Raw genomic sequence first — 144179 nt, forward strand, 5'->3', positions numbered from 1 at the left:
TGCCATGCTGTCCTGGCCCCCCTTCACACTCTGCCATGCTGTCCTGGCCCCCCTTCACACTCTGCCATGCTGACCTGGCCCCCCTTCACACACTGCCATGCTGACTTGGCCCCCCTTCACACACTGCCATGCTGACTTGGCCCCCCCTTTACATTCTGCCATGCAGACTTGGCCCCCCTTCACATTCTGCCATGCTGACCTGGTCCCCCTTCATACTCTGCCATGCTGAGTGTGCTCAGGGAGCTGCGAGCTGAAATTCAGCGAGTAATTACCGTATTAACGGTAATAGTTTTAGAGCGCAAGTTTTTCGGCCGTCAAGCCGAACAATTGAATATCCCCCTTAGAATGAACGGACAAATTAATCCACCTACAGCACTCTCTACATTTAACTACACAGACACAGTAACAGGTTGCGATTCTGTCATGGCCCACAGTCGTGTGAGTGCATACACACTGCGGGATCGGAAGGTGGTTGGAACGAGATTTCTAAACAAATGTGCAATCAAATGAAATGACTATCGGTACTTTGGACCGACCGTCGTTCATCGTGTAAGTATACAGACTAATATGTTATCAGGCTAAATGGTCGTTTATCGGGTGTTTGGCCCGATAATTGGCTAATAAACCTGCAGTATGTATCTAGCCTACGTGTAAACGGGCCTCTACACATGTAGGTTTAATAACCAGTTCAGTAGTTGAGATGACAGAGGTGTAGTTATATATAACAAAACACAGGTGTCAGAAGAAAAAGCACCAGACCATCTGTGGATGAAATGGCACTCCTTTATTTACTCCTCCAGTACGTCACTTAGGCTGCGTACACACTACACAAAATTTCTCCCGATGCAATATCCTTAACAATGTTACCAACAAATTAAAAGAAAAAAAATCCTGATCAGTATGCCGATACCTGTGTATTCACATTTTACACGATTTACTTTCAGATCTGTTATAACCATCGGCTGAAAAGATTGTGACTCTGCACACTCCATAGAGATCTATGGACACTGCTGGTAGTGAGTGCATACACAATGCAGGATTGGCACAACATTGTTACATCCTTAAACAAGATTTTTAGTCTGGTTTAAAAATCAAATGAAACCATACCTGCCTACTCTCCCGGAATTCCCGGGAGGCTCCCGAATTTCGGGGAGTCCTCACGGACTCCCGGAAGAGTAGGCAAAACTCCCGAAATTTGGCGAAATTCACGGCAGTGAATGGAGGGGGCAGAGCTTAAACGGGTCGTTAAGCTCCGCCCCCTCCATTCAATGCCTCCTCCTACCCCATGTCATATGACTCCCCCCCCCCCCCCCCCGAGTCTTCAAAGTGGGCATGTATGAATGAAACGATACAATGAGCTTTGGAACGAAAATCGCTGATCAATGGACTATACACACTAATGTGATATCTGGCCGAATGGTCGTTTATTTTTTGATTGGCCCAATAATTGACTGAAAAATCTGCAGTCTTAGTTCCAGGGAAAAAATAGTCACAAGTTTGCATCAGAGCTGACACTAAGTTGCCTTGGAGATTGTCACTCTGCTTCTCTATCTCTGTCCTCTGTTCTCTGCTCAGGTGAAGAACACAGTTCTCTCTTACCTGGGCTCTTGTCCCTTGGCTCAGGTACCGTGTATCTGCACTCACTCACCAGTGCCTGCTAGTACTTTTGGCATCTTATCAGTTCTGCAGTTGGACATGTGACTTTATTTTGCTGTGTCCCAGACTCCAACTATTAGATTGTCAGCAAAAACAGGCAGGAATCCTGTGTCTGGAAAATCTGTGTGTATGCTGGTAAAAATAGTATTGGATTTAGTAACATTTGTGTAACTTGCTGTTAAAAATTACTTTTAAAAATGTCTTTTAAAGCTCCATTTTGTTATTGTTATTATTATTATTATTATTATTATTATTATTATTATTATTTTAATTATTATTATTTATTTTTATGTATAAAGCGCTGACAGTGAATCGACAGTGACATAAAATGACATAAAATAGAAGGTAAAAGTAACGCTGTCCAAAAGAGCTTACAATTGAAGTCATTTTTCATTGAAATAAAAAATAAAAGATTACATGAAAATTAAAACAATTGTCACAGTATGAAACTGCAACTATCGCTTCTGTGGATGTTGCATAAATCATTTATTTTACTGTGTATCATACCAATCTTTATTTGACCTGTTTATCAAAGGGAAAAAATATAATTTGCCAAGTCAAAGAAAATCATTACAGTACTATTATGTAAAGGACGTAACAATGACAGTAAGCCTGAACTACTATACATCCTATATAATATCAAGAGGTGTATTGCATCAAAATACAAGACTTTAAAGTGACGCTTTGCTCTTTCCACTATGTGCATTTTCCAGAATATCCATAAACCAATATGTAGATTTGTTAAGGGCAGTCCAGTCCCAAAGAACAGAAAGCTTCCGTGAACATAGAAACATTCTTGCCCAGTTTTAAGGTGTTTAGAGGGGAGATGTGCATGGGGTGTGGATACGTGATTTGCATCGACTCCCACCCCATTGCACAAAGCTGTGATACGCTGTACGCCCCTACACTAACATTGCATCATCACACTCCCTATACACCCATATCATTAGGGACGTGGATGGGTTCCAGGAGGGTGCCCACTCTTCACAAAATTGAGGAGGACTCACTGATATTTGGGAGTCTCCCAGACTTTCCGGGAGAGTAGGCAGGAATCCCTTGGAATGTACTAGAAATAGAACAATGCACACATAAAGAAGTAGTGCAGGTCTGCACATTTTATGTTTGCAAATGACCCTTAATGAGTGTAAAAAAAAAGAAATGATATTTCTTTTAAATGGACAGGGGCCTTGTACACATTGTGTGTTTTGATATTGGATCAAAACAAAATGACACAGTTATATTAGTGATGTTTATTCATTGCTTTTGTAGAAAAAAATATCTTATTTCACAGAGTTGTGTAATATGACAAGTATTTAATTTATGTTTTGACTAACCCTGATCTGTTTTGACATTCAGTTCTTCAGATCACCGCTATAGCCCTGCTTTCAACAAACTCTCTCAGGTATGAAATCTGTATTATTGAGATTATCCTGCCACCCAAACACTGTAGGGCAGTGGTTCCCAAACTTTCTCAGTTCAAGGCACCCTTAGGGTCACAATAATCTTTCCAAGGCACCCCTAAGCCAAAATAATTACCGGGTAGTCCCGTTTTTTAAGTAGTTGGGTCAAAATGACGTAAGATGTATTTAGGCCCCTTCACCATCACATTGTGCCCCTTCATCATATCACTGCGCCCCTTCACCATATTACTCTGTCCCCCTCTTCGCCATCTCACACTGTGTCCCCTTCTTCGCCATCTCTCTCTGTCCCCCTTCAGCGCCTCTCTCTGTCCCCCTCCTTCAGCATCTCTCTGTCCCCCTCCTTCAGCATCTCTCTGTCCCCCCCCTTCAGCGTCTCTCTTGTCCCCCCCTTCAGCGTCTCTCTCTGTCCCCCCCTTCAGCGTCTGTCTGTTCCCCGCTTTACCGTGTCTCTGTCCCCCTTCAGCGTCTCTCTGCCCCCTTCAGCGTGTCTCTCTGTCCCCCTTCAGCGTCTCTCTCTGCCCCTTCAGCGTCTCTCTCTGTCCCCCTTCAGCGTCTCTCTCTGTCCCCCTTCAGCTTCTCTCTCTGTCCCCCTTCATTGTCTCTATCTGCCCCTTCAGCGTCTCCATGCCCCCTTCAGCGTTTCTCTGTCCCCCTTCAGCGTGTCTCTCTGCCCCATTCAGCGTGTCTCTCTGTCCCCCTTCAGCGTGTCTCTCTGCCCGTTCAGCGTCTCTCTCTGTCCCCCTTCAGCGTCTCTCTCTGTCCCCCTTCAGCTTCTCTCTGCCCCCTTCAGCGTGTCTCTGTCCCCCTTCAGCATGTCTCTCTGTCCCCCTTCAGCGTGGCTCTCTGTCCCCCTTCAGCGTCTCTCTGCCCAATTCAGCGTGTCTCTGTGTGCCCCCTTCAGCGTGTCTCTCTGTGCCCCCTTCACTCTCCTTTACTTACCTTCTTTCCTGAAATCCTCTCTGCTGCTGCTCCTCACTGAGGCTGACGGACGTGACGACGTCACACCCGGCAGTCAGTGAGGAGGAGGATCCGGCGCTGGATGATTGGTAAGTTGTTGTTTTTTTTGCTTTTTTTTCTCTTCTTTTTCTTGCTAGGGCGATCGCGGCACCCCTGTGACAGCACCGCGGCACCCCAGGGAGCCGTGGCGCACAGTTTGGGAACCGCTGCTGTAGGGGAAGCGTCTGTAGAGCAGAAAAAATTGTTACAATATTATAGTAGAACTTTATGTTGAATTTATGGATTTAGTGTGAAATGTTCTCCTGACGTTCCAAATTATCAATCCCATGTGACATCTGCATATTGTACAAAGCAGGACAAATTATTAAATATATATAAGTTAAGTTTCTTAAAAGTTTATTGTTAAAATGCTCCAGTTTTATAAAATGTTTAATAATTAGCATTACCTGGATAGAGAGCAATGTCTGTCATTGAACATATTTCTGTATAATAAGCAAAAGTTTACTTTCCTATTGTGTTCACTAGTGCAAATAAGTACTGGAAAATTATGTGCTTATATGCAATTGTGTAAATATTTCAGATATGGAAATGATAACACATTGCCGGACCTCTACCCAAACTTTGTTATGGAGCCCAGCAATGCAGAGTTCTGCTCCTGCATGGAGTCATTGGTAGCCAGTCCTCTCTGTTTACTACAGAGGGGCATTTGACACCACAATCTGTAACAATTTGACAGGAGCTTCATATCACTGCTCTGCTGTTGTTAGAGATTAAATCATACTTGCCCACTCTCCCGGAATGTCCGGGAGACTCCCAAATTCCGGGTAGGTCTCCCAGACTCCTGAGAGAGCAAGCAAGTCTCCCGCACCCTGCCCATCGGGTACCAATATGACACAAATTGCGGGTAATCGTGCCAATTTGGCCCCGCAACCCATGACAAAATGATGATTTTGTCAAGGTGGGAGGCAAAATAATGCAAATAGCCTCTTCCCGCCCTCCCACTACACGTACTTCCCAGGATCATCCGGATGCCAGCTACATAAAGTTAGCATGTATGGTTTAAATACTTGGATTGGCTACATGTTGGCTTAGCTTCTCTCACTTGTCTACACACAGACGTGCAAGACTTGTCAGAGCTAAAATACTCTGTGCTGCAATTGTCAGTATTTAAATTCTCCAAATGGCTATGCTACATGTTGTTCTAACCTTATCCAGTTAATTTTCTGAATGTCTGTATTTAATCCATTTTGAAGGATTATTATAAAAGTTGCTCTGACCATAGACCTTAATATGAATGCTTCCTCCAGAAGGCTCCCACCACTGCAGCATTGAGTAAGAGCAGTATTATCATCATCATCACCATTTATTTATATAGCGCCACTAATTCCGCAGCGCTGTACAGAGAACTCACTCACATCAGTCCCTGCCCCATTGGAGCTTGCAGTCTAAATTCCCTAACACACATAGAGAGACAGAGAAAGAAAGAGACTAAGGTCAATTTGTTAGCAGCCAATTAACCTACCAGTATGTTTTTGGAGTGTGGGAGGAAACCGGAGCACCCGGAGAAAACCCACACAAACACGGGCAGAACATACAAACTCCTCACAGATAAGGCCATGGTCGGGAATTGAACTCATGACCCCAGTGCTGGAAGGAAGAAGTGCTAACCCACTAAGCCACCGTGCTGCTGGATGTCCTATGATGAAAGAAGGACCTGCGAGTTCCCAGTGTGTCATGAATGTCTTACAATACACTTTGACATTAAAATATCACAAAATACTATATATTTTTTTAACTGGTCATGTTTGATTAATCAGTTTTATAATGCACCAAACTCCAAAGGGTTTTATAGCATGGAGAGATTATATTGAATATACCATTCTGGATTTTAGATATATTTGTGTATTATGAGTAAGCTTAAAAGTCCATCATTTCAAAATATGATTGGTGCTATATAAACAATAATAACATTAATCCCTTCATCCTTTCTCTTATCCTTTTACTCACCCTGATCCCTTTTTTTTTTTAGTCTCCTTTATTCATTCTGTTCGTATTATGTTCATTGTTCATGGTGTAAACAAAATGTACATTATATATGCATGTAAAATTGAAAACCCTTAATACTATTATTGAAGAAGAAAGTGCTACATGTATTTTCTACAACTGAGGCTGATGAAAATCACTGTTCTCTTGGTATTACTGAGCATTAAAATGCAACAATGTGTGTAAATTAAGATTGTAAAATTCAAATGAACAAGAAACAAACAAGCAGTCAATGCAAAATAGGCATATGATTTAGTGGGCTGGAGAGCCTGGTGTGTATCTTTGTGTAATTGTATTTTTATAGGGTATGCGGGGGTTCATAATTGAAATATGGGCCATAAATAAGTGCAGTAATAATTAGAGCACACTGTGAAATGTAATTCAGTATACAGGGAGATTGACAAAAGCGGTGGGAAACAAAATAAGTACAATTCATAGCGAATCAGAGAAAGCCGTCTATGGAATGGTGTTTTACAATCCTCTCTGAGCAAGTGCAGATTCAGGAAAACATTGAAGTGTGTAGTCTATGAGGCCGGCCAGTGATAAGGTGGAGAGCAACATAAATCTGGTGGGTAATAATAGTGTTGACAGGTCATGCAGACAAGTAGAGTTTAAAGGGATACCGCAAAGAAAACCCTATAATTTATATTTATCCTTAAGCAAAATCTTAAGGAGACCACATTTGTCATCTATTTCTGTGTTGAGATAGCTCAGCTTGCAGCTTTATTATTGCATATCCCTGAAATGTGAAGCTGTAGCTGTTATCACTGTAGCTGTGCCCTTTGCCTAAAGGTCTTGTCACGTCTCCCTACCCAACAAAACAAAAAAGTTAGCTTCTTTATCACAAATAAACTGATAGTGTTGATGTCTATAGATATGTATAGCTTAAAGGGATAGGCAACACCTGGCCTCATTGCACTGATTGCAATGCAGTTATCATCATCAGCTATTTATATAGTGCCACTAATTCCGCAGGGCTGTACAGAGAACTCCCATCAGTCCCTGCCCCATTGGAGCATTACAGCGTTGCGGAATTAGTGGCGCTATATAAATTAGAGGATGATGATATTATGGCAAATGTAGGTCAAAGAGTAAAAGCACATTCAGAATACCACTCATTTAATGATTTTCAAATTATCATCATCATCATTTATATAGCGCAACTAATTCCGCAGCGCTGTACAGAGAACTCATTCACATCAGTCCCTGCCCCCATTGAAGCTTACAGTCTAAATTCCCTAATATAGACACACGCAGACAGACAGACAGAGAGAGAAAGACTAGAGTCAATTTTGATAGCAGCCAATTAACCTACCAGTATGTTTTTGGAGTGTGGGAGGAAACCGGAGCACACGGAGGAAACCCACGCAAACACAGGGAGAACATACAAACTCCACAAAGATAAGGCCGTGGTCGGGTCGGTAATTGAACTCATGACCCCAGTGCTGTAAGGCAGAAGTGCTAACCACTAGCCACTGTGCTGCCCATAAATTATTACAAGCTTCTCATAAAAAACAGAAATAACAACCCAAATGCAATTCAGTCCACAGCTTCCACCAAAGATACAGCCAGTGCAAAGCATAATTTGTGGAAAGCCATGTCAGCCATGAAGTGATATACATCAAGAATACATTCTCTACAGTTGAATAGAGAACAGTGAAACAAGTGCAGACTGAGACACTCCAGCTATCAGATCGTGGGACCGCAGCCCAGTTAAGACACAAAAAGCACAGAGATTCCATAAATAAAGATTCCATAATATAGAATAATAATTTGAAACCATTTTTAATCATTGATCTTCAGGCTCCGTTCATTGATTTTATTTGTGCCAACCTGCAACGTTTAACAAATGCATTACTTTATCTTTCTTCTTTGTTTCTGTGTTTCACCAACCATTTATTTAACCTATATGTGAGTGGGTGATGTAGAATGTCTGTGTTTGTTTTGCACGGATGTTCATTTAACCCTGCTTTAACGGAGACAGCATGAGTTCCAATCCTGTTGCTTTGAGGTGCGGCTTTCAATGGCGCTGTCAGGATTGCTGAGTTGAGTTTGTGTTGCTCGTGGGGAATTGGAAGCAAATCTTTGGGAAGAGAGGTGAGAGAAAACACTTACCCTCTGTCTTGTTGCAGAGTTATAGGGGTGTTCTGTGGTATGTTAGCTTTTTGTGGTATTGGGTGCTTTCCCTTTCGGTGCCTGGTGTCAGATTAACTTCCAAACTCCACCAGCAAACAAAAAAAAGGACAGAAACCCAACTCAGCAAAACCCACTGTGCCACAGAACCCATACCAATAACATAGTCTCAGTGCCGGAACTTAAAATTTTAGCACCTGGAGAGAGAAGGAAAACCGCCATTCCCCCTAGCCTTCAATTTTAACCAAATTAGCCTAAATTATGCATAAACTGCGTCCCCCTTTAGCACTGTGCCTTGGGCGGTCGCCCCTCTTGCACAGCCCTAATTATGGGCTTGTATAATCTATATTGGACTTGTGTATGGCACCAAGCAGCTCCACTCCGTGTATTAGACGCAATTGTGTCCTCATTGCAGTTCTGTGTGAAATCCAAGGGCTTAAAATATATAACATAAAAGGAATCCAGAAAGACAAAGCAATGTCTATTATTTAGTTGAAAATTTATTGGTATCTAGTTCAAATAGTGCAAGTAGGTCATTCTGATCTGAGAATGTTAAGCCCCATTGCTGCTTAAGGCTTGGTGCACACTACGGGTTTTTCAGCCAACTATTGGGTCAAATGAACAATAAATGACCGTAAGGGCCAATATCGCATTATTGTGTATACCTAAACGATGAACGATACCCGTTCCGAAGTGCCGATCATCGTTTCATTTGATTGTTTGGCAGAACTATAGAACTCGTTCAGCTATGGAACAACGTCCTTCCAATCCTGCAGTGTGTACGCACTCAGGATCTCCATAGAGTTTACAGAGTCATGATCTTTTCAGCCGACGGTTATGACAGATGAAGAGCCCAGATCTGAGGATAAATCTTTTAAAACGTTTATAGTGTATACGCATAAATCGGCATGCTGATCGAGAATTTTTTTTCAGTCGTTGGTACAATCGTTGTAGAGAACACATTGGTCGGAAAATTCTGTAGTGTGTACCCAGCCTAAGTCTAATTTCCCTACTACAGACACACAAATGTGATCACACTGTGGTCAGAAGCCGGGTAACGTGTTTTATGGATCATTGAAAGAAATCAGAGCACCAAGAGGAAATCCATGTGAACATGGATAGAGCATACATCCGCCATGCATTCCCTGGTCAGATTTGAACCCAAGCCTGAGCACTTCAAGACAGCAATGTCACAGCCATTGATTTAATGTGGAGGCAAAAGGTAGTGTCTAAGCCAGTGTTGGCTAACCTGTGACACTCCAGGTGTTGTGAAACTACAAGTCCCAGCAGACCCTTCCAGCAATAAGCTGCTATATATTTGCAAAGCATGCTGGAACTTATAGTTTCACAACACTTGGAGTGTCACAGGTTAGCCAACACTGGTCTAAGCTGTGGGTTCTGAAGGTCTGAATCAGTTCCTATATCCAACTGCATTTACCAATATGGTCAGTAAGGCTCCTACCAATTCCAGTAGAATCATTATTAAACATTGAGATATTTTGGGGATGACTTGATGAAAACTTAGTACTGCAGCATGTGGGGCCAGCTTAAAGGTTTACATACTAAAGAAAAGGTTGATGTAGTCTAGAAAGGTCCAGCAATTACATGTAAGGGGAGGTAATGACAGAAGTGCATTAAAGCTCCGCTCCATCCCTGGAGTTCAGGGCCGGCCCCATTTAACTGTTTTTCCCCTGGGCTCCATGGTCACGCTCACATTTTGAGGGACTGTGACCTGGAGGACCAATGAAAAACCACAATCACGGACATTGCAGCTTCTCATTGGTCCTCCAGCTCACACCCTCTTATGCAGCATTTTTAAAGTGGTTAACAGAAATGTTTAGGTGGTAATGCAGTGTTGGGTGACTCCGATTCTGTCTAGCTACTTGCAGGGGGCATAGTTGAATATATTTCCAGCACTGACTAAACTTTAAACCTTCTAATCATATAGTATGACAAAACGACAATTTATATAAAGATTTTTACTTAAGCTAGTGACAGAGGCTCATCCCCAAACTCGTTGAAACTGCCCACTGCAAGATCATTTGTCAGTGTCTGTAGTAGACCCGGTATAGATGTATCCTCCTGCCGTCCACTGTAAAGTCACCATTTTATCACAGAGAAAACTGGAAGGAAAGGCTGCAATCTGCTAGCGGAGATCATTATAATTTAGTGAAAGAGTCTTCCTTAGGTTTTATGTTAAGCACATTAATTAAACCTTTTTCTTCTTTTGAATTCCCTGCAAAAAAAAAAAAAAAAGTGAAAGCGATATTAGAATAATAGAACTTAGTGTTGGTTTTAATCCTTGATCAAGCGCAATGACAGAGAAGAGAGTGGAGTTGTCAGTAATGTCATTATCTTCAGCTTGCCTCCAGACATAAATGAAATCAGGAATGGCATTGCACTGTACTGAATTTATCCTAAAAGCAGAGAAAGAAGGTAAATGTATTAGCTTGTCTACTAAAACAATTTAACTGTAAAAGAGTCACTCTAGTGTATTTAAATGTCCACTAATCTAAAAATATGTATTTTATTTAATTATACTTTTGAGCATACAAGTTTATTTTCCATATGCAGGGAATACCTTTCTCCCTTCTCTGTAGTATTATTTATGCTCCAGAGACACCAGGGGGGAAATTTATCAAGCTGCAGGTTTGAAAAAGTGGAGATGTTGCCTATAGCAACCAATCAGATTCTAGCTGTCATTTATTTAGTACATTCTACAAAATGGTAGCTAGACTCTGATTGGTTATTAAAGGCTAAATCTCCACTATTTCAAACCTGCGAGGGGAAACCATGGCAACAAAAGACAAGCAGTCTTTGGCCCAGCATTTTTGAGCCTGGATAACTTTACTACTTGTTTATATATATATATATATATATAAAAATAAAAACAACGTCTTTGCCCAATTCTTTTGTTTCCAACTACGGAACAGTGCCCGCATCCTTTCTCAGGATGCCACCAAAACCATTATCCATGCTGTAACAGGGTGTACCTCCTATACCACACTGTCTGCGTGGGGCTGGGCTTGCCTTGCCACTGTTCCCTTTTCTTTATCCCGAATGCGCACTCCAACCGCAGAAGGGATTTTTGCTGCTGCCACCACTAGGCTCCTTCACCAACACCAAGGACCGCTTCCTTCTGGATAACTCTAACTGCTAGGGTACACCCTTGCTTGGCACCTGGGCTGGTACCGGACCTCTGGCCTTAAGATCAGGGTTGCTGTGGATGGTTGCCTCTGGCCTATCACACTGGCCAGAGCTGCAGGTAACAGGCAGAGCGTTGCTACTGGATGCTGGGTCCCAAACTCAGAACAGCCGGATAACGGATTAGATTGGCCTAAAATGTAGGTCACAGGAATTACAGCACAGGTAAGTAGTTATCTGCAAAGCAGGATCTTGAAGCAGTGATTTTTTTTATTAGCTCATGTAGTCTTAATAAGGACTGTTACTCGACAGTCTGTGGTGCTAGCGATCTTTCCAGAAGTTACAGATGGTATAATACATTACATGGTCAAACAGTCCTCCATTTATACAGATTTACACACATACCCTGGCAGGATGTAATCCAGCCCCCTGCCCCTTTAACCAATCCAGACTGCACATAAATTACCCTGGAGGGGATATCACCTTTTCACATAGCTGCTAGTGGCACCACAACATCTGAAATATTAAACCAGATCTCAGGATGTAAAATCCTCTACACTTGGAATTAACACAATTTTATACTTTTAACAAAATTTATACCAATCTGTGATTTCCGAAAACTTCCTGGTTGCATGGTTTAGAGCAGGGGTGTCCAACCTTTTAGCTTCCCTGGGCCACATTGGAAGACGACAAGTTGGTTTGGGCCGCACATAAGATACACTAACAATAACGATAGCTGATCATCCAAAAAACCATAGAAAACATAGTTAACATATATATATGAGAAAAAAAGTGATATATATATATATATATATATATATATATATATATATATCACTTTTTTGTCAAATCCCCTATTCTTACCTTTCAATCGCCCTGTTCAAAAAATCCTCTCTAGTTATTATACTATAATCACTTTTTGTATTGTTTCCATGCAATATCAATAAAGTGCATTTAAGCCAGGCATTGTATATCAGGGTGCCCTGACCAGGCCTGCGGTACCTGACATATACATCTCTGTGACCCCAAATTGTGACCTGTTTTGCTAATTACACCACTATGTTAGTTAAGGGATAACAACTTATAATGGGCCAAAGAGAATAATATATAATGCCCCACTAGTATTACAAGTAGAAGTATGTAGTAGGGAGATAAGGTCCATGATGCTCCAGGACCAGGTGACTTTTATTCACTGGTCAGCGTCTCTTGAAATAATAAAAAAAATCCCCCTTAACTTACCTTTTAATCGGCTTGTTCTCCTGTCCTCTTCTCTTCTTTTCTCCAATTCTGTGCTGCTGATTGTTCTTCTCGCGCGGGTGACTGCTCTGTGCTGCGCTCCGCAATGGATGTTGGGCATGATGACATCACGCTCGACATTCACTGCAAGCACCGCACGGAGGAGAAGACAAGGGAGGGAGCCGGAGTACCTGCTGACGTGACCGCAAGGTAAGTATTTTCTTTTCTTTTTTTTGCAGGATTTTTTTTTCCATTAACAGTGCTGCCCCCTTGTCACAACCAAAACTCCTTCTGGGCCACACTTACAGGCGTGCTGGGCCGCATGCGGCCCACGGGCCGCAGGTTGGACAACCCTGGTTTAGAGGTTTCCTCCATAACAAGACAGAATAACAGGTAATGACTCCCTGCTGTGCGTTCAAGTGTTGGTCACTCACAAATGAAAATGATCTAATTAGCCTAATTGGGGTTTCAATTAGGCTAATCATGACATACTGTCTCAGAAGTTACAAATCAATACCTCATAAATGAATGCATTTCCTATACAGAAATACAACACAATATAATAAAATCAGTACATTTGCAATAATATACAGGAGGTGCACTGCATCCCTAATTAAAATAAATATCTACAATAAGTTCTACGTGATCCAGCCACACATGCACTCATCATTTCCCATCTTGATTACTGAAACCTTCTCCTGACCGACCTACCCCACTCCCACCTCGCCCCCTTCGCTCTATTCTCAATGTGGCTGCGATACTTATCTTCCTTTCATGTTGCTCTTCCTCTGCCCTACACTGGCTCCTTAATCCTCTTCAAACTCCCCACCTATAAGTCCCTCTCCCACTCCAATGCCCCTTATATCTCTAACCTACTCTCTATTCAAACTCCCGCTCGTTCCCTGCGTTCAGCCAATGTCTGTTGCCTCTCCTCTTTTCTGATTACCTCACCCCATGCCAAAATTCAAGATTTCTCTCGTGCTGAACACCGTTCCTCGCTCCATCCGTCTGTCCCCTAATCTGAGCACCTTCAAACGGACTCTCAAAACCCATCTGTCCCTCAAAGCCTACCAGCCATCTATCTAACCTTCTCCATTCTTGTCCTCCTCACCCCCCACTCCCTGTTCACGCTCCTCTTGCTCTTGATCCCCTCCACTCGTGCCTGCTGTCTGTTTGCCCTCTCTATGGTAGGTAAGTTCTTACAAGCAGGACCCTCTTTCTTTCTTTCTCAATACCATTTCTTCTCCTCCAACGACACTGTACTTACTATGGCTGGAGCTTCTGTAGTCTTGGCTTTACTTGTTTTGTTCTGTACTGTTGTACACTGCATGGTCTACTGTGTGTACTTTATTAGGCGCTGCGGAAATCTTGTGGCACCATATAAATAAAGGATAATAATAATATTACAAATTTATGATTATTATTGCCTCTAGTTTTGTGATTGGTATATCCACTCTCATTCAATAAAAGTATAATTGGTTTGTTACTTTTAGTCATTTCTGGAAAACAATAAGTTGCAATACTAGAGGTAAACTATCATCAAAACACTGTGGACATTGCAACGTTTTTTAATAGAATGTGTGTTTTGTCGCAGTTTGCATAGCTAGGTCTGGAAAACATCTAGTGTATGACTATGACGAATGATACATGCACACCAAGGGATTGTGTTTGGTTAATTCAACTGGACTGGATAAACATTGTACTTTATGTGGGACTATTATATATACTTGATTAAAATTGTATCTGATTTGACCAGGTGTAGAAGAAAAACAAATTTAATAAGTATCCCCTGTGCCACTTTAAGGCAAGTGGAAGCATTCTGATTGGTCAGTACAGCACCTAAACATCTTTATCCTAAATGAGGTTAAGAATATATTTATTGTCAGGGGCGGGCGGGCGGGCGGGCTGGCCCGGGGGGCAGGGGGGCAACTGGGTCAGACGGGTATTAGGGCCGGGGGGTAGGCCCGGTTGCTCCCCCCCTCGATGCAAAATACATAATTTTCCCCCGCGGCCGCATCTGATGATATCAGATGTGACCGCGTCAGCGCACAGGCGGCCGCATCACATGACAGGGGATGTGGCCGCGTGTCTGCCCCCTGGGCTTCCCTCTCCCAGCCCGCGCATGTTTATTGTTGATCTGAATCATATTTGTAGATCCATAATTTACCTCTTCAAGATCTTGTACACGTTGGCAGGTTAAAATCTTCATAAGTAGGTTGTTCTTCAGTACTTTGAACAGATCAACAAATTGTCACATACCTTTGTCCTCAGACGTGTACCCCAAAGTGACAGTCCTGGTGCTATGCGGTCTTCTGTTCAGGTGCACATAGCAATCATGGTCATTTGGGCACTTGCTAAAAAAATACCATGACTATTGCTTAAGCACTTATCGTAAAAAATCTACTGACTATTATTTTATTCAGATTTCAAGCTGCATACATAATCTGCTGACTTCAATGCATAACAACATGTATTAGGTGGATGTAAACCCAACCATTATCGACCAAAGATCATAGTGACAGGATCACTATTGACACACATGGATCACTTTGTGCTGTCTGAAGTGGACCGCACCGACCAACTGTAGGTCAACGACATTTACCAACCAGCCTAATATTGATGGTATTGATTTTGATAGGACAATTGTCATGTATTGTGGTCATGTTGGACTGTAAGCTCCAATGGGGCAGGGACTGATGTGAGCGAGTTCTCTGTACAGCGCTGCGGAATTAGTGGCGCTATATAAATAGCTGATGATGATGACCAAACACGCGGCAATATCAGTCTTATTGTCCGTGCCAAAATTGCTGCATGTTTAGCCAACAGCAGAGTTTTATTCTTTAATTATGTGCAGATTAGACAATTGTCACTTCTGTGCTATTGAAATGAATTATAAAAGCCACTTAAACACTATCAACTAAATATCAATACCATACCTAACAACCGTTTTCAGCCCAAAGTAAACTTCTGTTTTTAAAGAAAAATAGACATATTTGTCATTGACAACTGCAATTCTATAACACTGTGTACTAAAAATATACTGACTTGTAAACTGAAGAATAAAAAAATGCATCATTTTATTGGTCAGAACTGGTTTTCAGTACCTGGAACGTGACATTGCTGTGTGATGTAGCTAAGGTTTGCTATTAATGTTAAACAATGAAAACATCAACAAACTGATGTGCCTGAAAGATTGTAACAGCTTCTTGTATGGGTGGCTCTGCACCATTACATTGGATGAGGTCATGTGAGCCCAGAAAACCTTGTTGGCACCAATGAATCATACATCTGAATTATCAACTCAGCTGATAGTATAGATCATGATGATTTATGATCGATGATCAGAAGATGACAAATTTACTTGCTGTGAGAGGCTTAACATCACACATGAAATGTTATGAGTAAGAAACACATTGCTTTTGTTTTGATATAGGTTGTATGGTGTTTTTCAAGAATATATAAAAATTATCTAACTGGTTTACCATCCAACCGGGCAGTAATTCCCACAAGTACAAATCTAATGATTTTGGCCAACTACTAGGGCACTTATTAATCACTAATTCATTAAATTCAATGACAATTTTAATAAAAATATTATTTGTCAAATATGTGTTAATTTGTTGATGTGCACATTGCAACTTGTTTATTGAATTAAATCACATTTTGCCAAATTCTATTGTCCTTGCAGGTCTGTATATTTTAGTTGTGTTGAACACAACATAGAAGCTTAAGTCTCTGCAAGGGATACAATTCTACACAACAGATCTGTTGTCATGTCTTTAATAAAACGACCAAACCTGCCTGGGCAATAGAGTTCTCTGAAGGTGGCGTTACCAGTTAAAGGGCCGGTAACCCGCCCCTCTGTCACATTACAAATGCCCATGCCTCCTTTTCACCCATTGTACAGGGCTTCCAGGGGCGCACGCGAGAGAGCTGCTGCGCATGCGCCCGTTTCGGCAGCGCTGTCCTATACATCAGCCGCAGCGCTGTTAAAGAAGCGTTCGCGGCAGTGCTGTATACAATACAGCACCGCCGCGGACGCTTCTTTGACAGCGCCGCGGTTGCTGTATAGGACAGTGCCACTATGGTGGGCACTTAGTTAGCGGAGGGGGGGGGGGTTTCTGGAGACCCAGGAACCCCCCCTGCATGCGCCACGGGCTTCCTTGTCACAGCCCAGAAACAGCAAGCAGTCATCGCGTCTATAATAATTTGACGTATTAGGGTGGCTTAGATTACTGGGTTAGTAATATATATGTAGCACTGTGGCACAGTGGTTAGCATTGCTACCTAACAATGCTAGGGTCATGAATTTGATTTGTGACCAAGTGTTTCTATAGGTTTATTCCAGCGACTTAATTTCCCTACCACAATCCAAGAAAACATGATGAGAAGAGAATGAGAGACGGTGAAAGAGGAGAGTGGGAGACAAGAGATGAGAGAGAGAGTAAGAGAGAGAGAGAGGAGAGAATGAGAAGAGATAAGAGAAAGAGAGTTTGGGAAATTATTGTAAGATCCAATGGGTCAGGGACTGATGTGAATGATTATTCTCTGTACAAAGCTGTGTAATATGATTGGCACTAAATAAACATAGTATAGTCTGGGGGGGGGGGGGGGGGGTTCGGGTCATGCACAAATGTGGGCTAGTGAGGTTTGTTTATCAAAGCTGCCTTTTAAGCCTAGGTTGGCCTTGCCCAGCCCCGATTGTAACACTACCATGCTTTGGGTTTGGGATGAAGATCTTTTGCAGATCGTCTTTTTTCACAAAACACAACTTTTCTAAAGTTTTTCCACGTCTTCTGAATTATATAGGAGATCTTCTGCAAATTGTAATTGTAAATGTTATTCTTGCAGATTCTCCTTCTTATAGTCTAATACACACCACTCTTGTTAAGAGTTTTCCTAATAGTTGACTATGACATTAGAAAACACAAGAGAGGCCTACAAATCCTTAACCCAACATTGGATATTATTACACTCATGGAGTCATTTTTTCAGGAGTATTACTCCTGTAAAAAGGCCTTGAAAAAGCAGTTACAGCAAAATGCGCTTTGGCATTACCGCTATATACCTCTTACTGCACAGTAATGTATATGGGTAAAATCAGAGAAATGAAAGCAATCAATGAGTATTAGAATAGCAATTGATCAGGGATAGAGGCAGTCTAGTAATAGATAATCAGGAATATCAATTCATTACAAAGACTCTCTCATTCATTAAGAATCTGCTACTACTAGAAGAGGGAGGAAGAAATCTATAGAGGACTCTTAGTGGTATTAATGTATCAGAGCTCACACTGACTAACCCCTAACAGTACATCTACCACTTCCATTGCTACAGTTGCAGGTTAAAAGCGAATTACAGAGCAACATAGTTATTATTACACATGAAAATCATATATACTTTCTGAAATGTTATAAAGGAATTGATCCTGACACACTGTTGCACACAACACTATTAACTTGACCCATTAAATTGGAGCATTTAGTAATTTAGGAATAAAGACATTATTTCTATTATATTTATATAATAAATGAACAGAGGTATATTTTGGGAAGCTTTAAATCACATATTTCCTTATTACACACTACTCTATGTTTTAGAGATATTTTGCTGGTTTTAATTGGACTTTGCAGTATAAAGTTAATGGATATTAATTAAATAAAGAGGAGTTTTTTTTAATATAAATACTATTTTTGGCCTTGAGTGCACTGCATAGTAAAACCTCTGTTCCTGTGTGTTTGTAAATGCAGAGGTCTTTACCAACTAATATCTTTAACTTGGAATCTTGGAATTAAGATTTATCCACAATATACACTTCCTGATGGACATTGGTAATTAGGATATTAGCAATAGGAATCTAATAACAGCCGCACCGCATTTGACAAGAAAACCAAAACCAAAGGGTGACTTCTATGAACTATGAATAGACATCATGTGAAGCAGGTCTCTGGATTTTGTTTCAAATAGCACGGTGGCCCTACACATAGGGAACCTTACTCCTGCTTTAACAAATCATGTAGCCCACTGGGGCCACACATGTTCCAATGACTAACATAACCCCACAGGTAGCGGTGAGACAACACATATTGAAGTTGAAATGCTTTGCTGCTGGCCATCAATCACCATGGGCAGATTTACTAAACTTCCAAAAAGGGAAAGTGGAGGTGTTGCCCAGCAACCAGATTCCATCTATAATTTATTTAGCACATTCTCAAAAATGATGGCTTGAATCCGAAATTCTGAAAAAACTATTGGAAAATAAACAGACTTACCTTCAACCAGACGCTAGAGATCTCCGATGGGAGCACCAAGCTGACAGCAAGTGATTCCGATTGGAGAAGTGTTCGGAACTGCAGGCTGACGTCATCGCGGCGCCTGTCAATAGAAATATAAAGCAGCAATGTGGGGACCCCTAAGGTTACGTGTTTAAACACTTAACCCGACATTGCCGTTTTAAATTTCTATTGAGAGACGTTGCGATGACGTCAGCCTGCAGTGCCGAACACTTCTCCAATCGGAATCACTTGCTGTCAGCTTGGTGCTCCCATCGGAGATCTCCAGCGTCGGGTTGAAGGTAAGTCTGTTTATTTCCCAAACGTTTTTTCAGAATTTCGGATTTTCTTTGTAGGCCTTCTCCATGTCGGAATAGTGGTAATAGTGCGATCTGAAAGCTGATATGAGTGTGGATAGGGAAGATCAAGGGTGTGGCTAATACGTGCCAGTGTTCCAATGATGAATGTTGACAGGTATGATAGTCTCCATTTCCTGTACGAAAATAATGGGAACCTTGTTACATGTCTACATGAAATGTTAAAGTTTACAAACCACTCCAGGTAATATCATACTTACTTTTTATCTTGTATGTTTGAAAACTTCCAATCACAAGTAATTCCATCTCAATAATAGAACAACCACCTAGGTCTGGTTGAAACTTTCAACCTGAAATGTTACCCATAACTCTCAACAATTCCAATATGAAAATAGGGATACCTTAGTATTCCTATTTATAATTGGATGTGGTCACAGACCCACATCACTGTGCTATACCCCTTCAATGAAAATGGTGCCCGTCCTGTGAAATACACTTCAGCTGGAGGGTTTGAGATCCTCTAAACACCAACCTGAATCAGACATTTAGCAATGACTTTCCTGGCTGCTTGTTATTGAATGGCAAACAACTGAATCTCAAATTAAAACCACCACAGAAATGACTTCAAAAAGGATAAAGATGAAGGCTAATTCTGCTATATTTCACCATGCTGTTTTCTGTTAACATGGCAGGTGCCTAAACATAATAAAATATGATTTGTTGCGTTTCCGATCCTCAATAGTCTAAATGTAAAATTACACCTTGTGAACGCTTTAAGAAAATGATGCAAAATGGCCGTGGCGTGGTTCATATCGTAAACTGACAAACTCTGAGAGATTATTGCATGGACAGTACCCAGCATATGTCAAATGATTGCAAATAATTTATGTCACCTTATCTTCCATTATTGTTTTTGCAGAGGACATAAACTGTGTCACTAATATTAAATTGTGTCTGCGGGAAAATGCAGAGCTCAGCTTTTCCCCCTGACTGGAGACGTTGAGCCATCTGCAGAGACGCACATGCATATGGCCCGTCATTTGTCCGACAACTTACACATTGTGAAGGTTTTTACTTGAGATGCCAGCCTATGTGGCAGATGATATATGTGTTTCCACAGTCCTGTGATTACCAGCACAGAGCTGTCTTGCAGTGATCCTCACCTCATCAGTTCCACAAGCTGCACTCGGAGGTGCGTGAAGCATTTGCTGCAAGATGCCTTGTGACATGCAGCAAGGAAATAGCATCCTAGTGTGAATATTTGACTGTAGCTACTGGAAAGATTAGGGTCATGATCCAACCTGCAGGAATTAGTATGGGTAATGATTTCAAGATGGGAAAAAAATATTTGAAAAACAAAACACATTTTAAGAGGAGAGATTACGAATACTGACCCTTAGTTCATTGTCGTATTGAAATATCTAATACATGACTAATAAGGAGGGCAGCAGGATTTGATCTGACGTTTCGAAAGTAATGACTATGTCTTTCTACAAACATACTATTTGTATATATTTCAGGTGTACTGAAAAAAAGAATTGAACTTTGTTTATTAATTGATGTGAGATCCACCAGGTAACAATTACAAAAATATTGTCCATTAGGAATTAATCAAATCCTGCATACAGTATAGAACTGTTTTTGGTTTTTATAACGATTCATGCTTGATTGAATCATTATTTTCAAAGGAGCTATTATTAAATAACTTGAATCTGTGACGTCACAGGTGCTGTGAGAACACGTCTGTATTTATGCATGAGCTTTAAATCCATCCTGAAACTTCATCAGATCTTACATGTGCCTATTATAGATCATGTTGCTTATACCAATTGCAAGCCTTGGTCACATGACCCGGAAGACTGGACCAGAATTGGTGTGAGATTTTCTCTTTAAATAATAAATGAGATGAGCAGGTTTCCAAAATATAATATTTCTATAGTTTATTAAAAAGATATTATACATAGATATAGCCATACTGGACGAAACAGACATAGGCCCAGGGTCTCAAATACCAATTGACAATCTATATTTGATTAAATCATTCTTTTATAATGTTACTCCTTATTTTAAAACACACCTTCCCAGCTTACTTTACTGCTGGCACTCTAAGGGCTAGATTTACTAAGCTGCGGGTTTGAAAAAGTGGGGATGTTGCCTATAGCAACCAATCAGATTCTAGCTGTCATTTTGTAGAAGGTACTAAATAAATGACAGCTAGAATCTGATTGGTTGCTATAGGCAATATCCCCACTTTTTCAAACCCGCAGCTTAGTAAATCTAGCCCTAAGTCTCTACCATTAAAGTGACATGTTCTTGGAGGGCCTTTTAGACGGGTCATCTTGACCTTATGTGGAGCCAATATTATTTGGCCTTATCCAGATATTGTGAAATAATGGAATATTACTAAAAACATCTCGTTATGTAATATGTGGTTTTCCGTTCTCTTAAAAGCACAAACACAAATTCAAGTTCATTGGTTCATTCTATTGAACTAATTGGTAATATAGGGTTTTTGTTAAATTATTACTTCGACAGTTCGAAGATTTCACGGCTTTTAAGAAAAATGAAGATATGACTGATTAGGGCCTGAGAACCTTATGGTATTTAATCTTCATCTGCTCCTTGAGTATATCCTCAGTTTTGAAGCGGGCGAGGATAGGCCGACCTGTAGCCAATGCTCACAGCTGGCCTGGCGTACCTTGAGGAAGACCGTGACTTGTCCACTTGTGCGATTGCGTTAGTGAGGTCATGGCTGCATGTGAGACGGGCAGTGTCATGTGAGGAGAATGGACGCAAGCAGGTATAAATGTAATCTGTTGTGCTGCTAGCAAGCGCTTAAGTTTATGGGCTGGACAGATATCAAGCCATTAATCAGAGAGACCAATCTTAGTAATGTTTACATATTTTACTTAATTTAATACCTCTGGTCTGCTGCCCCACCAGCACCAAAAATATTATTTCTCACCCAGTAGGAGATGCAGAACTGTAGTCATGATTAATATCTCAAATTCTACAATCTGACTAATGCAGAAAACTTAGAAACCTGCAGAACAAGAGTGTGATAATTGCGAGAAGCTCGTGCTGCATTTAAGGATGGAAATCCACAGGAAATTAAGCGTTTATCCATCGTCCAGCTGATCATAGGAGGCCTCATTAAGTGCATCCCTGTTACCCGTGTGGATGTTGGAGGCGATCTGTTCTCCACAAGCCTCTGGGTTTTAACCGTCTGCAAGAACACTTTGTCCTTTTCAAATGTGGATATACTGCAGTTTGATCAACTTCTCAGTTGAAATACTTTAATGGTTATACATGGGCTATACATGTAAAGATAGGTCATTTTAAATGGTGACTAATGCTAACTTATCCCATTTGTCTAAAATACTTGAGATGACTGGGGACTATGAATACTGTGTTCATTATGCCTACCTCCCTGCTATAAACACTAACGAGTAATGCAGGCAATTAATATTCTCTCTAATATCTGAAACTGAACAGAAATTGTTCCGCATAGAGCAAAGTTCTGGTGATGGCTCGTGTGCAAGTAAAGAATTGAAGAGGTGATACAATTAAAGGCAAAATCCCCATCGCATTATGATTCAAGAGTGGCACAGTAGTAAGCATCGCTCCGTCCCAATGCTTGGTCCCTAGGTTAAATTCAGACTATGGCACTGGTGGGGTTTGTGTGAATTTCTTTCCAGTTTTTTCCCCACAGTCCAAAATCATACTGGGTGGTTAATTGGTTTCCAACAGAATGGACCTCAGTGTGTCTGATAGGGAATTTAGATTGCAAGGTCCAATGGCACAAGGAATGATTCTCTATCTTCTGGAACTTGCGGTTAAATATGATTGCTCTATATAAACAATAATAAAAACATGTTTATTTACACTAATCTACCTTGTAATAGAGCTTTGCACTTACCAGCAGACAAGGAGTATGCACTCCACTAATCCTTCTGCTCTGGGCCTGCATGGTAAAGAAGGGTCTGTAGATCCACCTTACCAGGCTGCTCTCTTGTCTAGGACACTGCAATGTGCTATATAAATATGGTAGTACACACTAAGGAAACCTAGCACCTAGAGGCAGAAAAGATGAATTGTAATACAGATCTACAGACCTTTCCAATAGTTACCATGCAGACTCTGAGCAGGGAGAGCTAGATCACCAAAGAGGGAAGTGTAAATAAATAATACCATTTATGGTTGGGCCATTAACCCCATGACGTAGTATACCTAGGAAGCCAATGTTGATGAAACTACGTCATTTTTCATCCACCCTCGGCATAGATCTAAGCTGTGATGAAACTTCTGTGAGCCAGTAGGCGCTCGGCTCACATGTAAAACTTGCGCAGGTGTCCTCCTGAGCAACCATCGCTAATTAAACACATAGGGAAAACGACCGAAGAGAGATTGTTATCTCTGTGCATTATAAAAGCTATAGGAAACCGCAATGACTTGATGTAGTAGGACCAAGATCATCTTTGACACGTTGGTCCAGTGGCAGAGCATGTGATTACATATAGGCATAACTCATGTAATGCCAAAAGAAACTGAAAAAAATAAAATAAAATGGTGTTACATAAGAATAAAAAATTATTTAGTAAAGTTAAAAAAAAAAAAAAAAGAAAAAAAAAAAAAAAGACACATACTTTATGTATTAGAAGCGGCAGAACAAAATAAGGATTATAATTTGAGAAACACATTTTTAATAAAGCTACTCTAGACAAAGCAAGAAAACATAGCACATCATACACAGCAAATGAAAGGACGAGCGTGCCGCAGCCAGGCAACGACCAGCGTGCCGCAGCCAGGCAACGACCAGCGTGCCGCAGCCAGGCAACGACCAGCGTGCCGCAGCCAGGCAACGACCAGCGTGCCGCAGCCAGGCAACGACCAGCGTGCCGCAGCCAGGCAACGACCAGCGTGCCGCAGCCAGGCAACGACCAGCGTGCCGCAGCCAGGCAACGACCAGCGTGCCGCAGCCAGGAAACGACCAGCGTGCCGCAGCCAGAAAGCCGCAGCCAGAAAGCCGCAGCGTGCCGCAGCCAGAAAGCCCCAGCGTGCCGCAGCCAGAAGGTCCCCAGCGTGCCGCAGCCAGAAGGTCCCCAGCGTGCCGCAGCCAGAAGGTCCCCAGCGTGCCGCAGCCAGAAGGTCCCCAGCGTGCCGCAGCCAGAAGGTCCCCAGCGTGCCGCAGCCAGAAGGTCCCCAGCGTGCCGCAGCCAGGAAATGACCAGCGTGCCGCAGCCAGGAAATGACCAGCGTGCCGCAGCCAGAAAGCCCCAGCGTGCCGCAGCCAGAAGGTCCCCAGCGTGCCGCAGCCAGAAGGTCCCCAGCGTGCCGCAGCCAGAAGGTCCCCAGCGTGCCGCAGCCAGAAGGTCCCCAGCGTGCCGCAGCCAGAAGGTCCCCAGCGTGCCGCAGCCAGAAGGTCCCCAGCGTGCCGCAGCCAGGAAATGACCAGCATATTATAGCCAGGATACTTTGTGCAAGCACAACACTAGACATCCACCACTCTCTTCAATAGATCCCATCTGCTGTTTTAATTTCGGTTTTCTCATTTTTAAATGTACACAGGAAACACATTGAAGACTGTAATCAATATATCTTATTCCCAACACTAACAGACTCTATATAAACTGGTTTTAGTAGTAGCTGCTATATTTTAAAAATGAGCATGGACACTGAAATTCTGTATAGTGTATGTACAGCTTATATTCCTATGAATATTTAAATTCTGTCAGTACACAGTTTGGATTTAGAGAGGATTCTAATAAAAACATCAGAATATAGAATACTTTTATATCTGAAACGCCAGTATATAGCTAACTCTTAGCATACTGAGGTCCTTATCCAAGCAGCAGTTTATCAACTGTGGATACTTCCCCAGCCATACACACAGACAAGTAGTACTTTTATTTATTAAGCTGGCTCCACATGGGTCGATCCTTCTGCTAAACCACAGGGTTAGCGTTCAATTTGGCAGCCTGTCCGGATCACATCTGACTCCATTGCTGACAGTGTTTATCTTCAGAACGAATTTTCCTTCATGACAGATAAGGATCCTCTTGATTTTTGGAAGATCATTATCGGGAATTGTGGTCATTTTCAGCCCACGCACGCTGCAATATCAGGCCAATTGCCTCATACTAGCTGCCATATTGTGGCGAGTGTGGGCACCTGCAGACATTGCACCTTGCAAACATTCGAGACTGATTAGGTCTCTTAATAAGCCACACTTACCGTAGAAGCTGAAATGACACTTTACATGCAGACACCTTTATAGTAAAATCAATTTGTTTCCTTTGTATGTGAACTATTACTTTTTTTTTAAAGTAACCGCTAAATCACAAACTGCTTCTGTATTAAAGCACAACACTCCATAATATTACAGAAAAGATTCTATGACATCATCACCATTTATATAGTGCCACCGATTGCGCAGCGCTGTACATACATTCATTCACATCAGTCCCTGCCCCATTGTGTGTATGTGTTAGGGAATTTAGACTGTAAGCTCCAAAGACTAGGGTCAATTTTGATAGCAGCCAATTAACCTACTAGTATGTTTTTGGAGTGTGGGAGGAAACCGGAGCACCCGGAGGAAACCCACGCAAACACGGGGAGAACATACAAACTCCACACAGAGGAGTCGGGAATTGAACTCATGACCCCAGTGCTGTGAGGCAGAAGTGCTAACCACTACGCCACAGTTCTGCCCAGTATGACATCAATCTTATTGAATGTTCTACACCAATCACGTCCTTCAGTATTAGGGCAGCACCATTCCTAGTGTTGTCTAAGGTGTTCTATGTCCTTATGACTTCCTAGTATGGCAGCCTCCAGAAGGCACGAATGGCTATATTACAGTGCTGTCCAAGTATTCACATAATACATATGTGTTCTGCATATGTTTTATAACTAAATGGTCTTGGGCCACAATGTCATAAATAGAGTCTGTATAAATTGTCACAGAAGGTGGGGACTACAATAACCCATGAAAAACTACTACTGGGCTATAAGCAGTCAGTTAAATAGCCCCAGTTGTAAATTGTCGTAGTCATTTCGGAGACATTTTCCTTTAGTACATAAAGTGTATTTCATTGTTCAAAGCAAAGTCCTAAGTTTATTGCAAATTCTACAAGTAAAACAGACCTTAATTATAAGCAGGTTATATTTACACTATACGGTGTCTAGTTATTATGTATTATAGTGATATGAACAGTTCAATTCTACTGTTTGCACAATCGTTTGATCTAACACCTTTTTACTGTGCAAAAACTGGCAAAGGATAAGACATTGTTTGCTGATAAAGTAATCGTCCTAAAGGTCAAATGGAAAGCTACTTATGACCTGCGTGACATAGCCAGGATTCAAGCAACCGACCTTTGCTTACAGAAGGAATGTGAACCATTTACCTACCCAGCCTTATGGTAGCCAGGAACAAGGTAATACATCTACTCCGCCATTTGTATACAGTACATTATCATTCCACTTCACTGGGCTAACCACAACAAAGGAACCAACACCAAAAGGAAGACACAAGGAAAGATAAGGGCTGAATAAGTTTAAAGAAATATATAATGCAGTGGGTTGTTTTTTTTATAAAAACAAAATTCAACAGGCAGCTAAAACAGAAAGCGAGAAAAGTTGTTTTTTTTCTTAACTGGATTAACCCTGCGCTGCCATCTTTGGAATGCTAATCTGTTACAGGGGCTAATCACCTTGTAAACATACAGATTTTTCAGAGTGCACCCTTGTTACAACTAGAAAACAGTAGTTTGGCTAAGTCTTGCTGCATCATGTAACTAGCACTGTAATCCCCAGAGTGTAATGTAAATGACCTGGCCTTTGTTCTTCCCCTGTCAGGATCTGAAGGCACTATTTGCTACATCTGTATAGGGCTTAGGTCCTTTCAGTGAGATCAAAAAGAAGGAAGTGTAGTCTTCAGGCAGTTGTCTTAGATTTATTATAATGCAGACACAGTTTGGCTCTATGGATGCTTTTTGTGCAATTCAAAGGGTTATCCATTGTATGTATATAGTAAATTCTATTAAACAGTAATATTTCCCATTCCCCAGTTTCCCCAAACATCACATCATTGAAGCCCTATAGTGTGGGACCTTTGGATAATCTTGTAGAGGAGCCGGCAGAACTGTCTCTATCATGGTCTTCAAAATAGCTCTGCTCGATTCTTCGGCAAAAGGCAACGAGGTTGCTGTAGTTTTTCAGTTTTTCACGGAGTTCGTCGTTGGTAAGCTGAGTGGTGAGGATTGTGAACAGATGTCCGAATACCAGAGCATCCAGCTCAGTGGGTCTACGGAAATTGGACAAGAAACAGATCAGTGCAGTGTTCAAGTCAAAACCATCTGTGACTTCTTTTAATGAGGAGAGAACACGTAAAATAAATTCTGCGAATGTTTCCATTCAGATGAACTCCTTTGTTTTCTTATCCCATAAATAGGGAGTTAAAAAGTTACTAACAATTTCTTATAACCTTAAAAAGTTAGACATTTACAGTGGATCCGTCACCTACACACTCTGGAGGTTGTCATTTTGTGAGCTGAACAAAGATTCACAAGAAACTTTTAAAAAACAAAAACAATTGCTTAGTTCGCTTTTGTACTCTGTTCATTCTTTACATGTTTATGTTATATCATGTGTTTGTAATCGCTTTGTGTCCTATTAGGAGAAAAGTGTTATATAAATAAAATTATTATCGCTAATTCCTAGTGAATTGATAGGCTGAATAAACAAGGCTGCACCCCCTCTGTGTAGGTGATGGTCCACTTTGACAGTTAATGTTATTCTTGCTCAGATTATGGAGGCTTACATAGATCCCACTCATTAGCCACTAAAGCTGGTAACACTGGATATTACATGAAACTAAAGTCATTGGGAAATACTGCGTTCCGTGACTGCAGCTGGACCCATTCATAACGAGACTGTCTGCATGTTTCCCAATACTTCACCTACACTCACATAGTACAATGCTAACAAAGCTATTTCGTCAGGGTATTTACACAAATTACTGTCATTGTGAATGAGGGTTTATTGTGTGTGACCCCATTAATGTCAGAAGATGAGAAAGGTGCGCTGCACTGAATGAGATATGAAGCCCCCAAGTTTGATGTAACAAACGCACCCAGCTTAATCTCTCACCTAGGCTGTGTAACCCATAGTGTGACTGAGAGCCGGAAGATCCATATCCACTCGTTTCACTACGCTTCTATTTGTAACTAGCCTGTCATTTTATACACTTATTATACATATTTATTAAGTGCCAAAATATTCTATAGCACAGCACATAATGGGATAACCATTTAGATACATGTGACACTTAAATAAACATGCAGAGATATAACAGGCTGTGACCCTGAATGTTTGGATCATTTTTCAATTTGATCACACACCAAATGGTAAAATTGGACAGTATCTGGCTGATCACTCCTGTACTACAAAGGACCCTATTAGTGCATCCAGAATATAGCCACAAACCCACATGACTGTCGTGGGTATCTTTAAACTCAATTTACGGTCATGCCAATTAATGATCCAAAATATTACCATATCAGATCATCACATAAACTGGGATTACCATATTAGATCAGATCATTGTTAGGGATCATTCTCATTTTGTGTGTTTACATGCTGTGATATTGGGCCGCTTGCTCGCGATCCCCAGCCATATGACAGTGTGGCAATCTAACTAGCAAGTAAAGGAAAGACTGCAGCAGTCCCAACAAGGTATGCCTCAGAAATGAGATTAAGAAAAACATGTAAGGGAACTTTAATGGTTAAGTAATCGTCTGTTGTAAGCAAGAATAAACAGTTGCAGGAAGTTTGTGCATAAGCTTGCCTGAATAGGCGAGTCTGAAAGAGTATTTAAATATTTGGAAAATGGAAGCTAGTCTAATGTAAGGGAGCGCTTAGCAGGTTAGCGGTAAGGAGCTAGAATGTAATTCCAGAAGCTATATGGAATCCTTGTACGAATCACAGGACGGAGAAGCAGAGGAAGTTAGGTGGGTGAGGTAGATGAGATTGGAAACAGTATTTTGGATTGGCTGAAGAGGCAATTAACTGGAAGGTCAATATGCAAAAAGCTAAATCAGTCCATGTTTCACCCCCTTAACTCAAACATTAGTTAACGTGCATCTCCATGAATTTTATGCCCATCTATTAAATGAAGCAATGGTGACTACAATGGTGGCGCTAGACATAAAAATGCTAATAAATAAATGGCTACAAGAAAATCACGTTCTAATATGCATGCAGCACATATATCAGAACCCAACAGACTGCATATGGCTAATTTGCAAAGAATTTACAGACATATAAGCATTTCTTGTCAGTAGTTCATATGTGCATAGAGTATTCCTAAAACAGGAATTAACATTGACAGCTTCAGCTCTGTCCCCTTAGTCTGAAAGGTAGTGTGACAAGTGCCAACTGTTCCTCACTCTTTTAGTTGGTGGGACAAACTACATGAATCGCCTGCCCTTTTCCAATGTCCCCTACAGCTCCTGTGCATAACAAAACATAGCAAGAAAGGAATAGGGTACTTCAAACACTTATAGACATCCCTTCTGGGCTTTTCATGTGTCTGGAATTTCTTCCCAAGTGAGAATAGGAACTAGGTGGTGGCCGTTAGGTCCATTTCTGTTGTGTAAATGTCTAAACAAATGGTAATAAACATCACAGCAAAATCAAAGAGGAGCAGTGATTCTGGGAAAGACACCACTTCCAGAGAATACTGTGACCTGGTCACCCAGGCAGATGTCAAGCCACTAGTGGAAGGGTAAGGTAACCAGAAACTCCAAAAATGTTAATCAGAGGAAACACATAGATCGGACATTCATATACATTAAAAAACAAAAATCAGGTCAATCTGATTTGGTGTTTAATTGGTGGTAAATGTACTATATATTCATAAATGGTAGTAATTTTATAGTAAGGGTGGTAGATTTATGGAATAAATTGAAGACTACAGTAAAGAAATGTAAAAACAAATGTGAAATACATAAGACTTTCACAATAATCTATACAGCTAAAAAATTCAAAAACAAACAAAGAAAGCTGTAAAATAATTATTACGGGCAGATTTATGGTGGACAATGTGATCTTGTCAGGAGCATGGCATGTAGTCCTTGATCACAACAAGAGGGCCACACATAGACTTTGCATAGAAACATTAGGAGATCAGAGCAGTAACATGAAGCGGTCATGCAGTCCAACCACTTGGCTGACCTATAGCTCACGCTGATGAGAGGAACTGACTAACCTGCTACATAGAATGTCTGAAGGTGCTGTCAGTGTTACTAGAGACTAATACCGCTCTCATACTGCCCACCCCTGCAACTTCCTGGGGTTTTCAAGCCGAGTTTTTGCAGAGTCTCAGAGTGTCCCAGCTCAGAGTCCCCGTTCACATTGTACCTTGGACCCGGGAATTTCCCAGGTCGACTCCATTCATACTGAACACTGGTCTGCCCTGGAAATACGTGTGAGTCATCACAAGAGGAGCTTTCAATGGATGAAAAATACTGAGATCATTTAAAGGGGACTAGTTTTTTTGCACGCAAAGATGAGGTCAAAGTGGGTGGTATTCACAACATTGCTTTAATCATGGCCGACGAGTCACTATTGTGTAGCCCAGAGTTCCTGTTCTCCTTCTAGACTCTTCTGCGGCAGCATAACTATGACGTCCCAGACACCCAATCAGCTGCTTTATATGAGACCCGAGTTCATTCATATTGCAGGCTAACCAGGGCCGACATGGGAGTTACTCCACCAAAAGTCCCGGGTCTAAATCCCGGGTCTTCAGACCCGGGATTTTTCACTAACACCATTTATACTGCAGCTAAACCCGGGTCGTCTGGGCTAGCCCCAGCAAAAAACAGAGTTTTTCATGCAGTATGAATGGGGTATCAAAGACACTGCTCAGGAGGTCCGTGCATGTGGCCCATCTGTTGCCTACTACTAGACTAGATCCACCAGTCAGTTGTTTTTTTCCTACTGTGAAATTCTATAGTTCCATTTAAGTAGAATGCATGATGACATTCATCCTATAAATTATTCCCTAATTTACATAATGAAAACTTAATTACTAGCAGTGTCCTAAATTGATCAATGAGCAAAATACTGTGGGAATAACTCAATACTGATCAGTTTACACTTGAACCACTGGAATATGGCCAATGTTGTATTACAGGCATAATGGGATGAAGATAGGAGCATTAGGATGTATTCTAAACGGCTTATTGAATGTTCTACACATAAAATGCCATACTGGCTTGAGATCGCACTAAGCAGAATTCCTTTCATAATGTCTCATTTTAATCAGAGACAAAATCATCAGAGCCACTGGTGGATATATAAGACTTGTAATGTACAACAAACAATATCAGCAACTATTCATAGGCCACACTAAACCCACAAAGTGTGTGTATGTATAAAGATAGAGATAGACACACATATACATATTCAGAGTCACCAACTGTCCCTAATTTCCAGGGACAGTCCCAGGTTTTAAATATTGATCCCTGGAAATGTCCCTATTTTTCAATGAAGATCATCTATACAAATAAAAATATTTTCTGTACAATAGATGCAATTCTAACAATATACTCTGGTTCCATAGACTTCATCAGTTCAGTACACGACATGATGGGGACATGTGACGTACCAGGCTCACTAGCACAGTGTACTTATTGTAACATACTGGTAAGTGTGTATGTGGCTCAGCTACTGTACAGAACGCCCACTTCCGGCTTCACTTCTGGCTGTAAACTCTAGTGAGCTAGGTCCAGGTGGCACATAATAAAACAGATAATTGTAATAGGGATCCAATAAACAACCATCTGAAGCTGATGAATAACATGCTGCATGTTGTACTGACAGGTAAGCAGTTCTATATTACAAGTCATTTAGTGCACATTGTAAACCTACCCATTATCAGTATCTCTGCGTATATATCATACATGCTGCAGAAAATAACAGTGCTACATACACATTACATCCATGTTTAGAACTACTGAGCAAGGACAGAGTTGAGCGGATTCTTTCATTGAATATGGTTGAATTAATTTAAAACACAATGACTTACTGTTTATTGAAGAAATACGGCTGGGTTCCTAACCTCTGTGACAGGGCCTGACAGCACTGATCTACATCTTCATACACCTGAGGAAACAAACACAATGTTTGCAGACTGCCCAGTGCTAGAATGAAGAAATAAGGTATAAAACTCTCCTATTCTGTAAAAATTCAACACAAATCCCTCCTAGTTGGTAAGCACTGCAGCAAGCTCTTATGTCATCACAAATGTTTGCCCGACCACAGATCCTGCCACTTGTCCGGTAACACAGATTATATTCAGGGGCAGGCAACCTGTGGCTCTCCAGCTGTTGTAGAGAACGGAGTATCCAAACATATCTCTCTCAGGCAGACATATACTTGCTGGGTAGAAGGGGAGGGCCTAACTCCACACTCAATAACAGCAATATTAATTATGTATCTCGCACATCAGTTGGCTTTTGCAAACTTGCATTTGTTGCTTCCCAGCATGTTCTGACAGTATTATATATAAAATACAGAACTGTGCACATTCTGATGCCATGGCTCCACCCCCTGATGCACAACCCAATCAAACTGTAGGCATGGCCAAGAGGCCAGCTATAAGGAGACATTGTCGTGCCTAGACACACACATAATATATCTACTAGTACAAGCAAACAAATGACTTTGTACAAATTAGTTCATAAAAAGATATACATTGTAAGTAAGAAAACAAAATAAAAAAAGCCCCAAGAACATCTAGGACAAATATCACTATAAGGGGCAGATTCAATTAATTCTTGTAACGCTGTGCTTAAAAAACCGCTCTGCATTAACCCAGAACCCGCTGCCATTTTCACTTTCCGCTGTGTTCAAAATAGTGCAATTCAATTCAAAAACTATAAATGCCTCCCCCGTGTGTTAAACATAGGAGAATGCGAATGTTATTGGAGGAGAGGGGAGGGTTTAACGCTTCCATGTTGAAGGCATAACAAAAATCTCCAGCAATCTCACGGTCATCTCTGGGATTTCTGGTGATTCCCTTGTGAATCCATAGTATCTAGCAATTTTTTGCAGTGAAAATTTAAATTGCATTACATTACCTATTTTTTTTTTTTTTTTATTATATTTTAATTACACTACACTAATTTACAGTTATATTCATACCAAAGTACCTCAAGACACATTACTGCAAACATATATACATAATAGGGTAGATTTGCCATTTTTGCAAAAAATATTTGTGTGCTTTATAATGGGGTTTTTTCAGTTCTTTGTAATGTTATGTTTATACTAGCAGACAGACTCTGAAGAAATTTGAGAGTATATGGTACAGATGGTTGGAGTCTCCATTTTATCTTGTGTCATCTAGTTTAAATGCTCTAAGTACTTAAATGTATGGCTCCTGCAGCTCCTATAATAAGTATTTAGATCCATGTGGTAAACCCTATATGTGTAACATGTGTAACATTCCAAAAACATACTAGTAGGTTAACTGGCTGCTATCAAAATTGACCCTAGTACGTGTGTCTGTCTGTGTGTATGTGTTAGGGAATTTAGACTGTGAGCTCCAATGGGGCAGGGACTGATGTGAGCGAGTTCTCTGTACAGCGTTGCAGAATCAGTGGCGGTATATAAATAAATGGTGATGATGATGTATATGTATAAGCACTTGTAATGTATGATCCTAAATGAGTATGGCACATTTGTGTTATTATACCTTACTGAAATCTTGTAAATTACGTCATTTAATTCTGATATGTATGCAATTGTTTTTTGGTTTTTTTTCTTTTTGTTGATTGTTATGTTTGTATATTGAAAAATTCTAATAAAAATACTGGATTCAAAAGAAAAAACAAAAAAAAACAACTTACAATTATCACATTTTTAATATATACTTTGTTATTTCATTAATTTTAGGTGGTTTACAACTTTTTACCCGGCCAGGAGAGGTGCGAGATAAAACTGCCTATTTAACATATAATTGAATTGCTCACTTGTGCTTTAGCCTATACTTTTATATCAGGCTCTAACTCGCAGCGATACGCTGTTTTCAGTAAGAAAAACAAAAAAAAAAAAAAAAAAAACTTTGATGGACAATTAAATCACACTAAATAGCGTTGGAATTGTTTTCCGCTGTGTTATGCAAACAATTGAATCGGCCCCTAAGAGTGGAAGCCTGAAACAGCGTGGAAGGGTGTCTCCAAGCAATTAATGTTGACGGCTACAGCCTGTACTTTTGAAATTGAAGTTATAATAATAAATGCATAAATTTCAAATAATATTATCACAATATATCAAATTGCAACATTTGCATAAGTGTTGATGTGAAGCAATAATAAATGTTTGCAAAAGGCCAGTTGTAAAGGCTGCATATTTAACATTGGAACTACAAGGCTCAGCATGGCCTGCCAGCCAAGCATGGCCAGGATCATCCTTCAGTAATGTCTAAAGCAGGAATTCCAATGGCTGATCTGCACTGTGGTGACATCACACTAGTAGCCATCTGGAAACAACATAACACTGCATATGCTACCAACGACCATGGTAGATCGAGCAATAAAAGACAGGTTATAATAGGGATTGCAAGCAGGAGCAGGCTATGGTTTTATTGCTATGCGTCAGCTCTCTCCACCCTTTGTCGCTGCTATAGTGCTACACAAAGTCTCCAGCAGAAGATCGCTAAAGAAAGGAGTACTGGGGAATGTTGCAACTTGCCAATGGTGGGGGTCCCAGGAAAGAGACCACCACTGATGTTCGAGCCTGGTGTAAAGGAGGACTGTGCAAAGCCCAGCAGTAAATTTGGCTAGATACACTGATATCACAGCATGTGGCAACAAATACAGTGCGATGGCAGATTATAACTGGTTTAAAATTGATTGGATCGATATCAGGCCTGCTGGAATGTAGTCAGAAGGTGAAACGCCTCTGTGGGCAGTCATCTGATCTCGCTAGCAGACCCCCAGTGTAAATTGTACAAGAGATAAAGGCTGTGTATAGACAAAGTAATTATTTGTAAGGAACCCAGTAAAGTATGAGAGCCTGAGTAACATGTTGCTGATAACGATCACTATGTAGCTGATAATTAAGCCAAAATTTCTTAATTTGCAAATCTAGACTTGGCGGGATTTACTTAAGTGCCGTCTTGTGATTTCTCATCACATAGCTGAAAGATGCTTGAAATGCCTTTTACATCACAGGTTAAACACATGAAAAAAAAGAGACAGTCACTGAGTAATGAAAGAGATACTTCCACTTCCACCACTGGGTTACAGTGTATAAGGTGGTACCATACCGCCACGACTCCTACTGCCTTCATTGTAGAACTATCAAATTCCATTCCCATAACATTGTCATACCGCAAATTCTAAATATCCACTTCGACAACTACTGTAAACCCAAGCCCCTTTCCTGAGTTGGTCATGGTCATTTGGTTATAAGCATAATACACCCTTACATAGAAACAAATGCTACCCATGATTATAACACCTATTTACAAAATGTGTTACAGATTTATGGCTGTTTCCAAAGGAGACTGCTGTCACTAAACACCCAACAGTCATCTACAGACAAAGGAGGTGTTTGTATTGTGGACTAGGCAAACATTCCTGACAATGCAGAATAAATCAAAACTAGCTGAAAATGACATAAAAGCATAAAACCGGTGACCCTAAAGGTGGTTGTACACAACATAGACCGACATTCGCCCAAGCATCACTTTGATGCCCATTTCATACCCTTGGTTAAATGCAGTTACATTTTCCGTAGTGTTGACATCTGAGAGAGGAGACCAATCAGATCTAGACGTTCCGGCAGTTAGAACACAAGTGGCGATGATTACTCGCTATACCTGTCCAGGAGCTGCATTCACTAGTTAGCGGTAGTCTGAATTTCCTGCCCAGTTGTAGCTGCCACCGTTCACCTATCCTGGCTGTCATCATCGACAGTGAACGGATGCAATATTGTAATTGTGGGAGTTCCTAAAGGGGATGTACTGATCTAGATAAGGATATAAAAGCGTGCACAATTCCTTCAAAGACTAATTATTTCTTGACTCAAGTAAGTTGTGAGACTGAAGACCTACCCACTCCTGGACAGGAGAGTGCTGGACATTATAAACGGTGCACCATTATGTCAAATCGCAGCGGCTTTTCAGGTTTTAAGAGATGTGTAAAAAACAAGCCGTATATAGAGCACTAAAGTATTCTAAACTAGAGAGGTTTCCTGAGTGATTCACCTGTGCACATAAAAACCTGTGTTATGTACTAACATTTATGTAAGTACAGACGTATATTATTAACACAAGCACTGTAAATAGAATAGGCTTTATCCTCAATAATAACCCCAAACAAGGTCAGTCCGAACAGGGGGAAGATCTCTTCAGGATCACCAAATTGCTGGATCTACTGATGGCAAGTAACACTGTGTATTCAATTACAGTCAGCTAACACCACTGATAACTTTATGTATTCGTGTTTTGCACTGAATTGGCCTTTAAGTGTTCTTGAAGAAAACGAGGGTGAAGCAGTTTGTCTTTATTTTTACCCTTCAAACATTAAAAACAAAACACTGTATTTTCATGCTATTATACATCTGTAATACAAACATATTGCCTTTCTACTTGTTTTATTATTTATTTTTACTACTCATTAAGGCTGGGTACACACTACAAAAACTTTCAAACCAGTTTGTTAACACTAACAATTTCACAAAGGACAGACGTTCCAATCAGTCTGCCAATACATGCGTACACACTATACATGATTTACCTTCAGATCTGTGCCCTTCATCTGGTCCTGTAGTCATTTAAAGAATGACAGCACAGTATACATTCATTCGTTCCCGTCACATTGCTTAACCGCCTTGTTATAGCTATCCACATGTCCTTACAAATTACATTAGCTTCAGTGACTCAAACTAAATATTCAGTCTCAGAAAAAAACGGACAAATTATTCCATCTACAGCACTCTTTACATTTAGTCACCGGGACATGTTCATTGCCGGCATCAGCTGAAAAGAGCCCGACTCTGTAAACTCTATGGAGATAGTGATCGTTAGTGCATACACACTGCAGGATCGGAAGGTGATTGGAACGAGATTATTAGTTTTACAGACCAACCGACTGAACTTACGACTGGTGCTTTGGAATGACTATCGGTCATTGTGTTCTGCCATATCGGCCCGAAGTCTGTTTACGGGTGTTTGGCCTGAAAGTCGGCTGAAAAACCTGTAGTGTGTACCCAGCCTTAGTTGGGAACCTATTGTCAGGAACATTTTGGATGCACACATCTTGTGCTTTTATTTATAAAAACTGAACATATTAAATATATTTGTTTTGTGTTTTTTTCATGAAATATAGCAGGATGAAATATAGTGTTAAACAATTGAACACATGCATTTGTAAACAGGACTACATGCCTTATCATGTTGGATGAACTTGTATTTTATGTTTAGTGGCTGTAAAATATAGATAAAATAAATAAACAGAATACTGGTACTGCAGTCAATCATGCGATAATGTTCTCTGAAAACAAGAGTCAAAGTGGGGACCCCCAGCACAAATGGCATTTTGTGCCATGACACTCTTATTATGACTGTGCCATTGGGTGTGTCTGTAAGTGGTTGAGATTAGCGTGTGAGGAGGGCAATGATTACAGGGTGGAAAACTGTGCTCCTTCTGATCTCAGGAGCTGTGCTGATTGCAAAGTTTCTTGTTGAATGCTGGAAGGTGCCTCAATCGGCACCTCTATGTAATAAAGAGATCTTGAGTTGCAAAATGACCTTGTGCATTTCAGGAGCTGTCCTGCTTTACAGAGTGGCTGAAGAATGACCATATTCTTACATGTCCTGAGAAATGTTAGAGTGAAGAGGTCACCCTTAATGTCCACCTTTTACACATGAGGCGTGAACATTATACAGGAAAAGGCTTTTTTTTTAGGTGCACAAATACTAAAAATAAAATCATTACATAAATATGGCAGAAAAATGAGGCTGAAACGAGCATTACTTTAGACTAACAACATAAAAGCTGTCATAAAGGGGGTGATCCAACAGCGACAGTACGCTAGAAGTTGAAGTGACATTTTTTTTACGTTTGAGCATTGCCAATCCCACAAATGGTCGCACAAAGCATTCATTCTGGGGCACTACCCAAGGCAGAAAATGGATGTGCTCGATGCTACCTGTTCAATAGACAAATAGGTGCATTTACATTGTAGCAATCTGACCTGTATTGTCTGATCACTGCTAGACCGTTACAGCAAACGATATGTAAAAACGATAACACAGCAGCACGGTGGCTAAGTGGTTAGCACTTCTGCCTTACAGCACTGGGGTCATGAGTTCAAATCCCGACCATGGCCTTATCTGTAAGGAGTTTGTTCTCCCTGTGTTTGCGTGGGTTTCCTCCGGGTGCTCCGGTTTCCTCCCACACTCCAAAAAACATACCGGTAGGTTAATTGGCTGCTATCAAAATTGACCCTAGTCTCTCCCTGTCTGTCTGTGTGTGTGTGTGTGAGTGTGTGTCTATATTAGGGAATTTAGACTGTAAGCCCCAATGGGGCAAGGACTGATGTGAATGAGTTCTCTGTACAGCGCTGCGGAATTAGTGGTGCTATATAAATAAATAAATGATGATGATGATGATGATGATGATGATAATAACAGAGCCGCAGTTAATGCAGGTGATCTATAGATAACGGCAGTAGTTCCCAATTGAAAAATACTAAGCAAACTAGAGGAATAATGCTCTTGGGTGGAAGTGAAAAATTAAATCATTAAATCACCAATTCTGTTCTGGATCAATGGCAGAAATATCTTTTTTATATATCACATTGACAGGGTGAAAAAAAAAAATGCTTTTTTTTTTTCTCTAAAATTTCTTCACTCACTGACCTGTTCCACGTTCTTCCCAGCCCAGCCAATGGCTTTCATTTTTCGCTTAATCTCCCATTTCTTTTGCAGAACTAGAATAATGTTAAGTGGCCAGGAGTAGGGTGAGCTGTACCGAGGTTCAGTGATCTAAATAAACAGAGAAACCACAGAATCCTCAAAACACAACACACTCAGCTTTCATGGCCTAATGGGGCTACACTTTCAAAAAATGAATATTTTCCAAAAGAAATGCATAGCTTGCAGCAGTAAATATTTTCTTTTAAACGTTGCTTCTTATAAATATATAGAAAATAGCTAACAGCTATATTAAAATTTGCTAGATGTATTGCAAAATGTATGTGCCAGCAGAAAAAAAATACATTGTATCAACTAATGGTATAAAACCTCAATGTTTCATTTATGAGAAGGGACCGACAATTGTGAGCAAAAGTGTTTTCTCATTAAAATTTAACCAAGATAAATGCTTCAGAGTCACTCACCTCTTCTAGTGTAGCTTCATCACACCACTGAATATACAACTGCAAGAAAATAAATGATATAAAAATAGAGAATGCATAAAGAAGAAAAGCAATGCAAAGGGGATTTGGATTCACATATAAGGGTGTTTTCTTTATCTTTCCAATACTAACCAGTGGAAACAACGACTGCCCTCATATAAAAGAGTTGTGCGTTTGCTTAATCTCTGCTGCAGAACCTGCCCCATCTCACAAATATCATAAGTAGAAATGAGCTAAGTTGTGTCTGAATGTTACAGTGGTCATTTTGCAAAGAGGCGCATATGCAACTTGATTGTAAATTCGCATTTCCTGGAATTTATAGTCATTGAATTACCACCTGTTACACAATTTCACACAAGACAACTACCCCCTGAAAAACATTGTTGTGTGACGGGATCATTTAGCTTACAAATCATCATTTATTTATATAGCGCCAACATATTCCGTAGCGTTTTACAATTGGGGACAAACATAGTAAACTAATAAACAAACTGGGTAAACAGACAAAGAGGTGAGAAGGCTCCTGCTCGCAAGCTTACACAAATCACTTTTATCTTTGCAGTCTGGCTGGACCGAAATGCAAAATGTAGACTTAGCCTCATGTATCAAACGCCCATTGTCCCATAGATTGTAAGCTTGTGAGCAGGGCCTTCTCACCTCTTTGTCTGTATTACCCAGTTTGTTTCTTACTGTATTTGTTCCAAATTGTAAAGCGCTACGGAATATGTTGGCGCTATATAAATAATTAATGATGATTGAATAGCTGGGATGAATGGTAGAATTTACAACAGACACCTCCACCGTTGTAAATTAATTTACTACAAACGCCCCAACAGATCTTTCACCAACATGCCGGGGGCGGTTCCAACCCCTTTTGCTTACCAAACCGGCGATTGTACACTGGTAGCGTCTCCTGCAGTTGCTCCGGTCACCAGCTGCTCAGGAGTGAGCGTGGAGAAAGACATCATGGGAGGAGTAGGGGCAGAAGAGGTAAAAAGCTTCCTCTCCCTATTCTACCCTACTCTTCTCACAGTCATCGCACTACAGGTATTGTATGAGAGAGCGCAGGAGAATTGGGTCACCAGGAGGCAGGGCAAGACACTCGTCGCTGCCATACCACCCCCTTGCCAAGGACCGGGTTCTCACATTGCCTCATAGGAGGAACGTCCTAACAGCATGTACGCATCACCTATAGGTTTGAGTCCATAAAGTACACTCTTCTATATTTTGTGGGCTGCATTCATCCTATGAATTCTATAGGAAACATCACTTTGTGCTTCACACCCCTAGTGAATTGATAGTCTGCATCGAAGTTGATATGGGTCAGCCTATAAGATACTTCCTTGTTCTGTGTGTAGGTGACAGATACATTTTGGACTACCAACACACTGGAGTCATTTAAAACTAACTGATGCTCAGAAAAAAAAATATGTATGATACACTTCCATCACTGACAAGTGTTACAGATTACATCACATACAGTTCTAGATTGTGTTAATGCTCTCCTGTAGCGTATGTCTGTATGTATCATAGTGGAGTGAAGTGTAAATGGACATATACTTTGTCATTTCCAGCAGTGCTATGAGAATATGTGTAATTGATTCATGTACAGAGTATGATTTGATTCAGAACCAAGGTACGGTTAGCTTTATGAATTACACTAATCTGAAGCACAGTGGGTAGAAAAACCCTCAGGCAATTCTAACAAATGTACATACATGTGTAATAGTTATTACTCTACGATTGCTTGAACAATGTAACACAGAAATCACATATTCAACAGTATGACACTACCTGCCTGTGTGTATATAGGATTGTATATGTATATACAAGGGTGTGTGGCTGCATTCAGCAAGAAACACACATGGCGAAAAATTCACTGTGCATAGAGATTACTGATCCTTATGCAACATGTTCCGTCTGTGCTGATGTGGAACTGGACCACACAGCTTACACAGAGCAAAATGACACATGCACTACTTTGCTCTAGTTTAATAAAGCATATTACATGGGGATCAATAATCTCTATACAAGATTCATTTTATTCTGTGTCTAACTAGAGTGAGAAATATAGGCGAGAGGACAGGGGTGTACAGTTAAAATAAAGATTTTAAGAAGCAGCATTTTATGTATTGCAGCTGCAAAGTTTATCACTCTGCTCGAAAGAGCTTTCAGTCTCAGCATATCTTCAAAGTAATGGGCAGCGCAGTGGCCCATTACTACCCACTTCGGGAATCGAACTCATGGTTCCATTCCCGACCATGGCCTTATCTGAGAGGAGTTTGTATGTTCTCCCTGTGTTTGCGTGGGTTTCCTCCGGGTGCTCCGGTTTCCTCCCACACTCCAAAAACATACTGGTAGGTTAATTGGCTGCTATCAATATTGACCCTAGTCTCTCCCTCTCTCTGTCTGTCTATCTGTGAGTGTGTCTATATTAGGGAATTTAGACTGTAAGCGCCAAGGTGGCAGGGACTGATGTGAATGAGTTCTCTGTACAGCGCTGCGGAACTAGTGGCGCTATATAAATAAATAATAATGATCTGCAACATTTTATGGAAAGGGCATCCATGAGAACACTCAGTCCACCAACGGGTGACACTAAACATTTCAACATTAGTTTTGCATAATACTTGTTTACTTTACTTTTTCACTTTTAAATTAATTTGTTCATTGGCATTTAATAAAAAAAAAATCATGTCTGATAGAAGTAACAAAGCATACAGCAGAGCATTTAAATGATGAAAGAGAATACCGTGTTAGGAGAACAGAGATAGTTTGGTATCCGTTATATTTAAATTTCTCAAACTGTGAACCAACTTGGGTTTCTGACCCAGCTCCAGTTTTAATGACACATTAGGACATGACATACCGTACCTCTGCTGTCAAAAGCTTATTATTAACCAGTTCCATGTATGCTTTCATCTCTGCCCTCTGGACTTCATCCAACCCGTCACTGAGCGAATGGCCCTATGTGGGGAAACAGGCCAAAGGCTTACTCTACAAACACACTTGTATACTGCTTGTCCTTAGCATATAGTACACCTAATGATTTATCAATCAAATCAACAGTGATAAAATCAGAAGCAAAGTAAAGAGCAAAACTGGCCATGCTGAAATGTTGTCATAACAGATCAGCAACTGGTTCCATAATATACAGAGCAAATAAATGATTGGCAAAGTCTGGTTTCTCAGCAATCAGTTCTGTTCATCAAGAATCAACACAATACGTGTAATGTTATAGTGTATGCAATGCAGTCAGATGGAATCAACCAATCAGCAAACAGACTGCCCAACCTGAACATTTATCATCAAAGATTACTGACCTTACTGGTTGAACCTACCCTTCCTGAGCTATTATTTCAAGTTCACTAAAAACATTCATATTAAATGTTGTATGTTGTAATATAATAGTGTTTAAACAGTTCTACCGATGCCAATACTCTCTCCAAGGATCCCCAGCTAGTAAGGGATCAGCCAACAACTGTAGATAAAAGCAGAGAGGAAGAGCCCAGATAGTGTAGTAAACATTGGTACACAGAAGGAATCAATGGCTTAAATCTGTATACTTATATATAATAATGTTTATCTGGAAGAACATCAAACTCTGTGCCCCCAAAGCGTCAGAACTTCTTACTGTTGGTATTACCATGACCACACACTCCAAAAGTAGGTCTAAAAGGTATCTCAGGATTAGCCTCTCCCAAGGTATTCAGTGGGTCTGGAAATCAGTATTATAGTATTCCTTAAATATTCCTACTATACCGGACCTGGTAGCAGTGTCATTAAATGGTATCTAGGCCACTCACCTTGGGTCTTTCCTCTCTTCCCTGGCGCCCTGTCCCCTGGGACTCTATCCCCTAACCTCGCTCTTTGCACGCTGCCCCCTCCACTGGGACCCTGTCCCAACACCAATCCCTATCATCTCTCTCCCCTAACAACCAATCCCCCAACATTATTGTTTAAGATATAAAAAAAAAAATACACGCCAAATGGCAAGTTGATTTTTCACTTCTTATGGTATGTTTATTTAGAAGTGAATAATAATGTTTTTTTGCCTGTAAACAATTAAAAACAGAAATAAACACAAAATTCCAAAAACCGAAAAACCAGAAACCCCAAATTTGATTACATCTAGTTGCGGAGATGTCTCTTACAAGAGGAAAGCTGGTTGTGCCCACTGATGAGCACAGGGCAGACCATCTAGATGCACCAGTGCCAATCTAAGGCATGTTGCACTGTGCATCGAATGCACGCTGTAAATCCTGGAATGCATTATTATTCAAAGGGCACCGAGTAGTAAAGACAGATGTTAATCTATTAGCACAATAACGTTGAGGTGTTGAAATAACCACCAGGCTTCTTTAGCAACACAGAACACTTAATGAGCAGTTATTGACTATAGACAGTGAAGGCAGCAATTGTATGGGCTGGACCGACCTTCATAAGAATACAACCCATCTAATAACTCTGGGAACCAGCCCCGCATGAATGTAATTGAAGCGTCTCTATTGTGTCCTTGTGAATTGTTATGCTCCATTTCATAAATATTACTGACCACCACCACTCTTGTGAAGACGGGTTTTCTTCAAACTGCCTGTAACTCCTAAAAACCTTAAAAGGGTCCAAATATGGTATTTACATTCATGCAGTAACTTGTAAAGATAATTGCCATTTGCACCACATTATTACAATACCCTGAGCATAACTAGAGTGTCACGGGCGAGTCTCTTACTACAACTCTTACCTTGGCTTTTACAAATTGGACTATTGGTCCCAGCTCTGATATTACTTGATTGCCGACATGGATAAAGGGCACTTTACCTAGGGAACATAAAAGGATAAAATGTACACAGACTGACTATGTATGATGGCAAATAAAAGCATAATGTGTAGATCTTCAAATCAAAGCTACACCATACATTATTGCCAATATTAACAAAAAAGAAAAGTTGTCAACATATAATCTTCTGAATGGGTCCTCACAGGTGAAACATCTGAACTCCAGTAAGTCAATGTGATCCTTTAGAGAACAGTCGATAGACTTGTTAATAAGCTTAAACACTGTATGATTAACTTTCTTATTACATTCTATGAAATATTTTAAAATAATTATTTATACAGTAAAGTAAGAAATAATATGACCTTATTAATGGAATATTAAACTAGGTCTGATCTATTAGCATGGGGCTTACTTCCCTCCCCCTTCTGTTATCAAGAACTATGGACACATTAAATACTTATCACATTCTAGGATCTCTGTCTGATCAACAGGACAACGGTCCAATTTGGCCACATGCAGGTTGCACTACTGATGGAGATCGGCCCATTCGAATGAGCAGCTGGATTATATTTAGCGTCACTGGTGTCTGCAGATGGGAAATGACCACACGCAGGCAGGGTAGGGCTGGCAACTTTTGGCCTGGTTTGAGGTCATCTTCAGATTGCATTTGACCATTCAAATTTTTGTATGTTTGTACAAGGTTGTTCCATTGCTTATAACTTACAAGTCTTCAACACCACCCCCTAGTCTTCCTCTTGTACGGTTGTGTGAGAAGAGGACCCTCTTGCTGTATGTTCCTATGAATTCATTCTGCTTTGAATCCCTTTCTGCACAGTACTGCAGAATATGTTGCTGTATTGTGAACAAAGTTTTATTTTTATATCTCCGATCTCCCCAAGACCTTTAACTGTCTTACTTTGCAATTAGGTGCGGTCACTTCTGCTTATAAAACAGCTGTACAGACCATGTTACTCTATAACCTGCTTACTGTAACCTGCTAAGTTACAGTAAGACACAGGAACTCGCTTATATGAGGCTCATTACAACATACCTTAACTTTTGCATTATTCTGCCTCATAAACTACTTATATCTCATTTACACTAGGCAGGTCCAGGATGAATACATGTGTCCTGTCTCCAGTTTGTCCTTCCTCACATCTGATTAGACGGTAAGCTCACTGTACAGTAGTTATCAAATATACTGCTAAGGTTTACCTATATTACAATTTTTTCTCTGTATGGGGGGAATTCAATTAGCCGCGATGTTTCTCAGACCATCGCAGCTGCACGTTTTTACTGTTACTAGGGTACAAATATATAGCAATTAGTTTTCCTTGCACCCCATAGAGGTGCGAGTGGGGTCTCAGGGGCCTCCATTTCCTTAATCCGGCCCTGGGAATGCCCACGAGACACCTCGCACTGAATTGAATACCCCACCCCTATGAAATGACTTACCTCTGTACTCAGTGTAATAAAGAGACAATATCAGTAACAATGTCACACATGGCAATAATTGGGTGACTTACTAGTAAACTTGAGGAGATAAAGAGAAGGTGTAATCGTGTAACACTTTTTATGCGTAACTCTGATAGCATGCAATGCCCACTGTTCAATAAGATACTGCTGAAAAGTCCCATCTTTTACCCACAACTTAATCAAAGGCACATGATTACTTTTTATGACAAGGACAACTGAGATCTTTATTGACGTTGCTGCAATAAATTGGTCTATATTTTAATGGAGTGAGGACACATAGGGAGAGTTCTGTGGCACAGTGGTTAGCATTGCTGCCTCACTCCGTTAGCCTCATGAGTTCGATTGCAACCCTATCTGTGTTACGTTTGTATTGGTTTGCTCCAATTTCCTTACACACTGCAAAATCATACTGCTAGGTTAACTGGCTTCTAAAAACGTGTGTACGTGTGTTTTTCCTAAACCTATTGAAATACATAGTAAATGCTTAGACCATTCCAATTGTATTTCAAATAATAAGAGAAAGCATAACTGCAATCACTCACAATCATTTCTAGTAGTTATCATTGTATTTTTAAAATTGTGCACGTATCCAGTAAATGGAATGCCAAACACATTTAAGCAAATCCAAAGAACACATTAAGAAAACCAGCAAAATTATTTTATATACTATGGGGCCGATTCAACTCAGTTACTACAATAAAAGTGCACAGTATTACCGTTCGTACAGTAATTTTAACACTGATTTTTGCTCGTAGCCCTCGTGGCCGTGAGAGCACAAATCCGGGTTAAAATTACCATATTAACAGTAATACAATTAGCGCTGCGTTATTCCTACACTAACGTGGCCGAATAGAATGAGTGAATATTTTTATAGAGGTGAGTGAACTGTACTGACTTGTGTATGATGTCACAGCTGCTTTGTTTAATTAAAATATCATTAAAAGCATCTAGCTGCATACTGCCATATTTTTGTAAATGCATTTTACGTGTCCAGTCAATGGGACTGATCAGACATATATGGTTAGCAGCAATGTATGCTGCACACTTTTTGACCCCCTTCACCTAACACCACAGATAAAAAAAATTAAAACTTTAGCAAAACATTTCTGTTCTAATAGAATGATTTCTGTTCTGGCCAGACAGAGATCAAGCTGAGATTGTAGAACTGATGTGAATCCGTCTAAAATTATTATTATTCTCAATTTTATACCGCTAATTAATTATACAGCACTGTACAGAGAAGGTTTCATTCGCTCACATCAGCCCTTGCCATAGAGGCATGTGACCGCACACACAGATGAGGGACAATTTTACTTTGAGCTTGATTAATGGGCTACAATGTTTTTGGACCGTGGGAGGCAAACAGAACACCAAAAAAAACAAAAACCATGGGCACACAGTGACAACATACAAACGGCATGCTAATTACACCATACTCAGAGTAAAACCTAAGTCCTCAGCGATTCAGTGCTATCCACCCTGCCCTTTAAATGATGTGCGTGTGCAGATCTCTTATTCGCTTTACTGTGTCTTCAGTTTTGTTAGTCCCAATAGTATTATTCTGCACACTTACAAAGGTTTTTGCTGAAAAACTTTATTTAAAAAAATATGTAATCATCATGCTAAATCAGTACGATCATTGCACAGCCGGAGGAGGAAGGATTATCATACGAAACTGGGGGAAAAATGTGTTGCTCCCTGTGGCTTCACATGATATTTAGAGGTTTTGGAGTGTTCTTCACCAAATGTTCCCCTCAAGCACATGCAGGAAACCTGCTGTTAGACCTGGTTCACACAGAGTTCATGCTAACAGCAGGCTCTGTCATGGTCCTTTTCAACACATTCCCCCTTCTCTTGCTCACAGTCAGCCTAAGGGTAATGGATAAGGTACATGGCACCAACAAAGACCTCATCTGCATCCATACTCTAAAGTGTATGACAAAAGGAATGAAGGTCTTTTTGAACTGCAAGGAGTCAAAGGTTTCATTCAGCCTGGACTGCCATGTTGCTGGTGGACAGATCTTTTCATATTCTGACATCCATATTCAATACTGGAAACCACCCTTACATTCCACTACTGGAGGGGAACACTCATCCCGTCTAAAATAAAAACTGGAGGCCAATGATTGCCAAATTTCTATGTAACTTGCCCTGACCGTAAAATACAATAAACAACCAGACAAAAATGAAAGGAAAGAGAATTTCTATAAACTGTGTAATGAATGTGTGTAAAGGAACAAAAATTGCTCAAAGTGTACTGGTCACCTACACACGTTGCATGCAGTAATACATTCCATTTTTAGGAATTGCGACTTCAAGCAATCCAACTATAATTGTCTGTATTTTCCTTGTTTCAGCTATTTACATGTGCAGGTTGGCTGTAATACAGGTCTATACTAAATAGCAGACAGCAGTGGGTGACAGACTTGAATATAATTCAGTCACCGTTGTAGACCAGTATTGATGAGGACATAGACATACATTGTTACGTCCCATATGAATGCAAAAAAAAATAAAAAGAAGATCAATGAAGATATCACAGAAGCAATCTTTCTGAAAGACAAGAAGCCACCATGGAAATTCAAAACCCTAGAACGTCCTTTACAGAATGAATACACAAATTTCACCAACAGAATCGACTTTACCAAAAATATCCACTCGACTTCAAATACTGCAAATGGAATGGGCAGATATTTTCACTTAATCCCAATGGTTTCAATAACCTTGTTTGATTATTGCAGCGTAGAGGGCAAGCCAAGGGATAAAAAAAAAAAAAGAAGATCAACATGGGCCACAAACATTGGACGCAGTTGATCGGCTGGAGGGGAATATTTAAGATGTTACTGTAGTTAAACATTTACATCTAGGCATGTGTGTTACTCGTTCAATTCAGAAAGAGCAACTGTAAACTTTCTGTACTGACCAAAATCAGATGTGGATGTGCAAGTTTCTCTGTTTCGTACAACATGTGATAGTTCGATGTATAGAGGAATCAATGCCAATTATTAGATAATTCATTTGTGAACTGACAGATCTGCTTTTGTGCCCACCTTAATCCTTCCTCACTCATGCCATCCCGATACCTATTGTGACTTTTAAAGCCAAATAAAACACACATTTTAAAAAAAAAAAAGTTTGCCAGGAGATTTAAACAAATAGGAAAGTATAAAAATGACCATTTCTATGTTGTTCCTAATCTGTTTCTCTTGCATAGTATTGGCACAAAGGACAATGTCTCCTAGCAGTACTAACTGCTTTCCAATACTATATGTGAAGCATTTGGCCTTAGCAGCCTTAATAACTCTTCCCTTGTATCCTTGCTCAAGCTTTCCATTAGTTTCTCTATCAATTGATGCTTAGAGAAAAGACAGCTCAGCACCTTCCCTCGGAGATCAATATTCTCTTTATTGTGACACCTACAACAGCTGTAGAGTGGTTATTATTTGTAGATATTTTAAAGATATGCAGAGCCATCAAAGCACTATTTCTAAAGTGTTAGCCATCCTAGCAGCAATAGAGCCCAGCTCAGCAGTGCTAGGTTGATGTTTAGCCGATACATCCACTGTATTTCATTGCTTGTGTGTTGCATGTGAGTAATATGCTCAAGTTTTCAATAGTTATGACTGCGAGTGAGAATATAACCCTATATCAATGGAGATGGAGAGCAAAATGTTGATTTCTAAGGAAGTTTTCACACTTTCCGTTACTGGACTGTGTTCTATGTTGGGAAAAACAGTTTAGATGGTTATGTGCAAATAAAAATGTCGGTGTAAAATGTGTTTTTTCCACTTATATTATAAGGTCAAAAGGGAGACTATCATTTTCTTTATTTACAATATATGTTTTATTGAACTGAAATTCCTATGTGAGCAGACCCACGGTGCTTCTTATGCTGGCTGTAATATCACATTGGGCAACTGGCCCAATATCACTGCTTGGCTGGCCCAAAAAGAAGCACTGTGAACAATAAATCAAAATAGCTAGGCTCATTATTGGGCATGTAGCTAATTGTAGTCAGAAGGTGGCTGCCATAAACCTGTGTGTATACACTAATATGCCTCTGTGATGCCAGACCTAAACCAGTTGACAGCCTGAATGCCGAATGGCACGGAAGTCCAATTTGGTCACTTTTGCACGTGGCCAAATTGGACAGGGCTACAGCTCCCTTGCATCAGGCTCATATGCAACAAACGCCGTACAACACAATCGATCAGAGCAATGTGTTCCTCTGTGTGTAGCCAAATCGGTCATAGATCCAGCCATTGTACAACCAGACCGAAGAGCGTGTGTGAAAATTCTTCTCTATATTACCCTGAGGACACAGAATAACGTATAGGGAACAATAAAGAAAGAAATATAGACCCAGCAAGGATTCCATCAGATGACACACACAGCACAAGTCGGAGGACACAACATTACAAACCAACAAGTCACAAAGACAAACCATTTACATATGTACAGTGTGCACCAGAAGGTTATATATTCTGGACGCACTGTCCTACTACGGGGGCACAACGTGAAGCTTTGCTCCTCAACACAAACCGAATATTTTCAATTTGTTTGCGACATATTACAATCAATTGCTGCATTAGTGAGGGAAGGTGACTTTCCTGCTTCACTCCACATGTAAAGTGGCCGCAGGCTTTCTATACATAGGAGCTCCTGACTGTGACTTATGCACTTGTAGCAATCTCTGCTTCCCTACTAGCGGGGAGAAATTTGTAGCTCTAACAGGTGAAAATAATATGCCAAGATTTATCATTTTTATAGCCTTTTCCAGCAGCAAGAATTACAAGTTGTGAGAAGAAAAATATGCGAGCATGCTAATGCGGATACATTTATGACTGGAAGGCTCGCGTGGTGTTGCTATGGAGACACAGCACCATTCCAAATACAGCATTCTAAATGAATACCATGCTTACCAGATGGAGACATATATTCAGCGTTTGCCCTACAAACCACCTGGACTGGCAGATTGCACATTTGTAAGAAGGCCTGAAAGACATTGAAAACAGAAATAAAGCATTTGTCGGCTGATGGCAAAAAAACAGATCTCAAATAAGACAATATGCAGCGGCTCATTAAACATGTTTACTAAGATTTCAAGCTCTTTGTAGATTTGTACCATAAGCACAAAATCTAAGGCACTGTGTAAAGGCAGATAGACAAGTTTAGAGAGGCATGCAGGATGTAGGTACACTGTTTATATAATGCCCTCAACAGAGTGGGGTTATATAGAAGAATCCAAACTGCTATTATTGGGAGAACTCAGGACAATCAGATTGCTGTGATTGCTAAAGACATTCAAGTAAAGTATTACAATAATGAGAAATATTGTCAGATTCATAAATATGGTTAAAATCAATCATAGGTAATGTGGCAGGACAGGAACCCTCATATTATCTTGTCCTTATAAGCTTCACTGACAGCTGCAGGCTCTCTTTATCTATAGGTGGCTGTAACACTACATACTCCACGCCAGTGATGGGCAACCTGATACACTGCAGAGGACGCATAGGGCAGCCCTTTAACCTTCAGAACAGCCGCACGCTACCCTTAACCACAGTCACAAGTTATTACGTTTAATCAAAGACAGACACCTATGTGTAATAACATATCAGCAGGCATTTTAAACATGTGTTACAAGGTAGAACAGGAGAAATATGTGAGAGAAGATGCTTCAAGCCATAGTAGTTAAAATGGATAAATGTATTCAGTACCCTAACCGCTATGAAGTACCATCAACTGATTCACAAAACTCAAGACTATTGTTTCTATATAGTAAAGCACATTTGTGCTACAAAACTGAACCCAAGCCTAGAAAGTATAGTCTCTTTACAATGAAACATAAAATAGTAGTTAAAAAAACATTTTTGGCACTTGGCTACGTAGCGGACAACCAATGTAGGTATAGATACAATGTATCCTTTACAAAGACCAGAGCTGTGATAAATTGGTAATCTCCAATTACGAACCAATACATAAAGTATGTACAGACTAGAGGTTTTCACGTTGCTTCCCTCCGGGGTTGATCTAATGTGAGCTCTGCATGGTGAATTCCGCTCGAACAAATGCAATCACAGAATGTGACACTGGATAATGTTTACCTTTCAGTTCACTCCACTGTATGTAGTTTTGTTTGTAACACAAGCACCTCAATGTACAGCACTGTGTGTTAGACATCGGCACATTATAGAAAAGTGATAATATATATCATGATAAACACGCTTGACAAAAAGTAACTATAAGAAGGTCTACCCTGTGCTTCAAAGCGTGTTTTTCTTGATATTTTATGACAACAAGCAAGTCTTCATTTACAGCATACTTATCCACTCTCCCGGAACATGCGGGAGACTCACCAATTCTAGATAGGTCCCCGGGAGAGCAGGTTATTCTCCCACTTCCTAGTGAATTTGGCGGGGTGGGGGCTTCTGTGATGCAATTGCTTCATTGAGCCTCAGGGTCATAATGACAAGATTCGCTGCGCCCTACAACAAACCCCCCGCCACACCTCATCTCCCCTCCGCACTCCCTCTCTTGCAGGAAGCATGTACAATGTCCATTTATAGAACACCAGCTTAAAACCAAGGCCCAAATTGGTGTTATACCAAGGGTACAAAATAATGGAACCAGCACATGGTATTGGAACTTTGCCTATCTGGTGGTAAACAAGGGGGAGTTACAAAGCGGAGAGGTATAAAGAGGTAATTCTGTATTCAATAAAACGACACGCCCAACATTAGAATTAAGGGACATTAAATGCCTATAAATACACTTATTTTGTTTCTTAAGAAAAAAAAAAAAAAAATATTGTTGCATTTTATCATCAAAATCTAGGAAATCTATCAAATTACATTATTTTCCCTTTACTATCAAAATGAACATTTAAATCATACACTTCCAAATCCCCAAAAATATGGCTGTGACTTACATTGTATGATTTATGGAAAATTAATATGTGGCCAATAACTGAAGTCTAGTCTGTGTCTGAATTACTTTATATGCATCACGTGCTGCTTCATAGATGGCTCAGGAGACACTGTGTCTGCATTACACTGGGGCTTGTGAGGATGATCTAAGGGCTTTCAGACTTCTAGTTATCAAACAACGTATAATAGAGTCAGACAGCGTGGAAATGACAAAACTCTGCTTGTGCAGACAAAAGGAAGCAGAGCAAAATAGATGCTTGGGAACGGATTTAATGCGAAGACTCAATAGCCATTAGTCATTTAATAGTTACTCTTCCAGTTTAATGCTAGTGTCATAGAATTTCATAAACAAACCCACCATACGTTTCGTAGCTGTAGGAATGTGGATGGCTGCTATAGGGGTGGACAAAATAATACAGATTTCAGGGGCCAGTCACTCAAACCTAGGAGTCAGCAGAAAAGATGTGCAGCTATTACCCGAAAAGAAGGGACCACCGGAAGTAATTGGTTAGACCCACTGGCTATCTGACTGGGGATTTATCCAGTAATGTCATCATATAGGAACACAGTCCATTAATAAGGTGTATATGTTACCTAATGAAGGCTCTATGACACTCCATTGGATGTCAGAGTAATCCATATTTGTGAGAAGCAAGATGGCGTCTGTTTCAGTATAACACAAGATATGTTCTCCCTGTGTTTGCGTGGGTTTCCTCTGGGTGCTCCGGTTTCCTCCCACAATCCAAAAACATACAAGTAGGTTAATTGGCTGCTATCAAATTCACCCTAGTCAGTGTGTCTGTACGTATGTTAGGGAATTTAGACTGTAAGCTCCAATGGGGCAGGGACTGATGTGAGCGAGTTGTCTGCACAGCGCTGCGGAATCAGTGGCGCTATAAAAATAAATGGTGATGATGATTATGAAATGCCTCTGTAAGGACGGTGTGAAATGGCCTGAAATTCGTTAGAGGCTTCATGACAAATCCTGCCTGTTATATTCTTCATTGTTTAAAATAGGACATGTTAGGCTTGTGTATAGGTACAGCTCTATGTTCCCTCTGCAGGGAGAGCGCATAATATATTGTCACACTATCTCCAAATAACCTACACCAGCTTGAAATCATGCTCGCTCCTCGGGCGGGCTTGCTCTACCTCACAGCTCCTCTGCCTAGCAAGCTAAGAGGAACTCACCCAGAAAAAAAAGCATAATTTAGACAACAAAGCCGACCTATTGCATTTGCATATTACGATTTCTAATATATTATGCACTCTCTCTGAGGCGAGAGTATAGGCAACAATTTTTTATTTATTTATTTTTTTAACATGTACATAGTTCACAAGACATTATGTAAAATAACCCTACAAAAAGGGAGGACCTATAAATAGTGAAAATCATTGAAAAAAGATGTTGACAATAGTGTGGACTGATGAGCTATACAGAGTAAGGCCAGATACACACTGACGTAAACATGCTGATACTAGCGTGTAAACGAGATTGGGGATGGACTCTATTGGTCCATTCATCCCATTTTGACCTGCACACAACACGTGGCAAATATGTGACATGCAGTGTCACTGTTTCTTAATGCCAGTGGGTAACCAGCCTAAAAGAAGAATTGGTGTGTACAGATTAGCTATGAAACATAACATTAGTGCAGACACCATCCTCTAGAACAATCAGGGATTCAACAAGGTCTGTGCACAATGAATGCTTAGGCTAGGTACACACTGAAGAATTTTCCAACCGAAGTGTTATCTCAAATGATTATACTTATGACAGAAGGTCCGATCAGTCTGGCGACTCATACATACACACGGACATGATTCACCTTCAGATCTGTGCTCTTCATCTGGTCCTCTAGTCTTCAGAGATCGACAGCACAATATTCACTCATTCTTGTCACACTGATCAAAACCGCCTTGTTATAGCTATCCACATGTCCTAACAAAATTCATTAGCTTCTGTAACTTTGAAACAAAACGTTCTGTCTTAAAACAAACAAATTAATTATCCCTTCTACAGCACTCTCTACATTTATTAACTGGGACATTCATCGCTAGCATCGGTTGAAAAGGCGACAACTCTGTAAACTCTACGAAGATCGTGAGCATGAGTGCATACACACTACATGATCAGTCAGTGATTGGTCAGACAATATTAAACAGTGCGACCAATCAAATGAAACGATGGTTGGCACTTCGGGGCGACTTTAGATCATTGTGTTACTATATACACTCACACTATATCTGACCAAACGGTCGGACGTCGCTTGATTGGAGGTTTTTCGTGCAATCATCTGGCCCGTGTGTACCTAGCCTTAGACAGTACAACAGGCAAGAGTACAAATATCAAGGATTATGAAAACATTCAAGACCATGGTATCAGCGATCAAGATTATGGCCACTGTGTTTTAGGATGCCAAGGATGTACACATTTTCTACAGGGCCTTCACTTGTAAAAACAACCAACAACAGACCCCACGGTTTAAATAGCAGTAGGGAAGAAGCAAACATGCTTGTTATCTCTGTGATAACACATGTTCACATACAGCACTGTGAGTGTAAATACACAGACTGGACAGTAGCTTTCCCCATCCTCTTTATAGTCTTATAGTCAAAATGAGGCAGAAAGAATTTAATTATAACAATCATACATTTTCTTCCCTTATCGTTTCTAATACTAGGCACTACCAATCCAGGCACTATAGGTAAAGAGCAGGTTTGTTCCATTGCTTTAGTAAAATCCAGTTCTGCTTATTTAATTTGTACACTACCTTCCTGACCTTACTGCAGTCCAGAGTACAGGGAAACTGTGGAGGAGGATGGGTTACAGTAGCCAGACCTATGCACAGGAAATAGAAGGAATATGATGACTATTCCCTATGCTTCGTGTTTCCAGCGCATGTGCCAGACACAAGTAAGTGAGGGAAGGAAAATCTGGATACTGTTTTTTTTTTTATTTTAAGTGAACAAGTTATTCACACATAGGAATCATTATCTCAAACACAATAAGGTGTCCGAGTTAAAAACAGTAAAGTATCTTTATAACTACCTTTTTTTGTTCCTCTCCATAATAATACAGTAGTAGAAGCCATAGAATAATTACAGAGCATGGTGATGATGATTAGTAACGGAAAAAAAAAATTTTTTTGCAACAAGTATTCAGCATCAATCACACAGATTAATCGGAACATTTGAATTGAAAGGTATAGATCAAATTTCAAGCAGGTTCCTATCTTCACGTGACTTTAATTCAACCCCTTCACTGCGGAGGCATTTCTCACCCCTGTGCTGGGCACTTTTGATTTAAAAAAAAATGATCAACAGGCAACAAATAAACAGGGGTACCGCTTTCAAACAGGGGTCCCTTTCTAAGCTCCAGGGATATGGAGATAAGAAGCTCTCTGACATTTCCCATAGACTTTACTGTGCTGTGACGTGCGCACAGGCTCTATTCTAATGGAGTTAAGATTCCGTTCCTCCGACACGATCACAAAACCCACAGATCCCTGTGAGTTTTCTTAACCCCTTAAATGCAGAGTACGCGTGTGTCTATGTCCTCGTTCCCTCCCTGCGTTAAAAATACTTTCATACTTTATTAGGTGTTTTTCACCAAAGCATTTATAGCATCTAAAAGAGTTGTTTATTTTTGTTGGCCCATGGATATGACACTACACCGCTCTGTGCAAACCTATATACTGAATGCATTCATCTAAGCTGTTCTACAGCCATGGGAAATGAAAATAAACTCAATGGAGATTATATAGGCTTTGAAGGGGGGGGGACTTCACACAAACTTCTCGTTTAACTGATGACATAATATGTAAATAATGGTAATGTAATAAACCAAAAATAAAGTCTCCTCACTGTTATGGAATAGCTATATTAATAATGAAGACACAGCATCTTGTAAGACACAGAGTACATACATAAGTGACGGCGCTTGTGCTAATAAGGAACAAGTCTTCACAACCTGTCAAGAGTCTCTTAAATTACTGTTTTACCTCCATGACCTTGACCAGGATCTTATGAATCATTGAGGTGCCTCATTTGACATTGTGGAAGTTATTCCTCACCAGGTTATCCCAATAAAACAGACTTTAAATAAAGCTTCCTGCTGTTTCCCTACTGAGAAGATAAACTTTGTTGACACATCTAGATTTCCCTCAGATAGTTGCTGACAGCAAGCCCTAATCATTAACAAACTCCAGTATTCAGAGGGAGCAGTGACTGAAAGACATGGCAATGTGTGTGCGGTTACCTTTCTTGTAAGAGGTTGTTAAGGAACCTATGCTCAAATTCATGCCAACAACAGCAAATCTGACTGCAAGTCTGTTCAAGCTGCAGTACAGTACCATTAAAAATCTAATTAATGGCAAACATGATATAAGTAGGCGTCTCACCAAAAGCGGCTAAAAATGAGGTTAAATACTTTTTTAGTACAAAATTTAAGAGCAATATACATATTTTTCACCATTTCCCAGATAACAGAAAGTGAGGGTCTCAACACTTACTATAATATACCTTTTGTCAATTGTGCAAAGATCAATAGGTAAAATGGTTAATATCCAGTTAAACTTAAATTAAAACCTGTTTTTGTCATAAGGGGTAACATACATATACAAGATGTATATGGAGGTATGAGGTGCTATAAACACGATAATCTCCCACATCAGATAGACAGCACTACTCAGATAATGAAAAGGAGCAGAGTTATTCAACAGCACAGTGTGTAGCATCTTGCTAGTCTCACATACATGTTACATGCAACCCTGTCAGCTCATGTCTATGTAAGTGGAGAGATCAGTGCTTTGTATGCTGAAATAATATGTGCTGCTTTGAACATTCTTATGATGCGATTGGTCATAGGCTATCTTAAGATGGGTACACTACAGATAATGACTGCAGATGCAATTCCTGTAACAATTTTACCAACGACTTAAAGTCCCGAAGAGCTGGAGATTTATGTGTACACACCTACACAATTTACCTTCAGATCTGTGCTCTTCATCTGTCATAACCAGCTGCTGTAAAGATCATGACTCTGCACACTATGTGGAGATCTGCCTACACGGCTGGTCGGGAGTGCCTACACACTTCCACATTTGCCAGACATCGCTCCATCATTGATTGTGATTTTTAGGACGTTTAAACGATACAATGTGCTCTGGTGCGAGAAAACATGATTGTGGGAGAGTACATACTAATGCGTTCTCGTTGCTAACGGACATTTATCGTGTGATCTGCATGATAACTGCATGAAATTTAGTCCTCTGTCTACATTTGGCCTCCTCTGCCCCATGATCTTGCCAACATCATCGTATTTGACTAGAGTCGTGTTAAAAGCCCTTCGCTCGACTCAGATGTGGTCAAACGTGGCTAGCCGATGACCAGCATTATAGTCTTATCCACTTACATTACCATTCCAGAAAGAGATTAAGGCGTTCTTGAAATGTAGACTCAAAATATGATACAGGTCCTTTGTCGAAAACGATGCCTCTATGTATAATAATGAGACGCTGTCCTGTTTCTCCGTGACAATTATTACTTCTTTATTACTACTCACGTCTGTGTCTACTGGATGCCTGTAGATTTTTCTCTGTTGGAAAGATCCCTTCATATTGAACAGACAACTGGAAAGATCATTTTGCGGAAATTAAATTTTAATAGATAGCAATGTAAAATATTCTGAACAACGAAATTCAACATGCAATTATAGTGATCAGGAGTTAATTAGCTCAACATACTGTATATAAAAAGGAGAATCTAAGTTTTTTCACAATCTTTTCTATCCATTGCTGGAGGTGTTTGGGTTTGTGACGATTGTATGTGTAGAGCGTAAGCTACACACAGGGCTATCACAATCATCTTCCAACGCAATGTGTATGCAACTTGTGTTTAAAACCACCACTCGGGACTCAAATATAGCGGATCTCAAGACACGTTTCCATTTGAATGTGGGTATAAATAAATACGCTCTGGCTATACGTTACTTGCCATATATAGACAGACATAACACGCACATGCATAAGTGCAATATAATGTCCAATCAGAACGCATACAAAAAAAATATATATCTTTTATAAAATAAATTAACAACTCAATACTTTAATCATTAATAAACACGAAATACATAAATCAGGATGCGTTCTGTACATAAAATGCATTTTTATCAGTTCTCTTATTTGCAAACATGTTCTGGCACATACACGTGTGGTCATCACTATCAGTCAGCACTTACACCTGCCCTGTAGCTGGTGCTAATGACACGGCTAAAAAACACGTACGTAAACGATGCCCTGAACTTGACTCGGCAACTTCACATGGGTAGACACCCTTACTGTAAATTGTCAATGTATGTCCGTCCACCTTCCTTCCCCCATTACACCCTTCAAATCCTAGGTAGTCACAAGTGTTAGGTGTGTTTGGACACGCATTGCATGCACTGACATAAGTCCTGTTCTGGCGCATGTGCTGAGCTTTTTCACACAAGATACAGCACGAAAATGGACTTGCATCCGAAGATTAATCTGGCCCTGAATTTTTGCTTTGTTTGTTTTGTACCTTATTGTTTTTCTAGGTCTTCACGTTCTGCTCAATGGAGCACTCTACAACACTACCCCACTACAACACTACCCCACTACAACACTACCCCACTACAACACTACCCCACTACAACACTACCCCACTCTACAACAATGCAACATTTTGTGACAAATTATAACAATAATGTTGGTGTGTTTGTGTTTCGTAGGATATATATATATAATAGTTGTGAATGTGCACATTATTGTTTGCCGCTCTGATGACGATTGACTTCTGCAATAAAAAAAAATATTTGCAGAAAAAGAAAAATGAATACTACATTTGGTGCCGCGTCAGTGTCCTTTATCCACTGCTTAATACCTTATTGAAACAGCCGTAGGGATCCTTCAAATTTGGACCACGTCCCGACTAAAGTAACGGTTCTAAATGTGTTACTTTAAATTACAGTGCATATTAGGAACTCGTGCCAATGCATACTCATCAATGCTAATTGTTGACTTATGGTTGATTTCACTCTTAGTAGTCATTTACAAACAGATGGAATAGTCAGCGGACATAATTGGTAATGGTGTGACAAAAGACAAGTATAGAGGGTATAAAACTAATAAGTACACTTTGAAAGTTAACTGGTTGTAATTCACCTTCTTTTTCAAGGTCATCTGATAAAACAGACATGGAATGAAAGGTATATTAAGCGTTTGATGCAAACCTGTTGCAGGCACTGGAGATTAGACAACCGTTTCACAGTTTAGTTAGACACTTATAAAAAGAAGTGTTAAAACAAATTACATGAACACAAACAAACCTCCATATGCATATTCTACAATACACATGGTTTTATATAAAATAACTTCTAAAAATAATCATGAATACAGGCATCCCCCCCCTCAATTTAAACTGTTTAGTACCGCTCTTCAAGGTTACTTAAGAGGTGGTACTCGGTGATCATGTTTTACATACGAAATTATCACAGACTAGCAGTAATTATTTATGTTTTCTCTGCCTGTATAATGAGTATCTAGGCTAAGTCATCCCTATATGTGGGAACATTAACTACTTTAATAGTCATTTCTCCGTCTGCAATATCGCCAATAAAAGTTAGAGTGATCTAAAAAAATCTGATAACTGTAAGTCCATCAAATATAGACTGACTATATAAGTCAGTGGTACTCTTAATTCCGAATAACATATAAGCGACAAGGAGCAGATAGACAAATAAACACCGATCCAGTATGGTTTTATTTTTCGCTTTATATCATTGGGGCTGATACAAATCTGCAAACCGAAAAAGCAATGTTCCGGGTACTGTTACACCTGGAAGTGTGCGCAGCCGCCATCTTGCGAGCATCTTATGGGACCTGTCGCTGAACTGAATTCCCCCCATAGTGCACTTTATAGAGAGCATATTATTCCGCACACTATACTCTCTCCCAGAAGTCTTCATTCTTCACATAGCAAGAGCTGCTAGATATAAGAGTTCATTTGGGTATACACTAAAGCAATTAACATGCAGATCACACAATAAACAACCGTTTAGTCAGATATTGCAAAAGTGTGTGCACCCACGCTCATGTTTAATCGTACCAAAGCACAGCGTATCATTTGCTTTGGTTTTATAAACTTCCTAAATGTCACTATCAATGATGGAACGATGTCGGGTAAATGTGGAAGTGTGTATGTACCCAAGACCAGCAGCATAGGCAGATATCTGTAGAGTGTGTACAGAGTCATTTTCAGCAGATGGTTATGAGAGATGAAGATCACAGATCTGATGGTAAATGGTGCACGTTTGTACACATGAATCGGCATGCCCATCGGGACTTTCTGTCTTTGGTGAAATCGTTACAGATATTGCATCTGAAGTAAGATTGCATCGGTGTACCCTGCTTTAGCCTGCCCATGAGAGAGCAGAGAGTAATGTGAGAGAGTAAGAAGTCGTTCCTGGTTTCTCTATACCTCACAGCTCTCCTGCAGTACAGTCTTGGGGAAGCCCACCCACGAGAGAGCATAGAGCAGTGTGAGAGAGTAAAGAGGTCGCTCCTGCGGTTTATTGCATCAAGCTGTGAGTTTCCGGTGAGTTTGAGATGTTGCCTATAGCAACTAATCAGATTCTAACTTTCATTTTGCAGAATGCACTAAAAGTATAACTTGAATCTGATTGGTTGCTATAGGCAACATCTCCACTTTTCAAACCCTCCGGAAACTCGCAGCTTGATACATTTACCCCCCCCGGTTTTCCTATACCTCACAGCTCTCCTGTTGTAGAGGCTGGGGGAAGTCTGGCCAGATGAGAGCATAGCGCAGAAACAGTGCGTTGAATAAAAAGCTCCCTGGAATAAAGAATGTTCTGGACAAAACCCATATTGATAAAAAATTATTATACGTTAAAGCAAAAATATAACACCAGAGCACATTAGAGCTTGAAAGGTGTAAGGCTTAACTATATATATATATATATATATATCTCTATATCCAGCACAACATATAAGCACTGCTTATTCCAGAGAGACCAGAGAAGGCCATTTTGATACCAAAACGGCACATTTTATTCTGTGCTTATAACAGGTTATATGATGAGTCCTATCTGAGATAATATTAACATTGTGTATTTTGAGATGGACTTAAAAATAGAAACTGCATTACGTAAAATAGAAAAGCGATACTACAAGTTGTCATTGGGACTTGCTGTCTATGGTTATAATAAAATTCTATTTTTTCCCTGTGATATACAAAGCCTCCAATTTCATTAGGCTAATTGTGCCGTCTATAGTTTACCACAAACAGGGGTCTTAATTATGTTTGTGTTGATTTTCAGCTAGGGAAATTCTTTTAGACCTGTGAATTAAATTTATAGGAAAGACACATTAAGTTTGAAAAACAATTTATTTTGTACCACTGCTGAACACTTCAGTGATGATATAATATAATTGGTGCAGGATTTAGAAAGAGTAAATTCACTTGTAGCACAGGGGAGGTACAGAAGATAAATGAAGATTCTATTCATTTAGCTGTAATTTCATCGGAGGCCTGTATGAGAGATGGTCGCACTCACAGAGTAAAACTGCTTAGCTGGAATATTACGGCTGGCACAGAGAACGTCCTATACAAACTGATGTGTGATTTTGACTTCATTAAACTTCTATACAGACCACTTGTACCAAAATTATATATGCTGCCATATTAACATGTAAATCTGCTATCTTGGGAAATCTGAAAAAAAATCACATCATTTATTTTAATTTTAGCATACTAGATTATAACAGCTATGGGCGATTAATGGGGCATCACACTAAAGCATTCCTTATTTTATAATGAATGTATTGTACGACTGGACTTGCTGGATGTAATAAGGGTCCTCCTATGAGGGACAAATACTCCAAGTAGTTTACTACAGGCATTATTTCTCCCAGCATGGCGGATCTGTGTTCACTATTCAAACGCCATTCTTATTTGAAAAAAAAAAAATTAAAATTATGCCCCAGCATCCCATATTTAGACTCACAGGGGGGTATTCAATTGTTAGCGAGACGGGTGAAAATCCTGCGCTCGAAAAAAATATTACCGTTTATACGGTAATTTACTCGCTGGATTTCAGCTGGCAGCTCAGGGAGCTGCCAGCTGAAATTCAGCAAGTAATTACCGTATTAACGGTAATATTTTTTGAGCGCGGGATTTTCACCCGTCTCGCTAACAATTGAATACCCCCCTTAGGGGCATATTCAATTGTTGGCGTTATAGCCAAAATTAATGCGCTGCACGCACTACGGTAATAGTGAGTGTAAATACCGGTATTACGGTACTTTTCTCGCTGGATTTCAGGGAGCCGGGAGCTGAAATCCGGCTTACCATTACCGTAATACCGGTAATAGTTATCCCGCTGCAGAAACCGCAGAGAATTGAGTATGCCCCTTAACCAGTCATCTGCTGGCCTATCTCTTCTCTCTATTTAGGCTTGCCCCATATGAGGCGGGTCTATTTTTACAGGTTGTATTACGTGATGTTTATTTGTTTTTGACCCTTGGGGACATATTCATTTAGCTTCTGGGATCACGGGTACACGCAGCCGTCTCCTTCTCAATATCGCTACACCGCAGAATTCCCTTGGCACCCCTTAAGGTTGAGAATGGAAATCTGCAATGTAGCGGTACCATAATTACACTTTATGTGTGCGGCTGCGCGATGCCGGAATCCCGGAAGCTAAATGAATTTGACCCTTAAGGTCTCTTCTGGACACCTGTATGATGTGTGACAAAAATATAAATAAAGTTCTTACAAAAATAACACACACTTTCAATTTTTTTTAATTGATTGGGTGGTTAGATGTGAGCACAGTTCCTGCCAAGCTGGCTCTCAGCTTTACATGATACCATCAGCTGCTTGGAGCTAGGATATGTGACCCATGCACTAGACAACAAGCGTAGTTTGTCACAGAGGAGCATCCATGGTCTGTCTGAAGTGTGTACAAACTGTCGTATGGTTACAGTAATTATTAACCACTATTCTGACAAGCATTGATTGATGGCATGTTCACCTTTTTAATGAATGCTGCACCAACCAACACTACATTTGGGTTACTGTTCAATAAAACAGAATCAAAGAAGTGTGTTACAACAATGATATAATGCTGTATGTACTGGTTGGATATTTTGAACTATGGGGCAAATAGTTCAAAATTTTTAGGTTAAACCATTTTCTTTTTGAGCAATTACTTGTTCAAAGTACAGTATGTCTGCACATTTTTAAATAAATAATCTACAATAATACAGAAGCTAAATAATATATATTGATTTGGCTGTAGAGGTTTAGTTTGTTGTAAGAATATCAACCGTATCATCACCGCAGCTCAAGCTTAATAGTACATAATATAAAAAAGACTGTGTCAAGTCAGTTTTTAAAATGCTTGTAACCCAAGACCTAGGCCAGGTCTGGTGAGTTAGTTTAAAGTTCCAGAGTAAACTGAATACTATAAATTGTATACTGTCTGTAATTTGCAAATGCTATATTGGTGTGTTCGAACCCCCCCCCCCCTTTTTTTTTTTCTTCTGTACCCATTTACTAAAAAAAAAAAATTCAATAAAAACGATTGATAAAAAAATAAAATAAAAAATGCTTGTAACATGACATGCCAACTGTAATTTGGTTTATTAGCCAGCACGCTACCTTGCCTCCGTGTTCTATAACATATATATATATATATATATATATATATATATATATATATATATATATATATATATATATATATATATATATATATATATATATTAAAAAAAATTTATTACCATCATTTATTTATATAGCGCCACTAATTCCGCAGCGCTGTACAGAGAACTCACTCACATCAGTCCCTGCCCCATTGGAGCTTACAGTCTAAATTCCCTAACATACATCCACAGACAAACACACAGTCTAGGGTCAATTTGAAATCAGCCAATTAACCTATTACCTAGTATGTTTTTGGAGTGTGGGAGGAAACCAAAGCACCTGGAGGAAACCCACACAAACACGGGGAGAACATACAAACTCCTCACGGATAAGGCCATGGTCGGGAATTGAACTCATGACCCCAGTGCTGTGAGGCAGAAGTGCTAATCACTTAGCCACAGTGCTGCCCGGTGGCTAAATCTAGCCAAAAGATGGAATGCATGTTGCTATTGGGTTACAATGTTACCCCAAAATGCTTCTTCCTGAGGCCCTGTACAGAAGATGGCAAGGCAAGCAGATCGTGGTTGTCGCAGCAACTAGTCCGGACTGCCAAGTGATCAGTGGTGAATGGATCTTAATATAGTTATTTTAGGCCCGTACATGCAGTAATTTGAGGCAAAATTGGACTAAAATGATCAAACTAGTTTCCCTAATTGTATAGGCTCTAGCTCTATAATGTTACAGAAAACTGTTGATAGCCTACAATACCTTGCACTGCACAGCAATTAAATGCACCATATATATAAGTGAAGATATACATTTGTGAAAGATAATTAGTAGCTCTATTATATTATATTAACACAGAGAATAAGGCCGGAAGCGTGGGTTGTTTCACGCTTAACTGGAGTCACATTGGTTTGCTACAGGTCAGTAGTAAGGTACTCACGACGTCCTACTTCTTAGTAGGTTCTTTTGGGAATATTGTTGGTTCCGCCCAGAAAATGGCTGCCCCCACTGTATGCAGGCAACAGGTGCACTTTAAGTTGTTCTTTGCAGCACTGAATATTAAAAGGTAAAACTAAAACAAGCCACACGCAGTATTCAAGCAGTGCTTTGTCTTATTTAAACTTCTGAGGCTTTTGCTTGAGATAAGCCGATGTTGTTTTATATTCCAAGGCAAGCTGTGCTATAAATTGATATCTCTTCACTTCTGTCATTGGTTAGCTATCTTTATGGATCAAAAATATGCACAATCCAGTGTCTGAATCTGTATTTAATGAACTTCATATAAAAAAAATCCTTCCAGGCTATTTGAATCTGATATTTTCATAAAGTGACCACATATAACCATGGATACTATCAGCTGTCAGCAAGGCTTATTAAACTAAAGCATGCCGTTTCAATACACACAGTTTAATTTATCATTGAACTGACAGATAAAACACCAGAACTGGACTCCAAAGTATATATTTGTTAGTGCATGAAGCTGTGTACCTATTTGTAGTTATTTAAAGTAAAAGGTCCCAGGAAACACCCTATCTTTGGCAAAATGCATTATAAAACACAGTGAAAATAAGAACAGAATTTAAACTGACCTGTGAAAAGCTATCTTTATTTAAAATGGCTTTGATAAAAATAAAAGTACAGGCTTGGGCTGTCATCGCTAAACCAAACAATCTTTGATGAGACCAACCAAACCTTATGCTTCTCACAAACGTATCAATCCGATTGTTTCCTATCAAATTCTTTTTAAAAAATGGACGTGTGGGAGACAAATGATCCGATACGATCAAATGGCCAACTTGGCTGATAATCCAATCATTTTGGTAGAAAATGTTCATCTAATAGTATCGGATTGCCTAACGTATTCGCTTATAGTTCAGCGTTCCAGGAAGTGAATAGTACAAATCCCTGTTCCAAACAGGGCTCCGATATTGCCAAATCGAGAAAGCAGTTACTGAGTTTAAGACACCAGCGGAAGCAAGAAAAGGAGAGAGCAGCACAATCTGCCAACTGTACGATTCTGGTGAGGCTGTACCGATAATATGTGTGGGGTCACTGTTCAACCAGGGAGTGTAGGCGCACATGTGTTGCACTGCAATCAATCCTGTTCAAACTAAACAATGGCATCAGCATGCAATTTGGCACCAAGCGTCAGCAGCCAAACTGTTCTCCAATTTGCTCATTCAGCGTTTGTGCAGATCAACGCGGCCGCAACATGTGCAAAGATTTTTATTTCATTTATTTTTTTAAGTGGAAGTGGCTCTGAGGTCCACTTCAAACCTTCCAACAGCAGCTTGGGGCACTAGACAGACTCATGGCATTTGCAGACGTCGCAATTTCTCTAGAGTCTGATGTTTTATTGTTATAGACACTTTTGAAATATTGATCATCTGCTACACAAGAACGGCAATATCCATGACACCAAATCACAGCTAAAAGTCTACGCCTTAAAAATACACTTATATGGATTTTGCATGCTGTACGCTCACTGTTGTCTCCGTTAAAAGATGACCTCAGGATAAAATGAACTCAGACTAAACTAAACTGAGCATTGGGGAATGAGAGGCTAATGGCCATCCCACGAGTCTTTCAAGACTGAAGACCATTAAGCCGAAAGGTTTGACCGAGTGGGAGCTGGCAAAAAGTCTACAGACTGCTCATAAAAATAAAAGTGAAACAGACTAGCAAAACCATTGTAGGACTTTATTTAAATAGCTTGTATGTAGCAAATTCTAGACACAATATATGGTTAAATGTTCAGATACTAAAAATGCATGATTTTAGATACAGTGGTGTGATAAACAAACAACACAGCATTGCATATCTCTATAAATAATGTATGGCCATAGGATGAGGAGACTTTTGTGGTCAGGTCAGAACCAGCGAATAGTTTCACCCCTGCAGATGACCTAGGTTAGAAAATGAGATTGTCTTCATTGAGCTCATGAAGTGAGGTGGTTGGATTTGGCTGCAAACCTGAAACGGGGGCAGCTGGAGGTCACAGCTGCAGATTTTTAACAAGGTAGTGAGGGGAACTTTGATTTCAAGAATAAATCATTACCTGGACGGCAAGACAAGATGCATTGTCAGACAGCAAAACCTGTTCACCTGAGAAACGGCAAAAACACAACAGGATTAACAATGTGAACATGTTTAGAGATAAACAAGGTCTGTGGTACAGCAGAGGGATTTATAACTGGTATGACGGTTTCAACATTGTCATAAGACACAGAATAAAACCCACTATATTTCACTATGATATAAAATATATCTATATATACACACACACACTAAAGGATTCCCCAGAAACTGGCTATATATCATGCTAAGCATTTCTGTTTTGTATTGTATAGTATTTTATTCTTTCATTGGTCTCCGTCCTCTGCTATGCAAATGAACCACACACATATCTAATTTACCAGCCATTACTGTAGCCCAAAAAGAACAATATGGCATGAAAATGTAATTGCAAAAGGTTCCGTTTTAACATCAAAACCTACACACATCCTGTGGTTTAAAGGCAAAGTTATTCTACACTAAGTTTTGTTTACTGGTTAGGTTATATGTAGAAAATATTTTTGTATAACATAATACACTGACCTATCTGTAACTATTAGAGAGAGTGTAGATAACACTTACCGGTACTACAGCTTGTGCCAGAAGCTGGGCGTTTGCAATTCTCTGTCTCCTCCGGCACCCAAACCCCGGGGCATGGTGCCAACAGCAACGGTTTCAAACAAACAGAGCTAAAATCTATTTGAACTACTTAGTTCAAACCCAATGACATAGGCTTTGAGATGGGGCAGTGGTGACAGAGGACTGCATATCTAGCAGAAGCTGCAAGTACATAGGAGGCAAAGCTGCACTACAGGTAAGTCCTAGCTACACTCTACTAAAGTGTACCTAGACAACAGTTACAGACAGCTTAGGGGATATGTGTGTACAATAGACCTCTTGCACATAAAACCCCTAAAAAGAGTAGACAAAAATAACCAATGTGCTTATAGTGTATGTTGGAGTGACCGGTGCACTTGTTATTTTAAGAACTTTGAAGGTCCCAGGAAGAAATAGAAAAGTATTGTGCAAAATTAATTTTAATTGCAATTTGTGAGATGAAGTGCCAAACGTTGCTCCTGGTCTCACAATTTAAATTTTTTAGCCATTCGCCAGAGGTCTCCCTCCAGAAACTAGACTGTTACCTGTAATGAAGCACTGAGCAGTCACATCTCACTGCATGGAGAAAAGAGCTTAGTGTTGGGCAAGAATCTCAAACTACCTGTGCAGAATATGTGTATGAAGTCCTGAACCTGATTGGATAGGAACTGCAGCCAACCCAGTCAGACTTTACATACACTCTACACTTGCTATTCAACTGCTTGAACAGCCACCAGCAATTGAGGTCACTTACAACACGCCGAATTGTTGAAGCACAGCAAAACCATCTTTGGTGACGGATGGGGATGCAAATTGTTGGGGCATTTGTGTAAGGACACACAGACATTCCACTCAGCAAAAAAACTTGAATTTTGTGCCCGTTCAGAGCTGGCAGATATCAGATATTATCCTATATCCTAAGAGAGTGAAGTTTTTACTTTCAGTTGCATTACGGTGGAAAAGACAAATCTAGGCTTATATTTTACAATATTAAAATAAAACTTCAAGCGCATGAGAGTGACACATAATAGCAATACTGAGGTCCCATCACTCCTCATTAATTAAAGCCAGCAATGAGGCTAAACCGAGCAGTATTTTAGGAGAAAGACAGAAAGTTATATTAAATGGTAGGAGTGGTTCTAAAGTAGTAAGAGACTGGACTATGGTGTGATGATTAGACTTCTGCACAGTGCACATCTTCTCATTATTTGGTCTAGGTAGACATCCAGTGTGCAGAGAAAGTAGGCGTGCAAAGTGAAATGCGCTGGGAGAAGCACTAGTGCAAAACAAAACCTATTTGTGTTGCGTGATGTAAATGACCCCCAATGACAGGTTCTTTCCTTGTTGTCAGACACAGCTCTCAGCACAGGTGAAATACAGTTAACCAGGCCCAATGTTGTACAAATTAAAAAATAAGTATATTTTAAGAGTAAAGTACTCAGGCCTAAACCCCGTCTCAATAATTTATAACAATAGGTTTTGCTGGCAAGTCTCTCTTCTGGGCAGAAAAAGGGACTAGGATTTAAAGGGGATGTGCAAAACATGCTAGTATTAATTACGTTTATAGGGGGGAATTCAATCCCCCCCCCCCCCCCGAAGTACTGCAGCGTTATAGATATTACCGTTATTACAGTAATATTAACCCGACTTTCTGCTCGCAGCTCAGGGAGCTGCAAGCAAAAAGCCGACGTTAGAACTACCGTAATTATGCGCACCATCACCGTAATAACGGTGATTACACGCACTATTACCGTAAGTTTTAGCGCGCGGTACTTCGAGGGGAATGGAATTCCCCCCATATAATATTAAGTTTCCTCAGTCATTTATGTTTTACAGAGAGTTAAATTTAAATTATTCAAGACAAAGAAATCTATAAATTGTATTAGCTTGTTATGGGAGGGGCTATGACCCTAATTTGCCAAGTATGCAAATGTGTACAAGTCTACACTTAGGTACAGAGGAGGCAGAGCCAGTTACAAAAAATAACCATAGAAGGCAAAATAAACATTAAAAAAAACAAAACACACAAGTGTATACTCCTAGAAAATAATATACACATTCACAGTTTATACGTGGGAATTAATTCAGAGTCTAGGGCAGCACCACATTGTTGAAACCAGCTACATACTATGACAGTGTTTTGTTAATGTCACCTTTACAAACAAAGAAAAACAAAACACAAATATATATTCCAGCTTTTGAAATCATCTGAAATACAGAATGGCAGCAGACGCGCTTGCAGCTGATATTGCAAACGGCGATTCAAGCCCATCGGACAAAAGAGGGATGACAAGATCACTGCAATAAAAATTCCATGCCTAAAAGACTATAAGGCTGCCATGTATTAGTCTTCATTACTTTGCAGCCTTTTGACAATTGTAGCAGTCTGCAGATCACCAAATGTGGGCAATAATGTAATCTGATGATATATGAAGAGCTGCTGAAGGGAGCAAGGACCACTACAGCCTGTGTATTCTAACAGCTCCTTCTCTATCAGCCCCCTCCATCCCTTTCCATTAACCATGACACTTCCAATATATGCTGCCTCAGCTTTCTTTTTACTAGTAACCATGCCAACTGTACCTGCTCAGTATTATTTCATATAGCCATCGGCAGCCACAGCACCAAGTCAATAACAGATTGTTGGCTGTCTGGGGGAGATTTTGCAAGGCTTCGCTCAAAATAACAGTGTATATTTGTAATTAACAGGCGTACACAAGGCTCTTCTAAACAGAGGTCTTGTGTAACACCACACAGTGTATGAGTGTAATTAAATTTGGCCTCTTCAATTGTACAGTGGTTATATTCCAGTTCTAGCCGACCAGTGTACCAGGACATATGCCACAATGCCAGGCTTGATGCCATTATCATTAACAGGTCAAAGTCCTCAAACCAATAAATGAAACAAAACAATTGTAATTCATTTTAGTTTTCAAACAAACGTAAGACCATCTATTTATAAGCCTTTGTTGTGTCAGCAATAGTGATACACGTGGCAGCCGGTTCAGAGGTTGTGTCACACCACCAAGAAAATGACCAGAGTGGGATCTCTTATCAGAACCAGCAGGAAAAAGGTAAATTACTGCTGATGTTCAGTGATTTTGTCATAAACACAGACTAGATAACCAAGTCTTCCTACAATTACTAAGAGGAGATCTAAATTTAATAAGAAGGGGAATATGTTTTGGTACTTTTTAGCATTCATACTTATTTTCCTTCCAGGGGAAGCTATGGGAAGATAAAGTGGGATGGGGCTTGATGATACAATATGCATGGGCGGGGCAAGGCGTATTATTCCACATATTAGAATTTCCCCGATATGGTTCACAGAGTCTATCGGACATTCCAGGCAACCAGGCACACTGTGACAAATTGTAAAAAAAACAAAAACATTCCCGACAGTAAACCCCATAACTGTACTTTGTAAATTCATGCAATGAGCATTTTGTAATAATTGACAACAGAAACATATACTCACTTTTCAGTGGCTGATAAAGAGCAGCATTTTCAGGCCATGGTTCTACGGCTGTAGAAGAAACACAAGGTGTACATGTTAACAAGCTGCACCTATCGACTTGAATTTACCCGGTTATTTCAAGCATTGGAAGCTCAAATTATGTGAGCAACTACGTACTTTTGGGAGTCCTTTTCCAGACTTGTTGCAAAATCAAAATGAAAAGTCCACCCATAATTCCATTTAATAGTCAAACCAAACAGCATCCGACTCATTAAAACAACATTTTGAGCAGAATTAGATGTTTTTGCACAATTAGGATTTATGTCTATTTTGTTTCCAGAAACCAGACAATACAACTTTCACAAAAAAAAAAAAAAAAACTTTAACCAGTCACACAAAATGTACCTTCAGAACATCCCTAGGGGTATATTTACTAAACTGCAGGTTTGAAAAAGTGGAGATGTTGCCTTTAGCAACCAATCATCATCAGTTTATTTCTATAGTGCCACTAATTTCGCAGCGCTGTACAGAGAACTCACTCACATCAGTCCCTGCTCCAAAAGAGCTTACAGTCTACATTCCCTAACACACACAAATACACACAGACTAGAGTCAATTTGATAGCAGCCTATTAACCTACTAGTATGTTTTTGGAGTGTGGAAGGAAACCGGAGCACCCGGAGGAAACCCACGCAAACACGGGGAGAACATACAAACTCCTCACGCATAAGGCCATGGTCGGGGATCAAACTCATGACACAAGCGCTGTGAGGCAGAAGTGCTAACCACTAAGCCACCGTGCTGCCCTAATCAGCATCTAGCTTTCATTTATTCAGTGCATTCTACAAAATGACAGCTAGAATCTGATTGGTTGCTATGGGCAACATCTCCACTTTTTCAAACCCTCAGTTTAGTAAATATACCCCCTAGAGTCATACACGAAGCTCCAACATCCTAAGTAGTGTCGGCTTTCCCTGAAGGACAGAACAGACAGCATTTTGCACAGATTTTGATATGTCTAAACTTGCTTTGTAAAATATTTTGTGATTGCTGACATACACTGTAAAATTTGCCAACATTCAATAACTGAGGCCTCTTAGTCCAATGGGAAGATGACTGCGCATACAGACCAATAACAATGATCTGCGGTTGTCTTCCAACCACATTTAACAACATGCGCAATAATGATCAATTTAGATTCAATGATTACCACCCACTGCAATCATTTTGTGGGCCAAGGTAACAGGTCCATATCATAGCAAAGATGTGTAGAAGGATTGTGGACCATAAAAAAAATAAACTATACGTCACATATTAGCATACCAGACTATCAAATAATTTCCAAAGTAGAATAATCCTGACACCAATAGATGTATTACACAGAGAGTTCCTCAGAAGTGAACGTTTTTCACACGCTGAGAAGTACAAATTAAACATTAATGTCATTAGACAGCTTATACTTAATGAATGGCACAACAAGGGTTACAATCTGCACTTGAAACTTGCAGCATCACTCTTCTGAATGGTGTGCGGAGAGGTGAACAACATTTGCAGAACAGTAGGCATGGAAATTACACATTGCTACAGCTCTGTCATATTTCCAATCCATCAACTTGATTAATGTTATAATAACTCCATATAAACTTATCATTCACGCTATAATGAAGTCAAACCCTAGTTTATTCTTCGACTACTAGGCTCCTCTAGGCAGCTACTCAGGTAAATGAAACAGTATGCATATTCTCAAGCATTTTGTGCATTCAATTAACAGACATTAGCCATTTAAAGTGATACAGCTACTTTTTCAGGCCAGTCTCTTAATGTAACAGTCTCATTAATAGAGACAATACTTATGTAAATAACATGACAACCCATCCCTAATAGATGCATACACCAGGCTTTACCAGAGGATATGTACTCTGGCTCCTAGCCTCAGGGAAACCTTATGCAAGTTTATTATTATGTATGGAACGGTTATATTTGTATGAACAATATAATACAGGCATTTTGAACATTTCCTGTACAGAGTGAGGTAGTAATGACAAACAACAGATCTTTGAGTCACTGGATAAAGCTAAGTAAGGAGCTGTTTATTTAGGGACACAACTAATAGCTATCCAAGCACTGGGGTAATGGTAAACAGAAGTATAGACGGAAATCACCATAATAAACATTAACATAAATAACTCTTCCTAACTCACCTGCCTGAAATTATAGGCACACAACCCCAATATTTTATTTCCCTTGGAGTGTGTCTAATCTAAATGTATGATGTATGTATGGGTAATGTTGTTTAATAATATTCCTGTACATGGGATTTTCATATTTCTATAAAAGAGGTTAATAAAACAGCATTCAGGGCTAGCAAATAAGACAGGTTTGGGCCATTCAGCAGTTGCGCCATAAGACTGGACCACAAGGCCAAATAGTGTGACTGATAAATTAGTGTGAATGGATTGGAACTCAAGGCTGCTTTGAGTCAAACCAGCGAACGATCATTTTCTCAGTCCCATAATCCTCTAATCTCCTCACAGAGCCCTCCTGTCTACTTCATTGATGTGTGATAATCCTCTTGCTATACAATAGGTGGAAGTGAGGCCTAGCAGCAGGGACTGATGTAGATGCCACTGGGGATATTGGCAAGAGGTGAATAGTGGCTAGCTATGACTAGTATATGCAGTTCTCTGCACATTCGCATGAATGGGAAGTTAAGGGGAGGGGCTTTGACAACCTGAATAAGGCCCTCCTGAGTAGGAAACTTACATCAGAGCACCCGCCAAACCACCAGATTCACCAAATGCTAGGAAGTAAAATGTTGCATTTTATTTTAGGTCATGCAATTCCACCCAAAACATTTTTTTAAAGTTTTGGGTAAAGTTAGCCTTTAAGCAAAGAAAATGTTTAACTTTAAAGACAACTTAAGTCTAATAGTAAAAGTTGAACTGTATATTTTATAGATTTCAGAATGTAAAAAAATATTTTTCTATTTCTATTTTGCTCTTTTACCGCATAACATTTGCATAACGCAAAAAGGGCTTGATTTCCATGCCAGTACAGATGGCATTAACCTCTTTCCATTGAGATGTTATTTACATGTACAAGGCACACAAGATAACACTAGCCAGCATTACACCCCGATCCTTCAAACGGGCACTCAAAACTCACCTTTTCCTAATAGCCTTCCAGCCATCCACCTATCCCTCTCTCCATGCTTGTCTCTTCACCTCTCTTCCTGGCCCCTTACTTGCTCCCCTGACTCCCTTTTGTGCCAGCTGTCTGTTTGCCCTCCCTTTAGGATGCTCTCATGATCAGGGCCCTCATCCCTCCTGTCTCTATACCATTTCTTCTGCTCCAACGTCACTATAATTGCTATGCCTGTAGCTTCTGGAGTCTTGGGGGCAAATGTATTAACTTTCGATTTTTGCAAGTTGCCGCTATTCGCCGACTTTGCAGTGAAAATTTAAAGCAGCAATGGCTTTAAAGGCATTGTTTTGCCTTTAAAGCCATTGCATAAAATTACATACAAATTTAACACTGGATGTTAAGTGTGCAAAAGTAGACCCAATAGTGCAAAACGAAACACATCCCTTCACATTGTACCGCTCAAGGTGTTTGTATATCTTAGTTTCTACATAAAGGCTTTCTGAAAAGATCCAGGCATGCCTTAATGACATCACGCCTGACGACTGTCTCTAGGTTCCGCCCACAAGCCGCTGTATTGTGAGATGATGATCACAAATTAATAAGAATGAATAGGCAGATGCTGAAGGAGATGAGGTGACTTTTCAAAACAGTAGGAAAATTCTAGCAACATGATTATTATTACATTTATCTCTATATACACATACTTTAGACAAAAAAAAAAAACAACTATTTCTTCTACTGTTTTTAAAAACCCCATGATTGGTACCAGGTCATCAGGTTATATTTCGGTCAGAGGAATGACAACTATATTGTATATATGAAGTTTACCTAAATTATGAGTAGTGCATTTAATGCTTACATGAATCAAGCAGAGCTAAACAGTGATAAAATGTCTCTTCCATTAGTCTTAATCAATAAGGGAAGTATTACCTAACTTGGTAATTATAGGCTGCCTGAACATGAGCCAATTTCACCCACCTTCATGAAAGGGCAGATCAATTTTATAAGGGATACCAAAATCAATTGACTAAAACATTAGGACACTCGGAGTCAACCAAGGCAAGGTAGATAGGGATGACGACCCATCGGCTCAGTGTAAAAATGAACACAGTTTAGCCTAAGTAGAGATGTTTTGTGGTTTCAATTATTTGAAGATCTGTCAAGGTTTCGTAGCGCCAGACAGCAATACAAAGCTGCTGTGTGAGGAATGAAAAACCCCTAAGGATAATATTTGTTTTCCAAGACCGAGACAATTTATCATATTGATAGTAATATACATGTTCCTGGATATTTAACAGATAGAAAATTCATTATATACTTCAGCAGACTAAGTAGAAGACATTTTCTAATAACTTACAGTTGGTATTGCAATTTTGGTCTTATTAAATTGATTTACAAGACCAACAAAATTAGTCTTAAGCAATTTTAATCGAAGTTTCAAAGTAAGGATGTTGGTTAGATATATTGATGATTAAATGTTCACTTGCCAACCGGGAGGGGAAAAAAAAAAATCTAGTACAGACAATTTTATAGCAAAATCTATTACATCTTAATGCTTTCCTAATTAATCAGTAGGAGAATTGGGCTGCTAATAAAATAAACATCTGAAAAAGCAATCTTGTGAAGAGATGAACAAGCAATAAAAGAAACACACAAATTGTTTTCGGAACTTGCGATTCTGGAAAACATGCAGGTGTATATACACAAGATGAGGCGCAACAAATGTGATAGCTGTGTGTGTGGGGGGGGGGGGGGCAGGGGCGGATCCAGACTATTGCTATACCCCGGGCGATTTTAGGGGGGGGGGATTTAGGCCCCGCCCTCTTTCTGATTTCTAAGGCTGCCGGCGGCTGCACAGTATATGCAGGTCTGCTCGGCTGTGGCAGTGTGCTGCCCAGCTGCTCTGATTGTGTTTAAAACACAATCAGAGCAGCCGGGCAGTACACTGTCACTGCCGAGCGGACCTGCACAGTGTGCAGCCACCGGCAGCAAGCCCCGATCGCCCCCCCCCCCCCCCTGGATCCGCCACTGGGGGGGGGGGATAAGTGTGCTCCTTAAAAATATCCTTATATTTGAAGAATAGCTGTATTGATTGTCACATGACTCCTTTTTGGAAATGTTCCATAATAGACGATAAAACACAACTGAATTGGATCTCTAAGCCTGAACATTTAAAATGTTCAGATATAAACCATAAAATTGGATTATGTAGTACAGTGTTAACCACTGGAGCTCAGTTATTAGTGGATTATTCGTAAACTATTACCTCCTTATTCCATTAAGGACACCAAATATTTCAGATAGTGTCTTAAAAAGTAGAGACTGCAGGCGTCAGTCTTTTGAGCTCCTGTGACATCACTGGCCCTGCCCCTTTGTATTAATCCACCAATTACAATTCTGTAAGGCAAATCTGAAAACATGAGGGAAATATTAGTTCAGTTATTTCATATATATTATACCACTCAGCAATACAAAGACTTTGATGGACTTTGGGTTTACGGTAAACGCTATGTAAAATGTCTTCCAATGTACAGGAGCCAAATCAACTGGTTCCTGGATCTGCAGTCTGTCAATGACGGCACTGACAGAAGAGGAGTCACCGCCATTTTTATAGATAAACATCAGCTCAAGCTTTACGGATATGTGATCTGCCATTTATACAATGGTGGTGGTCAAGAAGCAATTGAACACAATAAAATATGGATACAATAATTGCCAGAACAACCTATTTTGCCAAGCGTTATTTGCTTCTCCATATCATCATCATCATGATCACCCTCCATTCAGAGGTGAAGATGCATACCAGAGCACAGAGAGATCAAAAATTGTCAAATGTATATGCCCTAAGAGTTATAACATCCTTGGAGAACCTACCACAACAAATATACTGGCTTACAATAGCATCAACCAACTTTTGTGAACAATTATTGCTGTATTATGTTCCCCAAGTCTCTCACCTAACAGGAGTGTCAGAGGCTACTCCTCTCTTGTTTAAATTATTTCAGATGGGCCCTTGTAGAGAATTTTAAGAGCACAGTGTCTGTTTCAGAGGTGAGCATTTTATTCCTTGAGCAAAAAATTCTGTTTTCGCCGTGTGTAATACTGTGAGAAATTTCCCTGAAATGATTAACTACTGCACGGGTTCTTGCAAAATATCAATAGCAAGAAAGCAGATCACATAGTAGAAAACTCAATGGCTCCAGAAGCCCATATCTCATTAAAATTATAAAACTGTGCAGCCAGAAAGAACGCAATTAGAATTGTTTTGATTGGCTGACTTGCTAGTCTGGACATGCCATGGAGTCTCATAGCAGAGAGACTTAATGGACTAATTCACTGCTCCCTGTTTCATTACTTAAAATCTCAATTTCCTCAGCCGATTCCCAAATTACTCTAGGCATGAAGACCAAGCCAAAAAGGTTAACTATTTACACGAAAACACAACCGATGTTAAATATTTACAAAACCAATATCTCACGAGGGGGAAAGAGGTCTGTGTGGATCTGTGTATTACGTACAACAAATTCTCTTTGTATCTGTTCAGCCAATAATTCAAATCCATAGATTTTGCTGGGCTACAAGCCATCAAGTAACGTTACATAGAACTCAGTGCTGTTAAAGAAGTTCTTCTTTCCCCAAATCCCAGTACGAATGACAACTTGAGTCCTAACTCCATTATGTGGTTCATATGGCATTAGGAATGGTGCAAGTTGCACATGCATAGCATAAAGTTATGTTAGAAATATGAATTGATAAAAAAAAGTAGATATTGTAATTCTATGTAAAATTAAATCTGCACTACCGACTGGAGCACGATACTCCGGCCGCTCGCAGGAGCCCAGGGTCTGCTCCGTTGTTTTCCCTGGAGCTCCATGGTTAGTGTCTCAGTTCCGACTGGAAACAGGATCTGTGTGACACTGCAGGGGAGATGCGTGTAGGTGGGAGGGGGAGAAGAGAAGCCACAATCACGAACATTCTGGCTCCAACTCACCCCCCTCTTCTACAGCTATCTTAAAGTTGTGAAGAAAATGTTCACCTTTTGATATGGTAATCATCATCACCATTTATTTATATAGCGCCACTAATTCCGCAGCGCTGTACAGAAAACTCACTCACATCAGTCCCTGCCCCATTGGGGCTTACAGTCTAAATTCCCTAATATACACACACAGACTAGAGTCAATTTGTTAGCAGCCAATTAACCTACCAGTATGTTTTTGGAGTGTGGGAGGAAACCCACGCAAACATGGAGAGAACATACAAACTCAGATAAGGCCATGGTGGGAATTGAACTCATGACCCCAGTGCTGTAAAGCAGAAGTGCTAACCACTAAGCCACCGTGCTGCCCGTAATGTAGCCTAAAATACAATGGAGGGAATTCAATATACTGTGATGTGATGCGGAGTGTCTCTAGAACAATCCCCATAAAGGCAGAAAAATCTGTGATGTCCGGCTACCGCAGTACACAGGAATGAGCACAGCGGTGATGTTGAGCGGCTCATCACGGGGGATTGAATTCCCCCCTCAATGTATTTAATGATACAGTCAACTCTATAAAATGTTAGTTAAGAAATGATGATCTTTCTCCAAAGCATTTTTCAAAAGAGGAAAAAAACAAAAACAACAAAGGAAAGTATAATTATCTACGTATCATGAAAAATCAGTAGATTGAACAATAAAATATTTTAAGATATATATCATGTTTTGGCCACCAGTAATGAGTACTAGATATTTGTAGCACAGAGGAGAGCGCTTTAGGAAGGCAAAATGCCCATTAGTTATAGGGGATCTAGTTAAAGGGCACCTTATAATGGGAGACTCCAGTTTTATAGTAAGCTCCAGTGACCAACAAATCCTAAAAGCAAGGGGGAGTATTTATATCATATAAGAGGCACATTGAGAAAACAGATAGACCAATCATTTACGAGATGTCAGATTAAGGAGCGCCTTTCTTAGAGAGAAAATATCAGAAATGTATTAATCTAAAAAAAGGTGTGATCTGGTAACCCTCATTCATACCTTTTGGAAAATCGGTCTTTACCAAAATATCCACTAGCCGCCTCTCTGCGATAATGTACAGTCTGTCTACACCCTATTTATCATAATCTATATGTTCTATAGCTTTACATCTAAGGCATTGCAGGTTTAGGGCATTGTACTTCTGAAGGTGTCTGAGAACAGTGTCTAGTTTATTCCTAATATTTGGAAGATGCTCTTGAATCCTCAATTTAAGTGCTAAATTTGTCTTACCAGTTCACCTCTACCCGCGACCACACTCCAACAAATATTTACCAAATGAGTGATGGCCGCTCATATCCCTCTGACAATGTTTATATACACTACACTGATTATAGGGATAACTTACACCTATATTGTTGAGAAGACTCCCACGAATAATAGCTGCATCATATCCCAAATCGCTTTTTGTCCTTTTAAACATTGTACATGGTATATAGTCTTATAAAACTGAATACATCCTGAATATGTTCCACCAAAATGTATTTTCTACTTTGCTCTGAAAAATTATAAATTAGTGGTAAAAGTACAAACGTATTTATACTCAGAAGGGACCGACTACTGCTCTTTCTTATATACACCAACAAAATGTTACAACCTAGATTTATCTATGCTGTCTTCTAGAAGTTATTTTGGGTACCCACGCTCTTCAAACATTGATGTATAAAAATCGATTTGTTCTACAAAACGTTCCTTAGTACTACAGTTCCTTTTAATTCTAAGAAGCTGGGAAAATAGAATATTTATTGGTCTGCTACTTAGATTTTAATCATAACACTGATATTTATTATCCACTTTTTATATATGCATTCATTGTATTTACCCATGTCCATAATGAGAATTATTAAATAAAGATGAATCAAAAAAATAATAAAAATTCATGTTTTCTATCATCACATTTAGAGGTAAATTTTAAATTCCAGTTATTTACATTATTTAAAGACAATAATGCTTCAAGCTCATGTTGAGTTCATTCCCATAGAAGGGAGCACAAGCACATCATCAATATATCTCTTACAGTTAGCATGAAATAAAAACTATAAGAACTATTGTTGTAAACATGACCTTGCCATCATCAGCCCATGAACAGGTTGGTATAACTGCACGCAAAAATTGTGCCCATTGTTGTACCACACAAATGTAAGTACAGTTCACTTTGCTGTATACAATTTGTATTGTATTTCAAAGTACAAATGTTTGTCTAGAACCTGACAGTGCCTCATCCTTTTATAATATCTGTGCAATCACAGAGGTAAGAGCAATACATGAAATCCTTTAGACGTTGTCATATAATAGGTAGTGTCCTTTACAAACATATTTCTTAAAATATCCACATATTCTGAGATCCTAGATACAACTGGCCCAATTCCTGAGACGATAGGCCTCCCTGGTGAGTCTATTATGTGCAATATGCATGAAAGACACTTTTAAGCTCTCTCTTGGACACTATGGGGTGCACCCAATGATTCCTCAAAAATACAACCAGCAAGAAGAAAACTGCAGACATTGTTACCACCACAGAGATCATACACCCTCTACTCTTGAAAATTGTATCAAGAAGTTGATGTCAAAGGAAGCGATGAGCCTGACAGCACGTGTATAAAAGCATCAAAGCACCATCTTAAAGCAAAATTGGAACTTTTAACATGATTACATCAAGGTCACTTTGATTGCCCATTGTTTAAGGCTAGGTCCATAGAATATGTTATATCACTTAATGCTTATTTTAAACCTGCTAAATATTATGTTTGTTAATAATGAGGTATCCACATAACTATGTATTAACAGTTATGTATTGTAGAGTCATTTGTAATACTTGTAATTTATGTACTGTCTAGTAATAACTGGGTGAAATGCTGTCACTCATGTATAAGTCCTGAGTGTACAGTATTGTTTTATCACCGTGTTTGTTCTCAATTGTTCTCCATTGTAAAGTGCTATTGAATTTGCTGGCGCTATATAAATAATTGTTGATTATGATGTTGAAGGGTACTATCCGAAACATGCTGTGTGCTTTAAGTCTTTCCCTCACTAAAAAGTAGAACATTTTTAAAGGTTGCTACTTTGGGTGTTGGCACTACTTCAACTGACCCTTCTTCCATATTTCCTTTATACCCAGAGAAGTGTGGAGGACTTACACCATTTAAGCATATCTTTTTCCAAACTACTTGTCTGAACAAGCCCTTTTTTTCCCCTCTTTCAACCTGAAGCGTTTTGTGTTTTCAACACAGGTGTCTCAAAAACCCATCTTAAAAAGAACATGGGCAGCACGGTGGCTTAGTGGTTATCAGTTCTGCTTCACAGCACTGGGGTCATGAGATCAATTCCCGACCATTGCCTTAACTGTGTGGAGTTTGTATGTTCTCCCCATGTCTGCGTGGGTTTCCTACCACACTCAAAAAATATACTGGTAGGTTAATTGGCTGCTATTAAATTGCCCTTAGTCTCTCTCGGGGTGTGTGTGTGTGTGTGTGTGTGTGTGTGTGTGTGTGTGTTAGGGGATTTAGATTGTAAGCTCCAATGGGGCAGGGACTGATGTGAGTGCGTTCTCTGTACAGCGCTGCAGAAGTACTGGCGCTATTTAAGTAGCTGATGAAGATGCATTTTAATGCACTGAGCAATACTCAATTCAGTTTTATTATTGGAAACGTGTGTTAAGCAATGAAAACTGAGGCATACAAAATTCTGTATTCCGAACATTGTTGGACAGAGCTCAGTAAGAACAATGTATTTAAAATGCTAAGCAGTTTTCAAGCATTAACTAATGCATGCAAACAGCATTACAAATACATTGGTGTAAATAAGCACTTAGGGCTAGATTTACTAAGCTGCGGGTTTGAAAAAGTGGAGATGTTGCCTATAGCAACCAATCAGATTCTAGCTTTCATTTATTTAGTACCTTCTACAAAATGACAGCTGGAATCTGATTGGTTGCTATAGGCAACATCCCCACTTTTTCAAACCCGCAGCTTAGTAAATCTAGCCCTTAGCTTAGTGTTTCTTCTCTCTCTTGTAATCCTCCCCATTTTCTCCCTGCTTTGACACCACAAAATCACCAGCATAAGCATCTACCTCTACCAGGGGCCTATTTATTAAACCTTCAATTGGTGTCTAATCCCTGAAAACAGCAGTTTTCGGGGAATAGACGCCAATTGAAGTATTTGCCTCATCTATCAACAGTGCATCGCTTTGCACTTTTTTTTCGTAACACATAGCAGTCCCCATAGATCTGTTATGTATTCATTTAAAAATGAATAGAAATGGTTTAACACATACGCTAATGTACGCCAGCTCATGCTGACGTACATTGCCGTTTCTGCTATTTTTCAGCACTGTTCAGCTCTGCTCCGAAGAGCAGAGGTGAACAGTGCATGTGTGGAGGGATCACATGATCCCTCCCTGTCACACTCCGCTCTCTGCAACAGTGAAGTGCAGAGAAGTGTTCAGACGGAGCATGCGCACAAGGGTTCTATGGATCGCACAGCAGCTTCGGGAACGAGGAGGCAGCGAAAAGATAAGTTTTTAACTCCACAGGAACAGCAGTCTTTCGTGACTGCTGCTCCTGTGGAGATTTTTTAATAAATATGAGAAATAGTTCAATCCTTATCAATACGATAAGGACTGAAAACTTTTCTTTTTTATTTAAATATATAGCGTGTTACCCACAAACAACCAATCCCTATCAAACATGATTGGAAAGCTAATTTATAAAGTCGCACATGCAATCCTCCATACTTCTGTATGTTGTAATCTCTGAAATGGAAGCGTTGAAATCAATACTACTAAATAGCATGCTTGGAAATGTCATACAAAGTACATTTTTATCTGTTCTAGTGTATCATTTTATAATTTTACACAATTTAACTTAAAATGTTCTGAATTCAGCCAATACACAATGAGCCATTGTGATGGATGGGGAAGGTTTTAAAGGAGAAAAAAAAAAAGAAAAAGATCTGTAAATGTTTGCTAGCTTATGGCTAGGTACATACCTATGCTATCATACTTCAGATACAAGGGCTAACGATTTCACCAACAATTGAAAGTCCTGGTTAGCATGCCGATTCATGTGAACACACCTACACAATTTACCTTCAGATCTGTGATCTTCATCTCTCATAACCATCTGCTGAAAACACATTGTTCCATCGTTGATCGGGATTTTTAGGAAATTTAGAGAACCAAATCAACAGATGTGTTTTGATAGCATAAAACATGACCGTGGGAGTGTAAACACTCTTTCAATATCTCACAAACAGTTGTGAGTGGTGTGACCTGCACGATAATTGCATAGGTGTGTGCCCAGCTTTACTTTACCTCAACAAAAATATTAAATTGTTTTCCAATAAACACTCATTTAAATCAGTTTAGCATTCTACATGTAGTTTAAAAACAAGGATTCTTATTTATTCGCCCCATATAATAAATATACAAAAGTAAAAAAGAGCTCTCCTGTAGCCGTTTTGTGGCATAAAACATTCCATATACCACATATAAATGTGATATTCGAGGCCAGGAAACTAAACACACAGTGAAGTGAAGCAAGATAGTCTAACACAACTTTTATAAAATCACTATTCAAGACAGCTTCCCTGGAGAATATTGCATCTACACTTATCTTTTCTGAAACCGTAATATACCGCATTGTTTGTCAGTGAGGCCAGAACATAATCAAAGCTCTTTGTTTGCTAAGAATTTACCTAGATGTCCTTAGAAAAATGATATCCCTAAATATACCCAAATACCTGCAAAGAATCAGTGATTGCGATGGTGTGTGATGGCTATAATACATTTCAGACTGTCATACTGGATATTTCAAAATGAAAAATGACTTTTTACATATTAACCCCTAAGAGGCCAAACATCTCATTTATTAATTTTTTTTGGTCCTGCATCTGTTTAGCAAGAAATAACATGTTTCATTTTTACTCTTCCGAACAAATAGGTCTTTCTTTTAGTAATATAAACAGGAAATACCTTTTTCATTTTCTAAATGTTCTCTTTATTTCAATGCTACATCTACATTATTTAACCTATTAAACATACTCCTTAGTTCTTTGCATTTTTTTTATCATTTATACAAACACTATTTTATGTGTTTATTTTTAAAAGGGCCAAATAAAAATGATGTATAAATGTTGGTAACTAATTTTTTAAAGCTTCCATCTTACTATGAGAAATTTATTTTCTACGCCAGGGACATTGTGCATCTATTCACACCCACATTACGTCACTGGGGTCATTATGAGGCTTGGAAGTCAGCTTCAAGCACTGATGTAATTGCCCAGAGCCATAACAAACAGATCCAAGCAGTTAAACTGTACTGTGCCGAGGGAAGGATGCAAACCCGCTAAATGGATATACGAGTGGGCAGATATAAGGACACACAATATATATCTATATCAATGAATAAAGACAGTTATAGTATTTGTAGCCCATATATTTTACCAACATAAGTAAAACAGATACTTCACATCTGAGGTCAGTTAAGTCCCTTAAAAGAAGAATACACTTATCTAGATTTTACCAATCAAGGGTCTCATCACTGGGACCTGCATTGTTTAGGAATTACTTAGCCCAACGTCACCTATAACAGTCACTTCTCCTTAGAGAACAGCCAGGAGAAGTTTGAAAGTAAACTGCAAGCACTGACAGCCATCATCCGCTCCATTTATAATGATCCTCCATTTATAACGATCAGTTAACTTTCTAAGGCTGAGTACACACTGGATAAAATTGCCCCCGATGAGATATCCTTAACTATTTTACCAACTATAAAAAAAAAACAAAAAAACAAAACAAAACGATCCACAAGTCGATTCAAGTGCACACACTAAGCACATTTTACCTTCAGACCTGTGATCTTCATCTGTCATGACAATCAGCTGAAAAAATTGTGCATACACACTGCAGAATTGGAACGACATTGTTCCATCGTTGAACAAGATTTTTAGTCCAGTTTAAAAATTAAATTATATGATACAATGTGCTTTGGAACAATAATCGTTCATTATTGCAGCGATACGATATCGGGCTGAACGGTTGTTTATCGTTTGACTGACCCGATAATCGGCTGAAAACCCTGTAGTGTGTACCCAGCCTAATTTTTGCAGGTGTCAGCCAGAGAGAAATGCCCGGTGCAAGTGATGACCGGGATGAGCAACTCCTGTACTGTGCGGGACTGATGTCAGGAACCCTGGCAGGCAATGCCGTAACTTAGAATTCTAACACCTGGGGCGAGAAAGACAGATGCCGGCCCCCTAGCCCTTAATTTTAACCAAATTAACCTAAAATATTCCTAAATTGCACCCCCCTTCAGCATTGCGCCCTGGGCGGTCGCTCCTGTCAAACAGCCCTAGTTACGGCCCTGCTGGCAGGTCTACTAGTCAGGGGGACTGAGATTCATCGAGATAATATAGATCGTAGCAGAGTCCTCCATTAACAAGTGCATAAAAGTATCAAAATACTAAGCATTCATCAAGAAAACCACCAGAGCACAATATACCTCACATAGGCCGAATAAGACGCTATGAACAATCTCTTAAGACAATAGAACTAATAAGCAAAACTTTGAACCCTAACACTTTAGAGTGTTATTTCCTCTGTGTTGATGGTGTTCCTCCTGAATTTATTGTGCTGTAAAGGAATAGCTCGGCGTTCCAACAAAGTCTATATGGATGACAGCTTTACAATACTTCCTATTCAATGATGGCTCAAGTAATAAAATATCAGCGTCAACTAAATAGGTTTGTGATGCCCGGTGAAGTTCGTGGCTTTTAGGGGCGGGTGAATCATAATAATTTCAAGACGTTGTCACCACACTTTTAAATCAGGACATTTTGGAGAGTGAATAGTGTCCCTTCCATCAAAAGACATCTTTTGATTCTTGTAGATTACACTAATTATATGATTATGTTGCATTTTGTTCATAATATATATATAGGGCTCCCAAAGACATTCCCAGCATTTCCTAAGACCACAGGAGTGTGGCTCTGACTGTGTTAGTAGTGTACCGAGAGAGGATGAACAAGAAGTGACCAGATCATGTGTGAAGGGACACAAGCGCCCCCCACCCCAAAAAAAAAATTGTTTTATTGCAACACAGAGTTGGTTGAAACACTGAATATAGATAGGTGGTATTTCTTACATTTTGTTAAACACATATAGAGGCCCTTCGGCCTAACATAAGAGATTATGCAGCATAACATGATTACATATAGGGGAAAAGTAATTCATTATTTGACCTATGTTTAATATGCTTTTCATAACTTTATTAACACGTGACAAACACAAAAAAGTGTTTAGGTGTGAACAAACCCTGAAAGAAAATACATATATGGAGTGGGTATAATGCATGCACTTTATTTTACAGGAATGTAATAAGATTTGCATTGGTCTCAAAATTGTTCTATTTTTTTCATTATGTTGGCTTTACTCATTACAATAGTTTAACAATTTGCATTATCACAAATTGGTTGAGTATGTTGACAGCCGTGTCACAACATGAGAAAGTATGGTAACCACATCATTACCTGGTACATATTTAGAGAATCAAGAAGTTCTTAATAAACTGCTACAGACAAAAAGGATACGCAATACAAACAAAGCTTGTCATACACAGTAAAATCTAAAATCATGTGTGGGCAACAATATATTAAAAGATCCTGTTTATAGCAGATGTGTATTACTGAGCTGAACAATATACATGAAATAACTGGAGTGATTATACTTCCCTAATATGTCCTGCCAGGCTATGTCTCCTTTCTCTGCAGCAGGCTGCTGTGTTAGCAGAAAGGGGTTCTTCTAACTAAGTAGGCAGAGCTTGAGTGACAGCTTTGCAGGAAAGCAATCTGTTGATTGGTTGGTTGATTCATACACAAGGCCAGGGATGTCACAGTAACGCATATGCCTGCAGAATCATCTTTTTAACCTGTTTAAGATCCCATCACCTGTTTCCCTAAAAATGTGATAGGAACATCAGGTGTCTGCAGTGAAGATTTTTTTTTTTTATTTAGTTTTCAAAAAGAGCTTCAGTGAAAGGTCATGGTAACACTGAACAATGTATTTTACCTCCATGGATCTTATCTGAACATCAATTTTGAAGTGTAATGGTCCTGACGTTTGTAAAAATAATTTCTTTGTGTATTCTAATAATGCAACGAAAGTCTAACCGCTTTATAATGTATGAAGCGAATGAGCCTTCTTATCCTGATCCTTGTTCAAAAAAATGTCTAGTTGCAAATAAAAGCAACATTATTTGTAAAGCATAACAAATCGTTGCTTCTATGTTCAGTATTTAGCTATGTACACACTGGTGTCAAAATTATAAGTTTTAGCCGTTTCTAAAGTAAGATAAACTTATGTAAACAACAGTGAAAATAAAAATGACAGTACATACATGTATTTAAGCTTCTGCGTTGTTTTATTTTTTTAAAGTGGTCCCATTTCAGTGTTACAGTCAAAATCTTACATTCATCGCAGTAGGATGACAGCATAAATACATGGAAGCATTTCCACGTGCATTTGGTTTAAACAACATAATTTGTAACCTGACTAAACGCATACATAAACGCACTGTGGTTTGCACGTCTTAATATGCAATTAGAAACGCATTGCAAACTCCAGTGTGCCCATAGCCTAGGTTAGATAGATACTGGAATAGAAAGATCTGCAGGCTGCAATATGTGTCTGACACCTGTCTGAGTTATGTACGTCAAGGCTGTGTCTTTCCAGCTGGTGTGGCAGGGCATGCTGCGACTTATAGTTCCTCACCAGCTGGGAAGCCACAGGCTGTGTGACAGTGCTTACAGGTAGGTATCCCTCCTCTATACCCTGAGCTGGTTACAGCAGACCCCCTAATACCCTCCTGCGAGGAGCGGGCTGTTACCTGCTATCTGCGACACAAAGGCATCAGTAACCAGAGACATGACTGGAACCCTCCGCTTCACGTGCAAGGTTAAGGTCACTCTACCAGGAAGTCTAACAAGTACTTCCGCCTGTATCCATGGTAACGGCGATGCCGTACAGCGGCAGCCGTGCACGCGTTTTCTTAATAAAGTTTATTTGGCAAAAAAAAAATGGCGTTGAAGCTCAGACGAGCGGTTCTGGTTACCGAGCTCTAATACTTAGAAGCTAGGAGGGTCACGTGTTAGAGGTCCAGTAAGAGAGAGAAACTACATGCGCCATCTTTGTTTCGGGCAAAACGGATTCGTTTGTAAAGCAGAACGCTGAGGTGATTATATTATAGCTTACTTGTCTGGCACTGTCTCAGTATCACAGCAGGATAAGATTCAGTGACAGTAAATTCAATCTAATACAGTGACCTCCCCACCAGCTCATTTGCAACAACTTTGGAACCTCCTGAAGTAACATAGGCCAGTATACCTATGGCAAGTTTTGGACACCTTGTTCATTTTAGTCTAATCTATGGTCAACAACTTTGGAACCTCCTGAAGTAACATAGGCCAGTATACCTATGGCAAGTTTTGGACACCTTGTTCATTTTAGTCTAATCTATGGTCAAATAGGGATGCAAGGTGATTTATTATTTGTAATTACGAATATATCATGTTTTAATGATTCATTTTACTTAAGGTAATTATGTTTGTGCTGTAATGACATTCTTCTTGTTTTAACAATTGCTGTAGGTTAAGTAACTTTTATTGTATGCAGCTCTCAAAGCTGATTTCTTGGAATTATTCTACTAGTGATTGACTGTGCACCACTCAGATAACTGAGCCCAGAACAAGCTGCTTTAATCGGGCTCCTGTGCCACCTGCACAGCATTTAGGATCTTTCCGGATAGTCCCTCACAAGAAGGGCAACACAGACATAGTTGCCAATTCCGCTTATAACAAGCGGAATTGGGCTTCTTTTTTTGTGAAGTTGCTGGGTTTTTTTCACTGCCGCGGGTAGCTTGTTTTTGGGTTTGGACACATTCTCCAAGTCCTCAGGCTGCATAATCGTTTTTTGGGGTATTTTTTTCCTCTGTTACCATTTTTAATTGGTGCATTCAGTTGCTTTTTTTTGTGGGCGGTTGTGCAGCGAATTCCTCCAATGAAGTGGCACTTTGTGGGTGGGCGGAGTCAGAGGAGGACGTGGAATAAATCACAGGAAGACGGATCTGCAACAGCCTACTGAGATAAGTGCTGTGACAGACACACGATCACTGTACTTACAGCAGGTAACACTGCTATATAACACCCTCCCCTCCCGTTCAGTAAGCTGCTCATGTCAGAAGACTGCATATACTGTTATATCATGGGGCTGTGTGGTATAGACACACATACCAGTGTCCTAAATTACAGCATTTGCTTTTTCATTTGCCATATCAGTGTATAAATGTGTCCTCTTGTGTTTATAAATGTTTTCTAAATGGAGATACAGTGTAGAAATTAGTGTTATAGAAAAGGACGGTCCCCTGAAAGTTGGGCTTTTTAGGATTGGTTTGGGCTTGTTTTGCACTTAGCGGTTGCTTGTTTTTCATTTCAGAGTTGACAACAAAGACTACAATAATAAAAATTCCCTCAGAAACAGGAATACAAGAGTTCAGTGCCCAATATGAAACCGCTAATGCCCTATTCTTTAGGGATTGTTAATTAAGTATCAATTTCTCATAATGCCCACATCATGATTACGACTGTGCTACATAGTATCTCTGTATTTATTTGGCATACCTTCAGTTACATCCCAGCTCAACACCTGAGACATCAGAAAATAATTTCATACTAGTATATTTAACAATCCTTTTTGTTTAAGGCGGAAAAAAAAATCATATAAAAAAACATTGAATGGAAGAGATTTTCATGAAAATTCTATAAACGTAAATGTAAGAGTTTCATGAACACTTCTTGCTATGGGGCATGTTTATAAAAGCATTCACACAGCATCTCCACAGGGACCCCGCAATTTTTTGGGTCAACAAAGCTGCTCCTTCTATAAGCAAAGCAACGGACTGTCTGACACTTCAGGATAGTCAAGCTTGGAAACTACTGATAGCCCGATCTTGGAAATAGACACTCCCCCCTACCAAACCAGAATTGATAAATAGATTATGGCACATTTCGTCCATGGAATATATCAGAGCCCAACTTAACGACACTCTTCCCAAATTTCACGAAACATGGACCCAATTTTACAGACTTCATGGCTCCCCCTTTCTGGGCAATATGTAAAAGAGAACTCTTGGCTCTCCCCGCCTCCCCCCACCCCCTCTTACTTCTTCCTTTCCTTTTCTTCCATATTTCCCCTCTAGCCTCTTTCTCTTTTTCATTAAAATCCGTTTTGTTATATTCAAACCCCTTTGATAAGATATTGCGTGGAACCAATATTTGTTATATTATTTATTTTCTCATTGTATTTGTTCTACAATGTTGTCTGTTGAACAAAGTGTGAAAATAAAGAGATTTTTTTAAAGCAAGTATTCACAAAGGAAACCTGAGCCTAAAATAGAGAATCAGAAAACAGACAAAGGAGTCCCATATTTCGTAAATCTGCATTGTCAGTTCTTCATAAATATTCCCTGAATAGCACCTTGCAATTGTTATACTACAGGTCTGACCTGGTGCAGGACAAGTGCCAGTATTTGTTGCAAATGCTACTTTAAAATATTGCATGGCCTGCAGACAAGATCCTCTTCTTTTATATAGATCTGCCCCTCTTTTGCCACATCCTGCGCACCCTGCTTTCTTAAATTTGACGTGCTCCTGTGTGACATTATTTCAAATTATGTCATGCATGAAATACCTTTAATAATCATCCCCCTATGTCTGCTTGGACACATAGTGCTGGCCTATTTAAAAATAGTTGAGAGGAAAGAAAATCATTTTCACAGGATGCAAGTCAGCTGCTGGATGATTGCTGAGCACCTGGTCATGCTGCTGATAATATCTTTCTATCTGACAAATGATTGAAAGTTATGTGAGGTTTTTACAGGCCACGAGCCTCATATTGTTCACAATGTAGTGGTCGGTACAGAAGTTTACAAAACACCTAATCATTTTTTCATCTTCTTTTTTAAGTGTTTCAGTAATAATGTTTGCAGATTGTTTTGTACCGGTGACTTTTAAAACATCAGGGGGTAAATGTATCAAGCTGAGAGTTTTCCTGCGGGTTTCAAAAAACAATGAGATTCTAGCTATCATTTATTTAGTACATTCTACAAAATGACAGCTAGAATCTGATTGGTTGCTATAGGCAACATCTCCACTTTTCAAACCCGCTGGAAAACTCTCAGCTTGATACATTTACCCCCAGAAGAGAGGCGGAAGCTCTCACAGAGATTATTGGTCTGTATGGAAAGACACGGATGCACAGTGCACATGGCTAACAGAGTAGGGATGGGAGAAATAATGATTCCTCTACTTTGCCCTAAGTAGTGGGGTAAAGGACATGCCTCCTAAGAGGCAGATCTGGAGATGCAGCCAAGGCTACCTAGACAGCATCTCCAGGGCAAAGGGAACACAATGGCAAGTTACTTTAAACTCTAAATATGGGTGCATTTTTTTGCGCATGTGCAGCCAATGCGCATTGTTACATGCCACAGTTGAATGTGCATTTGTCTGCTAGTGCCTTGCAGTGATGACGCTCACATTGGCATAAATGATCGATAAGATATTTGTAGGTTTCAATAATTATGAAAGAAATTTAATTGCATCACTCACCCATCTGCATTAAAATGAACCTATTCTACAGTATTTGACGCAGCTGTTTTGTAGGCTGACAATGCCAGCTATCAATTTGCTCGGAACTAACAATAGTACCGAGGCATGAATATTCTTTTCCTATGCATAGGAGACTACTATTCTTCTAAAGCAGAGCAGGAACCTCCATTAGGCCACCTAGGCTCCCGCCTAGGGCCAGTGGGTACTGAGGGGTCCAAACTACTTTAACCAATTTATGTGTTTTTCAGAATAAATGGAGGGGGAAAGGGGACATAAACCAGTATCTTACCCAGGGCTCCATGGGGTCTTGATCAGACTCTGTCCTAAAGAACCACCTAATCATAGGATACAAGATGTCTTATTTAAAAGACCACTAAGTGGTGCACTGTTTACTGGTTCCTAGATAAGTGGATGGTTGTGTTCTAATGAGTATTAGTTTAGAAACAATATGGCTTCCTTAGCTGTGTACATATGACAGGTGCACTAAGGGATCTCAATTTGTTTAAAAAAATTTGCGTTAGCTTTGCAATTTCTGTTTGGTGATTTTACTTAGATTACTGCAACCTTCTGTATGAACATGTTGTTATGGAAGACATAATGTGTTTTTATAGTACTGTTTATCCATATTTTTCAAAGTGCAATATCCTCTTAACCTTCACTTTACAATATTGCGTGCATCACACTTACCATGAGTCAATCACACTCTTTGGATGCCAAGGAGCCTATAAATAACTATTTGTCAAGTTTCCTCCAAGTATATCACAAAGTATATTTAGTATATTCATGCCATGTTTTCTGTTCCATGCATTATTCATGAAGAGTCGATGCAAGGTTATAGCAAGTGGAATAAATGCGATTAGGAAAGGCACAGCTATGATATAAGAAAAGAAGAGTTTGACACTTTCCATCATAAAATCATTTTCCAAGCCCACAATTTCTGTGTACAGTGCCTTGCAAAATCACTGGTAAGAAGTAGATGTCAGTGACGCATTTAATAGTATTATAAAATAGTCTGGCATGTGCATATTTAAGAATGCTTTTAATGTTATAACAGCACCATACACTTAGGACTTTCTAGGTAAGCATAAATAATTACTTAATAAAGACTACAAATAGAATGTGCAGCAGTTGCTGGTATATATGTCTATCAATGTTTTAGTATACTATACGTGGATGCAATGGATTAGATGAATAGGTGCATGATAAGGATTGATATTGTTGTACTGGGATCCTGGACTGATTCGCACACATAAAGTACTAGTCGCCTAAAATTAAAGAGTTATTAGTAACATCCATAAGGATATATATAGATCCCGTAAAAAGTATTCACCCCCTTTGATGGTTTTCACATTTTATTTCCTTACAAATAAATCATACCCCATTCATACTGCACCAAAATCCTGTGTTTTTGCCGGGGCGAGCTCAAACGACCCGGGTCTTGGTGCAGTATGAATGGTACAAGTCAAAAATCCCGGGTCTAAAAACCCGGGTCTTCAACCCGGGATTTATCGAGGGGTAATTCATAGTGCAGGCAACCCGGGTTTTTCAACCCGGTTTGCACAGAAAACAAGCTGATTGGCTGTCTGCCTGTCTCTGGAGGATGATGTCATCGGTGGGAGCCCGTGGAAGAAAAAAAAAACAGTCACCTTTCAATGACATCACCATTTTTCAGCCAATGAAAACTGCTCTGGTGATGACTCCCACAAATTGCCAGGGCACAGACTTGTGCAGTATGAATGGGGTCAACCCGGGAAATTCCCGGGTCCGAGGTGCAGTATGAATGGTGTTTCTGAGCTGGGACGCTCCGAGCCCCGGCAAAAACCCGGCTTGAAAAACTCGGGATATTGCCGGGGCGGCAGTATGAAAGCGGTATTAGTGTTGATTCCATATGAAGTTCCTTACCATTTATAATCTGTAATGTCAAAACATCCAGAATAATCTCTAATGGCAAATAGTAAAAAAATTATATTTGTTGTCCCCAGGGTACATCAATAGCGCAGACAAATTTAAGTTGCTGGAAACCACTCGGAGAGTTTTCTCCACACAACCTCGTATACCACACATACAGATGGGTTTAAAGCTCTAGTTTAGAACATTTTTATTGTAAAGCAAGTGAGACAGCGCAAAGTCTTACCCCGTCATCGGGTGCATGTGCAGGGTATGTTTAGATCTGCCCACCTAGGGTAGGTAATACAGTGACCCCTATGGCTGTGTCATCTCCATCAAAATATAATTTTTTTTATTGGTCTTTAAACTAAGTAGTTATACAGTGGAGATCCAAACATACATTTAATGGAATTTCTTCAGCCAAAGATCAACCCCAAATAGTACACATACCTTGGAGAACCACTGACTTATTATACCTATATAAAGGATTGATTTAGAGAGAAACCAAACAAGTATGAAGAGGAAATTAATATTGTGTTTGAATGCTATAATCCTAGCTGAGGGAATATTAATCAGTTGCTGAGAGCTGCTCTGAAGACTGAAGCTATAGTGAGACTGTGGTAAGGCACTATGGACCCAGAGAGACCTTGGTATGGATAATCTACAACCTTTAAACTGCATCTGTTAAATGCTGTAAAATATGTTTTTTCAATATGTACAAATTGATCTAAAATATATGCTTGTAAGCAAAGCAAATGGGTATCCCCAGCAGACTATTTTGAAAATCTATTTTATATTCGTTAGATACTCAGTAAATGGTGGCTTAGTGGTTAGCACTGGGGTCATGAGTTCAATTCCCAACCATGGCTCTATCTGTGTGGAGTTTGTATGTGTGTGTGTGTGTGTGTTCTTGCATTCATATGCTTGTGGGGACATTGACCTGTTTACACACCAACACTGTGGGGACTTGAGTTGTAGTGGAGACAAAAATGGAGGTCCTCACAAAGCTTCTCAAGGCTAATCAATGCAGGGGACCTTGCTGATATGCTCAGCATAAAAATCTGGTATGTCCCCACAAGTCACATCTGTCAAAACAAAAGTGTGCGTGTGTCCAATATGGGGGGAGAAAGTGTGTGTGCATGCCACCGCTAGAGGCCAGTATTCCGTCCAAATATGAAGGTAAAGCGGGGATAGTGAAGCATGACAGAGCCCACCGGTATCTCTGAATATAGCCCAGAGAGCAGTGGAGATGAGTATGCCCCTGACACTTCGGAGGAGAGCGGTTCAAACACCAGCGATGATGCCCACGTTCCCCACCAGCGCAGCAAAGTGCATGTACCCAGAGATGAGTTCTATGTATGACCATTCTCGACCTTCTGCTAGCCGTGTTTTAAACGGGGTCGGAGAGACGACGCAGTGTCTGTCCAAACGCTATCCAGAAACATTGATGGCTCCAGCGTGTATAGCAAAAAGCAGTACTGCCTGTACTGTGAGAAGCACCTCTTAAAAACTGCCCGGCACATGAAGCATGTTCACCGCAATGAGACTGAAGTAGCCTGGGCCCTGAAAATCTCCAAGCACTCGAAAGAAAGGTGCTTGCAAATGGCACATCTTCACAATAGGGGCAACTTTGCACACAATGCTGAGGCAATGAGGGCTGGCCATGGCGTTCTGGTCCCGTGTAAACTTCCAGACAAAGAGATGGCTGCTGAAGGCTTCATGCACTGTGTAGCCTGCCAGGGCTTGATTACAAGGAAATACCTGTGGCGACACATGAAGAGATGTAAGCTAAACCGAAGGGGCAACAAGCTCACACCTGGTAAGAACAGAGTCCAGTTACTGTGCGCCTTTGCTCAGCCTGTTTCACCTGACATCAGTGATGGCTTTTGGAAGATCTTGAGTGACATGACCCAGGATGTAGTCTTACTCGCAGTCAAAAATGATCGATGCATCATGCAGATGGGACAGCATCTGTTCAACCGGGTCGATTCAGATGTTGGCAGGCACGAGTACATCCATTAGAAGCTTAGAAAAATGGGCAGGCTATTGTTACAGGCCAGAAGAGCTACCCCTTTGGAGAGGATGAAAGACTTTACCGCCCCATCAAACTTTCTGACGTAGTAGACGATGTGAAGCCGGTAGCTGGCTATGATGAGGAGACAGGTACATTTAAAACACCCTCGCTGGCACTCAAGATCGGACACGGCCTGCAAAAGATAGCAATCATTGTGGATTGCCAAGCCATGATGGAGGGCTGCACTCCTGCGGTTGAAAACACATGAAATTTCAGGAAGCCATATGAGGTGAGATGGAATGAGTTGATCTGATCGGCTGCCTTGAAAACTCTTAAGGAGTCCAAGTGGAACATGCCTCAGCTCTTACTTATCACGGAAGATGTGAAAAAGATGCACTTGTACCTTGAGGAGAAGCAGCAAGCCTACCGAAGTGGGCTATCCACCGAGCCTACGGTTAACCACTGGGCACTACTTGAAAAAGTCAACCTGGCACAGGTGAATTTGTTCAATCGAACAAGGGAACGGGAAGTTTAAAAAATGTTGCTGACTACCTTCTCCTCAAGAGATACCTCGGATCTCCAGGAAGATGTGTCCCTAGCACTTTGCGAGGATGAGAGGAAGTACTGTAGGCACTTCACTCTGATTGAAATCCGAGAAAAATGAGGCAGAAAAGTCCCCATCCTGCTGACACCAGCCATGCAAGCTGCAATGGAACTTCTCGCAGAAAAGCGTGACAAATGTGAGGTGGATAGCCAAAATGTCTATGTGTTCGCCAGACCAGTTTCCTTATCACACTTCAGAGGCTCTGATTGCATACGATTGTTTGCCCGAGAGTGTGGGACCAAGCATCCCCACGCTGTCTTTCACAAAGCTTCGAAAGCACATTGCCACTCTCTTGAAGGTCCTCAACCTAAACGACACAGAACTGGATCAGTTGGCAGACTTCCTTGAGCACGACATCAGGGTGCAGCAGCAGTATTACCGCCTCCCAGAAAGTACCCTCCAACTCGCCAAGATCAGCAAACAGTTAATGGCTCTTGAGAGTGGCAGACTGGCCGAATTTAAAGCCAAGAATTTGAACGAGAGGCACATTGATCCGGACAGTAAGTGGAAAATCTGGTGTCTGATGTATGCTTTTGACTTTTACCTCGGTCATTTACATATATGTTTCTCTTCAGAACCGGTCCAGCTACAGAACAACAGGTCGGATGATGAGCAATCCCCCGTGACAGAGGTACAAGTGGCCAAGCATTTAGTCGACACTTCCACGTCAGAAGAGAGGCGGTGTATGGACCTGGCAACACGGGACCAGTGCCCAGCCAAGACTTCCACAGGTAGGTGTAGCACACAGTTTTGCTAGGCAGAAGAACTTTGCCTTCTCTGTATTTTGCGGAGCCATAATGGACCACTGTACTTCCTTTCAGGTTGCAGAGAAGTGCAGAGGAAATCCTGGGACAGAGAGGAGGTCCAGGCTGTGCAGAAACACCTAGTGAGGTTTATACAGACATGTTGGGTGCCCGGAAATCGAGACTATGTTGCGTTCCTTATGGCTGAACCATCCATACTGAAAGATCGGAACTGGTTGGGGGTGAAATTCTACATAAAGAACTACATAACAGCTATTAAGAGGGATCAAACTTGTTGAAATGATGCAAAGTGGTTGATCAGGGCTATAGCCTCCATGGCTAGGTGTCGGTGTAAGCGGGCATGTGAATGTCCTCGGACAGTCAAAATACATGACACTTTCCCCTTCTTGCAGTCCATGTCAGTACTTTATGCAAAGTCAAAGTGTAAATCTCATGTGGTAACTCTGATGACAAACTTCTCCTACACTTAGCCCTATGATTGTTTTGTCGACAGGGCATTAGGATAGGGGTGTCCCTATACGCCATGTTGCAGACATGGGTCCTCACGATGCAATAAAAACAAGTATGTGTGTGTGTGTTAAGCTCCAATGGGGCAGGGACTGATGTGAGTGAGTTCTCTGCGCAGTGCTGCGGAATTAGTGGCGCTATTTAAATACTTGATGATGATGACCACAAGTTGCATTGACCAAGCTCTGCAGGTTGTATTTTCTGCCTTTGTCAATGGTCATTTGATGCTGTCCAGACCCAACTTAGAAATAAAATTCTGTTAATGAAATGGTTAATGTAGCTGTCCATTGTGAATGTAATAAGACTGCTGTGTAATTGCATTTGATGACTTTAAAGTTCCAGAATTTATCTGCACAAAGAGTGCGTGGGGTGGAGGAGGGGAACAGCGAGGATGTGCAGGAAGGGACAGATCACAGCCACAGACACACAGCCTGGACAAAAACAAACAACTGGAGTTTGCTGTTATTGTGGTGAAGTAGGTCATTGGAAATCACAATGTCCTTATCATGCACCCAACTCCACAAGAGGTCAACTTGTCTCTCTCTGACCCTTTGCTATCTAAATAGCCACAGTAACAATATTGACTAGATTCGGAAAGCAAAGACATTATATCAGCACCTTTACTTCCTGTAGAGCAGACAGGTGTGTAGATTATTTACCTAGTGCCAAGAATATCTATTCAGTGTCTAATAGACACAGGAGCCTCTATAAATAAAGGATAATAATAATAAGTGTCTTTTAAAAACTTGTTTATCATCTCTACGTCTTACCAGACTGTCATAGCTGTGGGTACTTCAAACCAGCCCATAGAATACCCTTGTCACACAGTCTTTCACTTTAGTCCCTCCACCCTGTCAAACTCTAAGGAAATGACTCATTGTGCAATCTAAGTTCTAAAGCTAGGTACTCACTGGAGCGTTTTCGTCCAATAATCAGGCAAATCAGTCGACATACCCATTTGGTCGGAAGTCGCGTATAGTAAAACGATGGTCGAAAGTTGTTCCAATGTCGATTGTCTGCTCATTTGGTTGGTCGTACTGTTTAATGTTTTCTGACCAATCACCAACCGATCATGTAGTGTGTCTGTACTCATGCTCACGATCTCCAAAGAGTTTACAGAGTTGTGTTCTTTTCAGATGATGCTAGCAATAAATGTCTCGGTGAATAAATGTAGAGAGTGCTGTAGAAGGGATAATTAATTTGTTCGTTCTGAGACAGAATATTTCGTTTCAGAGTCACAGAAGCTAACAAAATATGTGAGGACATGTGGATAGCTATAACAAGGCGTTTTAATCAGTGTGACAATAATAAGTGAATGAATATTGTGCTGTCATTCTCTGAAGACTAGAGGACCAGATAAAGGACCAGATGAAGAGCACAGATCTGAAGGTAAATCGTGTCAGTGTGTATGCCATACTTGTCAACTTGGGCAAGCTGGCGTCCGGGAGATCGGGGGAAGGTGGGCATGTGGGTGCGGGGCACAAGGAATCGCGTCATTGCATGAATCCCGCCACTAAATTAATGGTTTCGGTCAGGATCCGGGATGTTGCCTGCTCTCCCAGGAGGACTCCCAGATATTCGGAAGTCTCCTGGACATTCCGGGAGAGTAGACTATGGTGTATGAATGAATCACCAGACTGATCGGACCTTTAGTTGTAGGTACAATCGTTTGAGATAACATGTCAGTCGGAAAATTCTTCAGTGTGTATCTGTTACGGCTAGCGGTCTTAACATAAACCCGTAGAACCAGATAGAGAGGTCTTCACCTATAGCAGCCACCTTTCCTGTAGAGCTCGTTATGCTCACAGGTCTTATACTCAAGGTAGTAAAGGTGTATGAGTGTACCGTAGTGTAGGGTAGTGGGGAGTAGAATCTAGCATAGTCAGGAAACAGGCCGAGGTCATAGGTCAGAGCAGGCAACGTGGGGAGGGACAGGCAAAATGTCAGGGCTGAAGCGATCAAGGAGGTCCGGGTCACAAAGCGAAAGGTCAGGGCAACTAGCAATAATCAAAATCCAAACGAGCAGGCAAGAGGTCATACATGGGAAGTCATATAGAGATAAAGGTTCAGACACAGCAGCAGGCTAGGTACACAGAAAACTGGAACTATAACCGGCAGGGAGGCTAAGCTCTCCCTGCCCTATATACAACCACTGACCAATGACAAGCAGGGGGAACCAGCCAGCTAATCAGCCCCAGGAGGTGAATATTATTATTAATCATTCCCTATGTTTTGCGCACGTGCCCGGCTGCCCCTAATGCTGGGACGCGGCGCTGCATACACAGAGCGTCCCAACCGTTGTCTAGGCAAAAATATATTGCCAACAGTCACCTATTTATAAACCTTTGCTGGAGTCCTTTTTTCTCATCGGAAAAAAATAAAATATTTCTTACCAATGTCTTTTTTGCAATGATTTCTACTTATTTTATGGTAGAAAATGGATTTAAGTCCCAACTCATTTTTAATTTTAATGCTATTATTTGCAGTCATCAAACAGTAATTTCATTTCAGCAGGAAACTCAAATAATCTGGTTGCTCAGAACACCTCGGTGGATTCTAGAATTTTAAATTGATAATGCGTAAAATGCTACTCCTTCTTTTTAAACAGCCAAACTGGTAGACGGTCTTGGTGCGGTAAACGGCAAATAGAACTAAAGAGGAAACTCCACTGTTTTTTTATTCTTTTTAAATAGGCCTTCTGTGTTATTACCAATTCTTCTTTAACTTTACACTACACTTTGCTTCTGGGAGCAAAACATAGATCCAGGTTCTAGACATTACCAAAATAATTTTATTTGGTTCCATTGATCAGTACATTTGAGGATTTGTGTAATCACATTGTTCTTCATTTTTCTTCATCTTTGCTAGCTCCAGGCTAACATGTTCAGCATAACTAATATTCCATTATAGCTCTTACCAACTGTCCCCATTCATCATGTGGTTACCCTGTGCTACCTTTTTGTAAATTATATTTCATTGATGCAATGGAAATCTGAGTTAATACAATACGCCACTGTGGTTCCTCCATTAGGTTGCACCTTTTTCATCATATAGCTACTGTTCCCCTCGTTACTGTTAGAGCGATCTGTGCAGATATATTCATATCCAAAGAGGAGAGGAGAGGCTTCTTCTGAGTCAGGAGGCTGGATTGGAATTGGAGGGCCCCTATTCACATTTTGCAATGGCCCCCACAATCCGTTACTGCCTTATGTTATCCGTTGTGCCTTATGTTAATTAAAGCAAATTATACATTTGTGTGGAAATGTTAAAAAGTGCGCCCCTTGTGTCAGAAGACTGAAGTGACATTACCACGGGAACAGAGGGTAGAGCTTACCTAGCAACCTGGTGAACTCTACGCTAAATCAAGTCCTGCTTAGTGGTGGCCCTCACTTTCTAAGGGCACACTGGATTGGGATCCCAAAAAAGGGACCCACATTACAGGCAAGGGGGAAAGGGTGTACTTTTTAAAAATGCTCACCCAAAATTTGTACTTTTCTTTTTATGGAATGATTTAATTAATCATTTCATAATTATATTGCCTGAAACTAGAATACAATATTTTGGCTACAGATTAAGACCTGTAACCACGCTATTCAATTTGCAGTGGGGAAACAAATCTATTAATGTTTTTGCTGTTGCCTTTTAAATTCCCAACATATACAAAAATGAACCAAGATGTGTATTTTTAGTTTTAACACAAAACACTGGTGTGATTTATGGTAGAGAGCACAATCTTTTACATCTACATATTTAACACTACAGGTATCGGATGTCGGGACATTTCACCTTACATAATCCATCACATTTACTGTTTCTTTTATCATGATTGGATTTCAAGTAGGGGGGGGGGGTTAAACTGAACATTTCATCTTTTCTTTCCAATTCTAGAAACAAGTTGTTTCATTAAATAACTTTGAGACCAGAGATGCACGATAGATCAATAGACAGACACACAGATATGCACGTCATTGGCGGATTATAATGAGGGCAGATGTTAAAAGCCCTGGGTCCAGAGTTGCCCCCTAGTGGTCCAGCTATGCATTTCCAGGAATTCTGCCAAGAGACGGAAGCAGTGTAATTTGAATGTGGCAGTGGGACAATAGGCACTGACCATAGAAAATTGTAAGCAGAGAAAGTAAAGAGGGACCTATGGCTTTTGCCACTATTGGTGGGTTGTTATGAAAGATTAGCCACCCCTTCAACTCCTCAAAAAGCCAACATGTTAAATAGTTTTTCTTTATATGTACAACAAGAAATCATTTATATTTTTTAATATTTCACCTGCCCATGATTGGGAATATCCACTGCTTTTTAGTAGGACTCTAATATTATTAGATTATGCCACCAGCACTGAGGATCTTCACTAGGGACTAGATAGCATCAGTAGGTACGCAGGGGAGGGCTGGCAAATATTAGCGGGGGGGGGGGGGCAATACTCGACTCAGCAGCCTATTTTAAAAGGGAAAAAATGCAGTTATCCCATTGACCCAGCCCAAGGTAGCCAAATATGGGACCAGTCTGGGGGGCATATGCCCCCCATTCCAGCCTGCCCCTGTAGGTACATGATCTTGCTAATCTGCTGTGGGAATTGTCAGACAGATTGTAAAGGTGACATGATGTAATATCTCCTGCACATGCAATCAGGCCTAATTTCAAACTTTGCTCTCCCCCAGGTCACTTCTGCTGTGCTGCTCCCGAATTTCCATCTCTCAGAGGTCTGTGACACTAGCCTTCCATAAGCCCAATCTAAATAAAGGAAGTACCACTAAGTAAAATCATCATTTGTTTCTTTCTGCAAGGAATGTATACTCCAATACACCTGCTCCCCAACCCTCAGCAGAAGCAAAGACATATGAAATAACAACTAATTGGCACTGACACCTAGGGGTATTAGCAGATACCTGGCACTGCTGGATCACTGATGGCGATCGGTGCCCATGTCTACATCCATATTTAACTTTTCATGCCCTATGGGTGGGCATAAGAGGGCTATAGTCAGTCCGTTGGGTGCTGTTTAAGAATCACGGGTCTGTTGTATTCAAAATACCCCTTATAAGTACCCCTTAATAATATTTGTAAACAAGTACATACCCTCCAATAAGCAGCGTGAAGGGCAGGATTTAGCAATAGGCTTTTGCCTACTCAATCAAAGCACATATCAAAACTTTTTGATCTTCCACCAATACAGAAGATTGAACTAAGGGTATGAGAAGATATAGTCTTGTCTGAGGAGGGGATTGTGTCACTATATTCAGTTCTGCATAACTAGACAATGTGGCTTGTAAAAGATATGCAGTTAATGGATGTGGCACAGAATCCACACTCAAGGGTTGTGTGCCTACAGGCTCTAACAATGTAAGTCCAGTCCATACTGATTTGTACAACAAATTCATAGTGTACGGCAGATCCCAAATACCATTCAACCCTACTGACATTCCCATTACGGAACAAGTCAGTTTATTAACTGGAAAATCAAGACTTCCATGAAAAAAAGAAGAAAACGTGTCTTCTATTTGTATTTCTCCATTTCATAGCACGGCCTGCTTCCTCTACGAGGAATAATGATAAATTCTGTACAAACCAGCTCATCTGCAAAACATTAAAATAACAAGAATTTCTCTGACATCTCCAGATTCTGTAATGAAACTATTTCACAATGTGTAACATGTACAGAATATATATTAGAGGGGGGAAAACCTGGATGCTAAATGAACACATTTAAGTATATCAATATACCTAAAGTCAGTTCATTCAATTATTAATAACTCTGCTCATGAAAGCATTATTTCATTCTCTGGGGACACTTGCTTAGGATGTGTTGAGAGAGACAAATCCCTAACAACATATTTTTTTGCAATAGAAAGCAATGGTTAATTACTTCATCTTCTGCAAATAGCTGAAGATATGTATGTATCAATATGTCAGAGTATTTATACCTTAAAGGTAATGTCAGGAAGGTATGAAAGTGAGGACATTCAGGATAGTTTTCAACAAATAAGATAAACGTAGTATTAGGAATGGGCCTGTCAGTAAGGACAAAAGTGAGTTAAAAATATGACAGCCTCTGACAGTACTTGATTCACATAGCATAGCCCTCTTTTTGTCCTGGAGGTACTATTTTTTTTTTTACTGTTTGGTACATTTTAGAATTACATAAATAATGTGTCATTAAAAAACGATGATGGTCAGTGAAGAATATTTTCAAGGTTTTCAAACCTGGTCTACTGTCCTCATCAGTACAAACATAGATGATCATTAATTATAATTGTTATTATCATCCTTTATTTGTATGTTATATTACACAGCACTGTACAATCACATAATGTTTATTTATTCATATTACAATATTATTTCCCTACCACAGATACACAAACACTAAGGGGTATATTTACTAAACTGCGGGTTTGAAAAAGTGGAGATGTTGCCTATAGCAGCCAATCAGATTCTAGCTATTTATTTAGTACATTCTACAAAATGACAGCTAGAATCTGGTTGCTATAGACAACATCTTCACTCTTTCTAACCCGCAGTTTAGTAAATATACCCCTAAAACTGATTTAGTTAGAAGCCAATTTACCTACCTGTATGTTTTTGGAAACCAGAGCAGCTGGAAAAAATACACACAAACATAAGGAGAACATACAAACTTAATGTAAATAACAAGAATCAAAGCAGCCAAACACTGAAATAAGTGCAAAATTTTCTAATATTACAAAACTAAGGATGTGCAAAACTGAAACACTCAAGTTCACCTATGTATAGGGAGTATGAAAATCGTCAAAGAATTAATAGACCCACTGCTTCATTCATAGTTGATGCCTCAAAATTTCATATCCCGAACCATTAGACTTCCTATCAATGGCAGAATCCTTAAAAGAACATCTATCTCTGCCCCATGTGTAATGGAAAGTCAAGAGACTATGGGCCTCATTTAGAGTCAGACGCAAAGTCCATTTCAGGCGCCTCCTGCACATTTCCACTGATGGGGCATGCGCAGTAAGCAACAGTTCCCTGCAGTTCCGTCTGCTTTTCAGACGCAAGTGTACACTGTGACAGCTGGCGTCTCAGTACGAGGGAAAGGGTGGAAAGAGTTATGTAGGCGTGACCGTGAATAATTCAGATACTATGGGCATCTACCCGCAAAAACTACCCTAGTTGGATCAAGACGCAGGCGGAACGCGTCAAAACAAGACTGAAAAAATGCGACAGGAATGAGGGTGGTGCTAGTAGTTAGCTAGCTGCAGGAACTGGTCGCAGCTTGGTAGGTTATTAGGAGTGGGACGCAACTGGGGTTGCATGCCACTGGTAATACCCTACCAAGCTGCGGCACACTCCCACTCCTGCTCTTTCATGTAAGTCTTAGACGAACATTTCTGTTACACGCCGCTCCCATAATCAGGTCCTGGCTCTGTGACTTTCCCTTTAAGAACCATGATTCTGCTTGCTTCTCCTTCAGACCTTACTTTCACAGGTGTTCCTAGCTACTGTGATCTGGACCAGTCCCTAAACCTTATTGGTCCTGGAGCACTATATTAACCTCCCAAGGTCATGGGTTCTTTGCCTGATCTTCGTGTTACTCAGTCTACCTTGGTCTAGGCTAAATCTGCTACTGCTGTTACCTGTGTGCTGGACTTCTACATCTACAACCACCATACCTGGCACTTGTAGTTCCACACTGCTTACTGAATCTCCTACTGCTGTTACCTGTGTGCTGGACTTCTACATCTAAAACCACCATACCTGGCACTTGTAGTTCCACACTGCTTACTGAATCTCCTACTGCTGTTACCTGTGTGCTGGACTTCTACATCTACAACCACCATACCTGGCACTTGTAGTTCCACACTGCTTACTGAATCTCCTACTGCTGTTACCTGTGTGCTGGACTTCTACATCTACAACCACCATACCTGGTACTTGCAGTTCCACACTGCTTACTGAATCTCCTACTGCTGTTACCTGTGTGCTGGACTTCTACATCTACAACCACCATACCTGGTACTTGCAGTTCCACACTGCTTACTGAATCTCCTACTGCTGTTACCTGTGTACTGGACTTCTACATCTACAACCACCATACCTGGTACTTGTAGTTCCACACTGCTTACTGAATCTCCTGCTGCTGTTACCTGTGTGCTGGACTTCTACATCTACAACCACCATACCTGGTACTTGCAGTTCCACACTGCTTTCTGAATCTCCTACGGCTGTTACCTGTGTACTGGACTTCTACATCTACAACCCCCATACCTGGTACTTGTAGTTCCACACTGCTTACTGAATCTCCTACGGCTGTTACGTGTATACTGGACTTCTACATCTGCACACTGAACTGTCTCGTGAGTTGCCTATTACATCTGGACTCATATTGATTGGCTCAACTACCTCTCTGCTCGGCTGCCTGTATTCTTTATTGAACTACAATCAAGTTACCTTGTCATCTGTGGTTCTATGTTTGGCACGGCTATTATTATTACTCTGCTGATTATTAATTGCTGGACTGTTATTAAGAATATATTGCCAAACTAGTAGCCGGTTCCGTTATTCAAGTTGTGCGCGTTCAATCTTCATGCCGTTGCTATTGGTTACCAACTGAACTTCTTTCGTGATTTCATTGTATTTTGTGAACGGCCGTGTACTCAGCTTGCTGAGTTGTACATATCTTATACTGTTGCTGTTATACCATCTATCAATATACTATATTGCAACACTACTTACATCTTCTGTGCTTTGTTCAACCTCCACCATCCACTGCTAATAACATCTAAGTAGTAGCAAAAGGGATCCATAAAATATCCATAGCCGTGACAATTTCGTCCGACTCTAAATGAGGCCCTATATGTTTCATAAGTCTCTTTCTCTAAAGGATAACTGTACCGAAGACTAAAAATCTAATTTTGGGTGGAAATATGTGAGATAAATAAAATATGATAATCTCACCTGCATCTCAAGTGATGGAGGCATTTTATTCATACATATTATAAAGACATCCCATTACTGTACCCAACATTATGTCTTTATGGGGTGTGAGGCAAAATCTGTGATGTTAAATCTCCACGGTGTGCCCCCAAGTTCCGGAGTCACTCCGTTGCACATTGTTCCGGAGGCACTCCGCGGCACATTGTTCCGGAGGCACTCCGCGGCAAGTTGCGCAGAATTGAATTGGCCCTTTTGACTCTGGGGATCCACAGGCATATTGATGCAAGGAAAAAGAGAAAATTGAGAATAAAAAGTTAGTGATGCACAAAATCCATAATGAACCCAGGCTTAGGAGATTACCAGTCCAGTATTACATATGGATCCTGAATGCAGCAAATCAAATACATTTCTCTGTCTTTAGAAAACTTTAGCGATTTGTGTAAATACAACACCTTTTACTTCATGTTCACTTACTTTTACATCAGTCTCCATTCATTGTATCTATATTGTTATGTGTTTGTGGCAGAACAAAATAATGTCAACCCACCAAATACAGTACATCCTATGGACGTAAAGACATTTAACTCCAACATGGGTTGACAGCGTGCAGTCATGTTCCCTTCTATTGAATGGAAGAAACGTGTGGATGCTGAGCACCAATTAGCAAGGAGAGAAAATTAAAAGGTTGTAATTAAGACAATTAACCTAAAATCACATGTCTGCTGCTCCCTAAGCAGTTATATAGATAGGACATGCTGGGTCTTGACGGAAAGATGTCTAAACCTTCTTTGTAGAGTCCGAGAGGTCTGGCAGGATATGATGGGAATTTTAGTTTGACAACACCTGGGGGGGATTCAATCCCCCCAGATTAGCGCCACGCTAACTCTATTACCGTTATTACATTAAATTCAACCTGGCTTACTAGCCGAGCGCAAAAAAACAGTGTTGAAATTACCGTAATAACGGTATTTAAGCGCACTATTACCGTAATAGCAATAATAGTGCGCAGGTTGCGTTACTTTTTACAGTAACGCGGCCGAATTGAATTCCCCCCTAGAGTGGTGGATAATCCTACTATATGATCAGACTAGAAACACAAATCTGTATACATGTTTATTTCTATATAACCGGCTTGTCCAGGTCATGTTAATATGGTCCTTTCTCTGTTTCTGATATTCAAGCCCCTCATCCTATTGATGTCTTTGACTCCACTGGTGCCCAGGCTATTTCTGTTTCCACCTACTCCTTCCACACTGACAGTTAGCTTTGTTGTATTACACCTCCCAAGCCGATCATTACATCAATCCTGTGTTGTTACACCCACTCTTACATGGATTACACTATATTGTTGCATAGAATGTCCATTCATCACATGACGTCTACTTTCCAACATCCCACTTAACATTTTCTGCCTCATTCCCCCTGGCTATGTTTATGTGGCAAGTCACTAGGTCTAGAAGGATTCCCTCTATTAAATTCTTATTTTCTCCTTATTACGGACCACAGAGAACAGTTCTGACTGCAACAGACCAACGTTTTCTTCAAATGCATTCCTTAAAATATAATGATGTTTTATTTATTTTAAAGGAAACTTCCTGGTAATACAATCATTCGATTAACCTCATTAGAACCAAATACGTAAGTGTAAATTTGCTTACATTTTTAGAAAACCCATTGTTATTGTTTGTCAAAATTAATTTATATTCATGGTAAATTGGGCTCTTAAGGTGCGTGTTTTCAAATAATATGACCAAAATATATATAAGGCTTCCTCTATTATTATCCTGCATTTATATAGTGCCAATATGTTATGACTTGTGGTACATTGAGAAACTTTTATTTGAATTAAGCATTTACATAACTTGGACTAAGGACCTGATAAGAAACTGGATGAGTCGTGTGGATCATTGGAGAAGAGGCACTGGCAGGACTGAGTATCTCCCAAATCCTGGAGCTCTACAGTGACAACATGAAATGGTGTTCTCCTTTAATTCGGAAAAATGATGTTGAACATTTCATAATGCTTTTGTTCATTTTGCTGACATTCCATATCTGAAGAACAAAATATGTGATGGTTGTGGCTGCACAATGTTCTTTCCTTTTGACTCATTAGAACATTGGAGTTCTTTAATCTACTGAGACAAATATGTAATAAGTACCATAGAAAAAAGTCAGTTAAAGCTCCCCGCCGACCGAAAAAAAAAAAAAAACACGAGAGAGAACTGCTGTTTCACCAGCGCTGTCCTATACAGCAGTTGCGGCGCTGTCTAAGAAGCGTCTGCGGCGGTGCTGTATACAATACAGCACCACCGCAGACGCTTCTTTGACAGCGCCGCGGCTGTTGTATAGAGCAGTGGCCACTTAGTTAGCGCAGGTGGAGGTTTCTAGAGACTCAGAAACCCCCCCTGCGTGCGCTACTGGATAGGTGTACAATGAAGACAGTAGGAGAAGTGGTGGTATGTCATATCTTTGTATGCACCCCCACTTTGACCACGATAGATAGATACTTTGCAAATAAAAAAGAGCTGGAACTCAGATTCAGAGAGAATGGGAACTCAAAAACGTAAGACATTGATATATTCTGTGAGAACCTTAATAATTACCTTCAACTATTAAAGATTATGGACCTCATTTACAGTCAGACGCAATTTACACTGAAATCGTAAGTGTAAATTGCACCCCGTAATTTACATAGTATTTAGAGTGGCACGGATCTTTACTGAGCAAATGGCACAAACACACCCCTTTATCTGACTCAAGTGTGTCATGCACAGCGCCCTGTAAAGGAGATAATTAAGTAAAAAAAAAAATGAAAATAAAAAATGTTCTTTCTCTCCCCAAACAGCACAATGGTTGGTTATGCTGTTTGGAGAAGGTGTACATCATTTTTTTTTTTTATTTAATTTTTTTTTTACTTTGTTTTTTAATACATTAAGGCCTCTTGCACCAGCTGAAAGCACCCGCAAAATATATGTTTGCTAGAGACCTATCTGTGGCAGCTTTCAACTCAAAATAGCAGGTAAAGTGCATGAACACAGATTTACATTGCTAGGCTCACCCACTAACTTCCCTGTTCCACCTCTCTAAGCGCAGAGAGTGTTTTTTGCGCTGAACAAAAGCACTTCCATCCGACTCTAAATGAGGCCCTATGGGTCCAAAAGATGTGTGTTCCAACACAAATTATATACAAATTATATATATATATATATTTATTTATTTATACAAACATGTATCCCATGTTGTATTTTCTTGAACTCTAATGTAAAAACTGCAACAAAGTCCAAGGTCCTATTAAATCATTCATAATACACTAACAAAATATACTTCAAGGCATTTTGGAAAGTGTTTTATAAAAAATTAGCACTTTGGTCAGTTAACTTATCGCTGAATAAAATTGAATAAACAAACAGCACTGACTATTGTGATTTTTCTCTATACGATCTCACCAGTATATTATGTGCACAATCTCACCAGTATATTCAACATTATTATACAATATATTGGGGTTCTGGCCAAATATTGGTTTATTTTTCCTAAGGAAATATATTTATTTCTGGAACATTTTTACTTTATATGACTAAAATATCGGTTAATATTCCAATTATTGTCAGGCCAACAAAAAAGTTGCTGCATTAGGTATGTAAATACATAAATTCGATTTTAATAATATGGACTTAGTATTCCGGTGCTGCAAACGGTGATCTGCATACATCACATTCACATGTAGCTCTGTGGAAAACGCACCAGAAAACCTAATTTAAGAAAGTTTGAGCAGTTGCAGACTGTGATGTCCCAAGTATCTCCGGATGTCTGCTGTGAACTCTCTCTGACCCAGGCATCCTGCAAGGATTGGGGTGGGAATATCCCATTCTGTTGTCACAAGTGTCACAAATAGGGTGGGATCCACTTTTGTACAGAATTGGGTATGCATACACAGGCGGTCATTGATCACTCTGAGAAACGCTTTGTCTGTAGACTTTGTAGACTCATACGGACCTAAAACGCAATTAGTTCTATCTTCAGAATGATTGTCCAGCGTGAGCACAAATAAAACGTTTTTCGTGTTTGATCTATAGACCTTGTGAACGCAGAGTAACGCACATGGGTAACGCACCACAGACGGATGGATAATCGTGTACACAAACTTCTTTCACCAAATGTACTTTTGTCACATCTGATCTTCACAAAAGACACCTGATATAAGTTACAAATAATTTGCCTCTTTTCTTTAAAGTAGCTCAATCTTACGTTTAAAAAAACTTTTCTACATTGTGTCCCAGTAAATTAAGACTGTTTCCTAAATGTGTCTTTCTTTGGAGGGATTTTGATGCTTATCAAAGAAAGGGACATTGCAATATCAAAGGCCATGGGGGAAACCTGAGGTCATGACAGAGGTGACATCCTTTGAAGCCAGTTAGTTGTTTTAGTCAACAAGTCATTTGCATGAGATTGCTGAGAGCAGATGGCCAAAAAAATAAATATTAAGGGAATACAGAAACAGAGTACTGTATATAGTGATAATAAAAAGGGGAGGAACTTTGGTAAAATTGATAGGGTAAAGAAGTCACCACTTACTGTAAAAGATTAAAGTCTGAACCTGTCCCCATGTAACTTTCCAAAATAACTACTTTAGAATTTGAGTTTTTCAACTCCACATGCTCTCCTCAGTTCCAGACTAATTAGCATTTTAATAGATATTACAACAATAAAATAGCAAAATACACAATATTGCATGAGCTATTATTATTTGACTATAGGAATTCCCAATGACCTTCTGAACTTGTTGGAAAAAGTAGACACGTGTACCTTTGATTTGATAAGGCTTTTATGATTCTCACTTTGAAAGTGAGAATTTGTAATTCTCTCAGTCAGGGATCCGTTTGAAGTGGAATGATCCTTTTATATGCAAGATTTTGAATCTAAAAAAAACCAACCTTACAGATACACTTGGGGTTTTTTTGGATTACAAAGTAGACACTGTTCATGTTCCCATGAGCTATTCTCGGTGACCTTTTCATGTTACCCCTGACCACACAAGTGTTATAACACGGATACACCTCAAACCAAAAGAGATTCAAAGAAAAAAAAAAACCATTCACAGCACTTTACAAATGATAACTGATTGCGTTGACCCAGTTTTTATATAGGAAACTAGAAAAATAGATGTTTTAGTCTTTATTATAAAACAATTAAAATACATGCTTTTGCATAAGTATTACAACGTCATTTTTTGTATAAAAAAATATACAGCAAATATAATGTTATAAACTCAGCCATTTGGCCAAAGAATATCTGATGTATCAAATACATTCTAGGATCACGTCAACGATTTTGCATGTTTTGGTCATCCAAAACTGCATTGTAACTCAGGCACATTGAAAAGAAATTTAAAATATAATAGTGCAAATTTAAATAATGTTAAGAAAACGAGTTGCATTAATATTACATCTTTGGTCATATGCACAGATGTCAGTCAATTAAGTAATTTGACATCAGTTTTGTGACTTGCATAATCCTGGGGTAGGTACATGACAGGACCCCATCAGTAAACTCAAGAAGAAGTAGTAAGGCAGTATACACAAACGATTTTAATAGTTCATCACCAGTAATCGTTTTGTTGCATGCGATTCCCTCTGACTGCTGCACGTGTGTCTTTTATTGAATGGGACATAGTTATAGGATAGCAGATTCAACAGTATTATCTATATACAGTTGCATGTTAATAATGTCATTCAGATGCCACGAACAACCCTGAAAAGTAATAGTATTGCATAGTGCAAAGTCTACATTGTGTGTTACATATCCATGTCCACTTCTCAAGCATGGTTGCGGATTCAGAAATCAGATTTGCACAAGGTGTCCCTATGATGTGACCTCAATGGAAGGAGAGAGGGGCTCAGTTTTTTGTATTGGTTTCTGCTGAAGGTCCATGCAAACATTTGAAGCAGGTCCTGGAGTTGGGGGACTGGGAAGACCCCCCTCCCGTTCCCTTTTTTTCTGCTTCATCCTCCTGTTTTGGAACCAAATCTTGACCTGAGTGTCATTCAGCTGAAGGGAGTTTGCAATCTCTACGCGTCTGGCCCGGGTCAGATACTTGTTAAAATGAAATTCTTTCTCCAGTTCTGTAAGTTGTTTTGTTGTGAAATTAGTTCTCATTGTGCCGGGAGAACTTGCTGCTCCACATTCAGACGGCAGGGCTGCAAAACGAACAACAGTGTATTACGCTTTGCTTATAAAGAATCATTGCAATAACAGGGACTAGTAATTAGACCAGACGTATTCATAAGGGAAGTTATGCCAATATAACCTATTTCTCTCCAAAAATATATATATATAGATAAAAATAAATAAATATTTATGAAAATATATGTAAATCTGTTATATATTTTAACTAAAAAAACATAAAAAAGAATATGACTAGTGACTTTGGAGGAATGCGCAAGAATAGAGCAGAGTAGAATTAGTTATATACTTACTTTTCTTTGGGGCATTTCTTTTCACTTTCATCCAATCAAAAGTGTTGAGAGTGCCATGAGTCTCAGAGGCTGGGGAGTTTGGTTTGGGATAACAGCCAGGAGAAGGGGAGAAGTTTTGATAGTTTCCTGGATATATCTCCAGCTGTTCCTTACGCGGGGCCACTTGAGTGTCTGCTCCAAGTGTCTTGTAGGTTAACTGGCCATTGAGTAAGAAAGGCCCGTTTCCTGGGTAGACAGAGCTGGCATACTGGGTGTGTGTCCCTGTGTCATCCATTGGCTGGATAGATCCATAAGGATAGTCATATTCAGTGCTGACAGGTAGATAGTTATAATCAGCAGGTGCGGCTGGTTCATAGGGAACATCCAGATTACACGGTGCATAAAGTGTTGGGGACTGGTGAGCAGAGGTCGGATGGACACCAATTGGTAAATTACCCCCATACTGATTGTCGACTCCATTTCCAGGGTAAGACTGCAAGGAAACATTTCTCTGGTCATTACGACAACACTTAGGTGAGAAGGCTACAACATCCCCACATGTTGTATATTCCAGGTAAGAATTCATTTCCCGGCACAGTCCTTTAGGTTGTGACCTCACTGATCACTCCGAGCTTCACCTGATCTTGTCTTCTGGACTTGTCTCATTGCTGAGAAAGTAAATATTGCCTTGGAGTCACGTGTGGCCTGATATCCAATCAGGAGCAGAGCATGCCTGGGGTCCAGGTGGAGCTCACAGCTGGTGGTAGACTGATTGGACTTTACAACTTTCCAAATGGAATCTCTCAGTTGTCCAGAGGTTTGAGCCAGATCGTCCAAGAACTACTTCCAGGAGATCTCCAGCTCCCTTCTCCTAGATCAGATCTCCAAACTACTTCTCCTCCAGCTCCTCACTCATCAGATGTCCTGCTCCCTTCTACCTCATCAGAGGTCCGGCTCCTTCTCTGCCAGAGCACCGGTAGTAGAAGGTAATCTGTCCTATACTGCTGACCCCACCTCTGGCTGTGATGATCAGTGCAGATAAAGCTGCTGCTCTGGAGAGTTTCAGCCTGCAGATCAATATCTTTAAAAACTCTTATGGAAGATATTTGCCGGTCGATTGGATCCTCCGTGTTCCAAATGTACCCTGTACCTTACATTATTGATTATATTTAATTACTCACAGCAGACGCATATGTATTCAGTATAGGCCATCAGCAAGTCCATATATATGAGACGAAGCTGCAATACATATAGTGGATTCAGCAGGGTTGAAACTTATGGTGTCTGTAAAGTGTAATGCCTGATCCTGCTTTCAAGGAAACTATTTTTTATATAATGATGATTAAGGCGGTTAAATGTTTTTCTACCTAAAGCCATCTCTCTCTGTAGCACTGACTGCAGCTAATGGATGTGGTGTAGGAGCTGTTTCCTTAAATCTAGGGTTCACGATGCTAATGGCTCCAGCACTGTCCCCTGATAATACTTCCTCTCCCTGCTAGGTAAAATACACTTGGCTCTGGGAGGCGGACACTGAAGTGCAGTCAAGAATGTCTGGATCTCTTACTCAGCGGCTGAGGCTTTATAGAGAACAATAAAACAACGTGATTACAATCCACTTGAGACAAGGACTTCCCTTATGTCATTATACCCAATGCCTGACCCTCCATTAAATCACACGTGTACTGGGGATCGTATATCTTTCCTGTGCTTACTCCTGCAAACGTCACACACAGTAGCTGAATTTATAAAATACACTTAAAATGTTATGATTTATTAAATGAAACAGTCCACCCATATCAATAGTCATGCAAATGGTCAATATTAGAGATTCTTTAATTAGTATCTGTACTGGTAGGTAGCACAATGTATCTGTCATTATTTCTGTAATTTAATCTTTACTTATTGTGTCAGCCCAGAAGCTATATATTATCGTGTGTATTTGTATATGTTACATTAATAGGCATTTTAAAAGCATGCATTATAGCAGCGATCAACAGTTTTTATCAGTGTGATCCTGTAGAACACATAAGATATGCATGCTATAATCTCAGTTACTTTATGTGAGGTGGGCAACCTTTAGCTCTCTAGCAGTTGTGGAATTACAAGCCCCAGCATGCTGGAATTTATAGTTCCACAATAGTCGCTTCTTAAAGATTAAATATATGATTGTGTGTATGTGGAGGAGGTGAAATATAAGTTAGTGTCCTGACATATTTAAGATGAATCGGTGTTATAACGTTTTCCAACTGAAATATGTGTGGCATATTTTATTAATAAAATGTGCTGTGAAATATAGACAAACTGTGGCGTGAACTGCAAGTCCCAGCATGCCTGGTCAGCTATACAAACGCTGGAGAGCCATTGGTTGCTTAAGTCTGCTATCAAATGTAGATCATACGTGGCCATGAGAAATCTGCCCAAACTAGTTTCCTGGGGGATTTCAGACATTTACCCAGCACTGGAATTCTAATAAGATAAATGTATACCCTGGATGCAAAATAAATAAGAAAAAAAAGAACAAGAAATACATTGTGTGTATTGATATTTATTGCACTTTAACTTATCCCGTTTATAAGATAATCAACAAAAGTTAGTCACGGTGGTTTTTATCCAGAGAGATTTATCTAAGTTCGGTGAGTAATGAAACTAATATATCCAGTGTGTTCCAGCCTCTATCGGGTATTGTGGCTTCCAGAGATTTATACAATGAGTACATTACTTACACCGGTTTCCTGCAACCTATTTGTATCATGTACTGTGTGCGGATGACAGATAGGAGGGTGAGGCGTGGGGGCTGCTCTAAGTCGCTGTTTTTATCACAGGTTTCCAAGCAGAGCCATGTAATGTATCCAAATGTAACAGCACACAAGGTGATGCCTTGTTATTAATAATTTAGCTTACTATCTGGATACAGTGTTATTCTTACTGTACCATTGTATATAAAACAACGTTTAAGTAACAAAGAGATGGGGTCAACATATAACACATCTCTAGGGGAATGTGGTCTATTCTTTTTTGACTGCAGTAAGTATTTCTTGTGGCTAATGCGTCCTTATCATTGTAATATTTTATTAAACTAAGACAGCTTTCTGGCAGGGAAAGCTAGTGGTTAAAGTGACACGTTGGTCACTCCACTTCTAGTCAATCAGTCTGTAGACAGTGTTGGAAAAAATATTGTTATTTATTATCATTATTATTATTATTATTATTATTATTATTGTCCTATTTTTTGGTCATATTGTCAGTAAAATTAGGTATATAAAATAGTAGTATTAAGTGTGTGTGTGTGTGTGTGTGTGTGTGTATATGTGTATGTATGTATGTGTGTGTGTGTGTATATATATATATATATATATATAATTTATACCCCCAAATAGTGACTGCATATCCTACATCTCCATGTCCCTTCCACTATTTCCGCTTCTAATTTTTAATGGATCATCATCATCATCATTAATAACAAGTATCAAAAAAATGAAAAGGATAGAGGAAAAACTGTGAATGAGTTCTTTGTACAGCGCTGCGGAATAAGTGGCACTATATAAATAAATTATGATGATGATGATTATATTGTTACCCCATAAACAATGGAGTTGTATTCATGTGTTTAGTTTGCCTATATAGGGTTGACACTATGTAGAGTTGGATGCGATTTGCACTTAAGTTACAAGTGTAAATTGCATCCTGTAAATTGCACACACTGCGTTAGACACACCTCTGTATCTGCCTTACGGGCCGTTGCGCTTAAGTGTATCAGTCCAGCGGCCCCTCATCAGCACGCGGCCTGATTCCCTAGGGAGATGGGGTCCACAGCAAAACAATGTGCTCCCCCCTCTAGGTATAACCAGCCCCGTGATGCTAGCACTAGGGCTCTTCCCACACCCCTGGGTGGTGGGTATGGAGTAATATTAATTGCTTAAATGTATAAATACATTTTGTACCTGGTGCACTACAGATCCCAGCATGCCCAGGCTGCCACTAAGTGTTTGGGCATGCTGACACTTGGGGACCCACAAGTGTCCGCATGTCCTGGCACCCAGGGCCTGCTGGAACTTGTAGTGCACCAAGGAAACATGTAAATAAAACAGACATACGTGTAAAAATGATTTTATTTGAAATATAAACACCCCTACACTATCTTCATTCACCCTCCTTATTGCTCTCCTAGATCCAGGCTCTTCATCTGTACTAAGTCCATGAATCCTTCAATTGACAAAAGAACACCCCTCATACACGCCACATAGCCAGCTACTAAGTGCTGTGGTCGCACATGAGCTCTGTCTGAGTTGAGGCCGTGGGAAATTGCACAGGAAGATGAGGAGCCTGGATCTTGGGGAGCAATAAAGGGGGTGAAGTGCTAGGCTGGCAGCTGTTTGTCTCCCTGATTGTGCTAGTACCAGCCTGGGCAGGGAGCACTTGGGTTGTTTTGGGTTTTATGTGGGGGTGGGGGGGTTCTTTTAATTTCATTATTTGCTTTCTCCTGAAGAAGAACTCGCAACAGATACATCTCCTTGCTTCCAACCTGGCATAGCACGTGAGGTGCGTTTACATGGCTAGGCTCACCCACCACCTCACCCATTCTGACATTCTAAGCGTAGAGAGGTGCAAGAGGGAGATCCGTCTCAGTCTGTGAGAAAACAGAGACGGATTGTTGCATGCGCAGTAGCCAAAAACGCATTTTGAGCTTACAAGTCGGACTTGCAGCCGACTCTGCATGAGGCCCATAGTAAATATACTGCTTGTCATGTAGAATAAGTGCTGAAGATACGAATTAGTCTTACTCAAAGAAGACAAAATTTGCTCTTTCAGTTAGACAAATTACTTTTAGGGGTATATTTACTAAACTGCGGGTTTGAAAAAGTGGAGATGTTGCCTATCACAACCAATCAGATTCTAGCTTTAATTTCATAGAATGTACTAAATAAATGATAACTAGAATCTGATTGGTTGCTATAGGTAACATCTCCCCTTTTTCAAACCCGCAGTTTAGTAAATCTAGCCTTTAGGGTCATTTCCTCTATCACAGTATCTGAAACAACATTTTTATAAGCAATAAAAAAATAAGAGTTACTTTCTATTAAACCTGTATTCTATATAATGGTAATCACTTGTTTTTTTTCCTCACTTTGTGATGCCTGTGCTGGATTTGATATTGTGACATCAAATGTGGGTATGGCTAAAATAGAGATAAAAATGCACTTTTTTTTTATTTATTTGATCCTGCTTAGCGGAAAACAGTCTGCAAAATCCATAATATGCATTTTAAACAGACTTTGATCTTGTAAACACTGACATTAATTACACTAGTGTTTTTAACCTCATACAATACTGGTAACAATGTTGAAAAACAGAACTCATTGGAGTTCATGTTAAGTTGAGTGCAAATTGAGTTTTGGTTGTATAACACGCTTCTTTATTTCTGCACAAGTTCTGAAACTAGTGGTTTGTGCACATGCTTAGATGTTAAGCATATTATACACCAAAAATGCAATTTGTGTTCATCTCCACATGAACCCCATTGTTTTTAATGACCCCATACCCATTGGCAATGTTGTCAGTGTCCCGATGCATTGTTTGCATGAGTTTTTACCAATTTATTTAGTTCAATTCGCTTATGTTTGCCACAAATAAATACGTTGGCGAAGTGACCGTTAATGACCTAAATAAAAAACATTAGTAATGAACACAGGCAAATGGATTTACTCTCACATTTTTCCTTTGTTTCACAAATGTAATGCCAGTGAATATGAAGCCTTAAATGTAGCAGCTTGTGTCTTCTTGCATGTTTCCATACTATTTATATTATGAGTTGAATATTTATGTAACAATTATAACCGTTGTTCTTTAGGAATGTCCTTTGGTGTCCTAATAGGATGCTGATCTTCTGGCTGTTATGGACTTTTACCCCAGAAGTTGGAAAGATTTTGCCTGTATTCTAAAACCTTGTACTTCTAACTTGCAATTATTAGAAGAAAGGAACAATGGATTGGTCAGGATGACCATTTCTGTGCTGTGCAAATATTTCATTTTGTTTGTTTTGCCTATCAGCAGGTCACATATTTACTTCCCAATGTAGTTAAACAAATGATAAAACCCCAAGCAGGTAACTTGTACATGAACTGTTGCAATCAGTATCTTCTGTTTGTTTAAATGAACTTTAATAGGCAAATAGGATTCATTTAGTTATTTGTAGCCTGGTCATCATAGAAATGGCTTCAATGCATTCATGGGAATCCAAAGTTATCATCATCATCATCACCATTTATTTATATAGCGCTGTACAAATAAACTCACTCACATCAGTCCCTGCCCCATTGGGCTTACAGTCTAAATTCCTTAAAACACACACACAGACTATGGTCAATTTGTTAGCAGCCAATTAACCTACCAGTATGTTTTTGGAGTGTGGGAGGAAACCAGAGCAACCGGAGGAAACCACACGGGGAGAACATACAAACTCCTCACAGGCCATAGTCGGGAATTGACTCATGACCCCAGTGCTGTAAGGCAGAAGTGCTAACCACTTAGCCACCGTGCTCCCCCAAATTCTCTATTTGCAAAACAGTGATACATTCTAAAGTATGGTATGATATAATAACTACAATTTTTACAACCTGTATTTATAACTTTGGTTAAAATTGAAATTGATAACACATAATTGCATATACCCAGACAGAGGCTATTATGTAGGTCATATAATGTGAAGGAAAATGAGAACTGATAGGTTTACATTATAAACTCTGTACTTTTGCTTTCAGTTTGTAGGAGCTGATGACTTTAATTTAATTTTGCAAAGAAATATAAGTATCTGAACGTTTAAAATTACACTATTTTAAGTTGGGAAAGTTAGCAGATTGATACTTATCTTGCAGTAAAATTCTGTGCAGTTTTGTCCATTAAACGCTGCCTGATATCGTGTGTTTCTTGTGCATCTTCCAGATGCCCAACAAAGCATTAATTGCTGCCAGTGGGCAGATTGGAATATAGGAGCCTGACACTCAGGAACAAATCCCAGTGGTCATCCCAGCATCAGTTATCTTTTTAGGATCCTGTAAAATCCCAGTCTATCACTTAGTATTCTGGCTGGATGTACCAGCTTACATGAAGTTTAATGAGATTTTCCCCCTTGTTCTGGGTGATATACTGTACCCATGACTGGTTTATAAGAGGGTGGTCACATCTGGTGCCCTGCAATTTCCCAATGTAGCTGTTCTTACTTGTGCTGGCCACCCCTACTGGAGAGCTGAAGGAGTAGATAGATTCAACTAACTACCTAACTCAAGTGGCATACAGCTCTTGATTGGATAACCGGCATCACCAATCAAGAGCCGGATGTCCTTTGAGTCAGTGGAATCCCTCCTCTACCTTGGATGTCCAGCAGCATTGACAGAATCTCTCCACCAGAGGTCCCCATTACAACTGAGCACAGGGACTGTTACATAGTCAAAAATGGCAGGGATGTCATAGACCAAGGCTACATCTGGGCTAATGTGGGTGCTATCCGCAAACCATATGCCTCCCATTTAATCAGATTCAGGCAATGGTGGCAAGGAACAACTCACACCCCATGTCTGAGAGAGAGTCTATTAATCTGCACAAGAATTATGCAGAACCTGCTGACCTTGTTGGTCATTTTTTTGAAAAGGGGAAAAAAAAAAAAGTCCCAACTTTTCCCCAGACATAGCTTCTCGAATACACCCCGAATTACAAGCAACATTATCCAGTGTTACCTTTGGCGGACTCTACGAAAAATACTAATAGTGTAGATTCAGTTAGTATGGTGTTCATGATACTAGCTCTATGTTAGTTGCAGGGGAGTGCCTAGAATGAGCACTTGTGGCAGCTATCTCAGGCAGCGTTTTGGTGGAACAGCAAGATGAAGGCAATTCATTTAAAAACTAAATTTTTCCTGATGCAACATTCAAAATGAGTGATGTTTATCTTGTTAGTACATCTAGCAAAGCTTAGGAAATCACAATGTTTGTCTTTTACATTGCACAAAACTCCTATATAAATATTTACAGCAGTCTGTATAAGGGATGTGGAAGATCCCCCACAGTGATTAACGGAATTTGGAAAATGTACTGATGCAAGTTCATCACCAGTGTGCCAGGCTTATCACCAGTGTGCCAGGCTTATCAACAGTGTGCCAGGCTATCTGGCACCCTGGCTTTCTTATTATAAGGACGCGGTTTACAATTTTCCTCCACATGAGTATCTATGTTTTTATTCTTATATTCTGCATGATGGTCTCTTAGCTATGTGTGCTGATAGAACCAGACTGGACATCCCCCTGCTTCCATCTCTTACACACTGCTCCTCAGCTATCTAATGTCGACTGGACGTTTTCCGCTTCCAGATACCTGAGATTTTTGCCCACATATGTCAACGTACGTGTTTGGTTATGCAATACTGTTTGGTTGACTTTGTTCCCTACTATGTTGTAAATAGTTTTTTGATTCTTCGTATCCACATCCCGTCCACCTGTTGCCATCTTGTCCATCCTTTTTATGGTGTGAAGGACACCAGATCAGGGGTCAGCCAGGCAGGGGAACAGCTAGGAACATGGCTAAATGGTGCATCAAATGAGAGACTGTTTGGTACTTTTTTGCCTTTATGGATACAAGCAGTCGAAGTGTATACGGTGGTATGTCATACCACCACTTTTTCTACTGCGTTGATTGTAAAACTGTCAAATTGCATTAACTTACACGTTCCATACCGTCACTTCTTGTAAATTTTTTTCATTGACCAATGGATAACACATTGATCCCAAATGTATATTTCTACACCTACCCTACTGGATCAACCTCATCTATTTATTTATATAGCGCCTCTAATTCCACAGCACTGTACAAAGAACTCAATCACTCTGGATACCAAACACTGGAGTTCCAGGCATGTAAACTCACCATGATCCTTGCAGAATTGAGTGTAAAAACCCAGAGAGGTGCACTTTATTTTTAAGGAGGGCAGCTCATTCTCTGTGTTACTACATTACTTTAAGGGTTAACAAATTTCTTTTGACTGTTTTCTTATTTAGATTATTTTATGTTTTCAATCAGAATTCTAAATAAAATCACAAGAAATTTTGTCATAACTGTTAACAAGACTATTATATCATGTATAATATACAGTAGTTTAATAGGGTTAGAGCAGCATTTAATTACAAGTCTTTAAAATGCCTGGGGGCAGCTAACTTGAAGAGAGAAGGACACACAAGACCTCAAAACAGTATGACAAGTATGGTCTAGACTATCATGTAATTAGACATTCCTACAGAGCTACCATCAGAACCAAAGATTGTTTCATAGCAGTATTGTAAGAATTAGCACATCCTTACCCAGAAGGGAATGAGAACTAGCTACAATTATGCCAAGAAAACAGCAGGACGTTTAAACTAAAATTCTATGCAGCCTGGTCACACATCGCACTGTGCAGAATTTATAAATCAATGGATTACAATATTTTCATTGAATATTTCCTTCACGGTGTACCCAGAAAAATAATAAAATCCTATATTTTGTATTGTTTTTTTGTTTTTTTTAATATATATTTAAACATTGATCATAAAAAAAGAAACAGCAGAAGATGCTTGTTATTTCTTTGTGACATAGATAACTAATTACCAACCCCATTATCTTTAATAAATGAAATATCTGTGTTGTCCAGGGTACATTAAAATGAAATCTCACTAGTATTGGTCTCTTCTGCTGTGGTTTCTGGATGAATCCCAGCTGGCCTGGACCTGCTCAGGAGTAGGAGGAACTGATGTAGAGAATAGAGAGTACATGGCATGATTGATGGAGGCTTAATAGAACCCCACTGTTCCCTGGCAGGACTGCAGCAGTTACTTCAACTACTAATTTATTGAAAGTGTATCTGTGTTTGGTGGGTAACCTGTCCTGCTCTGCTATCGATGACCTGAAGTCATCAAAATGATTTAGGCAGATTCATGGATTTAAAGGGGAACTAACCTTATAAAAGCAAAGTGAGTCTGGTAAACCTTGCCATGAAGCCATATAAGATATACAGCAGACAGCTGGCAAAGCTTTGTGTCACTAGTAAGGAGTATTATGTTTAGCAGAATTCTATTACAATCACAGCCCACTGCCACCTTAATAACATGTCTAAAGCCTAAAATTACTTAATTGCTGTCGAGAAAAAAAACTGTGTTTTCAACAGAGTTTCTCAGCAGTTATGGAAGAGGGATGGGGGCATAATATATGGTTATTCCCAATGCCCATGCAAAGTGCAATCTGCAGAATCCAAGATGTGTTCTGCAGCGTTAGTAGAAGCTGCTCCCTCAAGGAACAAATCATGTTCAGGCCTATTCAGCAGTATTCCAGGTACACTTCTCGGTGTGGTTCTTCTGTATTATGTAGACTCAGGTGTTGTCTAACCTATCCTCACACATGCTGCCATTATGGCTAGTTAGGCTGTTTTAGATGTAATTGGCTGCAAATTTCTGTGTGTTTGGGCTGATCCAGTTCAACATGGATCTTATGTTGGTTGGAATGGACAGTGAATACGGTCAGGTAAAGTATGTGGTCATTGGGGAAAACATGCTAATAGTGTCTGGATGTGGCCGTGTATGTACTTGTATCTGACAGAGATCTAGACAGTAAATGGTTGGGCCGGGTAGATGCGTGGAACTGTGCATGGGCATCTTTAGGGATATTGGGTGTGGATAATAACCCTAGTTTCATGTTTCGCTATAGAAATAAAAGGGACATACACCATAACATTCCCGATGACCATGCTGGGGGATCTGTTTCACTTGTCCATGGCTACCGCCCAAAAGTGTCACTGTAGCAGCACCGTGGGCTGGTTGTGTGGGCAGATCTGCTGATGGCGTGAGTGCATTACAGTAGTGACCAGGAGGATCACATGTATGGGGTGAGAGGGAGTGCATAGGGAGAGATGAGGAGGCGCTTGGCACTATTAGGGTGTAGCCACATGCCCCAATTTTAAAATTGAGAATGTTAGAAGCAGATGCATTATTTTCATAATGCATGAAGAGCAAACTGCACTGGGCCCTGAGGGTGTAAGGAGCCCTTTACTGGACACTTGGGACTAAGAGAGAAGGAATGTAACCACTCAGCAATTGAAGAAGAGGGACCCAGCTTCTAATTGGCCACTCGCATGAAATAATGCCCTCCATCCATTCTATATAATAGGATAAACCCACTATATGTTCTTATCACACTTAAGCTGGGGCAGCAGGGTGGCTAAGTAGTTAGCACTTCTGTCTTACAGCACTGGGGTCATGAGTTCAATTCCCGACCATGGCCTTATATGTAAGGAGTTTGTATGTTCTCCCCGTGTTTGTGTGGGTTTCCTTCGGGTGCACCAGTTTCCTCCCACACTCCAAAAACATACTGGTAGGTTAATTGGCTGCTAACAAATTGACCAGTGATCTCCTGCCTAATACCAGTGGCTTCATTATGTAAATAAGATGGACAAGATGAATGATCTAGCACCTTAATACTACGCGGGTGATTTTGTTGTAGCCACGCTCCTCATTCACTCTGGTTAGCCCTGCCCCCTCTTTCCAGATATTCTGATCTCTCAGCTGGCAATTTAATGGCATGAAGGTTGATTTTATGGGGGGGGGGGGTGATTGCCCCAATCGCCCCCTCCCCCCTGGCTCCACCAGTGTTAAGTGGCTCTAAACCTATTGGCTGCTAACACACTTTTGAGCACAGGTTTCAGAAACGAGTTGGATTTGTATATGTTGGAACTATTCTAAAGTTCTGTGCGTCAGCTATCCGATTCGATTAACAAACTAAAATATAAACACATCTAAGAAAGTGACTTCTTCCTTCTCTCCACCCTTTCCTCTGAACGATAAGTGTCATACATTTTACTGCAAAAATTATTCCACTGACAGTGTTACTGTCTTCTTACTAAATATTCCATCCGTGCACTGTGAATCCACTTATAGAGGAATACTCATCTGCACAACATGAAATTCTTCACCTTGTAGTAACTCATGAGGAGGTAAGGATCTAACTCCTAGTCAACTATCCAGAGGATAAGATTAGACTATTGACTACATCAAACTCATTTAGGACCTTCGTCCATGTCTATAATGTATCAAGGTATCTGTAACAATAGACATATCTATGAAGCTCCTTAAATGTATTTTGGTCTAGCCTGGACTGAGTGGGATTTAGACACACTCAATGGAGTATGAAGTGGTCCCTGATTGTAATCGCATGCTCTGCTCCCTAATGCTTTGCAACTGCTCCTTACAAATTACAGTACAATCCTTTAGATTGTACGCTCCTTTGAGCAGGGTCATCTCTCCTCCTGTCTTCACCACTGTTAACTCTGCTCTCCAGCTACCTTGCCCTCCTCCTCTAGGACCTTCTTCTCCCTGTTCCCTCTTGCTCCCTCCTCTCCACTCTGGGGGTTTCCCTGCCATCCGTGCCCTCTTGGGCTCCGCCGTATGTGGAACCTTCCCCTCTCCCCTCCCCTGCCCCTCTAGCTGTGCTTTGAGGTCACTGAGTTACTGTGCGTTTTGTTTACTGTATCGTGCTGTCTCACCTTTGTATTGTAATTTTGTTTGTCCCTGTACGGCGCTACGGATACCTAGTGGCGCCCTATAAATAAAAATTAATAATAATAATAATACAGTGAATTCTCGAGTAGGCAGCACGGTGGCTCAGTGGTTAGCACTTCTGCCTCACAGCACTGGGGTCATGAGTTTGATTACCGACCATGGCCTTAGCTGTGTGAAGTTTGTATGTTCTTCCTGTGTTTGCGTGGGTTTCCTCCAGGTGCTCCGGTCTCCTCCGACACTCCAAAAACATACTGGTAGGTGAATTGACCTCTCTCTCTCTCTTTCTCTCTTTCTCTTTCTCTCTCTCTCTCTTTCTCTCTCTTTCTCTCTTTCTCTTTCTCTCTCCTCTCTTTCTCTCTCTCTTTCTCTCTCTTTCTCTCTCTCTCTCTTTCTCTCTCTCTTTCTCTCTTTCTCTTTCTCTCTCTCTCTCTCTCTCTCTCTCTTTCTCTCTTTCTCTCTCTTTCTCTCTTTCTCTCTCTTTCTCTCTTCTTTCTCTCTCTTTCTCTCTCTTTCTCTCTCTTTCTCTCTCCTTTCTCTCTCTCTCTCTCTTCTCTCTCTTTCTCTCTCTCTCTTTCTCTCTCTCTCTTTCTCCTCTCTTCTCTCTTTCTCTCTCTCTCTTTCTCTCTCTCTCTTTCTCTCTCTCCTCTTTCTCCTCTCTCTCTTTCTCTCTCTCTCTTTCTCTCTCTCTCTCTCTCTCGCTCTCTTTCGCTCGCTCTCTTCTCTCGCTCTCTCTCTTTCTCTCTCTCGCTCGCTCTCTTTCTCTCGCTCTCTCTCGCTCGCTCTCGCGCTCGCTCTCTCGCTCTCTCTCGGAATTTAGACTGTAAGCTCTATTGGGGCAGGGATTGAAGTGAGTTCTCTGTACAGTGCTGCGGAATTAGTGGCACTCTATAAATAGCTGCTGGTGATGATGAGCAGTTAATCTGAGATCAGTTTGCTTTTGTGAATGACAAGAACACTTGCATTAAGAAGCTGCTATGTACTCATGGCTGTCCTGTAGATGGGATGAGGTTTGCAGTGATGGCAGTGTGATGTCCCTTCTGATATAGTGGAGTTACTATGAAGGGGCACTATAGGTAGAGTGTGCTCGGCAGGGCCGGATTAACCCGAAGTCTAACTGGGCTACAGCCCAGGGGCTTTGGGCATCCAGGGGCCCTTGAGAGTGCTCAGCGGCATTATTGATCGGGCGGGAGCGCCCCCGGCCTGATCAATGCTGCTGAGCCGGTCACTGTAGTCCAGGGGTGGGCAAACCTGTCCTCAAGGGCCATATCCAGTTCATGTTTTTAGGATTTCTGTCTGTAGAAACAGGTGGGATAATTACTGACCCAGCCAAATAGATTAACTCAAATCCTAAAATCCTAAAAAATCCTAAAAACATGAACTGGATATGGCCCTTGAGGACAGGTTTGCCCACCCCTGCTGTAGTCCTTCCCCGGCGCTCAGTAATCTCCTTACTGAGGAAGTCTCGTGAGTCTCACTCTCACGAGGTCTCCTCAGTAAGGAGCATACAGCGTGCCGCGGAAGGACTACAGGGACCGGAGGAGAACAGAAAGAGTTAAGTGCTTGGGGAAGGACAGCGGGTGGTTCTCAGGGGAGGGCGGCTCTCAGGGGAGGGGGCCTCACGGGGGAATGGTGGCCCCCTTAGCCCAGGGGCCTCCATTCCCTTAATCCAGCCCTGGTGCTCGGGCATTAATGATATGATAGCTGGGAGTATTACTGCTATCTGCTGGGGGCTATGCTGATAACTATTGGGAAACCATACTGGTATAACCGAATATGTTCTAGTGCTAATAGAAAAAACAATGATGTTTTATTTTAGGGCCCAGTGAAGTACACCGCATAAACTTATCCCCCTCAGCATGTTTATTGATGTGCACAACAAGTCTCTTTTCTGGGGATCCTTGGGTTGGTGAAACAACCTGAAATTCACTGCATAGGACAACTGCTCCTATTGAGTTCTGAAATGTCCCATTTAGTTTAACACTCTATCTGTTCTGGTTACAAATGGGGATTATTGAGTCAGCAATCTATCAATATAGTTCTAAACCAGGAAAACCTTATAGAACTAACAATTGGAGTTGTAGCCCAAACTTGTGAGATATTTCCTAATCTCTTTGGTGAATTCAGCCCTCATGTTCACAGTAGATCCTATTATGCAAATATACCCTGGCTACAGGCAAGTCGGTAACAACTCCAAGTAATTTCAGGCTGTTTTTTTTATGTCCCCTAAATGGTTATTAAATGTTTGTGACTCTGTTACGCATAAACCATCAATGCTTTTTCTAATCAATAGATTGATTTGTAATATCACTTTCATAGAAAGGTTTCTGTCTGGTTCTGGGATAGTTACCTAATTCCTGGACACTTCAAACCCAGCCACACGACAAACTTACAATTGAACTAATCTGTATCCATGGCTAATTAAGGAATGTTTTCTCAAGCCTTGGATAATGGACACAGTTTAGATAATTTCCTAGAAAACTCTCTATCCTGATTAAGCGGTATCAATCATAAAGAGTATATTTATATTAGGATTGGTTCAGAAAATCTTGCTGACATTAAAACCCACAGTGTTTCTATTTCCCATGTCATACTGTTGCAATTATCTGCCAGGTTAGCACAACTGGTTACCTCTTATATAATGCAAATTCTTCATTTAATTGGCAGGGGAATTTAAAAATATTTAACAAATAGAGTGATTGCAGGTATCTCAAGAATCAACTGATACAGACTTGCATATTAAATAGATGGGCCGCGTTCTGAAACGCAAGTGTCCCCAGTGACCGGTGAAATTTGAATGATTTGGGTCATTGATACAAGTTGTTACCCTGGAGATGAGTTCTGCGTAAAGCTGGATAAGCTGAAGCTTGGTATTGCTTATTTCAGTACTACCTGACGGCTGGAACAATCCATAGCCGTTCTCACCTCCCAAGCTGCCTCCTCTGTTTCCAATAGAGCAGAGCGAGGGTCCTCTTCTGAGCATGTGCGGTCCAGCAGAAAAGGTGTAGGGTCTTTGGAGGGGGTGATCCAAAATTGCCAGGCCACTTTCACCTACAGTTGCATAGTCACGGCACCTGTCATGGTTGCACTTCTGCTACCTGATGCAGCTGTGACCAGGGGCAGAACAGTCATTGACAACTAGAGATGGTCACTGACCCCCGTGTTTTGGTTTTGGATTCGGTTTTGGATCTGGATTACCGTCGTGTTTTGGTTTTGGTTTTGGTTTTGCAAAACCGCCATTGCGTGTTTTGGTTTTGGTTTTGTTTGGTTTTGTTTTGCTATTTTTTGGGAAAATCCATGTTTTTGGGCCTAAATTAACCCAATTTAGTGCTCCAACTGTTTTAGAGACAAGTAATCTAATTGTTGAGGTAATAAATCATCCAAAAAAACAGTTTAATTCTTCGTTGGTAGGCCTATTCTACACACAAAACAGATTGTCTTCCTCTCCATCTATGCATATTGGCAATGCAGCCATCGTCTTTGAATGTATATTACACCCTACACTTATAGTTAAATATGTAAAGAAATGGAAAAAGCCAGTTTGCTTTCTGTCTCTCAAGGCCCCCCTCCACTTGTATAAAATAGCAAAAAATTCAGCCATTATAGACTGTACAATATTAATTGACATGGAGAAAGCCAGTTTGGTTTCTGTCTCTCTAGGCCCCCCTCCACTTGTATAAAATACTAAAAAATTCAGCCATTATAGACTGTACAATATTAATTGACATGGAGAAAGACAGTTTGGGGTCACTCTGTCTCTCTAGGCCCCCCTCCACTTGTATAAAATACCAAAAAATTCAGCCATTATAGACTGTACAATATTAATTGACATGGAGAAAGCCAGTTTGGTTTCTGTCTCTCTAGCCCCCCCTCCACTTGTATAAAATACTAAAAAATTCAGCCATTATAGACTGTACAATATTAATTGACATGGAGAAAGACAGTTTGGGGTCACTCTGTCTCTCTAGGCCCCCCTCCACTTGTATAAAATACCAAAAAATTCAGCCATTATAGACTGTACAATATTAATTGACATGGAGAAAGCCAGTTTGGTTTCTGTCTCTCTAGGCCCCCCTCCACTTGTATAAAATACTAAAAAATTCAGCCATTATAGACTGTACAATATTAATTGACATGGAGAAAGACAGTTTGGGGTCACTCTGTCTCTCTAGGCCCCCCTCCACTTGTATAAAATACCAAAAAATTCAGCCATTATAGACTGTACAATATTAATTGACATGGAGAAAGCCAGTTTGGTTTCTGTCTCTCTAGGCCCCCCTCCACTTGTATAAAATACTAAAAAATTCAGCCATTATAGACTGTACAATATTATGAAAAATGGACAAAGCCAGTTTAGGGTCACTCTGTCTATGACACCCTACCCTTAAGGATAAATTGCCCTAACAGCAGCCTTTCAAGATGGTATGTGATATGGAAATGCCACAAGTCCCTTTCCTCTTTGGGGGTAGATTGCACCCTACACTTACATAGAAAGTTTTAAAAAGATGTTATCGGCATCATCTTCAGCTTCATCCTCACCCTCATCAGTGTGTACGTCATCATCACAGACTATCAATTCATCGCCGCTTGAATCCGCCATTAGAGAACAGTCAGTGCTTGGATGTCTTGGATGGTGAAGGCCTTCCTCGTGGAAGATGTAGTTCATTTTTATAAACATCATTTTCTCCACATTTTTGGGAAGTAACCTTCTACGGCGATCACTGACTAAGTTCCCTGCTGTGCTGAACACTCGTTCAGAGTACACACTGGAGGGTGGGCAGCTTAGGTATTGCAAAGCAAGTTTGTACATGGGTTTCCAAATGGCTTGCTTTTCTTCCCAGTAAGGAAAGGGACTGTCTGACATTTCCATATCAACTACCTCTTGAAAGTAATCCTCCACCATCCTTTGCATGTTTATACTCATATTGGATGGACTTATGGGCAAAGTGACACTTTTTTTTGAAAAATCCTTCAAACCAGCCCAGATGTTAAATTGTTCTCGTCTGCCCCCTGTGTCTTCCCTGCTTCTTTTTTGGAAATTTAATTTTTTACGAGCAACAGCTTGAGAAAGTGAAGGAGGACACGTCGTCAAGCCGAGGCCCAGTTCAGCGGCCAACTTGCTGAGCAATAGCTCCTTGCAAAAGTTCACATCTCGCTCATTTACAAGTAAAGACTCAATGTAGGTTTTAAACCTTGGATCAAGCACAGTGGCCAAAACGTACTGATCCGAGTTCAAGATCTTAATAACTCGAGGATCATTGTGAAGCGAATTAAGTACTTGATCGACAAGGCCAACATACTTTGCTGAATTGCTTGCTTTCAGCTCCTCCTTCATTTTCTCAAGCTGCTTTTCCAATAGTCTAATTAAAGGAATGACTTGGCTCAAACTAGCAGAGTCTGCACTGACCTCACATGTCACAACTTCAAATGGTTTCAGCACCTTGCACAGCACTGAAAGGATTCCCCACTGTGCAAGAGTGAAATACATCCCCCCTCCTTTCCCAATGTCATGACTTGTGCAATATGCTTGGATGGCTTTGCGCTGTTCCTCCATCCTCTGAAGCATGTACAGGGTGGAATTCCACCGAGTTACCACCTCTTGCTTAAGTTGGTGGCAGGGCAAGTTAAACTGCTCTTGGAGCTGCTGTAATCTCCTACATGCTGTGGCTGAATGCCTGAAATGGCCTGAAATTTTACGGGCCACCGAAAGCATCTCCTGCACCTCACGGTTATTTCGTAGGAAGCTCTGCACCACCAAGTTGATGGTGTGAGCAAAACAGGGAATATGTTGGAAATCACCCAGCTGTAATGCTCGCACTATATTGTTGGCGTTATCTGAAATGACATACCCTGGGGAGAGTCCGAGTGGTATAAGCCATGCATCAATCACATCTCTCAGTTTGCGTAACAAATTGTCAGCCGTATGCCTGTTAGTGAAGCCGGTGATACAAAGAGTGGCCTGCCTGTGACAAATGTTACGTAGTGGTGTACATGCTGCTGCTGTTCCTGCTGGTGAAGGTGAATGACCAACCCAGTGGGCTGTCACAGTCATATAGTCTTTGGTTTGGCCACTTCCACTTGTCCACATATCTGTGGTTAAGTGAACAGTGGGCAGAATGGCATTTTTCAGCGCAATCTCTACATTTTTACACACTTTTTGGTATAGTTGTGGAATAGCTTTACGGGAGAAATGGTGTCGCGATGGAATTCTGTAACGCGGACACAAAACCTCAATTAACTGTGAAAAACCAGCTGCGTTTATTGTGGAGATTGGACGCAGATCTAACACTAACATTGCAGCCATGGCGTCTGTGATTCGCTTGGCGACTGGGTGACTGCTGTCATATTTGCTTCCCCTCGCAAATGATTGTTTCACAGTTAATTGCTGAAATGTAGGACTGCTCATTTTATTCACCTGCCTCTGGGATGACGATTCACCCCCAGCAGCAGCAACAGCAGCAGCAGGACTAACGCTTTCTTCAGAGGAATCAATAATAGTGCCGGAGTCATCCAGCCTTAAGTGGGATGCCGGGCTAACTCCGAGCGCTACTGAGGATATTGATGAGGATGGTGTGGTGGGTGTATTTTGTAGCCGTCGGTATGTCGGTGAGCGGAGGGTCTTAGCTGATGAGGGAGTGCTTGTATTCTTTTGGGAAGAACTTTCAGCTTTTCCCAACACTTTGCCATGAACTCTCGTTAAATGGCGTAACATAGACGAGGTTCCAAGATGGTTAAGGTCCCTCCCTCGACTGACTGTGGCTTCACATACACTACAAATGGCTATACAATTGTTGTCTGGATTTGGGTAGAAATAATTCCACACATAAGAAGTGGATTTTTTTGTTTTATGCCCAGGCATGACAATGGCCTTTTTCTTGTCACGTGCCAGAACTGCTGCCACTGGTGCAGGACTTACACAAACAACCTCATCCTCATCAACATCCTCATTAGCGCCCTCGTCGCCTACACAAATCTCCCCCTCATCCTCTTCTAATTCCAAAGTGGCATCCTCAATTTGGGTATCACCGGCTACACTCGGGCTATTAAGGCACACATCAGCAGAATGCTCACGATTAGACATCCCACTGTTGGATGGACTCTCCACAGGGATTGTTGTCATTTGTGAATCAGAGCAAATATTCTCCTGTAATGCCTCACTGGTATCTTGCAGCTCAGCTTTGACGCGTAACAGTAGTTGTGCACCAATTGTAGCCTGGGTAACTTTTTGGGATCTGCCACTAATAGCCAAAGGTGAAGGCCTCATTCTCTCTTTGCCACTGCGTGTGTAGAATGGCATGCTTGCAATTTTTTTTTTATCGTCACTTAACTTTTGCTCAGTTACACTTCTTTTTCGCTTCAATACAGTAAATTTTTTTTTGGTTTTTGTTTTTTGCACTAATTTGAAAACACTCTGTTGTTTGACATCGCCTTGGCCAGATGACGTACTGGGAACACTAACATCAGAACTGGTGACAGAACCTGGTTGCTCATTTAGATCATATGTGGACTGCTTTGAATCCATTCTGAGCGCAAACCACTGAGGAGTGCTAAAAATTATTGAGTAGATACTGCTGACAGATATGACTTTTGACAGCCAGAAATATTAATGCACAATTAGGGAGGACACCCCAAAAACACTGAGGAGTGCTAAAAATTATTGAGTAGATACTGCTGACAGATATGACTTTTGACAGCCAGAAATATTAATGCACAATTAGGGAGGACACCCCAAAAACACTGAGGAGTGCTACAAATTATTGAGTAGATACTGCTGACAGATATGACTTTTGACAGCCAGAAATATTAATGCACAATTAGGGAGGACACCCCAAAAACACTGAGGAGTGCTACAAATTATTGAGTAGATACTGCTGACAGATATGACTTTTGACAGCCAGAAATATTAATGCACAATTAGGGAGGACACCCCAAAAACACTGAGGAGTGCTACAAATTATTGAGTAGATACTGCTGACAGATATGACTTTTGACAGCCAGAAATATTAATGCACAATTAGGGAGGACACCCCAAAAACACTGAGGAGTGCTAAAAATTATTGAGTAGATACTGCTGACAGATATGACTTTTGACAGCCAGAAATATTAATGCACAATTAGGGAGGACACCCCAAAAACACTGAGGAGTGCTACAAATTATTGAGTAGATACTGCTGACAGATATGACTTTTGACAGCCAGAAATATTAATGCACAATTAGGGAGGACACCCCAAAAACACTGAGAAGTGCTAAAAATTATTGAGTAGATACTGCTGACAGATATGACTTTTGACAGCCAGAAATATTAATGCACAATTAGGGAGGACACCCCAAAAACACTGAGGAGTGCTACAAATTATTGAGTAGATACTGCTGACAGATATGACTTTTGACAGCCAGAAATATTAATGCACAATTAGGGAGGACACCCCAAAAACACTGAGGAGTGCTAAAAATTATTGAGTAGATACTGCTGACAGATATGACTTTTGACAGCCAGAAATATTAATGCACAATTAGGGAGGACACCCCAAAAACACTGAGGAGTGCTAAAAATTATTGAGTAGATACTGCTGACAGATATGACTTTTGACAGCCAGAAATATTAATGCACAATTAGGGAGGACACCCCAAAAACACTGAGGAGTGCTACAAATTATTGAGTAGATACTGCTGACAGATATGACTTTTGACAGCCAGAAATATTAATGCACAATTATGGGGGACACCCCAAAAGCGCTGGGGAGTGCCAAATATGAAGAAAAAATAATAAACCTCTATCCTCCTCTCTGCACTAGCGATTTTGGTTAGAGCAATTGCAAGAACAATATGGTATTCTCTGTCCCTGCTCTAATTAGCCTATGACTACACCCTGCTCTCTCCCTCTGTCAAATGGCGATGGATTGCTGTGGAGGCGTGTATTTATAAAGTTGAAGTATCGCGAGAACCGAGTCCCGAGATCCGACGACGTCACAATGACGTTCGGCCTCGATTTGGATTCGGAATGGGCGGGAGAGTACCGAGCTGCTCAGCTCGGTACTCGGATACCCAAAGTTCGGGTGGGTTCGGTTCTCGGAGAACCGGACCCGCCCATCTCTATTGACAACACTACAGGCCAAGATATTCTGCACATGACGAAGTTTTCGTTTTCCAAAATTGATCTTCAAACATTCCCGGTTATTCAAGGAGACTCGATTACTACATAGTTGGTACAAAATAAATTGTGCCCGTAATTTGTATCTTTACAGCTCTGACTGAATCAATCTATAATGCATGTATTTAAAAAGAAGTAACTATTGCTCTGATGTGCTACTTACCCATTACTATTATCTTTTATTTATAAAGCGCTGACCTATAGGCAGTAGGTAAAGATGGCCCTGTCCAAATGAGCTTACATCTAAGGTATGTGGGAACACGTGATACAGAAGGTGGTGGAATGACAATAATAGCTGCTGGTGGGGAAAGTGTGTGTGGCTATTGCAATGCAGATAAAAATCCCCCAGCAAAGGAGCTGCTATTTGTATTTGTACATAAAATTGCAGACCTATCAGTTGCACACATTTGCAAATATATGACAAGCCACAAACCCTGTCATGGCGCTGTTGCTAATAGAGTGGTCCTAACTCTAAACAATGAGAGTCCCTATTTTTGGGCCATGTGTTTTTAATTTGAGAGCTAACTTACCAGGAGGTACCCCAGAAAGCCTCCAAATGGCAATACAGCCCCAGCACTCCCCCTCAGCTACTGACACCAACATGCCTCTCAAACAAATAAAACAGAAGTATAAGGTGCTTAATAAATTTATAGGTTCATAGCAGGTGCTTGAAAGGGTGGGGGTACTGCCCTTGCAATGCAGCAACATTCTCAGCCTCTAATCATAAAGCAGCCAGCGTCCACTGGCACATCTGTGCCGCTACTGCTGGGGTGTCGTGGTTGGAATGGTGACAGATGTGATGGAGGCACAAAACATGAACTAGTCACTGTTTAAATCTTAACAGTCAGCTGCTGTCAACCATAACTGTCCTTCACTATTTATCCCAAATAAACCTCCCTCATCATCTGGCTCCAGAGAAGTCTGTTACCCCCATGCCACATGGGCACGCTGGTGGCCACATGGGCACGCTGGTGGCCACATGAGCACGCTGGTGGCCACATGAGCACGCTGGTGGCCACCTTGAGCAGCTGTGTGTAGCCCGGTGTTTTCCTCCCGTGCTGGAAACCTGTTACCTGTGTTCGGCAGCTGCTGTTACCGACGAGGCATTAGTGGTTATTCATGGGAAAAAAGCAAACAGAACTCAGAGTTATTACATTAAATGATGGTAAATAACAACACACCTAAAAAATAAATATTCCAAAGAAATGTGACCCTGTCAACTTTTGGAGGGAAGAACCAATGGGAAGCAAGAACCACATCCTTCGTTCCCTGGATATGGGCTTCTGAGGACTCCATTGACTGTGACTCTTATAGTGACTGCTGGATGAAAGTTTATGTACACAGTGTTTATTCATGATGAAGTCTATTCCTATATTTTATGACTACCATATAAAGCCGTGGCTTCTACTTTTTATTTGGATAATTAGTTGGTGATACTGAACCAAGGTCCTTTTCTCTGTGTTACAGTTTTAAAAGTTAATTTATTAAATATCATTCATTTATAAGTAACATTTATAAATATTAATTCACTTCTAAGCCCAAGATGGGTAACAGGGCTCTTGAACAAAATACATTTTGTTCCTCGAAAATCTAAAATCAAAGTAAAAGGCTTGTGTGCTTATGTGTAGTAGGGTAATCAGCGACAGAGGATCAGGATAGTTATCTTTCTGGAAATGTACCTGTTTCATTATCTGTGTAAACATGTTGTATAAGATGTTGTCATTTAGAGAAAATTAAGCTCTCACCTTCTCATCTGCAATGTTGGCCACACACCATACAATGCATCGCTACAGTCTGATCATTGGATGAGCAATTTTGGAAAGCCACAATAGCCAATCACTGTGCATTCATGTCAACCAACCTAGATTTTCAGTCTCTAAAGCAAACTGTACCAAATGTTATTGCTTTAAAGGGAGCTGTGTATTGTACATTGAACTTTTTCAATTAGGTCACAAATGATCATATTGATTATTTTAATCCAAACTGTCTCTAATTTGTCATGTGTTTTGTTGCTATTCAATCTGCCAGCTGGTTACAAATCATCTGATTGCAGAAGATGTAATTTTGATTGGACCAGGAGGGTGCCTGAATCAGACTCTGTGCTGTCATTGGTTGAAAGGTAATATTGTGCCCATTGTGTGATTCAGAGCTTTCATCCATCTACTTTAGACAAATGAGCACAGTTTTAGCCAGTGTGACTAGCTTTGGGGCTACAAGGATGTCTGTTTAGCAACTACAAATGTGATGCAAAAAAAACTTAGATTTCATTGTCCCTTATGAAGCCAAATACATGGAAGACATTGCAGGAAGCAGATAGAATGTATTTACCTGAGCACTAACCTGATTTACTAAATATTCAATGCAGTTCATATTATGGGCCTCATTTAGAGTCAGACGCAATGTGCGTCTAAAATGCAAACTCAGGAGCAACTGCGGGAACTGGCCGCAGCTTGGCAGAGTATTACCAGTGGGATGCAACCCAAGTTGCGTCCCACTCGTAATACCCTACCGAGCTGCGTCCAGTTCCCGCAGATAGCTAACTACTTGCCACCTCATTCCTGAAGCACTTTCTGTCTTTTCTGATGTGTGTTCTGTCTGTGTCTTAATCCGTCTAGGGTGGTCTTTGTGGGTAGACATCCATAGTAACTTAATTATTCACGTTCATGCCTATATAACTCGACATTCCACCCTTTCCCTCGTACCGAGACACAAGCTGTCGCAAGTGTACACTGCATATGAAAATCAGACGGAACTGGTTCTTACTGCGCCTGCGTGTCAGTGGAAATGTGCACGATGCACCTGAAACAGACTTTGCATCCAACTCTAATAGAGATCCTATGTGACACCTGATCACCACACAATAGGTAAAAAGGAAAAATGTGGTATATATGTATAGTACATTGTGTGTTGTCTCCAAACCAAAGCTGCCTGCGAAGGACAATCCTAATGTGCCCCATTCTAGAGGAACCAAGTTCTACTTCTGAGGCCCCTAAAATATATCACATTATCCATAATTGTTTAATTCAATCAATTTGGTGTTTTTTTTAAAATATAAATCTATATGATGTATAAAATGTGATTTTTCTCTTACAGAGGACTTTTAGCATTCACAAATAGTGATATAAAAGCCTTACACTAACAATCACAGGAGGTTTTGTTTCCATAATCACACATATATAAGCACATTTACTGTCTCCCTAATAAAGTGCCCTATTTAATATGTATATTTTGAATAGGCTGTTTAATCTTAACTGTGCAGTAGAACATGATGCAGGATTGCTTTGCAGTCTAAACAATAATGATCATTATAGTGTATGATTTGCAGGAGACATGATGATTTTGTATAACTTACCTGTCTGTTAAGCATTCCTGTAATCATACACTCCGGAATGGTTTTGTTATATAATAAACATTAAATGCATCAGAAATCCAGGCAGCATAAACTGAATAACATTAAGGAGAGGATCAGTCAATTTTATGTACTATGTTTCCACGCCCAATACGGCCTTCCTCAAGATACCTATAATTCGCTTGATTTATGACCTAACTTGCAATTTACATCTATTAGCTTAATTGTTAGGAGCACTTTTACTTACCTGGGCGAGGTTCCCTAATATACAACGCACTTAATTTATGATCCTGTTCCAAAGCGTTGTGCGGTTCACGTTTCATTCCCCTCATTCCACAGGCAGTCAGAGCTATTTGAATTCTCTAAATATTAGCCTCATGGATATAATTTCCTAAAAGGCTTCCCAGTCCTGTGCCGTAAATCACCACAGCTTATCTTCAGAGCGTTACAGCAATTCCATTGCTCACCCTATTGGTTTAGCACTGCGTGTTTGGCACAGAAAACCTAAATCATTCCTAATGCCTAACTACTGCTGTGCAAATTATCTGTTATTATTTAGACCTATCCCTCCTGCAAGCTTGGACCCCCAGCTAAATGCTAGTGTTTTCTTCCAGCTCTCTCTGATTTTCTAGTTTATTGTGACAATACTCACCCACCGAGGACGGTATCTCGATTTTTGACTGCTATGCTAAGCACAGATCACTCTATAGAAATATTTTTGTATTGAATTAAGTGATAAGAGACAGCAATTTAACATTTTTAAGGCGATAATTGAAAGCTGATCTCACCGTGCTTCTCTTTGAGACGTTTAAAGGGAACACAATAGCTTAATACGCTGTAGAACATTGTAAATAACTTAATGAATAGTATTTAGAGTATATTCTGCAAATCTGCTCTGAATCTTTTAATTGATCCCTCCAAAAAACATATTTTATTTTTATCAGACAGCAGTCTACTGCTGAAATGTCAGATCTGAAACTCGGATTCCTCCTGACCCAATATGAAATAGTTTAGTGTGCTAAGGAAAGGGATTGGCTATTACTTATTATCTTCTGGTCTGAAATATCTAGCTGATGAAAGAGAGTGGATTCCAACAGGGCCCCTGCTTGCTGGAACATAAAGGAATCCCTTACACCAGCATTTCTGAAAATGGCGACCAGGACTGAGCTCTGTCTATTGAACTGGGATTGTTACAGCCATCTGGGCCAAATCCATCACACATATATTAATGGGCAGTAGTTTTAAATACGGTCTTTCTTTTTCTAATTCTACTATAATACACATTTCTTAAAGATATCTAACAAATCTAAGGTCTAAAAACCTGCAGCATTTTCCGTATGACACAAAGCTTCTGTGTGAACACTCAAGCAGAGCTGTTGTGCATCCATTTATCAATGCTTAGCCTGTGATAGTGAATCCCGAGGTTTTCCTGAGCAACCCAGTAAAATAAAGCAATGTTTTTTTTTTCTATTATTTTCATAACCCAGTTTTGAATTGATTTGGTTCTCGTTGAAAGGCACTAAGCACTGTACATCGCTGCGGAATTAGTGGCGCTATATAAAGATCTGATGATGATAATGATGATAAGCACCCGCAGTGCAGGACCGTGCAATATGGTTGGAGGAAGCTCCTAAATTGCTACTTAAATACCAGCCAGCTGTGAGCAATACCGGGACCCGGTATTCGGCGGAAACCACAAGAAGGAGGTTAGGTTATCTACACTGCAATCAGAATGAGTGTAGGGGGCAGATTTATATACATCACAGCCTAACTACAATGGGTGATTTATTGGTCTTGCCACAAAGCGGGTATTTAAAAATGTTTTGTTTACTGTCATAATCTGCAAGTATGGATTGGAAAGCACATTTGTGGTTGGGATCGTATGGTTAATCAATTGGTTGGGAGGGAGGGCTGCCATCCCACACGCTACATTGTTTGCCCTTGTAGTGTGTAGGATGTTGTTGTACAGTACACGGAGAGATGCTGAGATGAGGTAACGGAGGAAGAACAGAGGTTTTCACATAGTCGCAATCAGCCCCCACTTATTTAACCACTTCACTGCCGCAAGGGCTAGGGATGGGGGGCCTGGCCCCTCTGGCAGGGTAAGGAGTTTTAATTAACTGCAAAATCAGGACACAATGCTGCATTCTCTTTGGCACATGTGTTGTCTGCATACACTTAACCTATTTTCACTCGTCGAATTTCAATTTCTAGGTTTTTAATGCATGTGTTCTTACAGATCCATATTGGAAGCATGTATATGAATGACCCAGCCTCTACAAGCCTTCTAATGCTGGCTCTTTGTGTATTGGCGATGGTGGGGCCCACTGGTGTATCACTGTGCTGAATGGATAAATTACATCAATATTACAATTCGAAGGGATTATGTTATAGGTGAAACTACATCATATAAAACCATATTTCTGAATACAGTGGTGTAATTGTAATATAAAATATAAGCAAATGACCGGGACAAATCACATATATGTCCACAATCTTCCCGTATCTAGGTGGGAGTGATGCACGAAGTAGATGGATAGGATATATAGACAGTGTCCATTTATTATTATTTTAGCATCACCAGATCACTGTAGTCCTTCTTATTGCGTGTAACATATTGCATCAATTTTCTTGGGTGTGTGTAAAATCCGTCTCACTTTAGAGCAATAGACTTGCAGAAATGAGATGTTGATACATATCATGAAAATACACTTTCTCATTCAGATAGAGCATCAGCATTTGTACTATGCAATAAAATAAATGAAGCTTCGCCTTTGATCAGGCCGTATTAAACCACTTCATGGCCCGTGGATCCTGACATGCGTTTAAGGTGATATATATATATATATATATATATATATATATATATATATATATATATATATATATATATATATATATATATATATATATATATATATATCTATATCTCTATGTGTGTGTGTGTGTGTGTGTGTGTGTGTGTGTGTGTGTTACCACCCCATACCCATCAACAATGAACTGAATAGGGTCTTCGTGTGGACTGCAAATAATAAAATAACAAGGAAACAGATCATTCATAGTCAGAGTTGTAAATTCATTTTATTGGGACAATTTAATGCTTTGCAAATGTACAGTGTATGCTCTCTGCTCTCCCTGCAGCCTGGTCTTCATAAAACAATAAGCTGCTCGTTTGGTGGGTTCATTTTACGTTGATTTTCGAGTGGTCGCGGTCTGTGTTTCTTGCTTCTAGAACATTAGGGGTCAAATATCCACTCGACGGGAATTTGATCTCTTTTCACGGCTAAGAGTAGGAGTTATGTTAGTTTTCCAAACAAACAGGAATGCGTAGGATGGGGATTGCTTTGAGTACAAAATAATGAATCTTAACTGTGGGCTGTTCATTTATCTCAATCTCCCATATTTGCAATACATTGCAAGTAACTGTCCCCACAGATCTGCCAAAGTCCATAAATAAAATAAATCATTTTTTAATATCATTATTATTCTTTTTATTTAACCCTACATAATACTGTGGGCCATACCCTGTAAACGAAAAAGCCCTTCTAAATAATGTTGTTTTTTTTAAGCTTGAAAACATTGGGCTATTATTTTTTTCTTTTTTACATTGTGATTGTCATTTTTTTTTTTCTTATTTTTTTATTTGTTTTTTTTTTCCCTAAAATTGTTACGCTTTGAATTCCAAATGTACATCTAATATACAAATTGTCATTTAAGAATTACAATGAAAGCCACACAAACTATGAACCAAGCAGAAAACGTGAAGAGTGTTATTGCCAACACATAGAAATGTAAAAAGACTCCTCACAGGTTTAAAAATGTTTGGACTGATGAACTTGTGGGCTACATAACTAGCAAGATATTTGAATGTGCGTTCATTTCAAAAAAGCATGTTCATATGATGCAGCTTGTGTTGGGCCATCTGAAACAATGCATTCATCTTCTAGTTGATTGGACTACTGAAACAAATACACTACAATTCAGATATATTTTATTCTAAATACTGCTGGAATGGTACTAGACAATTAAAAAAAAAAAAAAAACTTTTCAAAATGTCAAATGCCCATTGTGATACACTACATTTTTGATTCATTTGATTTACAATTTGCTGTCTTATTGAACCCTTACATAAACTACAAACACCAGCCACACACACTACTGTTGAGGACTAATCTCTCATCTATCTCAGACCATAATGTACAAGGGTGGAAATGTAGCCACAATGGACCTAAATCATTCTTCCAAGTTTGAGTAAATTTCACATATTCACATAAATACATTAAGACAAGGATAAATAATTAATGGTACAAAAAAAAGTTATGTTGCGCTTGAAATAATAAATACATGTTACTTAGTTGAATGTAATTCCAACGTCACTAAATAATTCATAAATAAACATTTCTGAAATAAGTTTATATGCAAGTCCCTTCCCCCATCAAACCAATTGGTAAAATTATAAAAAATAAAAAAAAACACTTTCCGCATGACAATCGCTAATGCTAATTCCTAGTAGACTTACCTTCAAGTACATCATTTTATATAGTTTTTTGTGCCTTGCTTCGCAGTTTATTGCACTGTCATGCTTAAAATACTTCTAAGAACTTCTTTTCATTGACTTTTACGAGTTGCAGAAAGAAACGGGGCTGCTTAATGGTAAAACATTCCTTTAAACTGTTGGCACTCAGAATAAGGTACATTAACAATTTCTTTCAGAAAAAAAGTGAGGTAATTAAAAGGAGCACAGTTAGATTCTTTCTTTCTCTCTCTCTCTCTCTCTCTCTCTTCATCCCACGTGTAGTTACAAATGCGTTAGTTTGGGCGCTTCTTGCATCCTTCCCTGAGTCGTGTGATGAGAAGTTAGGTCTGTGTATGTGGGATGTGGGTCACAAGGTCCATGGTGATGGTTGCCTGGAATCTGTGCGGCGCAGCTGTAGTCCACACTGGCAGATGACGGGTGAGAGAGATGACCGACATTAAACATAGGACCAGAGGCTGGCATGGAATCAACAAAGTTCCCTCCAACATAAACAGGGCTGCCCTGCAAATTGGGATTGGCAAAGCCGCCGTTACTCTGCATGGTGTGATGGTCATACTCAGCACCAGGGTACCTTTTCTGCTGGGGTAAACAGCTGCTGAGAGGGGCTGTGTAAGCAGCCAGCCCATACATGTTTTGCTGTGATTTGGCAAACGATGTTGGCGACGGAGCATCGTAGCTAAGACTATTAACAGTCGGTAGCTGACTTGAATATCCTACATGATTTGGTCCACTCAGTGGCGGACTGCGGTCTGGAGACTGCCCTGCTGGAGAGTGCATGATCCCTTTAGCTTTCTGGTCCTTCTTGTACTTCATTCTGCGGTTCTGGAACCAGATCTTGATCTGGCGCTCGGTTAGGTTCAGCAGATTGGCCATTTCCACTCTGCGTGGGCGACAGAGATAGCGGTTGAAGTGAAACTCTTTTTCCAACTCCACCAGTTGCGCGCTGGTGTACGCGGTGCGCACTCTCTTGGATGCGGGGCCTGTGGGGCTCTTTTCCTCGC

The 144179-nt window shown here is 40.1% G+C and overlaps 4 protein-coding genes and 1 long non-coding RNA gene across 6 annotated transcripts in view; 2 read left to right on the forward strand and 3 right to left on the reverse strand.

The window, feature by feature from the left end:
* Positions 1-27116: 27116 nt before the first annotated feature.
* MTX2 (metaxin 2) lies at positions 27117-88812 on the reverse strand. Its single transcript, XM_075180566.1, has 10 exons — positions 88651-88812; positions 71627-71674; positions 67556-67602; positions 50794-50866; positions 44360-44436; positions 42490-42582; positions 39598-39636; positions 39119-39244; positions 32273-32349; positions 27117-27487 (listed from the first exon to the last, which is right to left on the reverse strand). The coding sequence occupies exons 1-10, from the start codon at positions 88688-88690 to the stop codon at positions 27280-27282; spliced, it is 828 nt and encodes a 275-aa protein (XP_075036667.1). The 5' UTR covers positions 88691-88812; the 3' UTR covers positions 27117-27279.
* A 170-nt stretch (positions 88813-88982) lies between these two features.
* On the forward strand, positions 88983-102976 carry LOC142097054 (uncharacterized). The gene is made up of 2 exons (XR_012678105.1): positions 88983-89128; positions 102875-102976. It is a non-coding gene; the product is annotated as an uncharacterized LOC142097054 (long non-coding RNA).
* Positions 96929-98329, forward strand: LOC142097053 (uncharacterized). Its single transcript, XM_075178651.1, has 2 exons — positions 96929-97661; positions 97752-98329. Exons 1-2 carry the CDS (start codon positions 97085-97087, stop codon positions 97970-97972), a joined length of 798 nt encoding a protein of 265 aa, XP_075034752.1. The 5' UTR covers positions 96929-97084; the 3' UTR covers positions 97973-98329.
* Positions 102977-112324: 9348 nt separating the features above from the next.
* On the reverse strand, positions 112325-114398 carry HOXD1 (homeobox D1). The gene is made up of 2 exons (XM_075178653.1): positions 113597-114398; positions 112325-113317 (listed from the first exon to the last, which is right to left on the reverse strand). The coding sequence occupies exons 1-2, from the start codon at positions 114159-114161 to the stop codon at positions 112983-112985; spliced, it is 900 nt and encodes a 299-aa protein (XP_075034754.1). The 5' UTR covers positions 114162-114398; the 3' UTR covers positions 112325-112982.
* Positions 114399-142174: 27776 nt separating this feature from the next.
* Positions 142175-144179, reverse strand: part of HOXD3 (homeobox D3) — a 35147-nt gene continuing 33142 nt past the window's right edge. For both annotated transcript variants that reach the window (XM_075180567.1, XM_075180568.1), the window contains exon 5: positions 142175-144179. This exon is cut by the window's right edge and continues 15 nt beyond it. In XM_075180567.1, coding sequence (XP_075036668.1) covers positions 143440-144179 — 740 coding nt within the window. In that variant the 3' untranslated portion in view covers positions 142175-143439.

The sequence above is a fragment of the Mixophyes fleayi genome, chromosome 7 (genome assembly GCF_038048845.1).
Source record: "Mixophyes fleayi isolate aMixFle1 chromosome 7, aMixFle1.hap1, whole genome shotgun sequence".
Classification (NCBI taxonomy): domain Eukaryota; kingdom Metazoa; phylum Chordata; class Amphibia; order Anura; family Limnodynastidae; genus Mixophyes; species Mixophyes fleayi.

What these genes read in the sequence shown, in the direction of transcription:
- MTX2 (XM_075180566.1), bottom strand. Translation starts at nt 88,690, where the DNA reads ATGTCTCTGGTTACTGATGCCTTTGTGTCGCAGATAGCAG. An exon ending in CATCTTGTCTTGCCGTCCAG is followed by an intron (nt 50,867 to 67,555) that starts GTAATGATTTAT and finishes AATGTCTTTCAG; the next exon opens with GCCTTCTTACAAATGTGCAA. An exon ending in CCGTATTTCTTCAATAAACA is followed by an intron (nt 27,488 to 32,272) that starts GTAAGTCATTGT and finishes CAATTTCCGTAG; the next exon opens with ACCCACTGAGCTGGATGCTC.
- LOC142097053 (XM_075178651.1), top strand. Translation starts at nt 97,085, where the DNA reads ATGTCTATGTGTTCGCCAGACCAGTTTCCTTATCACACTTCAGAGGCT. An exon ending in CCCAGCCAAGACTTCCACAG is followed by an intron (nt 97,662 to 97,751) that starts GTAGGTGTAGCA and finishes ACTTCCTTTCAG; the next exon opens with GTTGCAGAGAAGTGCAGAGG.
- HOXD1 (XM_075178653.1), bottom strand. Translation starts at nt 114,161, where the DNA reads ATGAATTCTTACCTGGAATATACAACATGTGGGGATGTTGTAGCCTTC. An exon ending in AAGAAATGCCCCAAAGAAAA is followed by an intron (nt 113,318 to 113,596) that starts GTAAGTATATAA and finishes TTCGTTTTGCAG; the next exon opens with CCCTGCCGTCTGAATGTGGA.